This window comes from Heterodontus francisci, chromosome 42 (assembly GCF_036365525.1).
Source record: "Heterodontus francisci isolate sHetFra1 chromosome 42, sHetFra1.hap1, whole genome shotgun sequence".
Classification (NCBI taxonomy): domain Eukaryota; kingdom Metazoa; phylum Chordata; class Chondrichthyes; order Heterodontiformes; family Heterodontidae; genus Heterodontus; species Heterodontus francisci.
This window is the reverse complement of record NC_090412.1, coordinates 164,395-308,573: the sequence shown is the minus strand read 5'-3', so window position 1 is coordinate 308,573 and position 144,179 is coordinate 164,395. Positions and strand designations below refer to the sequence as shown.

The 144,179-nt window shown below is 46.0% G+C and overlaps 1 protein-coding gene across 1 annotated transcript in view; it reads right to left on the bottom strand.

The window, feature by feature from the left end:
* The window catches only part of LOC137355309 (pro-neuregulin-3, membrane-bound isoform-like), a 629,235-nt gene extending 628,179 nt beyond the window's left edge, over window positions 1-1,056 (bottom strand). The window contains exon 1 of the mRNA XM_068020295.1: window positions 366-1,056. Within this exon, the coding sequence (XP_067876396.1) occupies window positions 366-1,056 (691 nt within the window). The remainder of the gene's footprint in view (window positions 1-365) is intronic.
* Between the last annotated feature and the right edge of the window lie 143,123 nt (window positions 1,057-144,179).

Genomic DNA, 144,179 nt, shown 5'->3' with positions numbered 1-144,179 from the left:
CCACTCAGAATCACACCCACTCGGAATCACATTCATACACACTCATATCCACACATCTGCACCCACATCCACTCGCACTCTCACACTCACACACCCACTGACACTCACTCAGACACAAACACACACACATTGACACAAACAAACACATACACACACACACTTAAATTCACACACGCTCACATACAGGTATATTCACTCACCAATACACACACACACACATTCATAAACACACTCACACTCATATACAAACTCACACACACTCACCCACTCACACATTCACACTAACACACACTCACTCAACACCCACAAAGCTTGCAGCTCTTGCAACCCTACATTTGCAGAGTATTGAAATCCCATTTACTTACGAAATTTGGGCCCAATGACAGAATGAATCTCGGTTGTAGATTCCCCCGATTTTGATAGTGTCCAGGATGGCGTGGAGTCGTGCAGAAAGAATTTGCTTGAAGAGGTAGAAAAGGGCATCGTCTGCCAAGTTGGCACATGTGAGACAGTTGGTGTGAGGCGGAAAGGTAACGTACCCAGTGCTGTGGGGGTGAGGGAACCAGCTGGAGTCGTTGTGAGGGGTGGGGGGCTGTGACGGGCAGTAGTTGAGTGGATTGTACCCTGGGTACTAACCCTGGGGGTGATTGACATTGTACCCCGGGTGCTGATAGCAATAGTACTGAAGAAGGGATTTGTACCAGTGTACATAGTAGTGGCCTCTGCATGCTTGGGGAAGGAGCTTGGCTTCGAAAGGAAGATGGGATCCTGCCCAATGCGGTTGGACTCCAAGTTATCTGAGGGCACGTAGTCCTTGACCGAACCAACAACAATCCACCTGAGCAGCATCAGACTGAGCCCCAGCCCTATGAACCCAATCAGAAGAGGAACAACACAGAGCCAAGTCTGTTGGCGAGGCCACACGATACAACCACTGCAGTGTAATTCCCTGGATGGTGGAGAGCTCTCCTGCTCTTCTGTCGGATTAGCACCTTCTGAGTCTCCAGAAACAACAGGAAAAACAGGTGGAGCTGAAGAGATGCCTCCCTCACTCATCCTGTAGAGAATGCCGAGCCCTCAACTGCACAGACAGACATCAGGAACACATATCCAAGGGGTCAAAGAATCCAAAAATTAGACAGAGCAATTGCATTTAGAAGAAAATATTCTTTTCTGTCAGCAGCAGGGTTAGTTGGTCAGAGAATATTCATCGACCCAAATGAAACCTTGGTGATACTGGAAGAGATGCTGAGTCAGCTACGGCATAACGCACATCTCTTCTCTCTGCCTGTACAGGGACTCGCCTCTCTCCTTGATTTCTTTCCTCACAGACTCTCCGAGGCCACAGTACACGTTATAGGATTGACACAAAGCATCTTCAAAGCTTGATGGAGCTCGGGCATTCCAATGCGCAAACACACTCACACACACTCACACACACACACACTCACACTCACACACGCTTCTGTACACACACAATCCCCTCTCCTTCTTTCACACTCGAAGCAAGAAGCTTCCGATTCCTGCCCGTCAGGAGCAGCAGAGCAGCATAATGCACCTGTTAATCTCGAGTCGGTATCCAACCCTTGCCCAGCACTTAAGGACACAAGCCAATCCGCTTGCTGGGAGGAAGTACTGGTTGCAGCAGACACAGCAACAGCAGCAGCAGTGCTGCCTGACAATGCATGCTGAAAGCTAGCAATATCCTACAACAAAAAAAAATCACATAGGCAACAAAGGATCGCTCAGAACTGCAAGGTCTTTGAGACTGAAAAGAAAAACACAAAATAGAATAATGTCTATTGAGAGGAGGGCAGAGCGAATTAAAAAAAAAACACGGGTACCTCCCACTAAGCTGATGCAGAAATGGAGGCAGACTGCTCACAGTATAAATAAATGATCCTTTTCCAATTCCCCCAGGAGTTCTGGGCCCACTGCTTCCAGGTTGTTTTTCTTGCAATGCTGGTATGAGTTGGAAATGTTAATTGTGCTGCTGCTTGGTGTGAACATTCAAAAGCATTTTGATAAACCACAGTAGAAAATAAAAGCTGAGGGTTAGTTTGCATGAAGGGGGTGATGTGAATATAGAGAGGGTGAGGAACTCTGCATTTACTGTCTTGTCATGATTAAGAGGCAGAACTCAGTGACAGAGGTATCGTCCTGAAGCCATGCTGTGTATCTGCATCGCATCTCAGTCAAGGACATGAAGAAAAGAAAGCTCAGAGCAGCACAGTGCCTGCATTTAACTAGATCAATGCCAAACTACTGCCTCCTTCAACCTGCTGACTACAACATTAGCTTCCTTTCCCAAGTAATCAATTTAAAATAACTCTTCATTCATTTAATTTTAAACCTGAAATAAATTATCTTCACACTGAAACATATCATCGAGCACAAAGATCACAAGTTTACACCAACCAACCGAGCTGGCTCCTCCCTGCACAGTGAAATAAAACTCCAATGACTTCTAATCCACAGAGAATAACAGATACCTGGGAGAGAGTTATAGGCTGGAATCTAATCGAAGGGTTTGGGGTTTATTTGTGGAGTGCCGTGCCAAGGTGCTGGTGTGCATTCGGGCAGATCCTCTGCTCTTTTTTTCCACACCCAGGAGAGCTGAGCCTGACTGGGAAAGAGACTATGTAAAGTGACTTCACATGGCCTTCCTCATACTGAAATGGGAATTGAACCTGCACTGTTGACATTGTTCTGGACCACATACTAGCCAACTGAGCTACCTGGTCCCCATACATAGATTAATAGATAAGAATTTGAGAAATAGGAGTAGGAGTAAGCCAGTCGGCCCCTTGAGCCTGTTCCATCATTCTATAAGGTCATGGCTGATCTGACTGTGGCCTCAACTCCACTTTCCTGCTCCCCACACTCCCGCCCCCCCCATAATCCTTGACTCCCTTGTAGATCAAAAATCTGTCTAACTCAGCCTTGAATATATTCAAGGACCCAGCCTCCACAGCTCTCTGGGGAAGAGAATTCCAGAGATTAATGACCATCAGAGAAGACATTGCTCCTCATTTCAGTCTTAAATGGGAAACCCCTTATTCTGAAACTGTGCCCCCTAGTTCGAGATTCCCCACAAGGGGAAGCATCCTCTCAGCATCTACCTTGTCTACCTCAAAACCCACGACAAGGGAGGACATAATATTTGCCCCGTTAATTCTGTTTCACTCTCCACAGTTGCTGTCTGAAGTGCTGAGTATTTCCAGCATTTTCTGTTTTTATTTAAACTTCCAGCATCTGCAGTATTTTGCTTTAATTTTAGTGTTTAATTCACTGCCACTTCTCTTCCATGAATAACCTTGAAGAAGTGCTGCTCTTCTCTCCGACGGGATTTCCGTTTATCTCTTTTACTTTTTTACCTTCATTGCTTTCTATTTCCCTTCACGTGATTGATCAGGTATCTAACAAACTCAATTTCACAGCCACATCTCCTTCCTTCGCAACTGTCTCCAGATCCAACTTATTCCATATGGATTCCAACTGAAATTCGAGCCTTCACGTTTTGGATCCACCCACAATTCCAGATATCTCCCACAGATTCAGCGTTCCTCCATACCACTGCTTTCCTGACATCTTTGCTCAATGTTCTGCATTGTCACTGTCACTGCTCCCTTCAGGCCCACTAACTCACTCTATCTCAAAGCTGTTCTGGTTTGCAGTTCCATTTTATAAAAAAATTAATTTCTTCCTTTCGGGTGTCAAGGGTTAAAAGTTTCAACAACTTTAGAATATTGATACCCCTCCTGAGCTTTAGGGAGTGTCAGCCGGCAGTACAGGGAGTGTCTGTCTAAGCGTACAGAGAACATCAGCCTGGGTGTACAGGGAGTGTCAGTCTGGGGATACAGGGACGGTCAGTCCCGGGGTACAGGGAATACCCGTCAGAAGGTACAGCGAGTGTCAGTCTAGGGGGACAGGGAGTTTCAGTCTTTGCGTACAGTGAATGTCAGTCTCAGGGTACAGAGAGTGTTAGCCTTGGGGTAGAGGGCGTGTCAGCCTGGGGGTACAGGATGTGTCAGTCTGAGGGAACAGGGAGTGTTAGTCTGGGGGTACAACGGGAGTCATTCCCAGAGTAAAGGAAGTGCCAGTCTGACTGTAGAGGGAGTGTCAGCCTGGCGGTACAGGGACTGTCAGTCGGGGGATACAGGGAGTGTCAGTCTTTGCGTACAGGGACTGTCAGTCTCAGGGTACAGAGAGTGTTAGTTTGGGGGTACAACGGGAGTCATTCCCAGGGTACAGGGACTGTCAGTCGGGGCATAGAGGGACTGTCAGTCTTTGCGTACAGGGAGTCTCAGTCTCAGAATACAAGGCATGTCATTCTGGCGGTACAGGGAATGTCAGTCTGAGGTTACAGAGATTGTCAGTCTGGGGGTAAGGGGCGTGTCAGTCTCAGGATACGGCGAGTGTCAGTCTTGGGGTACAGGGAGTGTCAGTCTGAGGGTACAGGGAGTGTCAGCTTGGGGGTTTAGGTAGTGTCAGTCTGGGAGTACAATGGGTGTCAGTCTGGGTGTGCAGGAAGTGTCAGTCTGAGGGTACAGTGAGTGTGAGCCTGCGGGTACAGGGGGTGTCAGTCTGGGGGTACAGGAATGACAGCCTGAGCATACAGGCAGTGTCAGCCTGGGGGTACAGCGAATGTCAGTCTGCAGCAACAGCGAGTGTCAGTCTGACGGTACAGGGTGTGTCTGCTTGGGGATACAGCAGTGTCAGTGTGATGTACAGGGACTGTCAGTCTCAGATTACAGGGAGTGTCTGTCTGGAGGTATAGGACGTGTCAGACTAGTGATACAGGGAGTGTCAGTCTGTGTATACAGTGGGTGTCATTCCCAGGATACAGGGAATGTCAGCCTGGGGGAACAAGGAGTGTCAGTCTGATGGTACAGGGCGTGTCTGCCTGGGAATACAGGTGCTGTTATTCTCGGGGTATAGGCGGTGTCAGTTTGAGGGCACAGGGAGTGTCTGTTTGAGGGTACCGGGGTTTTTCTGGGGGTACTGGGAATGACAGCCTGAGCATACAGGGAGTGTCAGCCTGGGGTTCATGGATTGTCACTCTGGGAGAATAAGGAGTGTCAGTCTGGGAGTACAGAGACTGTCAGTCTGAGGGTAGAGGGAGTATCAGTCTGGGGATGCAGGAGTGCCAGTCTGAAGCTACAGCGAGTGTCAGTCTGGAGGTACAGGGAGTGTAAGTCTCAGATTAGCGGGAGTGTCAGTCTGAGAGTACAGCAAGTGTCAGTCTTGGGGTACAGGGAGTGTTTGTCTGCAGGTATAGGAACTATCAGTCTGGCGATACAGGGAATGTCAGTCTGTGCGTACAGAGACTGTCAGTCTGGGGATACAGGGAGTGTCAGTCTGTGCGTACAGAGACTGTCAGTCTGGGGATACGGAGAGGGTCAGCCTGGAAATACAGGGAGAGTCAGTCTAGGGTATAGCAGGTGTCTGTTTGAGGGCACAGGGAGTGTCTGTTTGAACGTATAGGGAGCATCAGTCTGAGGGTTCAGGAGTTTTTCTGGGGGTACAGGGAGTGTCAGCCTGGGGGTTCATGGATTGTCACTCTGGGAGAATAAGGAGTGTCAATCTGGGGGTACAGGGAGTGTCAGTGTGCGGATACAAGGAATGTCTGCCTGGGAGTACAGGGATTGTCAGTCTGGGGATACAGGAGTGTCAGTCTGAAGCTACAGCGAGTGTCATATTGGGGGTACAGGGAGTTTCAGACTCGGGGTACAGGGAATGTCAGTCTGGGGATACAGGGAGTGTCAGTCTCAGATTACTGGGAGCGTCAGTCGGGGGGTACAGGGAGTGTCAGTCTCAGGTTACAGGGATTGTCAGTCTTGGGTATGGCGAGTGTCAGTCTTGGGGTACAGGCAGTGTCAGTCTTGGGGTACAGGGAGTGTCAGTCTGGGGATACAGGGAGTGTCAGTCTTGGGTATGGCGAGTGTCAGTCTTGGGGTACAGGTAGTGTCAGTCTTGGGGTACAGGAGATGTCAATTTGAGGGCACAGGGAGCGTATAGGGAGCCTGAGGGTTCAGAGAGTGTCAGCCAGCGGGTACAGGGGTTTTTCCGGGGGTACAGGGAGTGTCAGCCTGGGGGTACAGGGAGTGTCAGTCTGCCAGTACAAGGAATGTCTGCCTGGGAGTACAGGGAGTGTCAGTATGAGAGCAGAGGGAGTGTCAGTCTGTGCGTACAGGGACTGTCAGTCTCGGGTACAGGGAGTGTCAGTCTGGGGGTACAGCGAATATCAGTCTGGGGCAACAGCAAGTGTCAGTCTGACGGTACAGGGAGTGTCTGCCTGTGGATACAGGGAGTGTCAGTCTGAAGGTACAGGGAGCGTCAGTCTGGGGGTAAAGGGAGTGTCAGTCTGGGGGTACAGGGAGTGTCAGTCTCAGATTACAGGGCTTGTCAGTCTGGAGGTGCATGGAGTGTCAGTCTAGTGATACAGGGAGTGTCAGTCTCAGGTTACAGGGCTTGTCAATCTCAGGTTACAGGGAGTGTCAGTCTGAAGGTACAGCGAGTGTCAGTCTGGGAGTACAGGCAGTGTCAGTCTGGGGATACAGGGACTGTCAGTCTCGGGTACAGCGAACGTCAGTCTGGGACAACAGTGAGTGTCAGTCTGACGGTACAGGGAGCGTCTGCCTGTGGATACAGGGAGTGTCAGTCTGAAGGTACAGGGAGCGTCAGTCTGGGGGTACAGGGATTGTCAGTCTCAGATTACAGGGCATGTCAGAGTGGAGGTACAGGGTATGTCAGTCTCGGGGTACAGGGAGTGTCAGCCTGGGGATACAGGGAGTGTCAGTCTTTGCGTACAGTGGGTGTCATTCCCAGGGTACAGGGAATATCAGCCTGGGATTACAGGGAGTGTCCATCTGGGGGAACGTGCAATGTCAGTCCCAGGGTGTGGAGAGTGTCAGTCTTGGGGTTACAGGGAGTGTCAGTCTCCGGGTATGGAGAGTGTCAGTCTTGGGGTATAGGGAGTATCAGTCATGGGGTACAGGGAGTGTCAGCCTGGGGATACAGGAAGTGTCAGTCTGAGGGTACAGGGACAGTTTGTCTGCAGGTATAGGAACTATCAGTCTGGTGATACAGGTAGTGTCTGTCTGTACGTACAGGGACTGTCAGTCTGGGACCACAGGGAGTGTCAGCCTGGGGATTCAGGGAGTGCCAGTCTAGGGGTATAGGGGGTGTCAATTTGAGGGCACAGGGAGTGTCAGTCTGAGGGTACAGCAGGTGTCAGCCTTGTGGTTTAGGGAGTGTCAGTCTGGGGGTATAATGGGTGTCAGTCTGGGGGTACAGGGAGTGTCTTTCTGAGGGTACAGGGAGTGTGAGCCTGCGGGTAAAGGAGGGTTCATTCCCAGAGTACAGGGAGTGTCAGTCTGGGGGTATATGGAGTGTCGGTCTGAGAAAATAGGGAATGTCTGCCTGGGAGTACAGGGAGTGTCAGTCTGTAGGTATAGGGAATGTCAGTCTGGGGATACAGGGAGCGTCAGTTTGGGGATATAGGGAGTGTCAGTCTTTGCGAACAGGGAGTGTCAGTCTCGGGGTATAGTGAGTGTCAGTCTGGGGGTACAGTGAATGTCAGTCTGGGGCAACAGCGAGCGTCAGTCTGACGGTACAGGGGGTGTTTGCCTGGGAATACAGGGATTATCAATCTAGAGGTACAAGGAGTTTCAGACTAGGGGTACAAGGAGTGTCAGTCTCAGGGTACAGGGGGTGTCAGCCTGGGGGTACATGGCATGTCAGTTTCGGATTACAGGGTGTGTCAGTCTGAAGGTACAGGGTGTGTCTGTCTGGGGATACAGGGACACTCCCTGTACCCTGAGATTGATGGTACAGGGAGTGTCTGCCTGGGGATACAGGACTGTCAGTCTGAAGGTACAGGGAGTGTCATTCTGGGAGTACAGGGAGTGTCAGTCTTGGGGACAGGAAGTGTCAGCCTGTGGGTAGAGGGTGTGTCAGGCTGAGGGTATGGTGGGTTTCAATCTGGGGATACAGGGAGTGTCAGTCTTTGCATACAGGAAGTGTCAGTCTCAGGGTACATGGACTGTCAGACTCGGGGGACAGGGAGTGTCAGTCTGAGGGTACAGGCAGTGTCGCAGGGTTCAGGGAGTGTCAGTCTCGGGGTACAGGGAGTGTAGGTTTCAGGTTACAGGGAGTGTCAGCCTGTGTGTACAGGAAGTGTCAGTCTGAGGTTACAGGGAGTGTCAGTCTGGGGGTACAGGGTGTGTCATTCCCAGGGTACAGCGAATGTCAGTCTCGTGATACAGGGAGTGTCAGTCTTGGGGTACAGCAAGTGTCAGTCTGGTGGTACAGCGAGTGTCGGTCTCAGATTACAGGGTGTGTCAGTCGGGAGGTACAGAGTGTGTCTGTCTGGGGATACAGGACTGTCGGTCTGAAGGTACAGGGGGTGTCATTCTGGGAAGAAAATGTAGCTGGTCTGATTAGTAAGTTTGCAGACGACACAAAGGTTTGTGGAGTTGCGGATAATGATGAGGATTGTCAGAGGATACAGCAGGATATAGATTGGTTGGAGACTTGGGCGGAGAAATGGCAGATGGAGTTTAATCCGGAAAAATGTGAGGTAATGCATTTTGGAAGGTCTAATGCAGGTGGGAGGTATACAGTAAATGGCAGAACCCTTAGGAGTATTGACAGGCAGAGAGATCTGGGCGTACAGGTCCACAGGTCACTGAAAGTGGCAACGCAGGTGGATAAGGTAGTTAAGAAGGCATACGGCATGCTTGCCTTCATCAGTCGGGGCATAGAGTATAAACATTGGCAAGTCATGCTGCAGCTGTACAGAACCTTAGTTAGGCCACACTTAGAATATTGCGTGCAATTCTGGTCTCCACACTACCAGAAGGACGTGGAGGCTTTGGAGAGGGTACAGAGGAGGTTTGCCAGGATCTGGTCTGGAGGGCATTAGCTATGAGGAGAGATTGGAAAAACTCGGAAACAAAAACAAGAAATGCTGGATTCACTCAGCAGGTCTGGCAGCATCTGTGGAAAGAGAAGCAGAGTTAACGTTTCGGGTCAGTGACCCTTCTTCGGAACTCAGTTGATAAAGTTTTCTAGTTCGGGGCGGGAGCAGGAGACGGCACCGATACAGTCATCAATGTACCGGACAAAGAGTTGGGGGAGGGGGCCTGAGTAGGACTGGAACAAAGAATGCTCGACATATCCCACAAAAAGACAGGCATAACTAGGACCCATGCGGGTACCCATAGCGACACCTTTTACTTGAAGGAAATGCATGGAGTTGAAGGAGAAGTTGTTCAATGTGAGAACAAGTTCAGCCAGGCGGAGGAGTGTGTTGGTGGATGGGGACTGGTTGGGCCTCTGTTCCAGGAAGAAGCAGAGCGCCCTCAAACCATCCTGGTGGGGGATGGAGGTGTAGAGCGATTGGACGTCCATAGTGAAGAGGAGGCGGTTGGGACCAGGAAACTGGAAATTGTCAAAATGACGTAGGGCGTCAGAAGAGTCACGGATGTAGGTGGGAAGAGACTGGACCAGCGGAGAAAAGATAGAGTCTAGATAGGAAGAAATAAGTTCAGTGGGGCAGGAGCAGGCTGACACAATGGGTCTGCCGGGACAGTCCCGTTTGTGGATTTTGGGAAGGAGGTAGAAGCGTGCTGTCCGGGGTTGCGGGACTATGAGGTTGGAAGCTGTCGAGGGAAGATCTCCAGAGGAGATGAGGTCAGTGACAGTCCTTTGGACGGTGGCTTGATGTTCGGTGGTGGGGTCATGGTCCAGAGGGAGGTAGGAAGAGGTGTCTGTGAGTTGGCGTTGAGCTTCTGCAAGGTAGAGGTCGGTACGCCATACAACAACAGCACCACCCTTGTTTGCAGCTTTGATGACCGTGTCGGGGTTAGACCTGAGAGAACGGAGTGCCTCAAGTTCAGAGGGGGACAGGTTAGAGTGAGTGAGGGGGGCAGAGAAATTGAGACGATCAATGTTGGAAAAACTCGGATTGTTTTCACTGGAACGACGGAGATGGAGGGGCGACATGATAGAGGTTTACAAAGTTATGAGCGGCATGGACAGAGTGGATAGTCAGAAGCTTTTTCCCAGGGTGGAAGAGTCAGTTACTAGGGGACATAGGTTTAAGGTGCAAGGGGCAAAGTTTAGAGGGGATGTGCGAGGCAAGTTTTTTACACAGAGGGTGGTGAGTGCCTGGAACTTGCTGTTGGGGGAGATGGTGGAAGCAGATACGATAGCGACGTTTAAGAGACATCTTGACAAATATATGAATAGGATGGGAATAGAGGGATATGGGCCCCGGAGGTGCAGAAGGTGTTAGTTTAGGCAGGCATCAAGATCGGCGCAGGCTTGGAGGGCCGAATGGCCTGTTCCTGTGCTGTACTGTTCTTTGTTCTTTGTTCTTTGTCCTTTGAGTGTCAGTCTTTGCGTACAGTGGATGTCATTCCCGGGGTTCAGAGAGCATCAGTCTGAGGTTACAGGGTGTGTCAGTCTGAAGGTACAGCGAGTGTCAGTCTGGTGGTACAGGGAGTGTCAGCCTGAGGGTACAGGGTGTGCCAGGCTAAGCGTATAGTGGGTATCAGTCTGGAGATACAAGGAGTGATAGTCTTTGCATACAGGAAGTGTCTGTCTCGGGGTACAGGGGTGTCAGTCTCGGGGGACAGTGGGTGTCAGTCTGGGGGTACATGGAATGTCAGTCTGACAGTGCAGGAAGTGTCAGCTTGAGGGTACAGGAAGTGTCAGTCTGAGGTTACAGGGAATCTCAGTCTGAGTGTACAGGCAGTGTCTCAGGGTTCAAGGAGTGTCAGTCCCAGGGTACGGAGAGTGTCAGTCTTGGGGTTTCGGGAGTGTCAGTCTCAGGGTACAGGTAGTGTCGGTCTGCAGGTATAGGAAGTGTCAGTCTGGTGATACAGGGAGTGTCAGTCTTTGCGTACAGTGGGTGTCATTCCCGGGGTGCAGGGAGTGTCAGCCTGGGGTTACAGAGAGTGTCAGTCTGGGGGTACAGGGAGTGTCAGTCTGGGGCTGCAGAGGGTGTCATTCCCAGGGTACAGCGAATGTCAGTCTGGTGATACAGGGTGTGTCAGTCTGTGCGTACAGGGAGTGTCAGTCTCAGGGTACAGGGAATGTTAGTCTGACAGTTCAGGGAGTGTCTGTCTGGGGATACAGAGAGTGTCAGTCTGAAGGTACAGAGAGTGTCAGTCTGGGGGTACAGGGAGTTTTAGACTAGGGGTGCAGGGAGTGTCAGTCTGGTAACACAGGGAGTGTCAGTCTGTGTGCACAGGGAGTGTCAGTCTTTGCGTACAGTGGGTGTCATTCCCGGGGTACAGAAAACATCAGTCTGAGGTTACTGGGAGTGTCAGGCTGAAGGTACGGAGAGTGTCAGTCTTGTGGGACAGGGAGTCTCAGTCTAGGGGTACAGGGAGTGTCAGTCTCAGGGTATGGAGAGTGTCAGTCTTGGGGTATAGGGAGTGTCAGCCTGGAGGTACAGGGTGTGTCAGGCTAAGGGTATAGTGGGTTTCAGTCTGGGGATACAGGGAGTGTCAGTCTTTGCGTACAGGAAGTGTCCGTCTCAGGGTACAGGGGGTGTCAGTCTCAGGGGACAGGGAGTGTCAGTCTGGGGGTACAGGGAGTGTCAGTCTGAGGGTACAGGGAGTGTCATCCTAGGGGTACAGGTAATGTCAGTCTGAGGGTACAGGGCATTTCAGCCTGGGGGTATAGTGGGTTTCAGTCTGGGGATACAGGGAGTCTCAGTCTGAGTGTACAGGGAGTGTCAGTCTCGGGGTAAATGGAGTGTCAGTCTGGGCGTACAGGGATTTTCACATCTCCTTCAGTAACCACACTATGATGGGCTCCTTCTCTTGCCCTCCCCGATACCACTTTCCCTGAAAATCTAGGTTTTGAATTCATATCCATAATCCTTCCCTGAAAGAAACATTTCCCATTGATTATGACGGATAAGCCTTCTTGACATGTAATCATCCATGCAAATATGCTTAAACCACCTGAAAGCGTGTGTACATAGGTAAATCAGCTAGCTGCAGGCAGCTAACTAAATAAATGTTGTTAAAAATGCAACCAATCCAGTTAAGAAACTGAGACAATCGATCACCTGCTGAAACTGATGAGGTCAGAAGTGGGATCAGTTCTGGTCAGTCCCTGCTGGAAGGTGAGTGGAAGCTGGGTGATGCTTGGATCAGGATTAAGCCTGGTAATGCTGCCTACAGTAGTGCAATAGCCAGCCAATAATTTTGCGAGCCTCTGCTGATGACCTCACACCTGTGACCCCTGTGACCCCATTATTCTGCAGTCCTCATCAAGAGTCAATGCTTCTTGGAGGTGGGGAGTAAGCTGGGGTGAGGGAACTATACTCCCCTCTGAAACCTTTGGAAGAGAGTGACAGTTACTATCACTCAGAGGAGACAGTACTGCCTATTGCCAACTGTGGATAGTGTTCACAGCACAGAAACTGCCCATTCGGTCCAACTGGTCCATGCTGGTGTTTATGCTTCACATGAGCCTCCTCTCACCTGACTTCATTTCATGCCATCAACATATCCTCTATGACTTACTCCCTCACATACTTATCCAGCTTCTTTTTAAATGCATCTATACTATTCACCGCAACTCCTCCTTGTGGTCGGGAGGTCCACATTCTCACCACTGTTTACATAGAACCACATGGAATTCATCGCACAGAAACAGGCTATTCGGCCCAACCAGTCCATGCTGGTGTTTATGCTCCACTCGAGCCTCCTCCCACATTTCCTTATCTAAGTCTATCAGCATAACCCTTTATTCCCTTCTCCCTCATATGCTTATCTAGCCTCCCCTGAAATGTTTCTATACTATGGACGGCACAGTGGCGCAGTGGTTGGCACCGCAGCCTCACAGCTCCAGCGACCCGGGTTCAATTCTGGGTACTGCCTGTGTGGAGTTTGCAAGTTCTCCCTGTGCCTGCGTGGGTTTCCTCCGGGTGCTCCGGTTTCCTCCCACCGCCAGAAGACTTGCAGGTTGATAGGTAAATTGGCCATTGTAAATTTCCCCTAGTGTAGGTAGGTGGTAGGAGAATGGTGGGGATGTGGTAGGAATATGGGATTAGTGTAGGATTAGTATAAATGGGTGGTTGATGGTTGGCACAGACTCGGTGGGTCAAAGGGCCTGTTTCAGTGCTGTATCTCTAAATAAAAATAAATATTCACTTCAACCACTCTCTGTGGTTCTACATTCTCATCACTCTCTGGGTAAAGATGTGTCTTCTAAATTCCCTAATGCATTTTGTGATCCCTATCTTATATTGATGACCTCTAATTGTGCTCTTCCGCACGAATGTCTCTCCCTGTGTCTACTCTCTCCAACCCTTCCATAATTTTAAAGGCCTCTATGAGGTCACCCTTCAGTTTTCTTATTCCAAGAGAAAACAGGCCCAGCCTCTTCATCCTTTCCTGCAAGTTATAACCCTTCAGTGCTGGTATGCTAGTAAATAATTTTTGCACTTTCACCAGTGCCTCCATATCTTTTATATCTTATGGCAACCAGAACTATAAACAATATTCTAAAAGTGGTCTAACCAAGGGTCGCTACAAGTTTAGTATAACTTTTTTTACTTTTTAATTCTTTTCCTCTAGAAATAAAGTCTAATGCTTGGTTTGCTTTTTTTATGGCCTTGTTAACCTAAAGCGCAACCTTTAGTGATTTGTGTATTTATGCTCCCAGATTCCACTTCTCCTCGACCCCATTTAGATTCTTATTTTCCAAGGAATAAGCAACCTCTTTATCTTTCTCACTATTTATCTATGTTGAAATTAATTTGCCAATTTTATGCCCATTCTGAAAATGTTGTTATAGGAACATATAGGAGCAGGAATAGGCCATTCAGCCCATCGAGCCTGCCCCACCATTCAATATGATCATGACTGATCATCCACTTCAATACCTTTTCCCCACACTATCCCTATATCTTCTTAATATCTTCTTGTAATTTGTTGCAGTTCTCCTCAGTATTGACTAATCCCCACCCCTACCCTTAGTTTGGTGTTATTGCAAATTTAGAAATTGCATTTTTGATTCCAGTCTAAATTATTAATATAAATTGTGAATAATGGATAGGGTAGCAGAGTAGATATATTACTGGACTGGTAATCTTGGACTAATGATCCAGACCCACCAAATACCCATCACATCAGCTGAGAAATATAAATTAAATTAATTAAATAAATCTGGAATAAAAGCTAGAATCAGTAATGGTGACCATGAAACTATTGGATTACATAAAAACCCATGTGGTTCACTAATGTCCTTTAAGGAAGGAAATCTGCTGTCCTTAACTGGTCTGGCCTACAGGTCACCCCCAGACCCACAGCAATGTGGTTAGCTCTTAACTGCCCTCTGAAATGGCTTTAACAAGGCACTCAGTTGCATCAAATTGTTATGGAAAAGTCAAATAAGTATAAAACCAGATGGACCACCCAGCAGTGACATTGTCAAACTCACATATCTTTCAGCCAACATCCCAGATTCCTCTATCACCATCCTTCGATATCAGAAGGACCTATCAGAGGTGGCGACACAGTAATATACAGTCGAGAGTTGCCCTGGGTGTCCTCAACATTGCCTCCAGACCCATGAAGTATCTTGGCATCAGGACAAACATGGGCTCCAGCTGATTACCACCAACCGCCCTCCCTCAGCTGATGACTCAGTACTCCTCTATGTTGAACACCACTTGGAAGAAGCACTGAGGGTAGCAAGGGCACAGAATCTACTCTGTGTGGGGGACTTCAATGTCCATCACCAAGAGTGGCTCGGTAGCACCACGACTGACCAAGCTGGTTGAGTCCGAAAGGACATAGCTGCTAGACTGGGTCTACGGCAGGTGGTGACAGAACCACTACAGGGAAAAAGCTACTTGACCTTGTCCTCATCAACTGACCTGTTGCAAATGCATCTGTCCATGACAGTATCAGGAGGATTGACAACCGCACAATCCTTGCGAAGATGAGGGGCTGGATCTTTTTGTTGCCCTGACGATGGGTTCCGTGGCAGAAGGGGGCTGAAGAATCGGAGCAGCAGCGGCCGCCATGAAACCCAACACTGGGATTGTCGGGCTCGATTTTCCCGGGGGCGGGATAGGCTGACAACAGCCTTCCCACCCAGAGGCCAATTGAGGCCCTTAAGTGGCCTATTTACGGCCACTTAAGGGCCTCTTCCTGCCGCCGCTGGAACCTTACCAGCGGTGGGTAGGAGGGGGAGGGGGTCCTCCGCCGCGCGGATAGGACGCCTTGGAAAACAAATCGCCTTCCCTGTGGGCTTGGGGGAGTGGGCCCTCCTCCGTGGGCAATTTATGGCCCACAGAGGACTCCCACCGGGACCCCCCCCCCCCCCCCAGACTGAATGCCCACTCCCCCAGATCCCCTTGCCAGGGCCTTCTGGACTGGCCTTGGTGATCCCGCCTCACCTAACTCAGTTCCGAGGTTCCAGTGCTGGGCCTGGGTCCAAGCCTCTGCAGAACCAGCAATGGCCACCACTCTCGGTGACACTGCCAATACTACTGAGATGCAGGCCTTGTGATTGGCCGGCAGCTGTTGGGGGCGAGATCCCCATCCCTATTAAGTCTTTAAAGGTCGGGAATCCCACCTCCTTAAGCTTTCACGCCCAAAATACCAGAAGATCGTTCCAGGGGGCTGAAAAATGCAGAGAGGGGGCTTCCCCCACCTTTTCGGCCTGGCAGTGGGAGACCCGCCTCCTGCACAAATCCAGCCCGAGCTCTTCACACTGAGGACATCTTCTAATATGATGTGTGACATTACCACCTTGTTAAATGGGATAGATTCAGAAGAGATATAGCAGCTCAAAACTGGACATCCATGAGGTGCTGTGTGCTATCAACAGCAGCAGAATTGTTTTTAAAGGCCGGGTCAATCAGTAACCTCATGGCCATTACCATTAAGTGGGGGCATCAACCCTGGTTCAACGAGCAGGAGAGCATGCAGGGGAAACACCAGGCATACATTAAAAATTAGTTGTCAACCTGATGAAGCTACAACACAGGACTACAAGCATGCAAATGGTATGTTGTGTTTTATGTAAATACTAAGTTGGTCTTTATTAAAAGAGGAATTTGAGTATAGGAGTAAAGATGTCTTAATGCAATTATATCGAGCCTTGGTGAGACTGCACCTGGAGTATTGTGTGTAGTTTTGGTCTTCTTACCCAAGGAAAGATATACTTGCCATAGAAGGAATGCAACGAAGCTTCACCAAACAAATTCCTGGGATGGAAGGATTGTCCTATGAGGAAAAATTAAACAGAAAGGGCCTTTATTCTCTGGAATTTAGAAGAATGAGAGATGATCTCATTCAAGAAGACAAAATTCTTACAGGGCTCAACAGGGTAGATGCAGTAAGGATGTTTCCCCTGGCCTGGGAGTCTAGAACCAGGGGACATAGTCTCAGAATAAGGGGTAATACATTTAAGACTGAGATGAGGAGGAATTTCTTCACTCAGAGAGTGGTGAATCTTTGGAATTCTCTACTCCAGAGGGCAGGGGTGGCCACAGGAACGTCCTTGTGGGAAGACAATGAAAACTTTCTATAAATAAAGAAAATACTTCACAATCATCGATGATTTGCTAGTTTATAATGACAGACTAGTCATTCCCAGTTCACTTAGATCGGATATCTTGGAATGTCTACATCAAGGCCACATGGGAATAATGAAGTGCAGTGCAAGGGCACAATCATCACTGTGGTAGCCAGGAATATCCAAAGACATTGAAAATGTAATCCAGAACTGCTAGATTAATGCAATAGAAAGACCAGAACAGCATGAACCTCTGTTAACTATTCAATTTCCCACCACACATTGGTAACGTTTAGGTACGGATTTATTCATGTTCAATAGAAAGTCCTACATAATCATCATTGATTATTTCTCAAGATGGATAGATGTGATAAGATTGTATTCAACAACAACAGAAGCAGTTATGAATTCTACAAGACATCTTTGTGTCACATTGTATCCCTGATGAAGTATTGTCAGACAATGGACCACAGTTTGCAAATGAATATTTCACACAGTTTGCCACATTTCACAAGTTCACCACTTTACCCACAGTCGAGGGGTGAAGCAGAAAGAGGTGTAAGAACCATAACATCCCGATTGAAGAAGAATGAAGACCTTCCCACCTCACTTCTAATTTATCAATCGACACCGTTGATGCTTGGACCATTAGCTGCAGAGTTACTGAGGAGCAGGAAGATAAGAACGCAACTTCCTGTGTTGCCTAAAGATTGCTTCCAGGATTGGACGTCTGGAGCTATGAGAGAGTAAGAGACCGGGAAAACTCTTATAGAAGGCAACATACTCGAAATTACAACAAACAATTTTGTGCCAGAGACTTACCGAAACTGAATGAAGGCCAAAGAGTATGGATACATGACTTAGAACGGGAAGGTTCTGTAATCCACAGATATAAAAACTACCTGAAATCGGATGTGGTACACACAACAAAAGGAAACATACATAGAAATAGGAAAAACATTATCCCTATTCCCCAGAAGAAATCGTCAATCATTCATTTGGAAGACCCAGATGACGATGAAGAAACCCAAAACAAACAGAATACTACAATCCTTAGTAAAAATCAACCAGGTCAGCGATCTGGACTTACAAGGAAGACTACTGATCATCCCATTCAGACTAGAACGAGATTGGGGAGAGTCGTGAAACCTCCTAACAGACTAAATCTGTGAAGTCAGAGACTGGGATGAGGGAGAAAGGGTAATAGGTTAAGTCAAGAATGTATATATGTTGAAGAAAATGTCTGATAAAGACTTGGAGGGAGATGTAGTATAAGGACCTGAAAGGATTAATGCTGGAGACACAGAGCAACCCCTCCCACTGTAGTGATTATGATGTAACCGTCACATGGTAATGGACTTTGGGAAGAAGAGAATCAGTAGCTTAAAGGATGTTAGCTACAGAGACTTGAGAAGAGTGTAAATAGAGATGTGTAAATAATAAGTTATTAGTTGACTTTATCCAGACTATGCTACAACTACAACACACAACACATATCAGCCACTAACAGTAAAATCTGGCAGGAGCATCAAGACATTGGACTTGCAGTCTAGTTTCTTCTGTTCCTATTTTACGCACCCCTGCCTCCGCTCCCATCTCAAACGGTGCCTTAGAATTCTGGCCACTATGTCCCCAATTCATGGTCCTGAATTCAAAACTAAAAAGTGAACCACCCCATCATAATTGCACAGTTGTGGTATTTTCCCTACACTATCCATCCTCTCTTGAATGACATTGTAACCCCACTAATGTAACCCCACCATTTAAAAAGGGAGGTAGAGAGAAAGCAGGGAATTATAGACCAGTCAGCCTGACATCGGTAGTGGGGAAAATTCTAGGGTCCATTATCAAAGATTTTATAGCAGAGCACTTGGAGAACAGTGGTAGAATCGGGCAGAGTCAGCATGGATTTACGAAAGGGAAATCATGCTTGACAAATCTATTAGAATTCTTCGAGGATGTAACTAGTAGAGTTGATGAGGGGGAGCCGGTGGATGTGGTTTATTTGGACTTTCAGAAGGCTTTCAACAAAGTCCCACGTAAGAGATTAGGGTGTAAAATTAAAGCGCATGGGATTGGGGGTAGTGTATTGCGATGGATAGAAAATTGGTTGGCAGACAGGAAACAAAGAGTCTTTGTTATAAATGGGTCTTTTTCTGAATGGCAGGCAGTGACTAGTGGGGCACCGCAGGGATCGGTGCTAGGACCCCAGCTATTCACAATATATATTAATGATTTAGATGATGGAACTAAATGTAATATCTCCAAATTTGCAGATGACACAAAACTAGGTGGGAGGGTGAGTTGTGAGGAGGATGCAGAGAGGCTTCAGGGTGATTTGGACAAGTTGAGTGAGTGGGCAAATGCATGGCAGATGCAGTATAATGTGGATAAATGTGAGGTTATCCACTTTGGTAGCAAAAACGGGAAGGCAGATTATTATCTGAACGGCTATAAACTGAGAGAGGGGAATATGCAGCAAGACCTGGGTGTTCTCATACACCAGTTGCTGAAGGTAAGTATGCAGGTGCAACAGGCGGTAAAAAAGGCAAATGGTATGTTGGTCTTCATAGCGAGAGGATTCGAGTACAGGAGCAGGGATGAAATTATACAAGGCCTTGATGAGGCCACACTGGAATATTGTGTGCAGTTTTGGTCTCCTTATCTGAGGAAGGATGTTCTTGCTATCGAGGGAGTGCAGCGAAGGTTTACCAGCCTGATTCCTGGGCTGGCGGGACTGACGTATGACGAGAGATTGAGTCGGTTAGGATTATATTTGCTGGAGTACAGAAGAGTGAGGGGGGATCTCATAGAAACCTAGAAATTTTTAACAGGACTTGACAGGGTAGATGCAGGAAGGATGTTCCCGATGGTGGGGGAGTCCAGAACCAGGGGTCATAGTCTAAGGATACGGGGTAAACCTTTCAGGACTGAGATGAGGAGAAATTTCTTCACCCAGAGAGTGGTGAGCCTGTGGAATTCACCACCACAGAAAGCAGTTGAGGCCAAAACATTGTATGTTTCCAAGAAGGAGTTAGATATAGCTCTTGGGTCTGAAGGGATCAAAGGATATGGGGCGAAAGCAGGAACAGATTACTGAGTTGGATGATCAGCCATGATCATAATGAATGGCGGAGCAGGCTCAAAGGGCCGAATGGCCTACTTCTGCTCCTATTTTCTATGTTTCTATTGCTAAACACCAAATCATGGCAAGTTTAGAATTGTACTGAGGCATTAAACTGAGTTCCCATCTTCTCTCTTAGGTGAACATAAAGAATCCCATGGCACTATTTGAGCTCGGGGCTTTAAGAATTTTCTTATTTTCCTAATTACTCAGTTATCAAATAGCCAATGTAGTACAAATCCAAGCTGACCCTGAGCTCAATGGCTGCTGAGGTAATAGGTAAGGTCATTATCATAGAATCATTGAATGGTTACAGCGCAGAAGGCAGCCATTCAACCCTTCGTGTCTGTGCTGGCTCTCTGCAAGAGCAACTAAGCTAATCCCACTCCCCTGGCTTTTCCTTATAGACCTGCAAATTTTTTCTGTTCAGGAAATTATCCAGTTCTCTTTTGGAAGCCAGGATTGAATCTTCCTCCACCACACTCTCAGACAGTGCATTCCAGATCCTAAACACTCGCTGAACCTGCCTCCACCACACTCTCAGACAGTGCATTCCAGATCCTAAACACTCGCTGAACCTGCCTCCACCACACTCTCAGACAGTGCATTCCACATCCTAAACACTCACTGAACCTGCCTCCACCACACTCTCAGACAGTGCATTCCAGATCCTAAACACTCACTGAACCTGCCTCCACCACACTCTCAGACAGTGCATTCCAGATCCTAAACACTCACTGAACCTGCCTCCACCACACTCTCAGACAGTGCATTCCAGATCCTAAACACACACTGAACCTGCCTCCACCACACTCTCAGACAGTGCATTCCAGATCCTAAACACACACTGAACCTGCCTCCACCACACTCTCAGACAGTGCATTCCAGATCCTAAACACTCGCTGAACCTGCCTCCACCACACTCTCAGACAGTGCATTCCACATCCTAAACACTCACTGAACCTGCCTCCACCACACTCTCAGACAGTGCATTCCAGATCCTAAACACTCGCTGAACCTGCCTCCACCACACTCTCAGACATTGCATTCCAGATCCTAAACACTCATTGAACCTGCCTCCACCACACTCTCAGACAGTGCATTCCACATCCTAAACACTCACTGAACCTGCCTCCACCGCACTCTCAGGCAATGCATTCCAGATCCTAAACACACAGTGAACCTGCCTCCACCGCATTCTCAGACAGTGCACTCCAGATCCTAAACACTCACTGAACCTGCCTCCACCGCACTCTCAGACAGTGCATTCCAGATCCTAATCACTCACTGAACCTGCCTCCACCGCACTCTCAGACAGTGCACTCCAGATCCTAAACACTCACTGAACCTGCCTCCACCGCACTCTCAGACAGTGCATTCCAGATCCTAATCACTCACTGAACCTGCCTCCACCGCACTCTCAGACAGTGCATTCCACATCCTAAACACTCACTGAACCTGCCTCCACCACACTCTCAGACAGTGCATTCCAGATCCTAAACACTCACTGAACCTGCCTCCACCACACTCTCAGACAGTGCATTCCAGATCCTAAACACTCACTGAACCTGCCTCCACCACACTCTCAGACAGTGCATTCCATATCCTAAACACTCGCTGCATAAAAAGGTTTTTCCTCATTTCCACCTTTGGTTCTTTTGATCATCACCTTAAATCAGTGTCCCCTGGTTCTCGACCCTTCCATTAATGGGAACAGTTTCTCCCTATCTACCCTGTCCAGACCCCTCATGATTTTGAACACCTCTATCAAATCTTCACTCAACCATCTCTTCGCTAAGGAGAACAACCCCAGCTTCACCAATCTATCCACATAACTGAAGCCCTTATGGAAAGATGTAGGAGCAACAGGGTGGTGGTGATAGGAGATTTTAATTTTCCCAACATTGACTGGGATTCACTTCGTGTTAGAGGCCTAGATGGAGCAGAATTTGTAAGGAGCATCCAGGAGGGTTTTCTAGAGCAGTATGTAAATAGTCCAACTTGGGAAAGGGCCATACTGGACCTGGTGTTGGGGAATGAGCCCGGCCAGGTGGTTGACGTTTCAGTAGGGGACTACTTTGGGAATAGTGATCACAATTCCGTAAGTTTTAGAATACTCATGGACAAAGATGAGAGTGGTCCGAAAGGAAGAGTGCTAAATTGGGGGAAGGCCAACTCAACCAAAATTTGGCAGGAGCTGGGGAATGTAGATTGGGAGCAGCTGTTTGAAGGTAAATCCACATTTGATATGTGGGAGGCTTTTAAAGAGAGGTTGATTAGCGTGCAGGAGAGACATGTTCCTGTGAAAATGAGGGATAGAAATGGCAAGATTAGGGAACCATGGATAACAGGTGAAATTGTGAGACTAGCTAAGAGGAAAAAGAAAGCATACATAAGGTCTAGGAGGCTGAAGAAAGATGAAGCTTTGAAAGAATATCGGGAATGTAGGACCAATCTGAAACGAGGAATTAAGGGGGCTAAAAGGGGTCATGAAATATCTTTAGCAAACAGGGTTAAGGAAAATCCCAAAGCCTTTTATTCATATATAAGGAGCAAGAGGGTAACGAGAGAAAGGATTGGCCCACTCAAGGACAAAGGAGGAAAGTTATGCGTGGAGTCAGAGAAAATGGGTGAGATTCTAAACGAGTACTTTGCATCGGTATTCACCGAGGAGAGGGACATGACAGATGTTGAGGTTAGGGACAGATGTTTGATTACTCTAGGTCAAGTCGGCATAAGGAGGGAGGAAGTGTTGGGTATTCTAAAAGGCATTAAGGTGGACAAGTCCCCAGGTCCAGATGGGATCTATCCCAGGTTTCTGAGGGAAGCGAGAGAGGAAATAGCTGGGGCCTTAACAGATATCTTTGCAGCATCCTTAAACACGGGTGAGGTCCCGGAGGGCTGGAGAATTGCTAATGTTGTCCCCTTGTTTAAGAAGGGTAGCAGGGAAAATCCAGGTAATTATAGACCGGTGAGCCTGACGTCAGTGGTAGGGAAGCTGCTGGAGAAGATACTGAGGGATAGGATCTATTCCCATTTGGAAGAAAATGGGCTTATCAGTGATAGGCAACATGGTTTTGTGCAGGGAAGGTCATGTCTTACCAACTTAATAGAATTCTTTGAGGAAGTGACAAAGTTGATTGATGAGGGAAGGGCTGTAGATGTCATATACATGGACTTCAGTAAGGCGTTTGATAAGGTTCCCCATGGTAGGCTGATGGAGAAAGTGAAGTCGCATGGGGTCCAGGGTGCACTAGCTAGATGGATAAAGAACTGGCTGGGCAACAGGAGACAGAGAGTAGCAGTGGAAGGGAGTTTCTCAAAATGGAGACGTGCGACCAGTGGTGTTCCACAGGGATCCGTGCTGGGACCACTGTTGTTTGTGATATGTTTAGTTTAGAGATACAGCACTGAAACAGGCCCTTCGGCCCACCGAGTCTGTGCCGACTATCAACCACCCATTTATACTAATCCTACACTAATCCCATATTCCTACTACATCCCCAACTGTCCCTATATTTCCCTACCACCTACCTATACTAGGGGCAATTTATAATGGCCAATCTACCTACCAAATTGCAAGTCTTTTGGCTGTGGGAGGAAACCGGAGCACACGCAGAAAACCCACGCAGACACAGGGAGAACTTACAAACTCCACACAGGCAGTACCCAGGCAGTACATAAATGATTTGGAGGAAAGTATAGGTGGTCTGATTAGCAAGTTTGCAGACGACACTAAGATTGGTGGAGTAGCAGATAGTGAAAGGGACTGTCAGAGAATACAGCAGAATATAAATAGATTGGAGAGTTGGGCAGAGAAATGGCAGATGGAGTTCAATCAGGGCAAATGCGAGGTGATGCATTTTGGAAGATCCAATTCAAGAGTGAACTATACAGTAAATGGAAAAGTCCTGGGGAAAATTGATGTGCAGAGAGATTTGGGTGTTCAGGTCCATTGTTCCCTGAAGGTGGCAACGCAGGTCAATCGAGTGGTCAAGAAGGCATACGGCATGCTTTCCTTCATCGGACGGGGTATTGAGTACAAGGGTTGGCAGGTCATGTTACAGTTGTATAAGACTTTGGTTCGGCCACATTTGGAATACTGCGTGCAGTTCTGGTTGCCACATTACCAAAAGGATGTAGATGCTTTGGAGAGGGTGCAGAGGAGGTTCACCAGGATGTTGCCTGGTATGGAGGGTGCTAGCTATGAAGAGAGGTTGAGTAGATTAGGATTATTTTCATTAGAAAGACGGAGGTTGAGGGGGGACCTGATTGAGGTGTACAAAATCATGAGAGGTATAGACAGGGTGGATAGCAAGAAGCTTTTTCCCAGAGTGGGGGATTCAATTACTAGGGGTCACGAGTTCAAAGTGAGAGGGGAAAAGTTTAGGGGGGATATGCGTGGAAAGTTCTTTACGCAGAGGGTGGTGGGTGCCTGGAACGCGTTGCCAGCGGAGGTGGTAGACGCGGGCACGATAGCGTCTTTTAAGATGTATCTAGACAGATACATGAATGGGCAGGAAGCAAAGAGATACAGACCCTTAGAAAATAGGCGACCTGTTTAGATAGAGGATCTGGATCGGTGCAGGCTTGGAGGGCCGAAGGGCCTGTTCCTGTGCTGTAATTTTCTTTGTTCTCTTTGTTCTTTGTTCCTTCATCCCTGGAACCATTCTCGTCAATTTTTTCTGCACCTTCTCTGGTAGCTTCACATTCTTCCTAAACTGTGGTGCCCAGAACTGGACACAATACTCCAGTTGAGGCAAATCAGTGTTTTATACAGGTTTATCATAACTTGCTTGTTTATATACTCTATGGTCCTGTTTATAAAGCCCAGAATCCCATCTGCCTTATTAACTGCTTTCTTAACCTGCCGAGACTCTTTCAACGATCTGTGCACATATACCCGCAGGTCCTTTGGAGAGGGTACACAAGAGGTTTACCAGGATGTTGCCTGGTCTGGAGGGTATTAGCTATGAGGGGAGATTTGATAAACTCGGATTGTTTTCACTGGAACGACGGAGGTGGAGGGGTGACATGATAGAGGTTTACAAAGTTATAAGTGTCATGGACAGAGTGGATAGTCAGAAGCTTTTTCCCAGGGTGGAAGAGTCATTTACCAGGGAACATAAGTTTCAGGGCAAAGTTTAGAGGGGATGTGCGAGGCAAGTTCTTTACACAGAGGGTGGTGAGTGCCTGGAACTTGCTGCTGGGGGAGGTGGTGGAAGCAGGTACAATAGCGATGTTTAAGAGGTATCTTGACAAATACATGAATAGGAAGGGAATAGAGGGATACGGTCCTCGGAAATGCAGAAGGTTTTAGTTTAGACAGGCATCAAGATCGGCGCAGGCTTGGCGGGCCGAATGGCCTGTTCCTGTGCTGTACTGTTCTTTGTTCTTTGTTCTTTGTCCCTCTGCTCCTGTACCCCCTTTAGAATTGTATCCTTTAGTTTATATTGCCTCTCCTCATACTTCCAAAATGTATCACGTCACACTTTACTGCATTAAATTTCATCTGCTATGTATCTGCCCATTCCAATAGCCTGTCTCTGTCCTCTTGAAGTCTATTAGGATCCTTCACACAATTCACAATACTTCCAAGTTATGGGTTATCTGCAAATTTTGAAATTGTGCCCTGAACACCCAAGTCTCGGTCAATGTATCAGGAAAAGCAGTGATTTTAGTACCGTCCCCAGGGAACCTAACTGTATACCTTCCACCTCTATTCAAGAATAGAGAATGACAAAAAAAAGGAAACTATAGGCCATTTAGCCTCACATCTGTAATAGGGAAATGCTAGAATCCATTATTAAGGAGGTTTGAGCAGGACATTTAGAAAATCATAATACAATCAGGCAGAGTCAACATGGTTTTGTGAAAGGGAAATCATATTTGACTAATTTATTCGAGTGCTTTGAAGAAGTAACAAGCAATGTGGATAAAGGGAACCTGTAGATGTGGTGTACTTGGATTTCCAAAAGGTGTTTGATAAGGTGCCACATCAAAGCTTACTCCACAAAATAAGAGTTCATGGTGTAGGGGGTAATGTATCAGCATGGATAGAGGATTGGTTAGCAAACAGGAAGCAGAAAGTAGGGATAAATGTGTAATTTTCAGGTTGGCAAGCTGTTACTAGTGGAGTGCCAGAGGGATCAATACAGGGACCTTCACTATTTACAATATATATTGTACATGGATGATGGGACCGAATGTATGGTCGCTAAATTTGCTAATGACACAAAGATAGGTAGGAAAGTAAGCTGTCAAGAGGGTAAAGAGTCGACAAAGAGATTTAGATAGGTTAAGTGAGTGGGCAAAAATTTGGCAGATGGAGTATAATGTGGGAAAATGTGAACTTGTCCACTTTAGCAGGAAGAATAGAAAAGCAGTATATTATTTTGAACGGAGAAGACTGCAGAATGCTGTGATACAGAGGGAACTGGGGGTCCTGGTACATGAATCACAAAAAGTTAGTATACAGTTCAGCAAGTGATTAGGAAGGCAAATGAAATGTTGGTGTTTATTGCAAGGAGAATCGAGTATAAAAGTAGGGAAGATTTACTGCAGCTGTACAGGACCTTGGTGAGACCACATCTGGAGTACTGTGTACAGTTTTGGCCTCCTTACTTAAGAAAGGATATAATTGCATTAAAGGCAGTTCAGAGCAGGTTCATTTGACTGATTCCTGGGATGAAGGGTTATCTTATGATGAAAGGTTGAACAGGTTCAGCCTAAAACCATTGGAGTTTAGAAGAATGAGAGGCGATCTTATTGAAATGTATTGAAGGCGTATGGCATGCTTGCCTTCATCGGCCAAGGCATTGAGTACGAGAGTTGGGACGTCATGTTACAGTTGTACAGAACATTCGTTAGGCCACATTTGGAGTACTGTGTGCAGTTCTGGTCGCCGCACCACAGGAAAGATGTGATTAAGCTAGAGAGGGTGCAGAAAAGATTCACAAGGATGTTGCCTGGTTTAGAGGGCTTGAGTCATAAATAGAGATTGGATAGGCTGGGTCTGCTTTCCCTGGACCGAAGGAGGCTGAGAGGAGACATGATAGAGGTATATAAAATTATGAGAGGCGTAGATAGGGTAGATAGCCAGAGTCTGTTTCCCATGGTAGGGGTGACTAAAACTAGAGGGCATAGATTTAAGGTGAGAGGGAGGAGGTTTAAAGGGGATCAAAGGGGTAAATTTTTCACACAAAGAATACTGGGTATCTGGAATGAGCTGCCTGAGGAGGTGGTGGAGGCAGGAACTGTAGCGACATTTAAGAGGCATCTGGACAGGTACTTGAATGAGCAAGGCATAGAGGGATATGGAATTAATGCAGGCAGGTGGGATTAGTATAGATAGGCATTATGGTCAGCCTGGACGCGGTGGGCCGAAGGGCCTGTTTCTATGCTGTACAACTCTATGACTCTATGAAACATAAGATCCTGAGGGGACTTGATAGAGTGGATGTTGAGAGGATATTTCCCCTTATGGGGGAGTCTGGAACTGGGGATATAGTTTAAAAATTAGGGGTCTCCAATTTAAGATGGAGATGAGGAGAATTTCTTTTCTCTGAGGGTCGTTAGTCTGTGGAATTCTCTTTTCCAGAGAGCAGTGGAGGCTGGGTCATTGAATATATTCAAGGCTGAGTTAGACAGATTTTTGATAGACAAGGGAATTGAGGGTCCTGGAGGGCAGGCAGAAAAATGGAGTTTAGACCACAATCAGATCAGCCATGATCTTATCGTATGGCAGAGCAGGCTCGAGGAGCCGAATGGCCTACTCCTGCCCCTAATTCTTGTGTTTTTGTGTTCTTCTAGTCCAAAAAACAACTGTTCACCATTACCCTCTGTTTTCTGTCGCTCAGCCAATTTCCTATTCATGCTGCTACTGTCCCTTTTATTCCATGAGTGAAGCACAAATCAACCACTGTTCCTGGTCACAGTCTCGTGGCTCCTGCAGAAAATTGCATGCACGGATGCTGTTTATGGCTGGATCAGCCTGCATCTACCTGGATTGGGTTGGATCGGCATCATGCATGGACCTGATGGCTTCATCTATTTGATTAGCCTGTGAGCATTCACTGTAAAGGCCTGCTACCTGACCCGTACCCGATGGGACTCGAAGACACGTGTCGGGTTCTGGTCGGGTGGGTTTGTACTTCCGGGTCTGGCATTCGGGCTCGGGTCGGGCCGAGTCGGACATGCTCTATCGCAGGTAAGTGGCTCCACTGTTAATTTAATTTTTGGACCAGAAAGGTGGTTTCTTTACAGTTATTTTAAGCTTGTGCAGATCAGCAATAAAGTGAAAAACGGATGGTAAGTTAACCGATGGTGTGGTTGGGTCGGGCACAGGAAAAAAATGAAAGGACTCGGGCTGGATTGGGCTCGGGTCAGATATGGTTCTGTCGGGCTCGGGTCGGGTTTTTTTTGCAGGCCCAAGCAGGCCTTTAATTCACTGTGTGAGCCAATGGACTGTGAGGTATTGATACATTCAGGGGAGGAGGAAAAGAAATGGAGTAGTATTTGTTGAGTCTTCTTGTAAGATGATGGATGTCAGGAGATGGAGGGACAGTTGGGAGACAGTAGGACGCGGCTGGAGATGGTGGAATTTGTCGGGAGAGGGTGGGACGTGTCGGGAGAGGGTGGGACGTGTCGGGAGAGGGTGGGACGTGTCAAGAGAGGGTGGGACGTGTCGGGAGAGGGTGGGACGTGTCGGGAGAGGGTGGGACGTGTCAAGAGAGGGTGGGACGTGTCGGGAAAGGGTGGGACGTGTCGGGAGAGGGTGGGACGTGTCAAGAGAGGGTGGGACGTGTCGGGAGAGGGTGGGACGTGTCGGGAGAGGGTGGGACAGTCATCTGCTGTTTGACTGCAACATTTTAATTTTTAGACTTTGCTCCCAGCTGTCTCAACCTGATGACTTGCACCATCTTCTGGAGAAATATGGCAGTGCAGCAACTCCCATTTCATTCATTGGTGTCATCTTCTTCCCAGAAGATTGACTGTCATGGATCTCTACCTCTGTCTGTCCTGTGCTGAACTTACACATTCTGTATAGGTCAACTGCATCCATCCATTATATCTGCCATCTATTTCCTCTCCTACGTTTTCTGTCGATCTTTCCTTCCAATAATTGTCTCTGTCGACCTTCTGCACTAACAATGTGACCGAAGTATTCAATCTTTCTCTCTTTGATGTTATGCACTAATTTCCTCTTTTCGCCAGCCATTTCCAGCACTTCCTCATTAGTCTTTCTATTTGTGTAGGATATGAGGAACATTCTCCGATATGTCCACATCTCGAATGCATTCAGTTTATCAATAGTCTCTTTGTTTGTTGTCCATGTCTCTGAGGCATATAACATAGATGACGAAATGTAGCACCTCAGCGTTCTTTTCCTAAGATTCAGGGTCAGTTTCTTTGATATTAACAAGTCCTTCATTCTGACAAAACTGGTCTTGGCTATCTTAATTCTCCTTCGGATCTCACAGTCAGATCTCTCCTCATCTGTGACATGCTGCCCAAGGTATTTGAACCTTTTCACTTGTTCCAGGACTTGTCCATTTACTTCAATTTTCACCACTGCTTATCACCATTGTCTTGGTTTTCTTCACATTCATTCTTAATCCATATTCCACACTCCTGGCATTCACTTTGTTCACAACTTCCTGTAGGATCTCTTCTGACTCTGCAATCAATGCAGTGTCATCTGCCTATCTCAAGATGTTAATCTTCAACCCACCAATATTACAACCTGGTAGATGTTCTATGTCTCTGAAGATAGTTTCAGTGTATAGGTTGAACAATTTTGGGGACATAACACATCCCTGACACACTCCTCTTTTGATTGGGAAACTGTCTGACAAGCCGCTCTCTAGTCTCAACACCGCTGATTGGTTCCAGTATAGATTCTGAATTATCCTTTTATCATTTCTGCCAGTTTCTAGTTTGTTTAAGCATTCCATTATTTTCTGATTGTCGACTCTACCAAATGCCTTCTCATGGTCTATAAAGCATATATACACAGGGTTACTGTACTTCCAGATAACATTGGATGACGACTCTCAAGTTAAAGATGCCCTCTCTTGTTCCTTTCTTTGGTCTGAATCCTGATTGACATCATCTATCTCTAGTTCTATAGACTGGCATTTCTTTCCAAAATAATTATTAAAATCATTTTGATCACATGGCTCATGAGGCTTATTGTCCTGCGCTCTGAACACTCTTGGGCTTGGCAGCTTAACGAATCCTGTTCTGTAAATTTTATTGCAGAGGTTTGTCAGTTTCCCAATGCTAACATCATTCAGAGCTTTCAGGTATTCTGCTGGTATCACATCAATTCCAGATGCTTTCTTTGCTTTCAGGCAGGTAGTGCAGGAGTCCCCTGTGGCCATCCCCCTCTCAAACAGATATACCGCTTTGGATACTGTTGGGTGGGTGACCTCCCAGGGGAAAGCAGCAACAGCCAAGTTCGTGGCACTACGGAGGGCTCTGCTGCACAGCAGGGGAGGAAAATGGGTGGAAGAGCTATAGTGATAGGGGATTCTATCGTAAGGGGTGCAGATAGGCATTTCTGTGGCCACAAACAAGACTCCAGGATGGTATGTTGCCTCCCTGGTGCTAGGGTCAAGGATGTCTCAGAGCGGCTGCAGGACATTCTGAAAGGGGAGGGTGAGCAGCCAAAGGTCGTAGTCCATATTGGTACTAACGACATAGGCAGGAAGATAGATGAGGTCCTGCAAAGTGAAAATAGGGAGTTAGGCAGAAGGTTAAAAAGCAGGACTTCTAGGGTTGTAATCTCAGGATTATTCCCTGTGCCACATACCAGTGAAGGAAGGAATAGGAGGATTAGGCAAATGAATGCATGGCTGAAGAGCTGGTGTAGGTGGGAGGGCTTCAGCTACTTGGATCATTGGGATCTCTTCTGGTGCAGAGGTGACCTGCACAAGAAGGACGGGTTGCATCTAAACTAGAGGGGGACCAATATCTTTGTGGGGAGGTTTGCTAGTACTACTCGGGAGGATTTAAACTAGTCTTGCAGGGGGGTGGGACCCAAAGTAGTGGTCTCTCAGATGAGATAGTTGAGGCAAATGTAGAGGTTAAAGCAAGCAAGTCCAGTAGGCAGGCCGGGCAGGGGCAGGACAGGGAGCGTGGAAGGTCTGGTAGGCTAAACTGCATTTACTTTCATGCAAGAAGCCTTACAGGTAAGGCAGATGAACTCAGAGCATGGATCGGTACATGGGATTGTGATATTATAGCTATTACGGAAACGTGGTTGAGGGATGGGCAGGACTGGCAGCTCAATGTTCAAAGGTACCGATGCTTCCGGCATGACAGAGGTGGAGATAAGAGAGGAGGGGGAGTTGCACTATTGATTAGGGAGGACATCACGGCAGTACTTAGAGAGGATATCCCGGGGGGAATGTCCAGCGAGGCCATATGGGTAGAACTTAGAAATAAGAAAGGGGTGACCACTTTGATGGGATTATACTATAGGCCCCCCAATAGTCAGAGGGAAGTGGAGGAGCATATATATAGGGAAATCACAGATAGGTGTAGGAATTATAGGGTTGTAATAGTAGTTGATTTTAACTTCCCTAATATTGACAGGGACTGCCTTCCCTGTAAGGGATCAGATGGGGAAGAATTTGTTGAGTGTGTCCAGGATAGTTTTCTGAAGCAGTATGTGGATGGCCCGACTAGAGAAGAGGCTACACTCGACCTCCTCTTAGGAAATGAGGATGGGCAGGTGGTTGATGTGTCAGTGGGGGAGCACTTTGGGACCAGTGACCATAACTCTGTTAGCTTCAAGATAGTTATGGAAAAAGATAGGACTGGTCCTCAGGTTGAAGTCCTAAATTGGGGGAAGGCTAATTTCGATGGCATCAGACAGGAACTCTCAAAAGTTGAATGGGAGAGGCTGGCAAGTGGGAGGCATTTAAAAGTGAGAAAGGAAGAGTTCAGGGCCGGCATGTTCCTGTTAGATGGAAAGGCAAACCTGGCAAGTTTAGGGAACCTTGGTTAACGAGGGATATTGAGGGTCTGGTCAGGACAAAGAAGTCAGGTATAGGCAGCTGGCATCGAGCGAGTCCCTCGAGGAGTATAGGGGAGTGTAGGACTACACTTAAGAAGGAAATTAGGAGGGTGAAAAGGGGCCATGAGATTTCCCTGGCAGATAAGCTAAAGGAGAATTCTAAAAGATTCTATAAGTATATTAAGAGTAAAAGGGTAGCTAGGGAAAGAGTAGGTCCCGTTAAGGATCAGAGTGGCAATCTATGTGTGGAGCCATGGGAAATGGGCGAGGTCTTAATTGAATATTTCTTGTCCGTATTTTTTAGTTTAGTTTAGAGATACAGCACTGAAACAGGCCCTTCGGCCCACCGAGTCTGTGCCGACCATCAACCACCCATTTATACTAATCCTACACTAATCCCATATTCCTATCACATCCCCACCTGTCCCTATATATTTCCCTACCACCTACCTATACTAGGGGCAATTTATAATGGCCAATTAACCTATCAACCTGCAAGTCTTTGGCATGTGGGAGGAAACCGGAGCACCCGGAGGAAACCGTGGAGAAGGTCATGGAAGCTAGTGAGTTCAAGGGAGGGAACAGCGATATCCTGAAGCATATCAACATTATAAAGGAGGAGGTGTTGGAGGTTTTGAAGCACATTAAGGTGGATAAATCCCCAGGGCCTGACCAGGTGTATCCTAGGATGCTATGGGAAGCAAGGGAGGAGATTGCTGGGGCCCTAGCAGAGATTTTTGTATCATCGTTAGCCACGGGTGAGGTACCGGAAGACTGGAGGATAGTTAATGTTGTGCCTTTATTTAAGAAGGGCAGCAGGGATAAGCCAGGGAACTACAGGCCGGTGAGCCTTACATCAGTGGTGGAAAAGTTATTGGAAGGGATTCTGAGAGACAGGATTTATATGCATCTGGAAAGGCTTGGTCTGATTAAGGATAGTCAGCATGGCTTTGTGCGTGGGAAATCATGTCTCACGAATTTGATTGAGTTTTTCGAGGAGGTGACCAAGAGGATTGATGAGGGCAGGGCGATGGTCGTTGTCTACATGGACTTTAGCAAGGCCTTTGACAAGGTCCCGCATGATTGGCTGGTCCAGAAGGTTCGAACACATGGGATCAAGGGTGAGCTAGCAAATTGGATACAAAATTGGCTTGGTGATAGGAGGCAGAGGGTGGTAGTGGAGGGTTGCATTTCAGATTGGAGGCCGGTGACCAGTGGTGTGCCGCAGGGATTGGTGCTGGGCCCTCAGTTGTTTGTCACACTTATTACTGACTTGGATGTGAATGTAGGGGGCATGATTAGTAAGTTTGCAGATGACACCAAAATTGGTGGTATAGTGGACAGTGAAGAAGGTTGTCTAAGGTTACAACAGGATATAGATAAACTGGGAAAATGGGCAAGGGATTGGCAAATGGAATTTGACGCAGCCAAGTGTGAAGCGATGCATTTTGGGAAGTCAAACCAGGGCAGGACATATACAGTGAATGGCAGGGCCCTGGGGAATATTGTTGAGCAGAGAGACCTTGGGGTGCAAGTACATAGTTCCCTGAAAGTGGCAACACATGTAGACAGGGTGGTGAAGAAGGCGTATGGCATGCTTGCCTTCATTGGCCGAGGCATTGAGTACAAGAGTTGGGACGTCATGTTACGGTTGTACATAATGTTGGTTAGGCCGCATTTGGAGTACTGTGTGCAGTTCTGGTCGCCGCACTACAGGAAAGATGTGATTAAGCTAGAGAGGGTGCAGAAAAGATTCACAAGGATGTTGCCTGGTTTGGAGGGCCTGAGTTATAAAGAGAGATTGGATAGGCTGGGTCTGTTTTCCCTGGAGCGAAGGAGGCTGAGAGGGGACATGATAGAGGTATATAAAATTATGAGAGGCATAGACAGGGTAGATAGCCAGAGTCTGTTTCCCATGGTAGGGGTGACTAAAACTAGAGGGCATAGATTTAAGGTGAGAGGGAGGAGGTTTAAAGGGGATCAAAGGGGTAAATTTTTCACACAAAGAATACTGGGTATCTGGAATGAGCTGCCTGAGGAGGTGGTGGAGGCAGGAACAATAGCGACATTTAAGAGGCATCTGGACAGAATGAGCAAGGCATAGAGGGATATGGAATTAATGCAAGCAGGTGGGATTAGTATAGATAGACATTATGGTCGGCCTGGACGCGGTGGGCCGAAGGGCCTGTTTCTATGCTGTACGATTCTATGACTCATCTTTTTGATTGCTGCACTGACTTCTGCCTCTATTATCTCTGGTCCTTCTTTTCCCTTTGGTGGTAGCAATTCACCTCCGCTTTCATCATCATACAGCTCACTGAATTACTCCACCCATTATTTCTCTACCCTTTCTTTTTCAAAGAGAGGTTCAGCTTCATTGCTCCTTATACAGCCACTATTTGTGGCTATTTTCTTCATGTCAGTCAGTGCTTTAACTTTTTCATGCAATACTCTCATATTATGCCTTTTCTCCAGTTCTTCTATTTCCTTGCAAGGGTCTTCATACCAGGCTTCCTTGGTCACCCTACATGCTTTTCTTATCTGCCTTGCTGTTTTGTCATATTATTCTTTATTGTTCTTATTGTCTCCTTTCCTCCATCAACAGAAAGGCATTGGTCCCTAAAAAAGAGAGGAAAGATCAAGAGTGGAATCCTGATGAAATATTAGATATGATGGAGAAAAGGAGACAGAATAATAATAAAGTAACTCCCATAAATCAGTCCAAAGTGAAGAAAACTGTTGGTTGCAGGTCAGCATCTTTAAACTCTCGCACAGCAGCTCCATGGAATGCTCAGGAGACACCAGTCTGTACTGTTGGATAATCCACTGCTACGAGCTGGCCCCACAGCCAGTGCAATATCTGAGGTTAAAATAATTAAGAATGTCTCTCCTTTGCATTGGTGATTGCCAAGAGGACTTTTCCCATGCTTTTTAAATCAAAATGTCATCAGATACTGACTGAGATAAAAACAGATAAAGAGGAGGGGAAAGGCTGGCAGTAATTAAAGTGGATAAAGCCACACAGTCCAACTGGAATGTATCCAAGGCTGCTGAGGGAAATATCGAATCATTGACGAAAAGCAAAATACTGCGGATGCTGGAACAAACTAGTTCCGAAGAAGGGTCACTGACCTGAAACATTAACTCTGTTTCTCTCTCCACGGATGCTGCATGACCTGCTGAGTATTTCCAGCATTTTATGTTTTCTGCTTTTGATTCTCTTCCAGTGAGCATTTTCACTGATGATTTTGATCATTATTAACCCCAAGATGTTCTCCCACTGAAGGATACTCCACTTGCCCGACTTCATTCCCCAGAATTAGATCCAGAACTGCTTCCTTCCTCATTGGGCTAGAAACACACTGATTCCTGCACACATTTTAGGAATTCTTCATCCTCCTTGTCTTTTACTCTGTTTTTTCTCAATCTGTATTGGAGTAATTGAAGTCCCCTACTATTAGTGCTGTATTATTTTTACAGTTCTCTGAAATTTGCTCCGCTATCTTCCTCTCACTATTTGAGGTTTATATTCTTCTTCTTTGGCCTCCTTGTCTCGAGAAACAATGGGTAAGCGCCTGGAGGTGGTCAGTGGTTTGTGAAACAATGCCTGGAGTGGCTATAAAGGCCAATTCTAGAGTGACAGACTCTTCCACAGGCGCTGCAGATAAAATTGGTTGTCGGGGCTATTACACAGTTGGCTCTCTCCTTGCGCTGCCGTCTTTTTTCCTGCCAACTGCTAAGTCTCTTCGACTCGCCACTCTTTAGCCCCGCCTTTATGGCTGTCAGCCAGCTCTGGCGATCACTGGCAACTGACTCCCACGACTTGTGATCAATGTCACAGGACTTCATGTCGTGTTTGCAGACGTCTTTGAAGCGGACACATGGACGGCCGGTGGGTCTGATACCAGTGACGAGCTTGCTGTACAATGTGTCCTTGGGGATCCTGCCATCTTCCATACGACTCACATTGCCAAGCCATCTCAAGCGCCGCTGGCACAGTCGGGTGTATAAGCTGGGGATGTTGGCCGCCTCGAGGACTTCTGTGTTGGAGATACGGTCCTGCCACCTGATGCCAAGGATTCTCCGGAGGCAGCAAAGATGGAATGAATTGAAACGTCGCTCTTGGCTGACATACGTTGTCCAGGCTTCGCTGCCATAGAGAAAGGTACTGAGGACACAGACTTGATACACTCGGACTTTTGTGTTCCGTGTCAGTGTGTCATTTTTGCACACTCTCTTGGCCAGTCTGGACATAGCAGTGGACGCCTTTCCCATGTGCTTGTTGGTTTCTGCATCGAGAGACAGGTTACTGGTATAGTTGAGCCTAGGTAGGTAAACTCTTGAACCACTTCCAGAGCATGGTCACCGATATTGATGAATGGAGCATTTCTGATGTCCTGTCCCATGATGTTCGTTTTATTGAGGCTGATGGTTAGGCCAAATTTGTTGCAGGCAGCCGCAATCCTGTCGATGAGTCTCTGCAGACACTGTTCTGTGTGGGATGTTAATGCAGCATCGTCAGCAAAGAGGAGTTCCCTGATGAGGACCTTCTGTACTTTGCCGTACTTTGGTTTGGGGTTTATAGTAAACACCCAGCAATGTAGCAGCTCATTTTCTCTTCCTGAACTCTAACCAAATAGATTCAGATTTTGAACCCTCCAGTATATCATCCCTCTGGAGAAATGTTCCCCCCCCCCCCCCGTCTTGTGTCCTTCCCTATCTGTCCTGAATGCATTATAGCAAGGAATGTTTAATTCCCATTCTAGCCCATGTTTAAGCCAGATCTCTGTCACAGCTACTATATTACAATCCCATGTGGTAACTTGCGCCTGTAACTCATCAACCTTATTTGTAACACACCTCACATGCATTCCAACACCAGGCTCGCCAGTTTTGCTTTATTCCTCCATTTAATTTCTGCTTTTTTTACACTATTCGTTGTACTGTTGATGTTTGTCCCTCTTAGTTTTCTTTGCACCTTGTCTATCCTGTCTTCTGCTATATCCTGGTGCCCCTCCTAAATTAGTTCTAACCCTCCCCCACAGCACTAAATAACCTCTGTCATGTGTACAAGAAGTGCAACAATGAAAAAATACCGACTAAAACTGACGAATTATCAAAATTGACTTTACCTGTTTAAAAAATGGACAATGCTGCTAAAAATGGCCGAAGGTAAACACCCTGGCCTTTATATTTTCAAACTGTCTGACAGGGACAAACGAATACCTTTTGAGCTGGGAGGGGGTCAATTACATCCATCCTGAAATATTCCTGAATTGAATGGGCTCTTCTGAAACAAAGAAGGTGTGAAGTAGTCACATTCTAGGCCATTGTTGGTCACCCCAGGGAGGCAGATCCACATCTTCCAACAGAGACAAAGGTGTGTAACCAGCTGTAGAATTCTACATCTTTACTTATGCAGCAGTGAATGAGAAGTGATCTACTGTCTTCAACTGAACTTTCAACCAAGAGTGAAACCTACAAACACCTCAGGCCTGCAACTAAGAGAACTTGTCTTCCAAGAGAATTCAACAGGTTTACCATGACCCCAGAAACCTACCTCACTCAAAACCACTTACCCCTTTCCCTCTCTATCATCCTGTTTCTGTGCTCACTAGCACACGTGCATTGGGAGCAACCCAGAAACCACCTCTGAGGTCCTGTTCTTTAATCTTATTCCTAGCTCCTGAACTCTATCTGTAGGACCTCAACACATTTCTTACCAATGTCATTGGGTCCATTCAGTGACATCCTACACCTTGGCACCATGAAGCAAACACACCATTGACAGTTGCTGAATTGCCTGTCTGTCCCCCTGATAATAGAATTCCCAACAACACCACATTTCTACACTTTCCTGTGTCCACCTGTGCAACTGGGTCCCCCACTGTGCTGCGGATTTGCTTCTGCCTACATTCCCCCGAGATGTAATTTCCCTCACTGGTCATCAACACTGAATGCTGGTTTGTGTGTGCCACATTTCCTGGGGATTCCTGCACTGCCTCCTAGTCTGCCTCATAGTCATTCACTGCCGCCCCCCCCCCCCTCCTGAACTCTGTACCTGCAGGGTGACCACCTCCTGAAACATACTATCTACGAAACATTCAGCCTCGTGTATACATTGTCATAATGTCAGCTGCCCTTCAATCTTAGAAAACTCTAAATAATTCATGGCATTTCCTGTATATATGGTTTTCCAGGACATGCAAGATTCTGTAGTATCCACATGGCACAGGATGAGCATGTGATGGATCACAGCTGTCCTGCCATTTAGATAACAGACACTAATCACCAAAAACACTAACCAATAAACTAAATAATTATCTGTAACCTACCCTTGCCTCTCTGCACCCCTATACTAACTACATTTGAGTTTTTCCCTCTGTTTGCCTGAAAACTGATGCTCTGCTTCACCTGATAGGTTTTCCAAGAGCTATGAACATGTACACATGGCCATGATGTGCTGCAGGATAACCACTTAGATGTAACGTAAGTTCCACTGTTCCTGTGCTCACAGGAGAAGGTGGCAAATGAAGGGGAGCAGACACATATGGGAAGAGAACTCCATAGTATAAAAGCCTTGAGTGCATTGACAGAGATGACACTGGAAATTGTGGCCATAGAATGCACAGCAAGACAATGGAGAAGGTTAAAGTTGTTGGCCAGGGCTGGTAAGATCCTCAGATATTCTCTCTTCTTTTCATGCTCATGCAATCACTGCGGTCCCCCAGGCACACACTAAAGCACAACACCATACCACCTGAGGAGGCGTCATGCAACTAAATTCCAGCAAATTTTATTTTTTCTGTTTCTGTAGACAATTAAAAATGATAGTGGAGGATCAGCATTGTATGGACTGGAGGTCTAGCTTGTCACTTTTCTCAGCTAGAGCCCAAAGCCATCCAACCAACTGTGGAGGAAAGGTTCTCAGGATTGCCATCCACCACAGAATGCGCAGTGGGAGCTGCTGGGGACAGACCACTGTGGAAGGTGCACATGAGGAGTGTTGCATGGAAATACTCAGATTGCTGCTGTAGGATCTTGGATATTAACCACTTGATTGTTTAGTTCCAAGGTGCTGGGATTGGATTGGCAGAGCTATTCTCTACAGCACTACTGCCTTCACTGCTGCTCCAATAGGTTCTTGATTGCTGGCACGGACACAATGGGCCGAAGGGCCTGTTTCTGTGCTGTATAACTCTATGACTCTATAAGATCTGTTCAATGGAATGTTGGGATGTATAGTAGGGGTATAACATTTAAATTGAGCGGTCACTTTAATATTGTATTGTGTCCTTGTGAGATACATCTGGAGTACTGAGGCAGGTGGTGAGAGAACCAACTTGAGGGAAAAACATACTTAACCTCATCCTCATCAATCTACCTGTTGCAGACGCACCTGTTCTTGACAGTGTTGGTAGTTTCAGCCTCTATTTCAAAAATTATGTTTATCTTTTGGAGAGGGTACAGGGAAGGGTATTCAGTTATTGGGGTTCAAGAAGGGTAATAAGTTATTGCAGGAGGTACATAAATTGTGCTGGAATACAATTCTGTTGCTGCTGTTGGCTCACAGCGTCTCATGGATACTCCGTTTTGAGCTGCTAGATCTGTTCTGAGTCTATTCCACGTAGCACGGTTGTAGTATCACACAACATGATAGAGCTTGTCCTCAGTGTGAAGATGGGACTTTGTCTCCACAAGGACATTGAGGTAGTCACTCCTATTAATACTGTCAAGGACAAGTGCATCTGCAATAGGTAGATTGATAAGGATGGTGCCAAGTAGGTTTTTCCCTCATGTTGGTTCTTTCACTACCTGGCCAGGCCCAGTCTGGCAGCTGTGTCCTTCAGAACTCGGTCAGCTCTGTCAGTCAGGGTGCTACATTGAAGTCTCCCACCCAGAGTATATTCTGTGCCCTTGCTACCCTCAGTGCTTCTTCCAAGTGATGTTCAACATGGAGGAGTACTGATTCATCAGCTGAGGGAGGGCAATCAACATAAATCCCATGGCACACACTCCATCACATTCCATTCCACCACACTGTGACCTGGGGACTGGAATGGAGTGTAAGACCTATTACTCGGGTGCCTTGATCTTCAGCCGTTGGGCTGAAGATCAAGGCCTTGCATGCTTTTTGTCACGGATCTATCTTCACTGCTTTTCTCCCTCAGCCTCTGCATTAAGCAACTTTTCATCTGTGGTGCTTTCAACACCCATCTCAAATCAATATGCTTCCCCTCCTCTAATTACACTGATCTCTTAAATTCCCTTAATTTCTCCCTACATGTCAACTCTCTAAACCATATTCACAAGCAACTGGGCAGGACTGCACTCACCTGCTTCCATTCTAATCTATCTAAACCAAGTCAGAGTATTTCTTCCCCCTCCTGCAACGTGACCTCTGCTGTTCCTCAAGGATCTATCATTGGATTTCCTATTTCTCATCTACATACTGCCCCTCAGCAACATCACCTGAAAACACAACATTAATGTTCACACCTCTCTCGACTCCTCCACTGTTTCTAAATTATCAGACTGCTGATAAGAATGTGCAGGCAGAGAGTCCCTCTGAACCTGCAGCACTCCGTCCTCTCGTGGCCAACCCTCACTGTCACTAAACCTGCTAACAAGGGCAGCACTGTTGTTGCTTCACAAGCAGGCCTCTAACTTGAGGACCTAGAATGCCAACTGTCTGACACCTCCTCCTCCATCACCCTGGACCATGACACCACCAACAAACACCAGCCGTCATTTCCCAGGCATTATTGACCTAATTTCTTTCTATCTTGACTTTCTTCCCCCTTGTCCTGTCTCTTCTGACCTAGATCTGTGCCCCTTCTCCCAGATTCTGTGTTGCATTTGTTTATGTCACCTCTCACACCAGTGTTACTGATATGTCCCTCCGTGGATCGCCTCCTTGACATGGTGGAGAGGCTTGTGCGCTCCGATGATCCCTTGAATGATGCTGTCAGGAGCTCCTTGCTCCTGGTGGGGCCACCCATGGCGGCAAGGCCGGGAGGAGGTGTCAGACAAAGTGCGGTCCATAAAGTCCTCAACAGCTGAACAGGCAAAGGAAGGCGGTGCATCTCACCAGCTGTGAAGGGGGAAGAAGGTTGCAGCGGCAAGGTGGTCCCGGACATCATAGTTCGACATGTTAACAAAATCCATCAAGATTGTATGGTCAATGATGGCGCCCCAAGGTCCCCACATTAAACAAAGTCACATGCAAGCTTCTACCAGGGTGGTTTGCCAAGTCCGGTGGCGATGGAGAATTGGCAATGAGGACAGGGCTGTGAACCTGGAACCCTAGTCAAGAATCTGCACACAGGCGACAGATGTATAAAGGTCGTTGAACACCTGTGTTGGGACAGAGGTGTCTTACGGCAGCAGCATCTGTAACTGAGCAGTCCTCTTCAGGATACCCTCTGCTCTGCCCAAATAAGGAGGGGGCTAGAAAAGGTGCCCTAAAAATAGGCTGTCCCACCTCCTTCTGGCTGGGGAACCACATCCTGCAGGAATACCATCTTAGTGCTCAAAGGAAGAAAACTTTAAATTTTGAAACCTGGAGTGTCAGAGCACTCATGGACAATCTCAAGAATGACCGTCCGGAAAGAAGAACTGCAATCGTATCAGGTTAGCTATCAAGACTCTAAATTGACATCGTCATCCTCAGGGAGAGCTGCCTTCCTGGGGAGGGGCAGCTGAAGGAACAAGCCTGGGATACACCTTCTACCGAAGAGGAAAGACTGACAGTGACCCTCGTGTTCATGGAGTTGATTTTGCCATCAAGAATGGGATCTTGGATGCACTGCCACCTGATACTCTTCAGGCTATTCCCCAGTCCCCTGTGGTAGAATGCATGGCCGAACCACCATCGATGGGAAAGCTGCCACAAGCAAATGGATGAAAAATAACAAAGCCTGCGGCCCCGATGGGATTCCAGCTGAGATCGCAAAGCTGGTGGGTTTTTGTTCACCATGCACTCATCCTACAGATTTGGGAAGAAAAAGAACTCCTCCCACCCAGCCCCCCCCCCAACCTCTCCCTGTGGAGAGAGAAGCTGATGTTCTGATGAAAAGTCACGGGCCTGAAATGTTAACTCTGCTTCTCTCTCCACAGATGCTGCCTGACCACTAAGTTTTTCCAGCACTTTCTGTTTTTATTTCAGATTTCCAGCATCCACAGTATTTTGCTTTTATTTTAGTGGATGAGATATCTTGTTCCAAAACTGGCATACAGTCTAACTTCTGAGTATACGTAGACAGATCACTGAGATCTTTTAGAAAAGCTCTTTTCAAGCGGCATTGAAAAGTAATTTAACAGGCTTTCTTCAAAGACAGGAAATGAGATGAATTGACCCAGTGGACTTCTCAAGGTCCTTCAGAGATGTTGGAAAGCGAGCTGGGTTGTGGTCTTCTCTCCTTTTTACACTTTTTCAGCAGACTTGACTTTATCAGCCACTCACTCCAGAAGGTAAAACACACAGTGAGCCACAACCGAAAAGCTTGTGAGTTTTCTGCCCATCCCAGGTGCTCTCTGCTGTTGTTGGGCTTGTCCAATCAAGGGGCACTTGTCACTTCTCTGCCCCTGTTACCAGGGTTTCTGTTCTATCTCTAACTTGAGTCATGTGATAATCAGTAACATTGTTGTTAATCCAGTTCCTTCAGTGCCCCCTTGATAGCTCCCTTTATTAAAAAAAAAACTGGTCCAACATTTCTTCAATTGAACTATAAATTCCTTTAAAAATATTTTTAACAAAAACAGAATCGCTTTCATAATACCTATGAGTGAATAATTCCATGTTACGGAGAATTGCAAGCTGGAGGCTCAACGCACACAGTCCAAGCGACACTCACTCGAGCAGTAACCTTGAATGATAATTTTCTTTTTAAAAACAAATATCAACCCATTCTAAACGGGATCTTGCGAATCCCCATTGTCACCAAACTGAGATCAGACACGAGGTATCAAACTGGGACCTTCCTGTTTTGCTGCCACAGTGCATGGACCTGCTCAACTGCTGGAGTTGCAAGTGACTTTAGGTCACACTAATGGTTCTGACACTCCTAAATAGAATAATACTGAGCCAATCACAACCCAACCTTTGTTACGTGTTCATTCTTGGAATGTGGGCATCACTGAGAATGACAGCATTTATTATTCATCACGAGTAACCCTGAGAAGGTGATAAAGGGCCTTCTTCTTGAGGCAGTTTGATACAACTAAGTGGCTTGCTAGACTTCAGAGGGCAGTTAGGAGTCAACCAGATTCGTGTTGGGGTTGGAGTCACATATATGCCAGATCGGCAGATTTCCTTCCCTGAAAGGTGTTAAAGACACCAGTTGGGTTTTTACAAAAATCAGACATGTTTGAGATCACTGTTCTTGTTTCCAGCTTTTTATTTCTAGATTTTTATCAAAATTGAACACATATTTTCAAACTGCAGTGGTGAGATTTGAACTTCCATTCTCTGGATTACTCAAGGCCTCTGGATTACTAGTCCAGTAATATAACTCTGACACAACGATACCCCTAATATTTCCCTTCATTATAGCTGTAAGTGTATAACTTACTTTGCACCTTAGGTACAATAATGTTTACAATAATCTCTATGAATGATAATTAACATTGCAGATACAGGAGACTGGCTGCGTCTTTTGGATTGAACAGCTTGAAACGTGATAATCATATAGGATGGTGAGTCTGGAAGTTTCTTCAGTGTTTACAGCAGCCGACAGATGGAGTCTATTAAAAGACAAAGTGACACCCAATTATCTCTCACCTGCTGAAAGTTTTTCCCCATTATTGGCAATCCTGATACAACATTGCAAAGAATGTTGAAAAGTGGGAATGGCACCAGAGGTTAGTACAGCAGGGGTATCCAAACTAATGGCCCAAACCCTGAGAACGCCTATGTATTGCTGGTTGGTCCTGTTTGACTTTTGGAATAAGCCATTTATAGCACTGTAGCCCCACTGGTGGATAAATCCTAAATCAGAATCCCTAGATGGAATCAACAACTCATGATCGATGAAATTGAAAGAATGTTGGATTTAAACCTTTCTCAATGCTGGCTCTAAATCTCCATAGCAAGTACCTAATGGAGGTCAGGACTAACCAAACTCTTAGACACCAGTTAATGGAAAATAATCCCTGTCCAAAACTAACATTTAAAACTTCCCACAGTGCATGCACCATCTGGTGGCAAATCACACACACATTATATTTTACATAATGTGCGTGTGTGTATATAATATATAAAACCCAACAGCTTGGCTATTGCTACTGCCAAAGTAGCATGCTCACCTCTTACCAGCTGCAATGCCAATGAAGGCACCCTCCAATGGACCGCGCCATCTTTAATGCAGGCCTGGGAGGCCTCTATGATGGACCGCGCCATCTTTAATGCAGGCCTGGGAGGCCTCTATGATGGACCGCGCCATCTTTAATGCAGGCCTGGGAGGCCTATCCGTTGGACTGTGCCATCTTTAATGCAGGCCTGGGAGATCTCTCCAATGGACTGTGCCATCTTTAATGCAGGCCTGGGAGATCTCTCCGATGGACTGTGCCATCTTTAATGCAGGCCTGGGAGATCTCTCCGATGGACTGTGCCATCTTTAATGCAGGCCTGGGAGGCCTCCGTTGGACTGTGCCATCTTTAATGCAGGCCTTGGAGGCCTCTGTGATGGACCACGCCATCTTCAATACAACTGCCAGGATGTCACTGGCTTTTTCATTGCAGCAGCTTTTTCGGGAGCAGAGAGTGCGAGCGAGTGAGCAGCTGGGAAGGTCAGTTTAAAGTAAATTTAATTTTCTTTTGTTTTCGGCGGAGACCAGGGGGCTGCTGGGTAAGTAAAACCCTATATATTTGGGCCGTTTAAAATAACTTGCCTTTCATTGCAGCAGCTTTTTTGGGAGCAGAGAGTGCGAGCGAGTGAGCAGCTGGGAAGGTCAGTTTAAAGTAAATTTAATTTCCTTTTGTTTTCGGCGGAGACCAGGGGGCTGCTGGGTAAGTAAAACCCTATATATTTGGGCCATTTAAAATAACTTGCCTTTCATTGCAGCAGCTTTTTTGGGAGCAGAGAGTGCGAGCGAGTGAGCAGCTGGGAAGGTCAGTTTAAAGTAAACTTAATTTCCTTTTGTTTTCGGCGGAGACCAGGGGGCTGCTGGGTAAGTAAAACCTTATATATTTGGGCCGTTTCTGAACCCGAGACACTACACCTGTAGTGTCTCCCACCCGCCCTCCTCCTCTAACCAAAAAAAAGGACTCGGTGGTGTGTAGATAAGGTAAGGCTTTTTCTATTTCTCTTTTTTTTTATCGGGTGATTGGTAAAAAACTTTTCGTTCCTTTTTCATTTAAATAAGTTTAAGCTTAAGATTAAAAATGGCAGGAGATCTCAGACCCGTGACATGGTCCTCTTGCTCAATGTGGGAGCTCAGGGACATGGCTGATGTCCCTGACTCCTTCACGTGCAGGAAGTGTGTCCAGCTGCAGCTCTTGTTAGACCGCATGATGGCTCTGGAGCTGTGGATGGACTCACTTTGGAGCATGCGCGATGCTGAGGAGGTCGTGGATAGCACGTTTAGCGAATTGGTCACACCGCAGATTAGGATTGCAGAGGGAGAAAGGAAATGGGTGACCAAAAGGCAGAGAAAGAGCAGGAAGGCAGCGCAGGTGTCCCCTGCAGTCATCTCCCTCCACAACAGGTATACCGTTTTGGATACTGTTGAGGGAGATGGCTCACCAGGGGAAGGCAGCAGTAGCCAGGTTCATGGCACCGTGGCTGGCTCTGCTGTTCAGAAGGGCGGGAAAAAGAGTGGAAGGGCTATAGTCATAGGGGATTCGATTGTAAGGGGAGCAGATAGGCGGTTCTGTGGTCGAAAACGAAACTCCCGAATGGTATGTTGCCTCCCAGGTGCACGGGTCAGGGATGTCTCAGATCGGCTGCAGAACATTCTGAAGGGGGAGGGTGAACAGCCAGTTGTCGTTGTGCACATAGGCACCAATGATATAGGTTAAAAAACGGGATGAGGTCCTACAAGCAGAATTTAGGGAGTTAGGAGCCAAGTTAAAAAGCAGGACCTCAGAGGTAGTAATCTCAGGATTGCCACCAGTGCCACGTGATAGTCAGAGTAGAAATGAAAGAATAGTCAGGATGAATGCGTGGCTTGAGAGATGGTGCAGGAGGGAGGGGTTCAGAATTTTGGGACATTGGGACCGGTTCTGGGGGAGGTGGGACTATTACAAATTGGACGGTCTACACCTGGGCCGGACTGGAACCAAAGTCCTTGGGGGTGCTTTTGCTAACGCTGTTGGGGAGGGTTTAAACTAATGTGGCAGGGGGATGGGAACCAAATGAGGTCAGTGGAGAGTAAGGATGTAGTAACTAAAGCCTGTAAGGAACTAGATAATGAAGTCAGCGTGACTAAGGGAACGAGTAGGCAGGGAGCAGATGATGAAAGCAAAGGGACTGGTGGTCTGAGGTGTATTTGTTTTAATGCAAGAAGTGTAGCAGGTAAGGCAGATGAACTTAGGGCTTGGATTAGTAGCTGGGAGTATGATGTTATTGCTATTACTGAGACTTGGTTAAGGGAAGGGCATGATTGGCAACTAAATATCCCAGGATACCGATGCTTCAGGCGGGATAGAGAGGGAGGTAAAAGGGGTGGAGGAGTTGCATTACTGGTCAAAGAGGATATCACAGCTGTGCTAAAGGAAGGCACTATGGAGGACTCGGGCAGTGAGGCAATATGGGCAGAACTCAGAAATAGGAAGGGTGCGGTAACAATGTTGGGGCTGTACTACAGGCCTCCCAACAGTGAGCGTGAGATAGAGGTACAAATATGTAAACAGATTATGGAAAGATGTAGGAGCAACAGGGTGGTGGTGATAGGAGATTTTAATTTTCCCAACATTGACTGGGATTCACTTAGTGTTAGAGGTCTAGATGGAGCAGAATTTGTAAGGAGCATCCAGGAGGGTTTTCTAGAGCAGTATGTAAATAGTCCAACTCGGGAAGGGGCCATACTGGACCTGGTGTTGGGAAATGAGCCGGGCCAGGTGGTTGAAGTTTCAGTGGGGGACTACTTTGGGAATAATGATCACAATTCCGTAAGTTTTAGAATACTCATGGACAAAGACGAGAGTGGTCCGAAAGGAAGAGTGCTAAATTGGGGGAAGGCCAACTATACCAAAGTTCGGCAGGAGCTGGGGTATGTAGATTGGCAGCAGCTGTTTGAAGGTAAATCCACTTTTGATATGTGGGAGGCTTTTAAAGAGAGGTTGATTAGCGTGCAGGAGAGACATGTTCCTGTGAAAATGAGGGGTAGAAATGGTAAGATTAGGGAACCATGGATGACAGGTGAAATTGTGAGACTAGCTAAGAGGAAAAAGGAAGCACACATAAGGTCTAGGCGGCTGAAGAAAGACGAAACTTTGAAAGACTATCGGGATTGTAGGCGCAATCTGAAACGAGGAATTAAGAGGGCTAAAAGGGGTCATGAAATATCTTTAGCAAACAGGGTTAAGGAAAATCCCAAAGCCTTTTATTCATATATAAGGAGCAAGAGGGTAACTGGAGAAAGGATTGGCCCACTCAAGGACAAAGGAGGAAAGTTATGCGTGGAGTCAGAGAAAATGGGTGAGATTCTAAACGAGTACTTTGCATCGGTATTCACCAAGGAGAGGGACATGACGGATGTTGAGGTTAGGGACAGATGTTTGATTACTCTAGGTCAAGTCGGCATAAGTAGGGAGAAAGTGTTGGGTATTCTAAAAGGCATTAAGGTGGACAAGTCCCCAGGTCCGGATGGGATCTATCCCAGGTTACTGAGGGAAGCGAGAGAGGAAATAGCTGGGGCCTTAACGGATATCTTTGCAACATCCTTAAACACGGGTGAGGTCCCGGAGGACTGGAGAATTGCTAATGTTGTCCCCTTGCTTAAGAAGGGTAGCAGGGAAAATCCAGGTAATTATAGACCGGTGAGCCTGACGTCAGTGGTAGGGAAGCTGCTGGAGAAGATTCTGAGGGATAGGATCTATTCCCATCTGGAAGAAAATGGGCTTATCAGTGATAGGCAACATGGTTTTGTGCAGGGAAGGTCATGTCTTACCAACTTAATAGAATTCTTTGAGGAAGTGACAAAGTTGATTGATGAGGGAAGGGCTGTAGATGTCATATACATGGACTTCAGTAAGGCGTTTGATAAGGTTCCCCATGGTAGGCTGATGGAGAAAGTGAAGGCGCATGGGGTCCAAGGTGTACTAGCTAGATGGATAAAGAACTGGCTGGGCAACAGGAGACAGAGAGTAGCAGTGGAAGGGAGTTTCTCAAAATGGAGACGTGTGACCAGTGGTGTTCCACAGGGATCCGTGCTGGGACCACTGTTGTTTGTGATATACATAAATTATTTGGAGGAAAGTATAGGTGGTCTGATTAGCAAGTTTGCAGACGACACTAAGATTGGTGGAGTAGCAGATAGTGAAGGGGACTGTCAGAGAATACAGCAGAATATAGATAGACTGGAGGGTTGTGCAGAGAAATGGCAGATGGAGTTCAATCAGGGCAAATGCGAGGTGATGCATTTTGGAAGATCCAATTCAAGAGTGAACTATACAGTAAATGGAAAAGTCCTGGGGAAAATTGATGTACAGAGAGATTTGGGTGTTCAGGTCCATTGTTCCCTGAAGGTGGCAACGCAGGTCAATAGAGTGGTCAAGAAGGCATACGGCATGCTTTCCTTCATTGGACGGGGTCTTGAGTACAAGAGTTGGCAGGTCATGTTACAGTTGTATAGGACTTTGGTTCGGCCACATTTGGAATACTGCGTGCAGTTCTGGTCGCCACATTACCAAAAGGATGTAGATGCTTTGGAGAGGGTGCAGAGGAGGTTCACCAGGATGTTGCCTGGTATGGAGGGCGCTAGCTATGAAGAGAGGTTGAGTAGATTAGGATTATTTTCATTAGAAAGACGGAGGTTGAGGGGGGACCTGATTGAGGTGTACAAAATCATGAGAGGTATAGACAGGGTGGATAGCAAGAAGCTTTTTCCCAGAGTGGGGGATTCAATTACAAGGGGACACGAGTTCAAAGTGAAAGGGGAAAAGTTTAGGGGGGATATGCGTGGAAAGTTCTTTACGCAGAGGGTGGTGGGTGCATGGAACGCGTTGCCAGCGGAGGTGGTAGACGCGGGCATGATAGCATCTTTTAAGATGTATCTAGACAGATACATGAATGGGCAGGAAGTAAAGAGATACAGACCCTTAGAAAATAGGCGACAGGTTTAGATAGAGGATTTGGATCGGCGTAGGCTTGGAGGGCCGAAGGGCCTGTTCCTGTGCTGTAATTTTCTTTGTTCTTTGTTCTTTGATGTCACATGCACTGCAACTGTACCTATGTGGGAAGTACAGCCTCTGCAGTTGCAGCATCACCAAATGTATTGACGCAAACTGCATATACTGAATTAAATAAACTTTGTGCCATTTATTATATGTTTGAAGATATTTAACCAGAGGTAGGCCAGAAATGCTCTAACCCTTTGTATATTTTAACTCTGTGTAATTGGATGGGTTTTGAATGTGTTATGGACAGGTGGTAAGGGGTGTGGGTGGTTCCCACTGTTCACCTCACAACTAACCTCAATTGGATTTTGTTTAAAATGATGAGTTAGCCCATGAGTTTTTTTACTTGCCAAATAAACAGACAAATGACAGATTTTCTTATGGTTTAAAACAGATGATTAACTATTTATTAAACAATGCTCGTTCCCTGAAATGTTCGCAACATCACTCACACAGGCATTCACTCTCACATGCACTCTCAGAGAAAATAGATAGAAGGTAAAGGGTAAGAGTTCAAGGTGCAGTAGGTGCTCATGTTTATGGTAAACCTGTTGAATCTTCTAAGTAGGACAGACTCTTTTAAAGGTGCAGGCCTGGGTGTTTGTAGTCTTGAACTTGTTGAAATGTTGTAGATTTCTGGTGGTTAAGATTTCAGACTGGAGGTGGTGGTCACTTTCAGTTCTCTGCTGCACCAAGTTGAAGTATAGAATCAGCAGCAGGTCTTCTTCTTCTTTCCATAGCCCTTGGCTGGATTCCTTCTGTGAGGTTGTTGTGATCTCTCTCTCTCTCTCTCTCTCTCTCTCTCTCTCCAGAGGGCTGTTTTTTCAGGTTAAAATCCATCAGATTAGAGTCTTTGTTAGCTACTTTATGGCCCTCTTCCCTGGTGTGACCACACAATGGTCCAGGATGTGGACTCCATGGCCATCCATTGATGTCTGCATTGGTATAATCCTATTATCATGTGGCTACTTCACATCTTCTTTGTTTCAGAAGAAACCATTCAATTCAGAAATGTCTCTTGATGGTTTCAAGATGGATGTAATTGGCACCTCTTAGTCTGGAATGTATCCTTTTGTCCTTTCGAGATAGTGAGACAGTTTGAATACACAGGTCAAGTCAGCTGACCTTCAGCTGCCACTTGCAGCACATTGTTCACTTTTTAAAGGAAAATTCAATTTCAAAGATTCCACATTGAATAAAGTATGTATCTTAAAAGTAGGAATATAGAAACATAGAAAAATAGGAGCAGGAGTAGGCCATTCGGCCCTTCGAGTCTGCACCGCCATTCAATACAATCATGGCTGATCATCAAAGCTCAGTAACCTGTTCCCACTTTCTCCCCGTATCCCTTGATCCCTTTAACCCTAAGAACTATATCTAACTCTTTCTTGAATACATTTAATGATTTGGCCTCAACTGCTTTCCGTGGTAAAGAATTCCACAGTTTCACCACACTCTGGGTGAAGAAATCCCTCCTCATCTCAGTCCTAAATGGCTTACCCCTTATCCTTAGACTGTGACCCCTAGTCCTGGACTCCCCCACCATCGGGAACATCCTTCCTGCATCTAGTCTGTTCAGTCCTGTTAGAATATATGTCTTTACTGGGCATGACAAATGAGTTGAAATCTCACCCCAGGAAACTAGCACTGACCAAGTTTAACTGGAGTTAAGTTGAATTAGTAATGTGCAGTATAAGGGGATGAGGTATAGTTGAGGGGTTCATTGTAGTTGGGGTACTGGGGTATAGTTAGGGTTGGGGCATAGTTGGGGGTGGGATATATGCAGGGTGATGGGGTATAGGTGGTGGGGGGGAGTGCGATATAGTTGGGGGTGGGGTGTAGTCAGGAGAGTGGAGTTAAGCCAGGGGCGGGGTATAGACAGGGGTGCAGCATAGTGGGGGATGGGATATTGTTGGCGGAGTGGGATATATTCAGGGGGGTGAGGTGCAGCCAGGTGTGGGGTATAGTCATTGGGGGGGGCTGCATTTGGGGTGGGTTTTAAAGAAGTATTGGGGTATAGTTGAGGGGTGGGATACAAGTTGGGGGACTAGGGTAGATTCGGGTATGGGTTATAGTTGGGGAGGTGGAATAGAGTTGTGGAGTGGAGTATAGTTGGTGGGTGGGATATAGTCGAGGGGTGGGAGAAAGTTGGGGAGGTGGGATATTGTCAGGGTGGGGTATAGTCAGGGGTTGAGTATAATGAGGGGTGGGATATAGTTGTGGGCTGGGTATAATGGGGATGTTGGGGTAGAATTCGGAAGGTTTAGCCAGGGAGTGTGGTATGGCTGAGGACAGGGGATGTTGGGTTATTGCAAAGTGGAGGTGGTTATATCTGTATCAGTTCAAATCAGCTTTGCTTCACATGGACAAGTTTTGCAATTTAATTCATGCCAAATTCACCCAAAGGGTTTAATTATTGCCCATACAATATCCTTTACTAAATATATAACTGTTAGCAAAGCCATAGCAGGAGTAGAGAAGTTGGGATTGTTCACTTTAAAATAACATAGAGAAGAATAGGGGAGAGTCATTAAATGTGTTCAAAATTACATGCAGTTTTGATAGAGTAAATAAGGAGAAACTAACCAGTGGCAGCAGGGTCAGTAATCAGAGAACACAGATTTAAGGTAATTGGCAAAAGAATCAGGGGGGAGATAAGGAAACTTCTTTTTATGCAGCGAGTTGTGATCTGGGTTGCACTGCCTGAAAAAGGCAGTGGAAGCGGATTGAATGGTAAACGTTCAATAGGGAATTGGATATAAACTTGAAAAAGAGAAAATTGCTGGACTATAGGGATAGAGCTGAGGGAGTGGAACTTTGAAAGAGCTAGCACAGACACGATGGGCAGAATGGATTCCTTCTGTGCTATAAAATTCCTGGAATATTGACTCTGCACTGACATTAAAATGCAACAAACATGTAGATGACAGTGACAGAGAAACGTAGGAACAGGAGAAGGCCATTCAGCCCCTCAGGTCTGTTCCACCATTCAGTTGGGTGATCTATATCTTAACTCTATCTATCTGTTTTGCTTCGATAACTCTGAATACCCTTACCTAAAAAAAATTGGACTCTGTTTTCACTGGTCAGAGTGTATTTTGGAATTAAAATTGCAGACTGCACATTCGATGCAAAAGACAGAGTCTAAGGAGCTACCCAGGGCAAGATGTTAAAATTAATTTAAGAGAATATATATCTTTTTGTTAATACATAGTGGCATTGCTTTAGCAAAACTTAAAGTGAAATTTGTGTCAAAACCACTCAAAAGTGTCTCACTATTCCTGCGATGATCTTCATCATGAATCTATTTACCATTAAGATCTATTGGCAAGAGAATAAGGTCACTGAAGGCATTCCTATATGCTCCAATTCAGCAGTCACTTTTAACACCTATGCACTAATTTCTTAACTTCACATGAAAATAATGTAATTATTTGTGCATATACTTTTATTATACTACTGAGCACAATATTTTTACCAAACAACTATTCATGGAACACAGTTCATTGCAAGAACACAACGAATGAGGAGTGAACCTTCAGCATTGCTGTTGAATTATGTTACTGAGTTAATGAGGTGGGCTCACAATTAAAATCAGACAGTATTCAGTGCAATCCAGCCTTAGCATCACACAGGTTGTGTGCAACTGAACAGAATGTACCATAGGAATTTCTCAATTTAATTTTATAATTTAAAATAACCAGGGCTTAGACTAGAAGCAGCTCTTGTCAGTGAGAACAAACTGGTGACAAAGGATAGCCCCAGTGAATCACAGGGTTCCTTTACATAAATTACCCTTTAAGGCAAGCAGCACATTTTAAATCTCCTCCTTTAATACAGTCCTTGAAACCTACCTCTTTGAAAAAGCTTTTGATCACCTATCCGAATATCACCTCATGTAGCTCAGTGTCAAATTTTGTTTGATAATTGCTCTTGTTGAAGCACCTTGTAATGTTTTATTACATTAAAAGCACTATATAAATGGGAGAAGATGTTGTTGTTGACAGAGACCAACAAAGAACCTGACAAGCACCTTAACCCAGAGACTGACCCACATCCAGACACAGAGGCTAACAGGCAGTGATAAATCCACAGAGACTAACACTTTGGTACTGATTTTATCCTGTGAGCATCTCAGATCTGAATCTACTTAATACTGAATTAATGAATAAACTACAGCATGAAGAAGAATTGAATTCTTAGGACATTATCAAAAACAAACAGCAACATTAATGGTTCAATCTATTATCATGGCCAGGGGTCTCACTGCCCATATTTAAAGACAGCATTAGAATGGGTTGATATCTCCAGGCTGCATCATTAGAGCCAGCAATAGTCACATGGGCAGCACTACAGGATCCGAAACTCCGATTAAAAACTGAACTGTTTTCACAGGGAGCAATTGAATGGGACAGACATGGACCAATAAGCATGTGATTGATCACAAGCAAGTTTCAGGCAACCTTTATATGAAGCCGAGAGTTTGTGAGTAAGTGTTACATTATGTATATTTATATAGTCAATAAAATGCGCAGAGGGTAATCTCTAATTAGATCAGATGAAATATTACTGGAGCTCTCCATTACAGTATTTTATTAGTGCAACTTTGTTCTTTGAGCTCTCTTTACAGAACAATTAATAAGAATTGATTTTATTTCATGACTTTTCCTTTGTGTATGCAATGTTTTGAGTTTTGGCAGCTGCTTTAGTGAGGATTTGCTGCTGATTTCTCATGTAGCCCATCATTTTCTGAAGTTTGGCAAGGGGTCCATCCAAGAATAGTTGGCATAAGTGGCGCAGTGGTTAGCACCGCAGCCTCACAGCTCCAGGGACCCGAGTTGGATTCTGGGTTTGATTCTGGGTACTGCCTGTGCGGAGTTTGCAAGTTCTCCCTGTGTCTGTGTGGGTTTTCGTCGGGTGCTCCAGTTTCCTCCCACATCCAAAGACTTGCAGGTGATAGGTAAATTGGCCGTTATAAATTGCCCCTAGTGTAGGTAGGTGGTAGGGTATATGGGATTACTGTAGGATTAGTATAAATGGGTGGTTGTTGGTCGGCACAGACTCGGTGGGCTGAAGGGCCTGTTTCAGTGCTGTATCTCTGAATAAAAATAAAAATTCCAATGTACATTGCATGCTAAATTAATGATACTCAACATAATTGCTAATGTCTTTGTATTTCAGAAAATCCTCTTCCGATCTTCGGAAAAAGCCATTTCCATGTTTTAAAATGTCACAAAGACTTGGAATAACCTGACCTATTAAGCTCCCACTATAATGGGCAGAAAGTGCAAATTTTGGCTGGAAGTACCCTGCACACCAATTTGGTTAAGGGAAATGCACTAGCGGCAAGAATGCATGTCTAGTATTTATACCCCAGAAAAATTTATTCACATTACGGTCGTGGCAAGACCCATTTTAGATTTTTGAAGATCCCACAGACAGACCTCACTCAGTATAATGTGGCACGAACTGGCAGTGTGAGTCAAAGTGATTGCAGCACTTCCAGGTTAGCTGCTGGTTTAGTATTTCAGGCTACAAAAGCAAAATACTGCAGATGCCGAACATCTGAAATAAAACAGAAAATGCTGGAAATACTCAGCAGGTCTGACAGCCTCTGTGGAGAGCGAAACAGAGTTAATAGGGGGAATTTAAACCAAAACTGAGATCCCCATGTCGCTTATTTTTCAGAAGGCCCGCAGAATGTAGTGCTTATCAGGCACTTAAGTGGACAACAACAGGCCTTCTATAGGATTTAGGACCCCGTTGACTGAAGTCCTGCCGGTCAATCAGAGGCTGGCAGATGCAGCGCCATCGCGGAGGTGGTGCCTGCTGGTGGAGATGACCATCCTGGAGGCTGAGGATTGTCGCTGGACCCAGGTCTCAAGTAGGGGTTGCTCGGGGTCAGGGTCACGGGATCGACAGCGCCTTCCCAATTCCGGGTCCCTCATTCAGGGATTTTTGAAGGAAGGGGCTCCCCCAACCACCCCCGGAGCCGGGAATTAGCCTGCATGGTTTTTTGTGCTGCGCTTCCCATGCGGTGACAGGGCTGCCCACCGCACGGGTAATTGTGGCTGCGATAGGAAGAGGCCCTTAATTATGAGTTAATTACCCAGTTAAGGGTAATTGACGGTGGGGTAGGAAGGCTGTTCACAGGCCTTCCCACCTCGGACTAAATTTCGGCAGTTGCGGGATGGTGGCAGGAACCACCCCTCCCCCCCACCCGAATTTACATGTTTCCCGCCTCCAATTCCGCTGTGGGGAGAGCATAAAATTCCACCCAATTTTTCAGGTTGATGACCTTTCATAAAACCTGAAGTGCTAACTCCTTTTCTGTCTCTACAGATACTGCAGAGTATTTCCAGCATTTTCTGGTTTTTTTAGTATTTCAGGCTGCTTGACCTCTCACATTATTTCATCTGTTTCATCACTTTGGTAAGTTCACTGAGCCTGAACAGAGAAAGGTTTTTCTGCCATTCACTGTTGTTGGCCTCGTAAATAGTCTGGCTGTCTTCATCATGCTCTGATATGGTCGTTGTCTTCTGGGTTGGATGACAAGGGGGAGCAGCAAGGAAGACAACAGAGAAGAGCAAGCAGATGCTGTTAGAGGGAGAAGGAGGAAGAGAGGGCACTGCAGAGGAGGCCATATCCAGGGAACACTTCTCCTACCCTGACTTCACTGAGGATCAGGGTTTGAGGATCCTTGGCTTCACCAAGCTGCTTGTCACCGAGCTGCAACTCCAGTGGGCCACGGAGAATGTTGCTTATAGCTCTCAAGGTATTGTGATCCTTAACGTTAGCAACAGTGACATCACCCAGTCTGCAGACCACTGCAGTATCAGGGAGGTCAGCAAGGTTTCTCTACAAGGTTAGCAGGCAGTGGAAATTCTGAGTAGAATTGAGGAATAGATAAAATGCAAGACTTTGCTAGGAGTTGTCCACAGACCTTCCGATAGCAGTGACAAAGTAGCGGGATACATATACTGCAGAGATCAGAGAAGCTTGTTGCAAAAAAGTGGTTATAATGGGAGACTTTAATTTGCACATAGACAAACAGAACAGCTCAGGTCCCAAAGGCAGCAAATTTGTTGCATGTATTCGGGACAGTTTTCTGGAACAATATATTCTTGAATCAACAAGAGAACAGGCCATATAAGATTTAATAATGTGTAATGAGCCTGAATTAGCTAACAATCTAATGGTAAGGAATACCTAGCAATATTAACTGGGATATAACTAGTGTCAAAGGAATTGAGGGAGCAGAATTCTTGAGGTGCATTCAGGAGAACTTTTTTGCCCAGTATGTAACAAGTCCAACAAGAGAGGGTGCAGTTTTAGACTTAGTTTTAGGAAATGAAGATGGGCCGGTGGAAGGAGAAGCAGTAGGAGAGCATTTTGGTGATAGTGATCATAATTCAGACAGTTTTAACATAATTATGGAAAAGGACAGAGATAGAACAGGAATTAGAGAGTTCTCAATTGGGGCAAGGCCAATTTTACTAAACTGAGTAGTGATTTAGTGAAAGTGGACTGGAAACAGCTACTTGAAGGTAAATCAGTGTCAGAGCAGTGGGAGGCATTCAAAGGGGAGATTCAAGGGGTTCGGAGCAAACATGTTTCCACAAAGAAAAAGGGTGAGACAGCCAAATCTAGAGTCCCATGGATGTCAAAGAGCCTACAGGGTAAGATAAGGCAGAAAAGGAAAGCTGATGTCCGACACAGAGAACTCAATACTACAGAAAGCAGAGAGGAGTATAGAAAGTGGAGGGGTGAAATCAAAAAGGGAGTCAGGAAAGCAAAGAGAGGGCATGAAAGAATATTGGTAAGTAAAATCAAGGTGAACCCAAAGATGTTTTATCAATACATTAAGAGTAAGAGGATAACTAAGGAGAGAGTTGGGCCCATAAAAGACCAAAAAGGTAACCTATGTGTAGGAGCAGAAGAGGTTGGTACGGTTCTGAAGGAATACTTTGCGTTAATCTTCACAAAAGAGGGGCTGATGCAGATATTGTAGTTAAGGAGGAAGAATGTGAAGTATTGTATGTGATAAACATAGGGAGAGAGGAAGTATTATGGGACTAGCATCCTTGAAAGTTAATAAATCACCAGGGCCAGATGAAATGTACCCCAGGCTGTTAAAAGAAGCAAGAGAGGAAAAAGCAGAAGGTTTGACCATCATTTTCCAGTCCTCACTGGATACAGGTGTGGTGCCGGAGGATTGGAGAATTGCTAACGTTGTACCTCTGTTTAAGAAGGGAGCAAAGGATAGACCGAATAATTACAGGCCAGTCAGTCTAATCTCAGTAGTGGGCAAATCATTGGAATTAATTCTGAGATACAGGATAAACTGTCACTTAGAAAGGCACAGGTTAATCAAGGATAGTCAGCATGGATTTGTTAAGGGAAGATCTGGTCTGACCAACTTGATCGAATATTTTGAAGAAATAGCAAGGAAGATAGATGAGGGATGTGGTCTACATGGATTTTTTCAAGGTTTTTGACAGGATCCCACATGGAAGACTTGTTAAACAAATAAAATCCCATGGCATCCAGGGAAATGCAGCAAGATGGATAAAAATTGGCTCAGTGGCAGGAAACAAAGGGTAATTGTTAACATAAAAGCAAAATACTGCGGATGCTGGAAATCTGAAACAAAAACAAGAAATGCTGGATTCACTCAGCAGGTCTGGCAGCATCTGTGGAAAGAGAAGCAGAGTTAACGTTTCGGGTCAGTGACCCTTCTTCGGAACTCTGAGTTCCGAAGAAGGGTCACTGACCCGAAACGTTAACTCTGCTTCTCTTTCCACAGATGCTGCCAGACCTGCTGTGGTAATTGTTAACAAGTGTTTTTGCGGTTGGAGGGCTGTTTCCAGTGGTGTTCCACAGGGGCTCAGTACTGGATCCCCTACTTTTTGTGGTATACGTTAACGATTTGGACGCAAATGTAGGGGGCATGATCAAGATGTGTGCAGACGACACAAAGATTGGCCGTGTGGTAGATAGCGAGGAGGATAGCTGTAGGCTGCAGGAACATATTGACAGTCTGGTCAGATGGGCAGAAAAGTGGCAAATGGAATTCAACCTGGAGAAGTGTGAGGTGATGCATGTGGGGAGGTCAAACAAGGCAAAGGAATACATGATTAATGGGAAAATACTGAAAAGTGTAGAGGAAGTGAGGGACCTTGGAGTGAATGTCCACAGATCCCTGAAGGTAGCAGGACAGGTCGATAAGGTGGTTAAGAAGGCATATGGAATCCTTTCCTTTACTGGCCGAGGTATAGAATATAAGAGCAAGGAGGTTATGCTGGAACTGTATAACTCATTGGTTAGGCCACAACTTGAGTACTGCGTGCTGTTCTGATTACCTCATTACAGAAAGGATGTAATTGCACTAGAGAGGGTAGAGGAGATTTACGAGGATGTTGCCAGGACTGGAAAAATGAAGCTATGAGGAAAGATTGGATAGGCTGGGGTTGGTCTCCTTGGAACAGAGAAGGCTGAGGGGAGATCTGATTGAAATGTACAAATTTTTGAGGGGCCTGGATAGAGTGGATGTGAAGGGTCGATTCACCTTAGTGACGAGGAGGCATAGAGTTAAAGTGATTGGTAAAAAAAGTAGAGGAGAGATGAGGAAAAACCTTTTCACCCAGAGGGTGGTGGGGGTCTGGAACTCACTGCCTGGAGGGTAGTTGAGCCATAAACACCCAACTCATTCAAAAGGAGTCTGGATATACACCTTAAGTGCCATAATCTGCAGGGCTACGGACCAAATGCTGGAAGGTGGGATTAGAATAGATGGATCGTTTTTCAGCCGGCAGAGACACGATGGGCCAAGTGGCCTCTTTCTGTGTCATTAACTTTCTATGATTCGATTCCATGATTCTAACTGTGAGCATAATATGTTAGAATTCAATACTAGGTTTCAGAGTGAGAAGGTGAATCACAAATCAAAGTTTTAAATTTAGGTAGGGGGGACTTTGAAAGGATGAAGCAAGAATTGGTCACAGTTCTGGGCAGAACTCTTAACAGGTGAAGAGTAGTAAATGCTGAAAGAAGCATTTGGTAGAATACAAGATCTGTACATATCTCTCAAGGGCAAGAGTTTTACTTGGGTAACAAAACAAACTCGGTCAACTAGAGAAGTGAGAGATAGCATAAAACTAAAAGAAAGGGACTGTACAAAAGCAATGAACAGTAGAGGATGCTGCAGACTAGGGGCTGAATTTTACTCTCCCGCTGCCGGGAGTGGCGGTCAGCAAAAGAATGGCAGCCCGCACATGTGGGCTATGCACCACCATGTCACTGTGATGTAGCTCGCAGTGGCTCATTTGAACACGCTGGGCGGGCCATTCTCCCAATCTCGTGGAGGAATGGACTCCACCAGCCCCTCAAGTAGCATCCTGAGAACCCCTGTGGCAATGGCGGATGTCCCCGAGGAAGGGTGGCTCCATAGTTTAGTGATGCCACCCTGCTCACATTCCTCCAGGCTGCAAGGGAATGGCGGGCGGTCCTTTTTCCAGCGATGGCAGGAAGAGGTCCTCCCGCCTGACCAAGCGATCCCGGACAGAGATTGCAGAGGAGGTAAGCTGCCGTGGGGTCATCCGACGAGACTGGGTCCAGTGTAGGAAGAGGGTCAGCAATCTCACGCGCTCAGCAAAGGCAAGTGCCACACTGCAGAACTGCTCAGTTTGACCTGGGTGTCCCTACATGGTATGCCACATGGGTGTCAGTACCATGTCAAAGACAGGGGTTCAGGAATGATTGATGCCACATGACTGGCTGCATATACGCATCCAGTCACCCTCATTTGTACCTCAGAGCATGTCACGTCCATGACAGGGCGGGTCCGTATACCAGACAAAGCATCCCCAGCCTTTGTTGAAGTGCCCATGTTATTGCAAGTGTGATGGTGATGTTTGGCAATGTTCAATATCTGCATATTTGCTCTTCCAGGCGAAGAGGGCCCACAATAGTAGGGAGGCGTCCAGGACCGGTGGCGGGGTGCCAGACCTGAGGCTGCTCACGCAAGCCATAGAAAGAGGTGCTGGAGCTAGCCAGGAGCGAGGGAGCATGTGCCGTTTTGGATGTGGAGCGTGGAGTCCCAGGTGAACAGTGTTTATTGTCAAACACAATGATTCCTAATTACCTTTCATATGCAGATACTATGCTGTCATCATGGTTACATTTGTACCAAAAAACCTAAATGTCTTCTTCACATTGTATCATGCAGGGCGACACTCCGAGGTAGTCTTGGAGGTCCTGCAGACATCAAGCACCTCTGAGGAAGAGACAACCTCAGAGGATGCACTCCTGCACCTTCCACCAGCGCAAATACACTCACTCGGTGGGTAATTGACCAGTATTAGATTCTGGATCACACGCTGGTGAGAGCTAGCTGAGGCTGAGACAGCTGAGACCTCTGACAGTCAGAGGAATGTGGGTGTCCAAGCCCAAGCTGAGCCCCAGGCTGATGACGAGCCTTTGGTGTCAGCAGCACAGGGCATCCTGGAGCTGCAGGGAGAGGTCAGGCAACATCTGGCGGAGATGCCAGAGGCCATGCGCAGCCTTGAGCAGACGGTGAGGGAGTCCAACCAGGCCATGACAGATGCCACGTACCAGGCACGTGAGCACATGGCTTAATCCATGGAGATGTTGGTGACACTCATGGAGAGCCAGATTCCACTGATACGCACAGACCTGCGAACCTTTGCCATCGCCATGAACTCAACGCAGCAGTGGCAAGGCGAGAGGGGGAGTGGAGAGTGTTTCTGCTCCTGGTCCTTCTCCGAAGAGCAGCAAGGTTCCGACGAGCCTTGAGAGGGAGGAAGGTGCCTGCACTCCACATCTGAGGTCCCCCCCCCCTCAGGGTGATTCCAATGTGGACACCGCCTCCTCAGCCCCTCCGCTGGTGTCCAGCTCCAGCAGCCACGATGCGTGAGGACAGGCCTGCACTGGTGCAGGAGGCACTCAGGCAGCCGAGGCCCTCCAGGCCTCAGGTGCACAGAGGATGATCGCTGAAGTCATCCCAGGCCAAGGGACATCCTGTCCTGCACAGCAGCCTGCCTCCAGCTGCTAGCGCAGAAGTCACACCGCGTAGGAGCGCCCGAAAAGGTTTTAAAAGGACACATAGTTTAGTTACTAGTGGTGTACCGCAAGGATCTGTTTTGGGGCCACTGCTGTTTGTCATTTTTATAAATGACCTGGAAGAGGGTGTAGAAGGGTGGGTTAGTAAATTTGCAGATGACACTAAGGTCGGTGGAGTTGTGGATAGTGCCGAAGGATGTTGTAGGTTACAGAGGGACATAGATAGGCTGCAGAGCTGGGCTGAGAGATGGCAAATGGAGTTTAATGCGGAAAAGTGTGAGGTGATTCACTTTGGAAGGAGTAACAGGAATGCAGAGTACTGGGCTAATGGGAAGATTCTTGGTAGTGTAGATGAACAGAGAGATCTTGGTGTCCAGGTGCATAAATCCCTGAAGGTTGCTACCCAGGTTAATAGGGCTGTTAAGAAGGCATATGGTGTGTTAGCTTTTATTAATAGGGGGATCGAGTTTCGGAGCCACGAGGTCATGTTGCAGCTGTACAAAACTCTGGTGTGGCCGCACCTGGAGTATTGCGTGCAGTTCTGGTCACCGCATTATAGGAAGGACGTGGAAGCTATGGAAAGGGTGCAGAGGAGATTTACTAGGATGTTGCCTGGTATGGAGGGAAGGTCTTACGAGGAAAGGCTGAGGGACTTGAGGTTGTTTTCGTTGGAGAGAAGGAGGAGGAGAGGTGACTTAATAGAGACATATAAGATAATCAGAGGGTTAGATAGGGTGGATAGTGAGAGTCTTTTTCCTCGGATGGTGATGGCAAACACGGGGGGACATAGCTTTAAGTTGAGGGGTGATAGATATAGGACAGATGTCAGAGGTAGTTTCTTTACTCAGAGAGTAGTAGGGGCGTGGAACGCCCTGCCTGAAGCAGTAGTAGATTCGCCAACTTTAAGGGCATTTAAGTGGTCATTGGATAGACATATGGATGAAAATGGAATAGTGTAGGTCAGATGGTTTCACAGGTCGGCGCAACATCGAGGGCCGAAGGGCCTGTACTGCGCTGTAATGTTCTAATTCTAATTCTAATATGGGTATTATCAGGTGAGACAGCTATATAATCTGCAATATCAGTAAATGTGTTTTTCTGACAAGTGTAGCCTTTCCTGTGTGAATAATGCATACCTCCATGTACCAATTATGTGTCCTCCCATTACATCAGTAGCCTGACATTACTGCCAACGTAAGGAATAACATCGTTGCCATGCCAATATGCATGATGTGGCACTGCACGGATGCAGTCACATGGGCAATGGTTCAGTCAGCTGCTGCCAGACATGCTGGAGAGACAGATGTTACAGAAGCAGAAGACTTAAGATGAGATGCACAACAGTGGTGTGTGGTGAGGACATTTGGTTGCATTTCAGGGACTGTGGAAGCACTCACTGATAGAACATAGAACATAGAACAGTACAGCACAGTACAGGCCCTTCGGCCCACGATGTTGTGCCGAACCTTTAACCTACTCTAGGATCAAACTACCGACATACCCTTCATACTACTATCATCCATGTACCTATCCAATAGTCGCTTAAATGCCCCGAATGTATCTGCTTCTACTACCACCGCTGGCAGTGCATTCCACGCACCCACCACTCTGTGTAAAGAACCTACCTCTGACATCTCCCCGAAACCTTCCTCCAATCACCTTAAAATTATGCCCCCTGGTGATAGCCCTTCCCGCTCTGGGAAAAAGTCTCTGGCTATCCACTCTATCTATGCCTCTCATCATCTTGTACCCCTCTATCAAGTCACCTCTCATCCTTCTACGCTCCAATGAGAAAAGCCCTAGCTCCCTCAACCTTTCTTCGTAGGACATGCCCTCCAGTCCAGGCAGCATCCTGGTAAATATCCTCTGAACCCTCTCTAAAGCTTCCACATCCTTCCTATAATGAGGCGACCAGAACTGAACACAATATTCCAAGTGTGGTCAGCATAACCTCGTGGCTCTTAAACTCAATCCCCCTGTTAATGAAAGCCAACACACCATACGCTTTCTTCACAACCCTATCAACTTGGGTGGCAACTTTGAGCGATCTATGGACATGGACCCCAAGATCCCTCTGTTCCTCCACACTACCAAGAATCCTGTCTTTAAGCCTGTATTCTGCATTCAAATTCGACCTTCCAAAATGAATCACTTCACACTTTTCCAGGTTGAACTCCATCTGTCACTTCTCAGCCCAGCTCTGCATCCTGTCAATGTCCCGTTGCAACCTACAACAGCCTTCCACACTATCCACAACTCCAGCAACCTTCGTGTCATCGGCAAACTTGCTAACCCAGCCTTCCACTTCCTCATCCAAGTCATTTATAAAAATCACAAAGAGCAGAGGTCCCAGAACAGATCCCTGCGGAACACCACTGGTCACCGAGCTCCATGCTGAATACTTTCCATCTACTACCACCCTCTGTCTTCTATGGGCCAGCCAATTCTGTATCCAGACAGCCAACTTTCCCTGTATCCCCTGCCTCCTTACTTTATGAATGAGCCTACCATGGGGAACCTTATCAAACGCCTTGCTAAAATCCATATACACCACATCCACTGCTCTTCCTTCATCAATGTGTTTTGTCACATCTTCAAAGAATTCAATAAGGCTTGTGAGGCATGACCTGCCCCTCACAAAGCCATGCTGACTGTCTCTGATCAAACCATGCTTTTCCAAATAATCATAAATCCTGTCTCTCAGAATCCTCTCCAATAATTTGCCCACTACCGACGTAGGACTGACTGGTCTATAATTCCCAGGGTTATCCCTATTCCCTTTCTTGAACAAGGGAATAACATTTGCAACCCTCCAATCATCTGGTACTACTCCAGTGGACAGTGAGGACACAACGATCATCGCCAAAGGCGCGGCAATCTCTTCCCTCGCTTCCCGTAATATCCTTGGGTATATCCCGTCTGGCCCCGGGGACTTATCTGTCCTCATGTCTTTCAAAATTTCCAGCACATCCTCCCTCTTAACATCAACCTGTTCGAGCATATCAGCCTGTTTCACGCTGTCCTCACAAACGACCAGGTCCCTCTCACTGGTGAATACTGAAGCAAAGTATTCATTTAGGACCTCCCCTACCTCCTCCGACTCCAGGCACAAGTTCCCTCCACTATCCCTGATCAGCCCTACCCTCACTCTGGCCATCCTCTTGTTCCTCACATAAGTGTAGAACGCCTTGGGATTTTCCTTAATCCTACCCGCCAAGACTTTTTCATGTCCCCTTCTTGCTCTCCAAAGTCCATTCTTCAGTTCCTTCCTGGCTACCTTGTAACCCTCTAGAGCCCTGTCTGATCCTTGCTTCCTCAACCTTAAGTAAGCTTCCTTCTTCCTCTTGACTACCTGTTCCACATCTCTTGTCATCCAAGATTCCTTCACCCTACCATCCCTTCCTTGCCTCATCGGGACAAACCTATCCGGCAGTCGCAGCAAGTGCTCCCTAAACAACCTCCACATTTCTGTCATGCATTTCCCTGAGAACATCTGTTCCCAATTTATGCTCCCCAGTTCCTGCCTAATAGCATTGTAATTCCCCCTCCCCCAATTAAATATTTTCCCATCCCGTCTGCTCCTGTCCCTCTCCATGACTATAGTAAAGGTCAGGGAGTTGTGATCACCATCACTGAAATGCTCTCCCACCGAGAGATCTGCCACCTGGCCTGGTTCGTTGCCAAGCACCAAATCCAACATAGCCTCCCCTCTAGTCGGCCTATCTACATATTGAATCAGGAAACCTTCCTGGACACACCTGACAAAAACTGCTCCATCCAAACTATTTGCACTAAGGAGGTTCCAATCAATATTAGGGAAGTCGAAGTCACCCATGACAACAACCCTGTTACTTCTGCACCTTTCCAAAATCTGCCTCCCAATCTGTTCCTCCGTGTCTCTGTTGCCATTGGGGGGTCTATAGAAAACTCCCAATGAAGTGACTGCTCCTTTCCTGTTTCTGACTTCCACCCATAATGACTCAGTAGACAAACCCTCCTCGACGACCTCCCTTTCTGCAGCTGTGATACTATCCCTGATTAGCAATGCCACTCCCCCACCTCTTTTACCTCCCTCCCTATTCCTTTTGAAACATCTAAACCCCGGAACATCCAACATCCATTCCTGCCCCTGTGATATCCAAGTCTCCGTAATGGCCACAACATCGTAGCTCCAAGTACTGATCCATGCTCTAAATTCATCACCCTTATTCCTGACACTTCTTGCATTAAAATTGACACACTTCAACCCATCATACTGGCTGCAACTTTTCCATGTCAACTGTCTAACCTTCCTCACAGACTCTCTGCACTCTGTATCTGCCTGTTCAACAGATACCCCATCCACTGATCTGTAGCTCCGGTTCCCATCCCCCTGCCAAACTAGTTTAAACCCTCCCGAAGAGCGCTAGCAAACCTCCCGCCCAGGATATTGGTGCTCCTCCAGTTCAGATGCAACCCATCCTTCTTGTACAGGTCCCACCTTCCCCAGAAGGTATCCCAATGATCCACATATCTGAAGCCCTCCCTCCTACACCAGCTCTGTAGCCACGTGTTCAGCTGCACTCGCTGTCTGTTTCTAGCCTCACTCGCACGTGGCACCGGTATCAATCCTGAGATTACTATCCTGCTCGTCCTGCCTTTTAGCTTCCAACCTAACTCCCTATATTCGCTTTTCAGGTCCTCATCCCTTTTCCTAGCTATGTCATTGGTACCGATGTGTACCACAACTTCTGGCTTCTCCCCCTCCCGCTTAAGAATCCTGTAGACTCGATCCGAGACATCCCTGACCCTGGCACCCGGGAGGCAACATACCATCTGGGAGTCTCGTTCACAACCACAGAATCTCCTCTCTGTTCCTCTAACCATTGACTCTCCTATCACTATCGCTCTCCTATTCTCCCCCCTTCCCTTCTGAGCCACAGAGCCAGGCTCAGTGCCAGAGACCTGGCTATTGTGGCTTTCCCCTGGTAGGTCGTCCCCCCCCAACCGTATCCAAAACGGTATACTTACTATTGAGGGGAATGGCCACAGGGGATCCCTGCACTGTGCGCCTATTCCCTTTCCCTCCCCTGACGGTCACCCAGCTACCTTTATCCTGTAACTTAGGTGTCACTACTTCCCTATAACTGCTCGCTATCACCCCCTCAGCATCCTGAATGATCCGAAGTTCATCCAGCTCCAACTCCAGTTCCCTAACGTGGTCTGTGAGGAGCTGGAGTTGGGTGCACTTCTCACAGGTGAAGTCAGCAGGGACACCAGTGGTGACCCTCACCTCCCACATCCTGCAAGAGGAGCATGCAACTGCCCTAGCTTCCATCCCCTCTGCTCTAAATTAACACAGAGATTAAATAAAAATAAAGGAAAACCTTACCTTACCAAACCCTCCACACTAGAGTCCTTTTTTTTTGGTTGGAGGAGGAGGATGGGTGGGAGACACTACACGTGTAGTGTTTCGGGTTTAGCCACTGCCCGAATATATAAGTTCACTTACCCAGCAGCCCCCGTATCTGCCGAATCACTCGGTAAGTACTTTATACTTAAAATTACTTTCCCAGCTGCCCCCTGGCTCGCACTCTCACTGCTACCGTTGTTCAAAAAGAAGATCAGGTGTTTTCTGGCATCCCTTGCTCACCGCTCGCCATGTCTGCCCTCCATCATTGCTCTCCATGCTCCTATGCACGGTTGCTGCTGGGTGCCCTCGGTCATCATCATCCGTGGATGGCTCCTGCTCCTGTGCCTCAACATCCTGCAAGGAGTCCCTGCTCTGTGCTGCAATGTTGTGTAGAACGCAGCAGACAACAATGAGACATCCATCCCTGTCTGGTGCATACTGTGGTGCTCCACCCAATCTATCGATGCAGCAGAAGCGTATCTTCATAATGCTGACTGCCTGCTTAACGGTAGCTCGGGTGGAGCCGTGCCAGGCATTGTAGTGCTCTTCTGCATCACTGTTGGGGTTCCTCACTGGCGTTTAAAGCCTAGTCAGCAAGGAGTAGCCCTTGTCCCCAAGAATCTACCCCTGAATTTGAGCCAGTGAACAGCAGCTGCACCTGGGACTGGTGCAGGATGAAGGAGTCATAGCAGCTGCCTGGAAAGCAGGCATACACTTGCAGGAAGCACTTCCTGTGGTCGTATACCAGCTGCATGTTGAGCGAGTAAAAGCCCTTTCTGTTGAGGTATGCGGCTGTTTGTTTCGTTGAAGCCTTCATGGCCACATGCGGGCAGTCAATGACCCCTTGCACCTGTGGGAATCCCGCAATGGCCCCAAATCTAATGACCCTCTCGACCTGCATGTCAGGGTCCGTTTTGAAACGCACATCGTCACCAGCCCTCCTGTACAAGGCATCAATGACTTCCCTGATACAGCGGTGTACTGCTGATTGCAAAACGCCACACAAGTCGCCGGTGGATCCCTGGAATGATGCGGAGATGTAGACGTTTAGAGTCACTGTCATTTTGAGGTCCGCAGTCAGAGGGTGACCACCAAAGTCCATCAGCTGCAGGTCATTATTCAGCAGTGCGCAGAGATGTGTCACCACCTCTCTGGACATCAGCAGTTGTCTCTGACACTGGTGCTCCGACATCTGGAGGTACGTCATCTGGGTTCCATAGACCCGCTGGCGTCTCTGGGCTACAATAAGCCTTGGTGGCTGCTGCTGCTTGCGTCTGGGAGCTTCCACATGGGCTGCGCCTGCCTCTTGTTTCCACTTCCAGCGGATATGCCTCTTCACGGCACGAGGATCCAGAAAGACTGGGTGGACCCGGGTCGCTGGAGCTGTGAGGCTGCGATGCTAACCATTGTGTCACTGTGCCGCCCCTAAATTGTACCTTCTATTAATCCCCGAATGAGGCTAACCAAGCCAGGTTTCTTTAAATCAACAAATTAACTGTTTAATTAAAAAAACTAAATTCTTAAACTCTATGAAGATATAAAAAACATTTAAAATAGAAAAAAATAGAGTCCTTGCAAATTCACAGTCCAATGTTGCTTGAAGTCCGATGGGGAAAAAAGGTTCTTCGACAGTAGAACAGTCCGTAGTCTAATTCCAGCAGTAAGTGATGCTTCCTTCAGTTTAAATTATCAGAGATCTCGTTTTTGGCTTGACTTTTTAGAATTTTGAGAGATAATAAGAATTAAACAGACTAAATTCTCTTCTTTCAGTTTAAATGGCCGAGAGCTCTTCTTTCAGGTGCTAACCTATAGCTGTCTGTCTGTGTTCTGTTAGAACAGATTGTCTTCAACTAAAAAGCCAGTTCAAAATTGAATTGTAACAAATGTATCGCTTGATGCTCAGTCCAAGTGGCTGTATCCAAGGTAACGAGAATGCACCCTTTGAATCGCAGTCTCCGAATGGCTGTTGCCGGGTAACCAGTATTCTCTGAAGCTGGTTGGTTCCCTCTCCATATGGTTGTATCCAATGGCGACCAAAATGCATTTTCTCCAACTCCTGAAGCTTGCTGGTTCTTAAAGCAGTACAGCTCCTTTTCCAGCCTTAAAGACACACCACATATTCCCTGGAGAAAAAGAACTACAGGATCATGATAACAAGGAAAGGTTGAGGATAAAGTATCGGAGATATGAGGAAAGGTAAAAAATCAAGGCGAGAAATGCAAGAGATTTAATATTAGTAAAAGATTTTGACACTGTCGAAATGAACGAGTCTAATGATAGATAAGTCTCCAGGACCTAATGTTTCCAACCTAGGGAATTAAAAAAAAGTAGATGAAGAAATTATTGATGCATTAGGCATGATCTTCCAAAACTTTTCCGTTCAAGAATTATTCACTTAGATTGGAAAATTACCAATGTCACTCCATTATTTCAAAGGGTAACTCCTTTTAAACCTATTAGTCTAAAATCTGTTGTGGAGAAGTTATTATTTGGGACAGAATGCCTGAACACTTGGACAAATATGAACTGATTAGAGAGTAGCAACATGGATTTATAAAGGCTAAAGGGTATAAAGGATTTATATAGGCCTAATGAACCAAGTTGAATGTTTGGGGAAATAACCAACATGGTTGACAAGAAAATGTCCATGGATGTTATTTATATGGACTTCCAGAAAGCATTTGATATGGTTTCACATAAGAGATGATTAACAAAAATGAGAGCACATGGAATTGGAGACAACCTATTGACATGGATAGGGATATAAAAGCAAAATACTGCGTATGCTGGAAATCTGAAATATGCATTGCATTGCATTGTATATACTAATGACTTGCAAATAGTTAAAAGGACATAATTTCAAAGCTTGTGGATGACATAAACATTGGAAATGTAGTGGACAGTGAGAAGGATAATAACAGACTGAAGGATGTAGATTGATGAAGTGAGTAGACACACATGGCTGATGAACTTTAATGCTTCAGTTGCATGGAGAGACTGGAGCAAATAATGTTAAAGGGAGATTTATTCATCATGTTCAAGATTATGAGGAGTCTTGATGGGGTATGTGGAGAGAAACTGTTTCCACTGGCAGGAGGGTCATTAACCTGAGCAGACAGATTGGCAAAAGAACAGAATTATTTTTTTTCCAGTGAGTTGTTATAATGCAGAATACACTCCCTTAAAAGGGTAGTGGAAGCAGATCCAATAGTAATATTCAAAAGGAAATGAGATAAATACTTATAAAAGAGAAATTTGCGTAGCTCTGGGGAACATGTGGCAGAGTGGGATTAATTGGTAGCTCTTTAAGAACAGACACATGAGCTGAAGGACCTCCTTCTTTGTTGAATGATTCTATGTACTCAAATTGGCAGGACATGATTAGTGGTGTCTCCCAGGGATTTGTACTGGGACCTCAGCATTTAGAAATCACTTGGATGAAGGAATAGAGAGCTGTATATCCAAGTTTGTAGACATTAGTTAATTAGGAGACAATTAGTTAATTGTGCAGATGGAAGCAGGAAGTTGCAAATGAATATTGATAGACTGAGTGGACAAAACTGTGGCAAATGGAGTTCAATGGGGGGGAAGTGTGAGGTCATCCACTTTGGACCCAAGAAAAGTAGATCTGAATATTTTCTAAATGGCAAGAAGCTAGGACCTGTGAAGGAGCAGAAAGATTTAGGAGTTCACGTACTAAAAACCATTGAACAAGTACAAATAATAATTAAAAAGGCTAATAGAATGCTGGCCTCTATCTGAATAAAAAGGAGTGGAAGGTATGTTACACCTGTATAGAGACTTGCTTAGACCCCATATGGAGTAACTGTGTTCAGTTCTGGACACCGCACCTCAGAAAGGATATAATGGCTTTGGAGGAGGTGCAGTGCAGATTCCCCAGAATGATACTGGGGTTTAAAGTGTTAAATTAGGAGGACAAGTTGCATAGACTCCCTCGACTACAGAAGATTAAAGTTTGATATAACTGAGGCATTTAGGACGATTAAAGGATTTTATAGGGTAGATAGAGAGAAACTATTTCCTCTGGTAAGGGAGCCCAGAACAAGGTGACATAACCATAAATTTAGAGTCAGGCCATTCAGAACTTCTTCACACAAAGGGTAGTGGAAATCTGGAAATCTCTCCCTCCAAAAGGTGTTGAGACTGGGCCAGAGGTGAGGGAGGGAGAAATCAATTGAAAATTTTAAAACTAACATTGATAGATTTTAGTTCGGCAAAGGTATTAAGCGTTATAGAACCAAGGTGAGTAAATGGAGTTAAGATACAGATCAGCCATGGTCCAACCGAATGGTTGAAGGGGTTCGAGGGATTGAATTACTTCCTCCTGTTCCTATGTTCCTACACCAGGAGAAAGATTTGTATTTCATACCCTGTTAACAGAGTGAAGGAGGATGAAAGAATAGTAGACCGGTCCCACATAGCAGGTTGCCCTGGGTGCAAGGTGCCATTGACTGCACCCAAATTTCTTTGCTTTCCTCCCCATCATCAGCCCAGCATATTTATCAATTAAAAGGATTCCACTGGCTCAGCATACAACTATCTTGTGAATACAGGCAGTGCATTGTTGAAGGTCGAAAACCAAGCAGCAGTCTTGACTCATCATGTTCCCGTTCTCTGTGCTGCATTTATTTCAACCAGCTTGCCAAGTTGCAAACTGGTTCCTGGGCAACAAGGGTTATTTCTTCTGACATTTGTTACAGACAGGTGAGATATGATAGGGATGGTTTCCCCTTTTTCACCTCTTGACTGACTGAAGACAGCGTGTTTTTTAAAAAAAGTTTATATTTTAACCAGAGTGATTTAACTGTCAAGGACAGACAAATAACAGGTTTTCTCCTAAGTTTAAAAAAATAAATGTTTATTATACAACACCTGAAATATATGCAACACCCACTCTCACACACATACAGATATACACACACTCAAGAAAAGATAGAGATTATAAAGATAATATGTGTTAGGTATGATGATTTAAAAGAGTCCTCTGTTAAACATGCTTTTCTCTGGGGTGAAGACTTGAAATGGTACAGGCCTGTAATCTTTTCCCTTGTTCACTGAAGAAAGATTTGGGAGGTTCAGGAAGATGGATGCGCTGTTGCAGACTGCTCCTGTTATATTCCAACCAAAGATCACTGGCAAAGTCCTGGTACAATTTCTCAGGTAGGGTGTTCAAGGCCAAACTCCAATCGCTGCCTACATGTAGCTCAAAGCTGGTAATCTTGGGCAAGGTACTTTTGCTTCAATGGCATAGATGGATCTCCTTTGTCTTCCCAGAATATACCTTTATTGAAGCTCCTCATCAGAAACCTAGTTTCATGTCATGTGACTGTAGTTTCACTTTCCTTTGTCCTCATAAATGGTATCTGACAGTGAGCCCATTGTTAGACAATAGAGTTTGGATGTCATTCATCCTCTTCTCACCTTAATAAAGTTGGGCTTTTCACACCCATTCTTTGGAATTTGAGTTTGGAGTCAAAAAGTCTGCAACAGTATTGTTAACCCAATCAGTTGAAGAGAAGCAGCCATTACCATAAAAGTGGTCATTTGCATTTGTGGCCAGAAAGGTAGTTTGTATTTTAATGACTTCTTCAAGATTTGTCCAGACCTGAAAATTAGCCCAGGGTTCTTTTAGTTCTATGTGTATTGACAGGAAAGGAAAGGTTATTTCACCCCTTACTCCATTTTATTTACAAGAATAGTGTCTATTTCAGATTTACTTCATAAGTTCATTTTATAGTTCATAAGTTCAGATGCGTGGGTGACACATGCCTCATGATTCCTGTAAGGAACCACACACAGCTGCAAAGCCAGCTGCAACAAGAGCCATGCTGCTACCAGGAACACTAATAACAGGAGCAGGAATAGGCCGTTATGAACTCTGTAGTCTGGTCCCCCATTCAATAATGGCTGAACTTTTACATCAACTTTAATTTTCCATCCCATCCCCATATCCGTTGACTCCCTTAGTGCTCAAAATCTATCAGTCTCAACAAGAACAACAATTTGTATTTATAGAGCACCTTTAAGGCAACATAAAATCTCAAGGACCGTCACAGGAGCGTTATCAAGCAGAATTTGACACCAAGCCACATAAGGAGGTATTTGGCTAGATGACCAAAAGCCTAGTCAGAGAGGCAGGTTTTAAGGACTGTCTTAAAGGACAAAAGAGATGTGGAGACATTTAGGGAAGGAATTCCAGAGCAAAGGGCCCAGGCTATCATTGGCAGATTGATTTAAATTTGGGACGTGCAAGGGGTCAGAATCAGAGAAGCACAGATATCTGGGAGGGTTATGGGTGAAGGAGATTACAAAGGTAGGGAGGGGTGAGGCCATGGAGGGATTTGAAAAAAGGATGAAAATTTAAAATTTTCAGAAACTCAGAAATGGAGTGAACAGGATAGCAACAAACTTCAGGAAGACAACGACAGGCTGGTGGAATGGGCAGACACATTGGAGATGAAATTTAATGCAGTAAAGTAATTCATTTTGGAAGACGTATCAGTCTTTCAACACACCATTAACATACCATTTGCCTTTGCTCCATGACCTTCTGGTCAGTTATTCTCTGTGACTCTGTCCGATCAACACCTTCACTTTTATTATCTCCCCGCTTTATTTGCTGAAAACCTATCACTTTTCTAACCTTTGCCAGTTCTGAGGAAAGGTCACTGACCTGAAACGTTAACTCTGTTTCTCTCTCCACAGATGCTGCCAGACCTGCTGTGTATTTCCAGAATTTCTTGTTTTTATTGCAGATTTCCAGCATCTGCAGTATTTTGATTTTATTATACCAAGGAGAACTCCCCTGTTCTTCAAAATAGTGTTGTGGGATTTACCTGAGAGTGCAGACAGGGCCTTGGTTTAACAGTTCATCTGAAAGACAGAACCTCTGGGTGTAACAGTCCCTCAGTGTCACCCCTCTGACAGGGCAGTACTCCTTTAGTCCTGCGCTGGGAGAGTCAGTCTAGGAATGGGACTTGAACTCACAACCAGAGTCAAATGTGGGACCAACTGAGCCACAGCTGACATTAGAGTCATAGAGAGTCATAGAGTTGTACAGCATAGAAACAGGCCCTTCGGCCCACTGCGTCCATGCCGACCATAATGTCTATCTATACTAATCCCACCTGCCTGCATTAATTCCATATCCCTCTATGCCTTGCTCATTCAAGTACCTGTCCAGATGCCTCTTAAATGTTGCTACTGTTCCTGCCTCCACCACCTCCTCAGGCAGCTCATTCCAGATACCCACTATTCTTCGTGTGAAAAATTTACCCCTTTGATCCCTTTTAAACCTCCTCCCTCTCACCTTAAATCTATGCCCTCTAGTTTTAGTCACCCCTACCATGGGAAACAGACTCTGGCTATCTACCCTATCCATGCCTCTCATAATTTTATATACCTCTATCACGTCCCCTCTCAGCCTCCTTCGCTGCAGGGAAAACAGACCCAGCCTATCCAATCTCTCTTTATAACGCAAGCCCTCCAAACCAAGCAACATCCTTGTGAATCTTTTCTGCACCCTCTCTAGCTTAATCACATTTTTCCTGTAGTGCGGTGACCAGAACTGCACACAGTAATCCAAATGCAGCCTAACCAACGTTATGTACAACTGTAACATGAAGTCCCAACTCTTCTACTCAATGCCTCGGCCAATGAAGGCAAGCATGCCATACGCCATCTTCACCACCCTGTCTACCTATGTTGCCACTTTCAGGGAACTATGTATTTGCACCCCAAAGTCTCTCTGCTCAACAACACTCCCCAGGGCCCTGCCATTCACTGTATATGTCCTGCCCTGGTTTAACTTCTCAAAATGCATCGCTTCACACTTGTCTGCGTTAAATTCCATTTGCCAATCCCTTGCCCACTTTCCCAGTTTATCTATATCCTGTTGTAACCTTAGACAACCTTCTTCACTGTCCACGATACCCCAATTTTGGTGTCATCTGCAAACTTACTAATCATGCCCCCTACATTCACATCCAAGTCATTAATATATATGACAAACAACAGAGGGCCCAGCACCAATCCCTGCGGCACACCACTGGTCACTGGCCTCCAATCTGAAAAACAACCCTCCACTACCACCCTCTGCCTCCGATCACCAAGACAATGTTGTTTCCAATTGGCTAGTTCACCCTGGATCCCATGTGTTTGAACCTTCTGGTCCAGCCAATCATGCGGGACCTTGTCAAAGGCCTTGCTAAAGTCCATGTAGACAAGGTCCATTGCCCTGCCCTTATCAATCCTCTTGGTCACCTCCTCGAAAAACTCAATCAAATTCGTGAAACATGATTTCCAACGCACAAAGCCATGCTGACTATCCCTAATCAGACCATGCCTTTCCAGATGCATATAAATCCTGTCTCTCAGAATCCCTTCCAATAATTTTCCCACCACTGATGTAAGGCTCACCGGCCTTTAGTTCCCTGGCTTATCCCTGCTGCCCTTCTTAAATAAAGGCACAACATTAGCTATCCTCCAGTCTTCCAATACCCCACCCGTGGCTAACGATGATACAAAAATCTCTGTCAGGGCCCCAGCAATCTCCTCCCTTGCTTCCCATAGCATCCCAGGATACACCTGGTCAGGCCCTGGGGATTTATCCACCTTAATGTGCTTCAAAACCTCCAACACCTCCTCCTTTATAGGTGGGTTTAAACTAATGTGGCAGGGGGATGGGAACCAAATGAGGAGGTCAGTGGACAGTAAGGAGGTAGTAACTAAAGCCTGTAAGGAACTAGATAATGAAGTCAGCGTGACTAAGGGGAAGAGTAGGCAGGGAGCAGATGATGAACGCAAAGTGACGGGTGGTCTGAGGTGCATTTGTTTTAATGCAAGAAGTGTAGTAGGTAAGGCAGATGAACTTAGGGCTTGGATTAGTACCTGGGAGGATGATGTTATTGCTATTACTGAGACTTGGTTCAGGGAAGGGCATGATTGGCAACTAAATATCCCAGGATATCGATGCTTCAGGCGGGATAGAGAGGGAGGTAAAAGGGGTGGAGGAGTTGCATTACTGGTCAAAGAGGATATCACAGCTGTGCTGAAGGAGGGCACTATGGAGGACTCGAGCAGTGAGGCAATATGGGCAGAACTCAGAAATAGGAAGGGTGCGGTAACAATGTTGGGGCTGTACTACAGGCCTCCCAACAGCGAGCGTGAGATAGAGGTACAAATATGTAAACAGATTATGGAAAGATGTAGGAGCAACAGGGTGGTGGTGATAGGAGATTTTAATTTTCCCAACATTGACTGGGATTCACTTAGTGTTAGAGGTCTAGATGGAGCAGAATTTGTAAGGAGCATCCAGGAGGGTTTTCTAAAGCAGTATGTAAATAGTCCAACTCGGGAAGGGGCCATACTGGACCTGGTGTTGGGGAATGAGCCCAGCCATGTGGTTGAAGTTGCAGTAGGGGACTACTTTGGGAATAGTGATCACAATTCCGTAAGTTTTAGAGTACTCATGGACAAAGACGAGAGTGGTCCGAAAGGAAGAGTGCTAAATTGGGGGAAGGCCAACTCTACCAAAATTCGGCAGGAGCTGGGGTATGTAGATTGGGAGCAGCTGTTTGAAGGTAAATCCACATTTGATATGTGGGAGGCTTTGAAAGAGCGGTTGATTAGCGTGCAGGAGAGACATGATCCTGTGAAAATGAGGGATAGAAATAGCAAGATTAGGGAACCATGGATAACAGGTAAAATTGTGAGACGAGCTAAGAGGAAAAAGGAAGCATACATAAGGTCTACGAGGCTGAAGAAAGACGAAGCTTTGAAAGAATATCGGGAATGTAGGACCAATCTGAAACGAGGAATTAAGAGGGCTAAAAGGGGTCATGAAATATCTTTAGCAAACAGGGTTAAGGAAAATCCCAAAGCCTTTTATTCATATATAAGGAGCAAGAGGGTAACTAGAGAAAGGATTGGCTCACTCAAGGACAAAGGAGGAAAGTTATGCGTGGAGTCAGAGAAAATGGGTGAGATTCTAAACGAGTACTTTGCATCGGTATTCACCGAGGAGAGGGACATGACGGATGTTGAGGTTAGGGACAGATGTTTGATTACTCTAGGTCAAGTCGGCATAAGGAGGGAGGAAGTGTTGGGTATTCTAAAAGGCATTAAGGTGGACAAGTCCCCAGGTCCGGATGGGATCTATCCCAGGTTACTGAGGGAAGCGAGAGAGGAAATAGCTGGGGCCTTAACGGATATCTTTGCAACATCCTTAAACACGGGTGAGGTCCCGGAGGACTGGTGAATTGCTAATGTTGTCCCCTTGTTTAAGAAGGGTAGCAGGGAAAATCCAGGTAATTATAGACCGGTGAGCCTGACGTCAGTGGTAGGGAAGCTGCTGGAGAAGATACTGAGGGATAGGATCTATTCCCATTTGGAAGAAAATGGGCTTATCAGTGATAGGCAACATGGTTTTGTGCAGGGAAGGTCATGTCTTACCAACTTAATAGAATTCTTTGAGGAAGTGACAAAGTTGATTGATGAGGGAAGGGCTGTAGATGTCATATACATGGACTTCAGTAAGGCGTTTGATAAGGTTCCCCATGGTAGGAGAAAGTGAAGTCACATGTGGTCCAGGGTGTTCTAGCTAGATGGATAAAGAACTGGCTGGGCAACAGGAGACAGAGAGTAGCAGTGGAAGGGAGTTTCTCAAAATGGAGACGTGTGATCAGTGGTGTTCCACAGGGATCCGTGCTGGGACCACTGTTGTTTGTGATATACATAAATGATTTGGAGGAAAGTATAGGTGGTCTGATTAGCAAGTTTGCAGACGATACTAAGATTGGTGGAGTAGCAGATAGTGAAGGGGACTGTCAGAGAATACAGCAGAATATAGATAGATTGGAGAGTTGGGCAGAGAAATGGCAGATGGAGTTCAATCAGGGCAAATGCGAGGTGATGCATTTTGGAAGATCCAATTCAAGAGTGAACTAGACAGTAAATGGAAAAGTCCTGGGGAAAATTGATGTACAGAGAGATTTGGGTGTTCAGGTCCATTGTTCCCTGAAGGTGGCAACGCAGGTCAATAGAGTGGTCAAGAAGGCATACGGCATGCTTTCCTTCATCGGACGGGGTATTGAGTACAAGGGTTGGCAGGTCATGTTACAGTTGTATAAGACTTTGGTTCGGCCACATTTGGAATACTGCGTGCAGTTCTGGTCGCCACATTACTAAAAGGATGTAGATGCTTTGGAGAGGGTGCAGAGGAGGTTCACCAGGATGTTGCCTGGTATGGAGGGCGCTAGCTATGAAGAGAGGTTGAGTAGATTAGGATTATTTTCATTAGAAAGACGGAGGTTGAGGGGGGACCTGATTGAGGTGTGCAAAATCATGAGAGGTATAGACAGGGTGGATAGCAAGAAGCTTTTTCCCAGAGTGGGGGATTCAATTACTCGAGGTCACGAGTTCAAAGTGAGAGGGGAAAAGTTTAGGGGGGATATGAATGGAAAGTTCTTTACGCAGAGGGTGGTGGGTGCCTGGAACGTGTTGCCAGTGGAGGTGGTAGACGCGGGCACGATAGCGTCTTTTAAGATGTATCTAGACAGATACATGAATGGGCAGGAAGCAAAGAGATACAGACCCTTAGAAAATAGGCGACATGTTTAGATAGAGGATCTGGATTGGCGCAGGCTTGGAGGGCCGAAGGGCCTGTTCCTGTGCTGTAATTTTCTTTGTTCTTTGTTCTTTCTTTATAATGTTGATATGCTCCAGGATATCGGTGTTCCCTTCCTTGAACTCACTAGCTTCCATGACCTTCTCCACGGTAACTACGGAGGAGAAATATTCATTTAAGACCTCGCCCATTTCCTGTGGCTCCACACATAGATTGCCACACTGATCCTTAAGGGGACCTACTCTCTCCCTCGCTACCCTTTTACTCTTAATATACTTATAGAATCTTTTAGGATTCTCCTTTATCTTATCTGCCAGGGAAATCTCATGACCCCTTTTTGCCCTCCTAATTTGCTTCTTCAGTGTAGTCCTACATCCCCTATACTCCTCGAGGGACTCGCTCAATCCCAGCTGCCTATACCTGACATATGCCCCCTTCTTTGTCCTGACCAGACCCTCACTATCCCTCGTCAACCTAGGTTCCCTTAACTTGCCAGACTTGCCCTTCCATCTCGCAGGAACATTTTAAATGGTACTTGAAAGTTAAGACTTCAATTAATTGGAGAGATTAGAGAAACTGGGATTATTTTCCTCAGAGCTGAGAACAGTAACATGAGTTTTGTTAGAGGTGTTCAACATCTTGAAAGGTTTTGATAGAGTAAGCAAGGAGAAATTTTGTTCAGAAAGGTTGGTAACCAGAGGACATAGATTTAAGGTTTTTGGGATCCTTAAGGGGGAGGGGGAGCAGCCCCAAGTCGTGGTCCACATAGGCACCAACGACATAGGTAGGAAGAGAGATGGGGATTTAAGGCAGAAATTCAGGGAGCTAGGGTGGAAGCTTAGAGCGAGAACAAACAGAGTTGTTATCTCTGGGTTGTTGCCCGTGCCACGTGCTAGCAAAGTGAGGAATAGGGAGAGAGAGGAGTTGAACACGTGGCTGCAGGGATGGTGTAGGAGGGAGGGTTTTGGTTTCCTGGATAATTGGGGCTCTTTCTGGGGTAGGTGGGACCTCTACAAACAGGATGGTCTTCACCTGAACCAGAGGGGTACCAATATCCTGGGGGGGAGATTTGCTGGTGCTCTTCGGGGGGGTTTAAACTAATTCAGCAGGGGGATGGGAACCTAAATTGTCGTTCCAGTGTACAGGATGTTGAGAGTAGTGAGGTCAGGGATAAGGTTACAAGGACGCAGGAGGGCACTGGCAAGCAAGAACTTGGTTTAAAGTGTGTCGACTTCAACGCCAGGAGCATCCGGAATAAGGTGGGTGAGCTTGCAGCATGGGTTGGTACCTGGGATCTCGATGTTGTGGCCATTTCGGAGACATGGGTAGAGCAGGGACAGGAATGGATGTTGCAGGTTCCGGGATTTAGATGTTTCAGTAAGAACAGAGAAGATGGTAAAAGAGGGGGGGGTGTGGCATTGTTAATCAAGGAGAGTATTACGGCGGCAGAAAGGACGTTTGAGGACTCGTCTACTGAGGTAGTATGGGCCGAGGTTAGAAACAGGAGAGGAGAGGTCACCCTGTTGGGAGTTTTCTATAGACCTCCGAATAGTTCCAGAGATGTAGAGGAAAGGATAGCGAAGATGATTCTCGACAGGAGCAAGAGTAACAGGGTAGTTGTTATGGGGGACTTTAACTTTCCAAATATTGACTGGAAATACTATAGTTCGAGTACTTTAGATGGGTCAGTTTTTGTCCAGTGTGTGCAGGAGGGTTTTCTGACACAGTATGTAGACAGGCCAACCAGGGGCGATGCCACATTGGATTTGGTACTGGGTAATGAACCCGGCCAGGTGTTAGATTTAGATGTAGGTGAGCACTTTGGTGATAGTGATCACAATTCGGTTAGGTTTAGCTTAGTGATGGGCAGGGACAGGTATATACCGCAGGGCAAGAATTATAGCTGGGGGAAAGGAAATTATGATGCGATTAGGCAAGATTTAGGATGCGTAGGATGGGGAAGGAAACTGCAGGGGATGGGCACAATAGAAATGTGGAGCTTATTCAGGGAGCAGCTACTGTGTGTCCTTGATAAGTATGCACCTGTCAGGCAGGGAGGAATTCAGACGACTAGGCTAGATGGGATCGAGGTTCACAAGGAGGAGGTGTTAGCAATTTTGGAAAGTGTGAAAATAGATAAGTCCCCTGGGCCAGATGGGATTTATCCTAGGATTCTCTGGGAAGCCAGGGAGGAGATTGCAGAGCCTTTGACCTTGATCTTTATGTCGTCATTGTCGACAGGAATAGTGCCGGAAGACTGGAGAATAGCAAATGTTGTCCCCTTGTTCAAGAAGGGGAGTAGAGACAGCCCTGGTAATTATAGACCTGTGAGCCTTACTTCGGTTGTGGGTAAAATGTTGGAAAAGGTTATAAGAGATAGGATTTATAATCATCTTGAAAAGAATAAGTTCATTAGAGATAGTCAGCACGGTTTTGTGAAGGGTAGGTCGTGCCTCACAAACCTTATTGAGTTTTTTGACAAGGTGACCAAACAGGTGGATGAGGGTAAAGCCGTGGATGTGGTGTATATGGATTTCAGTAAGGCGTTTGATAAGGTTCCCCACGGTAGGCTATTGCAGAAAATACGGAAGTATGGGATTGAAGGTGATTTAGTGCTTTGGATCAGAAATTGGCTAGCTGAAAGAAGACAGAGGGTGGTGGTTGATGGCAAATGTTCATCCTGGAGTTTAGTTACTCGTGGTGTACCGCAAGGATCTGTTTTGGGGCCACTGCTATTTGTCATTTTTATAAATGACCTGGATGAGGGTGTAGAAGGGTGGGTTAGTAAATTTGCGGATGACACGAAGGTCGGTGGAGTTGTGGATAGTGCCGAAGGATGTTGTAGGTTACAGAGGGACATAGATAGGCTGCAGAGCTGGGCTGAGAGATGGCAAATGGAGTTTAATGCGGAAAAGTGTGAGGTGATTCACTTTGGAAGGAGTAACAGGAATGCAGAGTACTGGGCTAATGGGAAGATTCTTGGTAGTGTAGATGAGCAGAGAGATCTTGGTGTCCAGGTACATAAATCCCTGAAAGTTGCCACCCAGGTTAATGGGGCTGTTAAGAAGGCATATGGTGTGTTAGCTTTTATTAGTAGGGGGATCGAGTTTCGGAACCACGAGGTCATGCTGCAGCTGTACAAAACTCTGGTGTGGCCGCACCTGGAGTATTGCGTGCAGTTCTGGTCACCGCATTATAGGAAGGATGTGGAAGCTATGGAAAGGGTGCAGAGGAGATTTACTAGGATGTTGCCTGGTATGGAGGGAAGGTCTTACGAGGAAAGGCTGAGGGACTTGAGGTTGTTTTCGTTGGAGAGAAGGAGGAGGAGAGGTGACTTAATAGAGACATATAAGATAATCAGAGGGTTAGATAGGGTGGATAGTGAGAGTCTTTTTCCTCGGATGGTGATGGCAAACACGAGGGGACATAGCTTTAAGTTGAGGGGTGATAGAGATAGGACAGATGTCAGAGGTAGTTTCTTTACTCAGAGAGTAGTAGGGGCGTGGAACGCCCTGCCTGCAACAGTAGCAGACTCGCCAACTTTAAGGGCATTGCAGTGGTCATTGGATAGACATATGGATGAAAATGGAATAGTGTAGGTCAGATGGTTTCACAGGTCGGCGCAACATCGAGGGCCGAAGGGCCTGTACTGCGCTGTAATGTTCTATATTTAGAAACAGTAGCGAAATGAGGAAAAAAAGCAGATTGAATAAGAATGTTCAAAAGAGAATTGAACAAATCCCTGATGGGGTTAAACTTGCAAAGCTATGGGGAAAGGGCAGGAGAGAGGCACTAATTTTAAAAAAATTTCAAAGATCTAACATAGGCACAATGGGTTGAATGATCTCCCTTCGTGCTAAATACTTCCCTCTATATTTCTGCCTATTTGGGAGTGCAGTTTCTCAAATTCCATGAAAAAACACAAAGTTAACTAGAGTATTGCTGAAAATAGACACATTTTGTTGAAGCTTTTTGTCTTGCACTCATCGGGACAAATCGGAAGAATACCAATGTAAAGTAACACAACAAATTTATACAGTATGAGAAGGGAGTGCTGATTGGTTGGTAAGTGGACTCTGATTGGTGGAGGCCTTGCCATGGAGAATGCACCAGTTTATAGTGACTGACAGTTAACTGCCAAGCTTTGTTTGAAATTTAAACCAGGCAGCTTGACTCTGATTAGTCAAGGCATTGCCCTGAGGAAAGAACCAGCAAATGATTGTCACTTATTTTGTTTCGCTGAAACAGGTGTAATGTGCGTGCATATTCTTTCTGTACACAAAGAACAGAGCCCTGTGCATGCAAATGAGCCACACTGCAAGCCTGATATTGGGTATCGGGTATTAATAACAGGGCCCTGCTCTTTGTATGGCAGGGCAGCTCGGCCAAGTGGAATGTGCCTCCTGTGGTATGTGGGAACACATGGACATACCACGTATCCTTGACAAACACTACTGCAGGAAGTGTCACCAACTGCAGAAGCTTGAGCTCCGCGTTTCAGAACTCGAGTGGCGGCTGGAGTCACTGTTGTGCATCCATAAGATGGAGAACTACATGGATAGAACATTTAGGGAGGTGGTCACACTACAGATTAAGAACGTGCAGGCAGATAGGGAACAGGTGAGCACCAGACAATCTAAGAGAACCAGGCAGGTAGTGCAGGAATCCCCCGAGACAACCTCGCTCACTAACTAGTTTTCTATTTTGGATACTGGTGAGGGTTATGGTTCCTCAGAGGAGTGCAGCAAGAGCCAAGTCCATGGCACCACGGGTGGCTCAGCTGCTCATGAAGGGAGAAAGAAGAGTAGAAGGGCAATAGTGATTGGGGATTTGTTAGTTAGGAGAATAGACAGGCATTTCTGTGGCCGTAGATGTGATTCCAGGCTAGTGTGTTGCCTCCCTGGTGCCAGAGTCAATAATGTCACAGAGCGGCTGCAGGACATTCTTCTGAGGAAGGGTGAAAAGCTAGAAGATGTGGTCCATATTGCTGCCAATGACATAGGTAGAAAGAGGGATGAGGTCCTGAAAGCAGAGTTTAGGGAGCTAGGAACGAAATTAAAAGCAGGATCTCAAAAGCAGTAATCTCAGGATTACTCCCAGTGCCATGTGCTGGTGAGCATAGGAATAGGAGGAGTGAGCAAATGAACACATGGCTGTAGAATTGGTGCAGGATGGAGGGCATCAGATTTCTGAGGCATTGGGACCTGTTCTGGTATAGATGGGACCTTTACATGATGGATGAGTTGCACCTTAGCAGGACTGGCACTAACATCCTCACAGCGAGATTTGCTAGTGCTGTTGGGGAGGGTTTATACTAGATTGGCAGGGGATTGGGAACCTGAGAGGGAGCTCAGATTGAAGGGAAGCAAAACTGGTAACAGGAAGTAAAAAAGTAGTAAGCGAAATTAGAAGGCAGACGAAATGAAGGCAAATATCAAATAGGATTAAAATGAGGAATAACATTAAGACAAAGTTAAGGGCACTCTATCTGAATGTATGCAGCATTCTTAACAAAGTAGATGATTTGAAGACACAAATAGAGGTAAATGGGTATGATTTAATTGCTATTATGGAGATCTGGTTGCCGGGTGACCAAGACTGGGAACTGAATATTCAGGGATATTCATCATTTAGGAGGGATAGGCGGAGGGGAAAAGGAGGTGCGATAGCACTGTTAATAAGGGACAAGATCAGTACATTAGTGAGAGAGGGTCTTAGATCGAAGAAGCAAGATGTAGACACAGTTTGGGTGGAGCTAAGAAACAGCAAAGTGTTAGAGAAATCTCCAAGCCTGTTTGTGAAGAAGACACTGAGACTAGGATGCTTTGGTGGAGATTGTTTATTGCTTGTCACAGAGCTTACTTCTGCTCTCCAAACAATACCACCAGCCAGTGCTGGATGGCTCTTCTTTATATATACACGCTTGAATACAATTAACTAATTAACACCCAACACCTGTTCACCCTGTTATCTTGAACTACCAGGTATTTATCATCCATTAACAGAACTTCAGACTCTAACACAAGGGGCAGCAGACATTGGTGGGAGTTGTTTAGAGGACACCAAAGAGTCGTGGTAATGTTGGGCACAGTATAAATCAGGAAATTAGAGGCGTATGCGACATGGGCAATACAGTAATACTGGGTGACTTCAATTTACATATAGACTAGGTAAAGCTAATTAGCACTAATACTGTGGAGGATGAATTTCTGGAGTGTGTACAGGATGGGTTTCTGCAGCAGTATGTTGAGGAACCAACTCGGGATTGGGCTATTTTTGCTTTAGTATTATGTAATGAGAAAGGGCTAATTAATAACTTTACTGTACAGGAGCCATTAGGAAATAGTTGCCACAATATGATGGAATTTTACATTAAGTTTGAAAGAAATATAGTTCTTTCTGAAACTCGGATCTTAAATCTGGACAAAGCAAACTATGAAGGCATGAGGGGCAAGTTGGCTATGGTGGATTGGGAAAATATGTTAAAAGATTTGACAGTAGACAGGCATTGGCTAGTATTTAAAGACATATTACATGGTTTACAACAAGTGTACATTCCTCTAAGACACAAAAACCTAACAGGAAAGGTGAATCAACTGTGGATAACAATAGAAGTTAAAGATTGCATTAGATCAAAAGAAGTGGCTTATAAGGTCACAGAAATAGTGGTAAGCCCAAGGATTGGGAGCAATTTAGAATCCAGCAAAGGTGGACCAAGAAACTAATAAAGAAAGGGAAAAGAGCTTATGAATCTAAGCTAGCTAGAAACGTAAAGGTGGACTGTAAAATCTCCTTTAGGTATGTGAAAATGAAAAGATTAGCAAGGACAAATGTGGGTCCATTGCAGGCGGAGACAGGAGAATTTGTGGTGGAGAATGAGGAAATAGCGGAGAAACTAAACAATTACTTTGTGTCTGTCTTCACGGAGGAAGATACAGAAAATGTCCCAGAAATATTAAGGAACTAAGGGACCTGTAAAAATGAAGAACTGTGAGAAATTAGTATCAATACAGAGGTGGCCAGTTGTGGCCAAGCTTGGAAGGCCACTTGGCTGTGTTCGGGGAGCCCGTCCACGGCGACGATCAGGAGGAAGAGCGGCCACATGGTCCCGGCAGCGGCTCCCGCGACTCTGCGCTGCTTCCACACAAACTTTCCCTCAACTCCGGCTCGGCTCCTGGATCCCGATCCCAGTAGTAGGACACCATTGTAAAAGGGACAATGGTGGGAGCTGACACAACGTTTTATTACCTGCACCCCCTCCAAACACCCCCCGCTCCCAGCTCACCCACCTCGCACCCCCTTCCCCCCACCCCCCTCGCAACCCCTTCCCAGCTCCCCCTTGCACCATCTTCCCCTCGCACCCCTCTCCCCTACCCCCTGCAGCCTCCCTCCCAGCTCCCCACGCACCCCCTTCCCTCCGCACTCCTCCTCCTCGCACCCCCCCCCCGCTCTGCACCCCCTTCCCCCCTTCCCTCCACCTCCTCCCACTGGCATCCACCTACCCCTCTGTAGGGGCCCCAACAACCCCACTGCCTTGTGAGCATCTCGGGAGAGACCAAGGCTAAGGGAGTAAACCCTAACAGAAAATCCGGAGCGGAACCCTGAAGGCGGTCATGTGTCACCTTTGGCATGTTTCTGGCAGTTCCTGCAGCCATACCGGTGCCAAACGTCGTGCTCTGCACTTCTTTAGACCACACCAGGAAGGCCGAGAGGGGGGTTTTGACGCTTGGGCAACACACAACCTCCATACATCCGCCCAGGCATGCGCCATGTAGAGGTCACTCCATAGTCGCCTCACAGCGACCAAATCAACAGGGAAGGCAGCAGTTACGGATTATAAGTCCAACTCAATTGGCATAGAGATTGGGCACCACAGGTTGCCTTTGTCGGTGGGAGAGGTCATCGCATCTCACTGGACAGCTACCGCCCGCCTCAAACCGGGCAGCCCCCGGTCAGTAAGGTTCTGTCCCGCCACAGTCCACCTGCTTCAATGGGTGCTTGGAGCTCAGGGTCATTGCCCGACAAGTGGACTGTAACACCACACCAAACAGCATGACAAAAAAAGAAAAGAAGGTACCAGCCCTTCGTTTTGCAAGCTGGAACGTCAGAACTATGTGTCCTGGCCTGTCGGAAGACTTTACACAAATCAACGACTCTCGGAAGACCGCCATCATTAACAATGAGCTCAGTAGACTCAATGTGGACATTGCAGCACTTCAGGAGACACGGCTCCCTGCGAGTGGATCTCTAAGAGAGCAAGACTACACCTTCTTCTGGCAGGGTGGGGATCCTGAAGAACCAAGACAGCACGGAGTGGGCTTTGCCATCAGAAACTCTTTGCTCAGCATGATAGAGCCACCCTCAAATGGCTCGGAACGCATACTGTCCATCCGACTGCTCACCGCCTCTGGTCCAGTACACCTACTCAGCATCTATACTCCAACACTCTGCTCCACACCTGAAGTTAAAGACCAGTTCTATGAGGAACTCCATAATATCATTAGTAGCATCCCCAACACCGAACACCTAGTCCTGCTGGGAGACTTTAATGCCAGGGTTGGGGCCGACCATGACTCATGGCCATCCTGCCTTGGGCGCTATGGCATTGGAAAGATGAATGAGAATGGACAGAGACTGCTTGAGTTGTGTACCTATCATAACCTCTGCATCACCAACTCATTCTTTCACACTAAACCCTGTCACCAGGTTTCTTGGAGGCACCCAAGATCACGTCGTTGGCACCAGCTGGACCTCATCGTCACAAGGGGAGCCTCTTTAAACAGTGTTCAAATCACACGCAGCTTCCACAGTGCGTACTGCGACATCGACCACTCCCTGGTGTGCAGCAAGGTTAGCCTCAAACCAAAGAAGCTGCATCACTCCAAGCAGAAGGGCCACCCGCGCATTAACACCAGCAGAATTTCTAATCCACAGCTGTTACGCAAGTTTCTAAATTCATTTGAAAAAGCCCTCCAAAACACTCCCACAGGGGACGCAGGGACCAAGTGGGCCCACATCAGAGACGCCATCTATGACTCAGCTATGACCACCTTTGGCAATTGTGTGAAGCGGAATGCAGACTGGTTTCAATCTCACCTTGAAGAGCTGGAACCTGTCATAGCCGCTAAGCGCATTGCACTGTTGAACTACAAGAAAGCCCCCAGCGAGTTAACATCCGTAGCACTTAAAGCTGCCAGAAGCGCTGCACAAAGAACAGCCAGGCGCTGCGCAAATGACTACTGGCAACACCTATGCAGTCATATTCAGCTGGCCTCTGACACAGGAAATATCAGAGGGAGGTATGATGGCATTAAGAGAGCTTTTGGGCCAACCATCAAGAAGATCGCCCCCCTCAAATCTAAATCAGGGGACATAATCACTGACCAACGCAAGAAAATGGACCGCTGGGTTGAGCACTACCTAGAACTGTACTCCAGGGAGAATGTTGTCACTGAGACTGCCCTCAATGCAGCCCAGCCTCTACCAGTCATGGATGAGCTGGATGCACAGCCAACCAAACCGGAACTCAGTGATACCATCGATTCTCTAGCCAGCGGAAAAGCCCCTGGGAAGGACGGCATTACCCCTGAAATAATCAAGAGTGCCAAGCCTGCTATACTCTCAGCAGTCCATGAACTGCTTTGCCTGTGCTGGGACGAGGGAGCAGTACCTCAGGACATGCGTGATGCCAATATCATCACCCTCTATAAGAACAAGGGTGACCGCAGTGACTGCAACAACTACCGTGGAATCTCCCTGCTCAGCATAGTGGGGAAAGTCTTTGCTCGTGTCGCTTTAAACAAGCTCCAGAAGCTGGCTGAGCGTGTCTACCCTGAGGCACAGTGTGGCTTTCGAGCAGAGAGATCCACCATTGACATGCTGTTCTCCCTTCGCCAGCTACAGGAGAAATGCTGCGAACAACAGATGCCCCTCTACATTGCTTTCATTGATCTCACCAAAAGCCTTTGACCTTGTCAGCAGACGTGGTCTCTTCAAACTACTAGCAAAGATCGGATGTCCACCAAAGATACTAAGTATCATCACCTCATTCCATGACAATATGAAAGGCACAATTCAGCATAGCGGCACCTCATCAGACCCCTTTCTAATCCTGAATGGCGTGAAACAGGGCTGTGTTCTCACACCTACACTGTTTGGGATCTTCTCCCTGCTGCTCTCTCATGCGTTTAAGTTCTCAGAAGAAGGAGCTTTCCTCCACACAAGATCAGGTGGCAGGTTGTTCAACCTTGCCCGTCTAAGAGCGAAGACCAAAGTACGGAAAGTACTCATCAGGGAACTGCTCTTTGCTGACGATGCTGCATTAACATCCCACACAGAAGAGTGTCTGCAGAGTCTCATCGACAGGATTGAGGCTGCCTGCAATGAATTTGGCCTAACCATCAGCCTCAAGAAAACGAACATCATGGGACAGGACGTCAGAAGTGCCCCATCTATCAATATCGGCAACCACACTCTGGAAGTGGTTCAAGAGTTCACCTACCTAGGCTCAACTATCACCAGTAACCTGTCTCTCGAAGCAGAATTAAACAAGTGCATGGGAAAGGCTTCCTCTGCTATGTCCAGACTGGCCAAGAGAGTGTGGGAAAATGGCGCACTGACACAGAACACAAAAGTCCGAGTGTATCAAGCCTGTGGCCTCAGTACCTTGCTCTACGTCAGCAAGGCCTGGACAACGTACGTCAGCCAAGAACGACGTCTCAATTCATTCCATCTTCGCTGCCTCCGGAAAATCCTTGGCGTCAGGTGGCAGGACCGTATCTCCAACACAGAGGTCCTCGATGCGGCCAACATCCCCAGCTTATACACCCTACTGAGCCAGCGGCGCCTGAGATGGCTTGGCCATGTGAGCCGCATGGAAGATGGCAGGATCCCCAAGGACACATTGTACAGCGAGCTCGTCACTGGTATCAGACCTACCGGCCGTCCATGTCTCCGCTTTAAAGACGTCTACAAACGCGACATGAAGTCCTGTGACATTGATCACAAGTCGTGGGACTCAGTTGCCAGTGTTCGCCAGAGCTGGCAGGCAGCCATAAAGGCGGGGCTAAATGTGGCGAGTCGAAGAGACTTAGCAGTTGGCAGGAAAAAAGACAGAAGCGCAATGGGAGAGCCAACTGTGTAACAGCCCCGACAACCAATTTTATCTGCAGCACCTGTGGAAGAGTCTGTCACTCTAGAATTGGCCTTTATAGCCACTCCAGGCGCTGCTCCACAAACCACTGACCACCTCCAGGTGCTTACCCATTGTCTCTCGAGACAAGGAGGCCAAAGAAGAAGAAAAAAAAGAAGAGTCGAAAAATTAACTGGATTGAAAGTTGATAAATTCCCGGAACCAAATGAGCTACATCCCAGAGTATTGAAGGAGCTGGCTATACAGATAGTGGATGCATTGGTTATCTTTCAAAATTCTATAGATTCTGGAAGGGTTCCTGCAGACTGGAAAGTAGCAAATGTAACCCCACTATTTAAGAAGAGAGCAAAAGAGAATATGGAGAACTACAGACCTTTAGTTTGACGTCAGTAATAGGTAAAATGTTAAAATCTATTATAAAGGATGTGATAACTGAACACTTGGAAAATAATATGATTGGGCAGTGTCAACATGGATTTATGAAAGGGAAATCATGTTTGACAAATCTGTTGGAGTCTTTTGCGGATTTAACTTGTAGCATTGATAAAGGAGAACTAGTAGATGTGGTGTATTTGGATTTTCAGAAGGCTTTTGATAAGGTCCCACACAGGAGGTTAGTGAACAAAATTAGAGTACATGGGATTGGGAGTAATATACTGCAATGGATTGAGAATTGGTTAACAGACAGAAAGCGGAGAGTAGGAATAAACGGGCCATTCTCAGGATGGCACACTGTTACTAGTGGGGTACCGCAAGGATCAGTGCTTGGGCCACAGTTGTTCACAATCTATATAACTGATTTGGATGTGGGAACCAAATGTATTATTTCCAAATTTGCTGATGACAGAAAACTAGGTCATAGAGTCACAGAGTTATACAGCACAGAAACAGGCCCTTCGGCCCATCGTGTCTGTGCCAGCCATCAAGTACCTACCTATTCTAATCCCATTTTCCAGCACTTGGCCCGTACCCTTGTATGCTATGGCATTTCAAATGCTCATTTAAATAATTCTTAAATGTTGTGATAGTTCCTGCCTCTACCACCTCTTCAGGCAGTGCGTTCCAGATTCCAACCACCCTCTGGGGGAATTTTCTTTTCCTCAAATCCCCTCTAAACCTCCTGCCCCTTACCTTAAATCTATGCCTCCTGGTTACTGACCCCTCTGCTAAGGGAAAAAGTTTCTTCCTATCTAATCTATCAATGCCCCTCATAATTTTGTATACCTCAATCATGTCCCTCCTCAGCCTTCTCTCCTCTAAGGAAAACAACCCTAGCCTATCCAGTCTCTCTTCATTGCTGAAATGCTCCAGCCCAGGTAACATCCTGGTGAATCTCCTCTACACCCTCTCCAGTGCAATCACATCCTTCCTATAGTGTGGTGACTAGAACTGTACACAGTACTCCAGCTGTGACCTAACTAACGTTTTATACAGCTCCATCATAACCTCCCTGCTCTTATATTCTATGCCTCGGCTAAGAAAGGCAAGTATCCCATATGCCTTCCTAATCACCTTATCTACCTGTGCTGCTGCCTTCATTGATCTATGGACAAGTACACCAAGGTCCCTCTGACTTTCTGTACTTCCTAGGGTCCTACCATCCATTGTATATTCCCTTGCCTTGTTAGTCCTCCCAAAATGCATCACCTCACACTTCTCAGGATTAAATTCCATTTGCCACTGCTCCGCCCATCTTACCAGACCATCTATATCCTCCTGTAATCGAAGGATTTCCTCCTGATTATTTACAACACCACCAATTTTCCTGTCATCTGCGAACTTACTGATCATACCTCCTATATTCACGTCTAAATCATTAATATACACTACAAACAGCAAGGGTCCCAGCACCGATCCCTGTGGTACACCACTGGTCACAGGCTTCCACTTGCAGAAACAACCCTCGACCATTACCCTCTGCCTCCTGCCACTGAGCCAATTTTGGATCCAATTTGCCAAATTGCCCTGGATCCCATGGGCTCTTACCTTCTTAACCAACCTCCCATGCGGGACTTTATCAAAAGCCTTACTGAAGTCTATGTAGACTACATCAACTACTTTACCCTCATCGACACATCTAGTCACTGCCTCGAAAAATTCAATCAAGTTAATTAGACACGATATTAATCATGGGGGCTCCTTAGAATCACGGTGCCGAGCCGCCCTCCCCATATTACGTAGGGCAAGGCGTGACATTCAGCGCAGTGAGAGAGTTTTTGACAGTTGTACAGCAGGTACTGGGGCCCTATTTTAACCTCCCCAGCACCTGCTTCCTGACAGCTGGCAAAGAAATACTTACCTGACTGCTGAAGAGTGGGGCTGCTGTCAGTCTGGCAGCAAAACAGAAATTCCTGCAGAAATCCAGCAGGTCAGGCAGCATCTGTGGAGAGAGAAGCAGAGTTAACTTGTCCAAGTGCACCTGCCTGTTGATATTGCCTGTGGTGCAAACGGATCCTCACGTGAAGAGGATCACACAATATAGGATGAGCCAGACCTATTTCCATGTGATAAATAAAGTTGAACCCTGCATGTATTCGAAGGTTCCTAACAGGGCAGGGATTGGTGTTGATGGGTACATCAGCTGCTTTCCTGGATCAACTATGTGGTGTGCCGTGGCATTGTCCATCTTGGCCAACACTCAGAGTGGCACTGCATGACCACATCAAGATCTTACCAGCTGAATCGATTGCCCCCACCACCCCTAGCACCTTAATGCTCCCGCCCTTTCTGGCACCCTCCCCACACACCGGGTGCCTAGTGTGCCATTGCCCCGCCCCCAACACAGAGCCTAACTGTACATGGCACCTCCCTTCATGCCAGCATAGCTTTCCCTCCAGTAATACTAGACGCCCTCCCTTCCAGAATGCAGAGTTAGACCCCTGTGTATTCCCCCATCCCTCCTCCCTCCCATAATGCAGAGTGAGGACCCGCCGGCTTTTCAGATTGTGAACGGGACGGCACGTGACGGCCGCCTGTTCAATGAAAAATCTGGCAGTGTCAGTGGAGAGACAGAGGGCTGTATAATCAGTATGGGTAAGTGAGCATTACCATATGCTAATTGTTGGGCCACTGCCGTGCGGTGGGGGGACCGCACCGAGGTCCTGCCGGCACAGGTAAAATGCTGCAGGTCCGTCTCAACGTCACGGGACGAGACGGGCCTCTCTCCACATCATTTTACCGGCCCCCGCGCTGCTACTTGCGGCGTCGAGGGGCTGGTAAAATTCAGCCCCCTTTGTGGGTTAATTTAATCTGGGAAGATGTAGTGCTGTGCTGACTCTAAACCATTTCAATGTAAATGCTGATATAGCCCTCTGTAAAACAAATAGACTTGGATAATGCAGTTCACAGATCAGTGACTGCCTCCCCTCCTGAGTAATTACAAGCTCCTTCCATTGCCTGGCACAAAGTTATTTACAATCATTCAACCTAACATGCAGGGATCAAATTTCAATTAATTACTTCTGATTTAATGCTTGAAAAATTAAATTAGGAAAAGCACATTCAATTCTTATTTCCAATCCCTTTTTTTGCAAGGAGGGCCCTGACAATAGGCTTCTTGATTAGTTGTAACATTCTTTGAAAATGTTGGGAATGCTCCTTAGCCGAAAGGGTGACAGCAGTTGCTGCATGTAATTCTCGGTTGATTCAGAGATAACTAATTTCAGCAGCATGGGCAATTGAAATCCCTCCTGTTATGATCCTGTAGTTTTTTTTCCAGGAAGAATGCAGTGTGCCTTTAAGGCTGGAAAAAGAACAGTACTGCTTTAAGGCAGCATGCTCTAAAGACTGAGTCAAAGAATGCATTCTCGTTGCCTTGGATACAGCCATTCGGAGACTGTGATTCAAAGGGTACATTCTCATTGCCTTGGATACAGCCACTCGGACTGAGCATTGAGAGATGCATTTGTTACAATTCAATTTTGAACTGGTTTAGAGTGCAAACAGCCTGTTCTAACAGAGCACACAGGCAGACAGCTGTGTGTTAGCACCTGAAAGAGAGCTCTCAGACCATTTAAACTGAAGGAAGAGAATTTAGTCTGTTTATTTATTATTCTCTCTCCAAATTCTAAAAGGTCAAGCCAAAACAGAAATCTCTGATAATTTAAACTGAAGGAAGGGAAGTTAGATTGTGACAATCTTTTATCCCTCAAAAATTCTAAAGCCAAATTGATTCATTTAAAAAGTGTTTTCAAGTCGTCAATTGTTGAAATTCATCGCTGGAGCAGGAAAGTATCACTTACTGCTGGAATTATACTACAGACTGTTCTACTACTGAAGAACCTTTTTAGAACAAAGAACAAAGAACGGTACAGCACAGGAACAGGCCATTCAGCCCTCCAAGCCTGCGCCGATCTTGATGCCTGCCTGAACTAAAACCTTCTGCACTTCCGGGGCCCATATCCCTCTATTCCCATCCTATTCATGTATTTGTCAGGATGCCTCTTAAACGTTGCGATCGTACCTGCTTCCACCACCTCCCCTGGCAGCAAGTTCCAGGCACTCACCACCCTCTGTGTAAAGAACTTGCCTCACACATCCCCTCCAAACCTTGCCCCTCTCACCTTCAACCTATGTCCCCTAGTAACCGACTCTTCCACCCTGGGAAAAAGCTTCTGACTATCCACTCTGTCCATGCCGCTCATAACTTTGTAAACCTCTATCATGTCGCCCCTCCACCTCCGTCGTTCCAGTGAAAACAATCCGAGTTTTTCCAACCTCTCCTCATAGCTAATGCCCTCCAGACCAGGCAACATCCTGGTAAACCTCTTCTGTACCCTCTCCAAAGCCTCCACGTCCTTCTGGTAGTGTGGCAACTAGAATTGCACGCAATATTCTAAGTGTGGCCTGACTAAAGTTCTGTACAGCTGCAGCATGACTTGCCAATTTTTATACTCTATGCCCCGACCGATGAAGGCAAGCATGCCGTATGCCTTCTTGACTACCTTATCCACCTGTGTTGCCACTTTCAGTGACCTGTGGACCTGTACGCCCAGATCTCTCTGCCTCTCTGTCAATACTCCTAAGGGTTCTGCCATTTACTGTATACTTCCCACCTGCATTAGACCTTCCAAAAGGCATTACCTCACATTTGTCCAGATTAAACTCCATCTGCCATATCTCTGCCCAAGTCTCCAACCGATCTATATCCTGCTGTATTCTCTGACAATCCTCATCGCTGTCCGCAACTCCACCAACCTTTGTGTCGTCTGCAAACTTACGAATCAGACCAGCTACATTTTCCTCCAAATCATTTATATATACTACAAACTGCAAAGGTCCCAGCACTGATCCCTGCGGAACACCACTAGTCGCGTCCTTCCATTCAGAAAGGCACCCTTCCACTGCTACCCTCTGCCTTCTATGACAGAGCCAGTTCTGTATCCATCTTGCCAGCTCACCTCTGATCTCATGTGACTTCAACTTTTGTACCAGTCTGCCATGAGGGACCTTGTTAAAGGCTTTACTGAAGTCCATATAGATAACATCCACTGCCCTTCCTTCATCAATCATCTTCGTCACTTCCTCAAAAGACTCAATCAAATTAGTGAGACACGACCTCCCCTTCACAAAACCATGCTGCCTCTCGCTAATAAGTCCATTTGTTTCCAAATGGGAGTAAATCCTGTCCCAAAGAATCCTCTCTAATAATTTCCCTACCCCTGACGTAAGGCTCACTGGCCTATAATTTCCTGGATTATCCTTACCACCCTTCTTAAACAAAGGAACAACATTGCCTATTCTCCAGTCCTCTGGGACCTCACCTGTAGCCAATGAGGATGCAAAGATTTCAATCAAGGCCCCAGCAATTTCTTCCCTTGCCTCCCTCAGTATTCTGGGATAGATCCCATCTGGCCCTGGGGGCTTATCTACCTTAATGCTTTGCAAGACACCCAACACCTCCTCCTTTTTGATAATGAGATGACTGAGACTATCTACACTCCCTTCCCTAGGCTCATCATCCACCAAGTCCTTCTCTTTGGTGAATACTGATGCAAAGTACTCATTTCGTACCTCACCCATTCCCTCTGGATCCACACATAGATTCCCTTCTCTGTCCTTGAGTGGGCCAACCCTTTCCCTGGTTACCCTCTTGCTCTTTATATACGTATAAAAAGCCTTGGGATTCTCCTTAATCCTGTTTGCCAATGACTTTTCATGACTCCTTTTAGCCCTCCTGACTCCTTGCTTAAGTTCCTTCCTACTGTCTTTATATTCCTCAAGGGATTCGTCTGTTCCTAGCCTTCCAGCCCTTGCGAATGCTTCCTTTTTCTTTTTGACTAGGCTCACAATATCCCACGTTATCCAAGGTTCCCGAAACTTGCCAAACTTATCCTTCTTCCTCACAGGAACATGCTGGTCCTGGATTCTAATCAGCTGACGTTTGAAAGACTCCCACATGTCAGATGTTGATTTACCCTCAAACAGCCGCCCCCAATCTAAATTCTTCAGTTCCTGCCTAATATTGTTATAATTAGCCTTCCCCCAATTTAGCACCTTCACTCAAGGACTACTCTTATCCTTATCCACAACTACCTTAAAACTTATGGAATTCTGGTCACTGTTCCCGAAATGCTCCCCTACTGAAACTTCAACCACCTGGCCGGGCTCATTCCCCAATACCAGGTCCAGTACGGCCCCATCCCTAGTTGGACTGTCTACATATTTTTTCAAGAAGCCCTCCTGGATGCTCCTTACAAATTCTGCCCCATCCAAGCCCCTAGCACTAAGTGAGTCCCAGTCAATATAGGGGAAGTTAAAATCACCCACCACTACATCCCTGTTACCTTTACATCTTTCCAAAATCTGTCTACATATCTGCTCCACTACCTCCCACTGGCTGTTGGGAGGCCTGTAGTAAACCCCCAACATCGTGACTGCACCCTTCCTATTCCAGAGCTCCACCCATATTGCCTTGCTGCACGACCCCTCCGAGGTGTCCTCCAGCAGTACAGCTGTGATATTCTCCTTAACAAGTAATGCAACTCCCCAACCCCTTTTACATCCCCCTCTATCCCGCCTGAAGCTTCTAAATCCTGGAACATTTAGCTGCCAATTCTGTCCTTCCCTCAACCAAGTCTCTGTAACAGCAACAACATCATAGTTCCAAGTACTAATCCAAGCTCTAAGTTCATCTGCCTTACCTGTTATACTTCTCGCATTGAAACAAATGCACTTCAGACCACCATCCCGCTGTGCTCCGCAACATCTCCCTGCCTGCTCTTCCTCTTAGTCTCACTGGCCTTATTTACTAGTTCCCCCTCATTTATTTCACTTGCTGTCCTACTGCTCTGGTTCCCACCCCCCTGCCACACTGGTTTAAACCCTCCCGAGTGATGCTAGCAAACCTCGCAGCCAGGATATTTGTGCCCCTCCAGTTTAGATGCAACCTGTCCTTCTTGTACAGGTCCCATCTGTCCCTGAAGAGATCCCAATGGTCTAGATATCTGAAACCCTCCCTTCTACACCAGCTGTTCAGCCACGTGTTTAGCTGCACTATCTTCCTATTTCTAGCCTCACTGGCACATGGCACAGGGAGTAATCCCGAGATTACAACCCTAGAGGACCTGTCTTTTAACTTTCTACCAAACTCCCTAAACTCCCCCTGCAGGAACTCATCATTCTTCCTGCCTATGTCATTGGTACCGATGTGTACCACAACCTCTGGCTGTTCACCCTCCCCCTTCAAAATGCCCCCTGTCCATGCAGAGACATCCTTGACCCTGGCACCAGGGAGGCAACATACCATCCTGGAGTCTCTTTCACATCCACAGAAGTGCCGATCTGTGCCCCTGACACTATTGCTCTTCTACGCTTTGTCCCTCCCTGAACAACAGTGCCAGCCGTGGTCCCACTGCTCTGGCTGCTGCTGTTTTCCCCTGATAGGCCATCCCCCCCAACAGTATCCAAAACGGTATACTTGTTAGAGAGGGGGATAGTCACAGGGGATTCCTGCACTGACTGCCTGCCCCTTCTAGCGGTCACCCATCTATCTGCCTGCACCTTGGGTGTAACCACTTCTCTAAAACTCCTGTCTCTGACGCTTTCTGCCACCTGCATGCTCCTAAGTGCATCCAGTTGCTGCTCCAACCGTTCCATGCGGTCTGTGAGGAGCTGCAACTGGGTACACTTCCTGCAGATGTTGTCGTCCGGAACGCTGGAAGTGTCACGGACCTCCCACATCTCACAGGTGAAGCACTTCACCCCTCTAACTGACATTTCTAGCACTAATTAATAAATTAATTTAAAATAAACAAATACTTATTAAATCCTAACTAAATTGTTATAATTAACTATATGGTCCCTCGTGCTAGATTCCTACTATAAATATTAAATGCTAACTAAATACAGTAATCTCCTCCCTCTGGTTTAGTTAGTCTACTTACTTTTCTTCCCCATCGGACAGCTGTGAGGACCTCAAACAACCTTGGACTTTTTGACCTCCGGCAGGAGCGTAAATTCGCAAGGGCTCTAATTTTTTTCTGTTTTAAATGTTGTTTATATCTTAGTCGTGCTTAAGAATTTAGTTTTTCTAATTAAATAGTTAATTTGTTGATTTAAAGAAACCTAGTCTGGTTAGCCTCATTAAGGTGTTAATAGACGGTACAATTTGGCTGGGTCTTTCTTTAATTTGGAAGGTTTAAAATGATATGTTAGGCAATCTGTGGAGGGACGGGATTGAATTAACAGTGTGTTTCTCCCACCACAATCAGAATCGTATATTTTGGTTGGGGGCTTTGACTGGAGCAGTCGGTCACAACACTACCCATTTGCGTTAATTATACTGTTGATGGCAAAACATACAAGACATCTGTGTATGCTTGCAATCTATTCAAATATACAAACACCATGCCCTGCATCTATTCCAATATACACATATATAAGACTGGCCTTGCATTTATTCAAATTAACACACACTGTTCCCTGCATCTATTCCAAAATAAACACCATGCCCTGCATTTATCCCAGTATACACATTATGTAGATGAGCATAATTTCCTGCTCTCTCAACTCTATTTCCACCAAACTACAGAGCAAACAACTTCCCTTCCTGGCTGCCTTGTTAAAGAAGAAATATACACACTCATGTTAGCTGATATTGTTAATGGTTCCTTCTCCTCTGCTACTATCCCCATTCCCTTCAATCTACTGTCACCTCTCCTAAAAAAAAACATTCTTTACCTCTCTGTCCTTGCAAACTACCACCTGATCCCCAATCTCCCTTTGTTCTCAAGTCCTTGAATGTGTTTTCACCTCTCAAATCCATGCACACCTTTCCTGTAACACCATGTTTGAACCTCTTCAATCTGACTTCCACCCTGCCACAGCACTGAAATTACCCTTATCAAAGTTACAAGTGACATCCTATGTGACTGTGAATGTGGTAAATTATCCTTGTCATCCTTCCTAACCTGTCTGGAGCTTTTGACCATAACACCCTTCAATGCTTCTCCTCTGTTGTCCAGTTTTTTGGGACTGTTGTTGCCTGGTTCCATTCCTATCTATCCAGTCATAACCAGAGAATCACCAATGGCTTCTCTCCCACTCCTGCACTGTTACATCTGGAGTCCCCTAAGGATTTATCCTTGCCCAGCTCCGATTTCACATCTAAAAACACATCAAATTCCACATGTACCCTGATGACACCCAGCAGTATCTCATCACCATATGTCTCAACTGCTCCACTACCTTCAATTTATCATGTTTATTCCTCCAATTAAATATTGGGAAAACTGAAGCAAATGTCTTCAGTCCCTGCCACAAAGTCCATTGCCTAGCCATTGATTCCATTCCTCTCCCTGGCCACTGCGTAAGGCTAAACTTGACTGTTTGCAACTTGGTGTCATATTTGACCAGGTGTGGAGCTTCCAATCCATGTCATAGAGTCATTATGGCACAGAATGAGGCCATTCAGCCCACTGAGTCCATGCTGGTTCTCCATTGAACAATTGAATCAGTCCCATATCCCCGTTCTACCCTGTAAGTTTATTTCTTCAAGTGCCCATCCAATTTCCCTTTGAAATCATTCATCATCACTGTAGGCAGTGAGTTCCAAGTCATTACCATTCACTAGATAAAAAAAGTTCTTCGTCACATCCCCCGTGCATCTCTTGTACAAAACCTTCAATCTGTGTCCCCTAGTCTTTGAACCATCAGCTAATGGGAACAGCTTTTCTTCGTCTACCAAATCTAAACCTGTCATAATTTTGTGCACCTTTATCAAATCTCCCCTCAGTCTCCTTTGCTCCAAGGAGAACAAACCCAGCTGCTCCAAACTAACCTTGTAGCTAAAATCCCTAATCCCTGGAACCATTTTGATAAATCTCCTCAGCACCCTCTCAACAACCCTCACATCCTTCCTAAAGCATGGTGACCAGAACTGGTTCAGCATAACTACCCTGCTTTTGTACTCATTACCTCTACACTAAACAGCTGATGAACTAAACTGTATCAGATTAACAATAACTGCTCCATCAACAATTCTGACATTAGGGGCTGTATTTTGTTCTCTCCCAGACGTTGTGATCCGTGGTGGGGTTCGGAGGAGGATGCCTGAAGAAATCTCCGGGAGAGGGCCACCACGCACCCTAACACCTGGAGGGCCTGGCTCGATATTACTGGCAGCGGCGAGGCCTCAAGGTGGTTCCCCCCGCCGTTCGACGACGGGACCCCAATTTGAATATTACAATAAATTAAAATGAATTAATTAATGAAGCTCATATCACCACCTGATGTCCCGCTGCGACCTTTGGCCTGGTGGTTGGCATTCTCATGCTTTCAGATCTCCGTCTGGGGAAACAAAGTGTTACACTGGTGGGGAGGGAGGAGGAGGTAGGTTTATCAGTGTGCGGGGGAGGAGTGGAATGGGGTCAAATTAACATCATGGGTGTACGGGATGGTGGGAAGGGTTGTAGTTGAAAGTTTGTGCACTTTGGAGGTGGCAGGGGGAGGTCAGATGGTAAAGGTAAGTGTTTTGGGGGGGAGGGGAAACATTCATTTAATTGTTATTAGGGGTGTGGGAGAGGAGCAAAGGAAATGTGTTTATTTATTTTAAATCACTTTATCTTTAAATATTTAAATTAGCCCTTTAAAAATGGTGTAAGTGCCTGCACTCAGGCAGCTAACGCCATTGCCAGGGACGGACAGCTCGTCCCCTCCACATGATCAGGGGGCAGCCCGAAGGAAGAGCACCTCATTATACAATTAGGCAGTCTACAGCCTTCCAGACTGAATATTGAGTTCAATAATTTCAGAGCAGGACTGGCCCCGTTTTATTATTATTTTATTTTATTTTGTTTTATCATTTTTTACCATGTGTCTGCCTTAAATTGTTTTTTCATGTTTGTGCTTTTGGACAGAGCTGTTCACGGCAGACTGGTCAGTAAAATGAAAGCCCATGGGAGACAGGGGAATGTGGCAGTTGGATCCAGAATTAGCTTCGTGACAGGAAACAAAGGGTAGTAATTGACAGATGTTTTGCAAATGGAAAGCGGTTTCTAGTGGCATTCTGAAGAGCTCAGTGTTGGGTCCCTTGCTGTTTGTGGCATAGATTAATGATTTGGACTTAAATGTGGGAGGCATGATTGGGAAACTTGCTGATGACACAAAATTGGCCATGGAGTTAATAGTGAGGAGGAAAGCCGTGTGGACTCCAGAATGATATCAATGGTTTGGGTGAGTGGGTGGAAAAATGGCAAATGAAATTCAATCCAGAGAAGTGTGAGGTAATGCTTTTGGGGAAGGCAAATAAAGTGAGGGAATACACAATAAATGGGAGGATATTGAGAGGGGTAGAAGAAGTGAGAGACCTTGGAGTGTATGTCCACAGGTCCCTGAAGGTGGCAGGACAGGTAGATAGAGAGGTGAAGAAGCGTATGGATTACTTTCCTTTATTGGCCGAGGTATAGAATACAAAAGCAGGGATGCAATGCTGGAAATGTATAAAACGCTGGTTCGGCCACAGCTGGAGTCTTGTGTTCAGTTCTGGTCACCACATTACAGGAAGGTCATAATTGCTCTGGAGAGATTACAGAGGAGATTTACAAGAAGGTTGCCAGGGCCTGAAGGTTGCAGTTATGAAGAAAGATTGGATCAGCTAGGGTTGTTTTCCCTGGAACAGAAGAGGCTGAGGGGTGACTTGATAGAGGTGTACAAAATTATGAAGGGCCAAGATAGACAGGAAGGACCTGTTTCCCCTGGCGGGGAGGTCAGTTACCAGGGAACACAGATTTAAGGTGATTGGGAGAAGGATTAGAGGAGACATGAGAGGGAACTTTTTCACCCAGAGGGTGGTGGGTGTCTGGAATTCACTGCCAGGAACGGTGGTGGGGGCAGAAACCCTCAATTCTTTTAAAAGGTACCTGGACATGTACCTGAAGTGCTGTAACCTGCAGGGTTATGGACCAGGTGCTGGAAGGTGGGATTAGTTTGGGTGGCTAGTTTATTCAGCCAGTGCAGACACGATGGGCTGAATGGTCTCCTTGTGTGCTGTACTTTTTCTATGGTTCTATTATTCTGTCATTAACACTCTCTCTGCATTAATGCTTTGTCTTTCACCATGATCATTAACACTCCCTTTGCCTTTGCTCTTTGTTAATCTTTCCTGCCCTCTGCCCAATCACACACCTTCCCTTTTGTTCTCTTGCCCCACCCCCGCTTCACTTGCTTAAAACCTGTTACATTTCTAAACTTTGCCAGTTCTGATGAAAGGTCACAGACCTGAAATGGTAACTCTGCTTCTCTCTCCACAGATGCTGCAAACTTGCTGAGTATTTCCAGCACTTACTGTTTTTATTTCAGATTTCCTGGAAACACAGTATTTTGCTTTTATTTACATGAGCCACCGCGTTTAGAATCCTGGCGGTTCTGCGACATGTAACCCGCACAGGCAGGCTGCTATTTTTTCACTGCTGCCAAAATCGGCATTGGGCACGTAAAATTCAGCTCAGGATTCTTTTTCACACCCTTGTATCTAAGTTTTGGGAGGTGAATACTTAATTGACAACAAAGAAAGAGTTAGTGCCATAAAATAAATAATAGAATAAAAAAGAAGCATATTATCTAAATGGAGAGAGATTGCAAAGCTCTGAGATGCAGAGGGATCTGGGTGTCCTAGTGCATGAGTTGCTAAAGGTTAGTATGCAGGTACAGCAAGTAATTAGGAAAGCTAACAGAATGTTATCATTTATTGCAAGAGGAATTGAATACAAAAGTAGGGAGGTTATGCTTCAGTTATACAGGGCATTGGTGAGACCACATCTGGAGTACTGTGTACAGTACTGGTCTCCTTATTTAAGGAAGGATGTAAATGCATTGGAATCAGTTCAGAGACGATTTACTAGACTAATACCTGGAATGGGCGGGCTTTCTTATGAGGAAAGATTGGACAGGCTAGGCTTGTATCTGCTGGAATTTATCAGAGTAAGAGGCGACTTGATTGAGACATATAAGATCCTGAGGGGTCTTGACAGGGTGGATGTGGAAAGGATGTTTCCCCTTGTGGGAGAATCGAAAACTAGGGGTCACTGTTTAAAAATAAGGGGTCACCTATTTAAGGCAGAGATGAGGAGACATTTTTTATCTCTGAGGGTTGTGAGTCTTTGGAATTCTCTTCTTCAAAAGGCGGTGGAAGCAGAGTCTTTGAATATTTTTAAGGCAGAGGTAGATAGATTCTTGATAAGCAAAGGGGTGGAAGGTTATTGGGGGTAGGCGGGAACGTGGAGTCAAGGTTATAATCAGATCAGCCATGAACTTACTGAATAGCGGAACCAGTTCGAACAGCCGAGTGGCCTACTCCTGCTCCTAATTCATATGGTCTTTTATTAAATGCTGACTTCTTGATGGTTTTACCATTCTGTGTTTAAATTCCTCTGGGGATTTTGGGATGGATCTGGAGTTCCAAATTCCATAGTCGTGAGTAATAGTAACAGGACTGAGGGGTTGAATGGCCTACTCCTGTTCTTATGACTGTGTTTGAATTGTTGGGGAGAAAACTGACCAAATAGTTAACTTAGCTCAATTGTTATTTGTATATCCAATGTGCATTCTCAATGGAACCTTATCCTAATTTTACATAAATCTCATTTTTGGGAGGAGACAGTGGTGTAGTGGTAATGTCACTGAACTAGTAATCGAGAGGCCCAGGCTAATGCCCTGGGAACACGGGTTCCAATCCCACCATAGCAGCGAAAGGAATTTAAATTCAATTAATTAATGAAGATCTGCAATTGAAAGCTAGTCTCAGTAATGGTGCCATGAAACCATTGTCGATTGTTGTAAAAACCCATCTGGTTCACTAATGTCCTTGAGGGAAGAAAATCTGTTGTCCTTACCTGGTCTGGCCTAAATGTTACTCCAGACCCACAGCAATATGGTTGACTCTTACATGCCCTCTGAAATGGCCTAGCAAGCCACTCAGTTGTACCTAATCGCTACGAAGTCAATAAAAAGGAACGAAACCGGACGGACCACCCGGCATCGACCTAGGCACCGGAAACGACAACGGCAAACCCAGCCCTGTTGACCTTGCAAAGTCCTCCTTACTAACATCTGGGGGTTTGTGCCAAAGTTGGGAGAGCTGTCCCACAGACCAGTCAAGCAACAGCCTGACATAGTCATACTCAAGGAGTCATACCTGACAGACAATGTCCCAGACACTGCAATCACTATCCCTGGTATGTCCTGTCCCACCGGCAGGACAGATCCACCAGAGGTGGCGGGACAGTGGTCTACAGTAGGGAGGGAGTTGCTGTGGGAGTCCTCAACATCGACTCTGGACCCCATGAAGTCTCATGGCATCAGGTCAAACATGGGCAAGGTAACCACCTACTGATTACCACCTACCACCCTCCCTCAGCTGATGACTCAGTACTCCTCCATGTTGAACACCATTTGGAGGAAACACTAAGGGTGGCAAGGGCACAAAATGTACTCTGGGTGGGGGACTTCAATGTCCATCACCAAGAGTGGCTCGGTAGCACCACTACTGACTGAGCTGGCCGAGTACTAAAGGACATAGCTGCTAGACTGGGTCAGCAGCAGGTGGTGGGGGAACCAACACGAGGGAAAAACATACTTGACCTCGTCCTTACCAATCTGCCTGCCGCAGATGCTTCTGTCCACGACAGTATTGGTAGGAGTGACCACCGCACAGTCCTTGTGGAGACGAAGTCCCGCCTTCACATTGAGGATACCGTCCATCGTGTTGTGTGGCACTATCACCGTGCTAAATGAGATAGATTTCGAACAGATCGAGCAATGCAAAACTGGGCATCCATGAGACGCTGTGGGCCATCAGCAGCAGCAGAATTGTACTCAACCACAATCTGTAACCTCATGGCCCGGCATATCCGCCACTCTACCATTACCATCAAGCCAGGAGACCAACCCTGGTTCAATGAAGAGTGCAGGAGGGCATGCCAGGAGCAGCACCAGGCATACCTCAAAATGAGGTGTCAACCTGGTGAAGCTACTACCCAGGACTACTTGCATGCCAAACTGCGGAAGCAGCATGCAATAGACAGAGCTAAGCGATCCCATAACCAACGGATCAGATCTAAGCTCTGCAGTCCTGCCACATCCAGTCATGAATGGTGGTGGACAATTAAACAACTAACTGGAGGAGGTGGCTCCACAAATATCCCCATCCTCAATGATGGGGGAGCCCAGCACATCAGTGCGAAAGATAAGGCAGAAGCATTTGCAACAATCTTCAGCCAGAAGTGCCGAGTTGATGATCCATCTCGGTCCCCAGCATCACAGATGCCAGACTTCAGCCAATTCGATTCACTCCGCGTGATATCAAGAAACGACTGAAGGCACTGGATACTGCAAAGGCTATGGGTCCTGATAATATTCCGGCAATAGTGCTGAAGACCTGTGCTCCAGAACTTGCTGCACCCCTAGCCAAGCTGTTCCAGTATATCTACGACACTGACATCTACCCAGCAATGTGGAAAATTGCCCAGGTTTGTCCTGTACACAAAAAGCAGGACAAGTCCAACCCGGCCAATTACCGCCCCATCAGTCTGCTCTCAATCATCAGTAAAGTGATGGAAGGTGTCATCAACAGTGCCATCAAGCGGCATTTGCTTCGCAATAACCTGCTCAGTGATGCTCAGTTTGGGTTCTGCCAGGGCCACTCAGCTCCTGACCTCATTACAGCCTTGGTTCAAACATGGACAAAAGAGCTGAACTCAAGAGGTGAGGTGAGAGTGACTGCCCTTGACATCAAGGCAGCATTTGACCGAGTATGGCATCAAGGAGCCCTAGCAAAACTTGAGTCAATGGGAATCAGGCAGAAAACTCTCCGCTGGTTGGAGTCATACCTAGCGCAAAGGAAGATGGCTGTGGTTGTTGGAGGTCAAACATCTGAGCTCCAGGACATCACTGCAGGAGTTCCTCAGGGTAGTGTCCTCGGCCTAACCATCTTCAGCTGCTTCATCAATGACCTTCCTTCAATCATAAGGTCAGAAGTGGGGATGTTCGTGATGATTGCACAATGTTCAGCACCATTCGCAACTCTTCAAATACTGAAGCAATCCGTATAGGAATGCAGCAAGACCTGGACAATATCCAGGCTTGGGCTGATAAGTGGCAAGTAACATTTGCGCCACACAAGTGCCAGGCAATGACCATCTCCAACAAGAGAGAATCTAACCATCTCCCCTTGACATTCAATGGCATTACCATCGCTGAATCCCCCGCTATCAACATCCTGGGGGGTTACCATTGACCAGAAACTGAACTGGAGTAGTCATATAAATACCATGGCTACAAGAGCAGGTCAGAGGCTAGAATCCTGTGGCGAGTAACTCACCGCCTGACTCCCCAAAGCCTGTCCACCATCTACAAGGCACAAGTCAGGAGTGTGATGGAATACTCTCCACTTGCCTGAATGGATGCAGCTCCAACAACACTCAAGAAGCTCGACACCATCCAGGACAAAGCAGCCCGCTTGATTGGCACCCCATCTACAAACATTCACTCCCTCCACCACCGACGCACAGTGGCAGCAGTGTGTACCATCTACAAGATGCACTGCAGCAACGCACCAAGGCTCCTTAGACTGCACCTTCCAAACCCACGACCTCTACCACCTCGAAGGACAAGAGCAGCAGATGCATGGGAACATCACCACCTGCAAGTTCCCATCCAAGTCACACACCATCCTGACTTGGAACTATATCGCCGTTCCTTCACTGTCGCTGGGTCAAAATCCTGGAACTCCCTTCCTAACAGCACTGTGGATCTACCTACCTCACATGGACTGCAGCGGTTCAAGAAGGCAGCTCATCACCACCTTCTCAAGGGCAATTAGGGATCGGCAATAAATGCTGGCCTGGCCAGTGACGCCCACATCTCATGAATGAATTTTTTAAAAATTCAGGTTTTCCCACCTAACCCGAAATCATCCAAATTAAACAGTTTATTAACCCCCAGAATAAAATACGCCAAACCAGGTATTTTAAATCTTAACACTATTCAGATAAATTTATGTCTGAAGACCTTATAACTTCATATTTATCCTAAGCACCAACCCCCCCAAACCCATGTACACACACATACATCCAAAAACTAAAATAAAAGCAAAATACTGCGGATGCTGGAAATCTGAAATAAAAACAAGAAATGCTGGAATCACTCAGCAGGTCTGGCAGGTTCCGATGAAGGGTCACTGACCTGAAACGTTAACTCTGCTTCTCTTTCCACAGATGCTGCCAGACCTGCTGAGTGATTCCAGCATTTCTTGTTTTTATTTCATCCAAAAACTAATGATGGTTAACCGGTTTTTTAAAAAAGGTGTTTCTTAGGAATAAAATAAGTAGGTGGATTGTAAGTCCTGGTAAGTTCCCAGTTGATGAGGTATCCCAGAGTAGAGTAATCAGATGTCACTCGAAGTCTCCAAGTGAATTTGACGAAACAGTCTTTAATAGTTAAACATTCAAAGTATTTCAGCTGCAGCAGGTGTCACACAATCCTTTCAACGAGAAGCACAGCAATAGGTCTACTTGGATTTTAAAATCAGCAGTCTTTTGGTAAAAACTTTACCGTGTGTGGAGCCGGAGGACAGAGGTGAGGTTTTAAATGATTACTTTTCATCTGTGCTCACTATGGAGAAGGATGATGTCGATGTAGAGATCAGGGAGGGGGATTGTGATATACTTGAACATATTAGCATTGAAAGGGAGGAAGTATTAGATGTGTTAGCAGGCATAAAAGTGGATAAATCCCCAGACCCAGATGAGATGTATCCCAGGCTGTTAGGTGAAGCAAGGGAGGAAATTGCAGGGGCAATGACACAAATTTTCAAATCCTCTCTGGCCACAGGAGAGGTACCAGAGGATTGGAGGACAGTGAATGTGGTACCATTATTCAAGAAGGGTAGCAGGGATAAACCAAGTAATTACAGGATGGTAAATCTAATATCAGTGGTTGGGAAACTATTGGAAAAAATTCTGAGGGATAGGATTAATCTCTACTTGGAGAGGTAGGGATTAATCAGGGATAGTCAGCATGGCTTTGTCAGGGGGAGATCGTGTCGAACTAACTTGATTGAATTTTTCAAGGCGGTGACTAGATGTGTCGATGAGGGTAAAGCAGTTGATGTCGTCTACATGGACTTCAGTAAGGCTTTTGATGAGGTCCCACATGGGAGATTGGTGAAGAAGGTAAGAGCCCATGGGATCCAAAGCAATTTGGCAAATTGGATCCAAAATTGGCTCAGTGGCAGGAGGCAGAGGGTGATGGTCAAGGGTTGTTTCTGCGAGTGGAAGCCTGTGACCAGTGGTGTACCACAGGGATCAGTGCTGGGACCCTTGCTGTTTGTCATGTACATTAATGATTTAGACGTGAATATAGGAGGTATGATCAGTAAATTCGCAGATGACAGGAAAATTGGTGGTGTCGTAAATAGTGAGGAGGAAATCCTTCGATTACAGGACGATATAGATGGTCTGGTAAGATGGGCGGAGCTGTGGCAAATGGAATTTAATCCTGAGAAGTGTGAGGTGATGCATTTTTGGAGGACTAATAAGGCAAGGGAATATACAATGGATGGTTGGACCCTCGGAAGTACAGAGGGTCAGAGGCACCTTGGTGTACTTGTCCATAGATCACTGAAGGCAGCAGCACAGGTAGATAAGTTGGTTAGGAAGGCATATGGGATACTTGCCTTTATTAGCCGAGGCACAGAATATAAGAGCAGGGAGATTATGATGGAGCTACATAAAACGTTAGTTAGGCCACAGCTGGAGTACTGTGTACAGTTCTGGGCACCACACTATGGGAAGGATGTGATTGCAATGAGCTGTGAGGAGGATGCAAAGAGGCTCCAATGTGATTTGGACAAGTTGGGTGAGTGGGCAAATACATGGCAGATGCAGTATAATGTGGATAAATGTGAGGTTATCCACTTTGGTTGTAAAAACAGAAAGGCAGATTATTATCTGAATGGTGATAGATTGGGAAAGGGGGAGGTGCAACAAGACCTTGTACACCAGTCACTGAAAGCAAACATTCACTGAAAGTGGCAACGCAGGTGGATAAGGTAGTCAAGAAGGCATACGGCATGCTTGCCTTCATCGGTCGGGGCATAGAGTATAAAAATAGGCAAGTCATGCTGCAGCTGTACTGAACTTTAGTTAGGCCACACTTAGAATATTGTGTGCAATTCTGGTCTCCACACTACCAGAAGGACATGGAGGCTTTGGAGAGGGTACAGAAGAGGTTTACCAGGATGTTGCCTGGTCTGGAGGGCATTAGCTATAAGGAGAGGTTGGATAAACTCGGATTGTTTTCACTGGAATGACGGAGGTGGAGGGGCGACATGATAGAGGTTTACAAAGTTATAAGCGGCATGGACAGAGTGGATAGTCAGAAGCTTTTTCCGAGGGTGGAAGAGTCAGTTATTAGGGGACATAGGTTTAAGGTGCGAGGGGCAAAGTTTAGAGGGGATGTGCGAGGCAAGTTCTTTACACACAGGGTGGTGAGTGCCTGGAACTTGTTGCCGGGGGAGGTGGTGGAAGCAGGTACCATAGAGACGTTTAAGAGGCATCTTGACAAATACATGAATAGGATGGGAATAGAGGGATACGGACCCCGGAAGTGCAGAAGGTTTTAGTTCAGGCAGGCATCAAGATCGGCGCAGGCTTGGAGAGCCGAATGGCCTGTTCCTGTGCTGTACTGTTCTTTGTTCTTTGTTCAGGTGCAGCAAGCAATTAGGAAGGCAAATGGTATGTTGGCCTTCATTGCAAGAGGATTTTAATACAGGAGCAGGGATGTCTTACTCCTGTTACACAGGGCCTTCGTGAGACCACATCTGGAGTATTTTATGCAGTTTTGGTCTCCTTATTTTAGGAAAGATGTTCTTGCCTTGGAGGGAGTGCAAAGAAGATTTACTAGGCTGATTCCTGGGATGGCAGGATTGACGTATGAGGAGAGACTAGGTTGACTAGGCCTATATTCACTGGAGTTTAGAAGAATGAGAGGGGATCTCATAGAAACCTATAAAATTCTAACAGGACTAGATAGGCTAGATGCAGGGAGGATGTTCCTGATGGCTGGGGAGTCCAGAACCAGGGGTCACATTCTCAGGATACAGAGTATGCCATTTAGAATCGAGATGAGGAGAAATCTCTTCACTCAGAGGGTGGTGAACCTGTGAAAGTATGTACTGCAGAAAGCAGTGGAGGCCAAGTCATTAAATATATTCAATAAGGAGATAGATATATTTCTTAATGCCAAAGGGATCAAGGGATATGGAGAGAACACGGGAACAGGGTACTGAATTAGACGATCAGCAATGATTTTATTTGAATGGCGGAGCAGGCCCGAAGGGCCGAGTGGCCTACTCCTGCTCCTATTTTTTATGTTTCTATGTTGAATATATTTAAGGCTGGACTAGACAGATTTTGGCTCTTAGGGAATCAAGGGATATGTCGAGTGGGCAGGAAAGTGGATTTAAATCCTAAGATCAGCCATGATGGTTTTGAATGGTGGAGCAGACTCAATGGGCCATATGGTCTACTCCTGCTCCTATTTATTGTGTTCTTGTGTTCAGTTATAACACTTTTATGTTCTCTTTCCATTTACAGTCTCTTGAGGTTAGTGGATTGTTTCTGAACTGGCGTTCAGTGATACTGTAGCAGCATCTAATGTTTTCTCTTTAAAGCAATATGAAATTCTATTTGAAGTGATTTTTGTCAAATAAGCACTCAATTTTTAATATTTTGGCAGAAATCATTCAAAACCCCAAAATACCAATTATTTCAAATGATTTCTCTTTCAAATAATGATCATTCGATCATTGCACAGCAAGCGACTGACAGCTCTGTATTGCAAAGTAGCACTGGACTGGAACTGACACCACTTCCAAACCAGAGTGGGGCTAGCATCACTTGTGAACCAGAATTGTATTCCCTTAGTCATGCACTCATAGTGATAATCAGTACTCATTCCTATTTAAATAATATTTTTACTGAATGTTGTACTGATGCAGGGAGTGATTTCAATCCAGGATAATAGATCATTTTCTGTTACAGGCAGCCCATCCATACCTGCAGTCATATCGAGATCAGCAGTTGGTATTACTGATAGTGACTGTCAGATCATTGCTATGCAACTGATATTTTTTTTGTATTTTACCCACACAGAAATAGCAGCAAATACAATAATATTACATTTAAGATTTTATGACCAGAGATTTAATATTTAATCCTGTATTATTTATTCATAGTTCCTGAAATTCAGTGCTATTGCTGCTGTCATAATACATTGAATGTTTCAAAGGCATTGCAGCAAATGCAGTTAATAAAAAGTGAGTACCCTGACCAGCATATTCTGAGATAAAGGAAGCGAGAGTCAGAGGGACAGGCATAGCTTCTGCGAAGGAGCTTTCTGAAGGAACTCAGACATATCTAGGTACTGAGTATGGAACTCTTGTATTTTTAATATCCAATTCACTAGAGCAATGTCTTTTATATAGAGTGTGTTTTAGTTTTAGTGCACACAAATGAGATATAACAAAAGCCATTAAATTCACAAAAACAGAGCCCTCAGATCACACTACCTGACCCTTATAGACCAAAAGATGTCAGATTCCATTGCTGGCCTGGGCAGAGTCAGTTGATAGCCGGAGAAGAGAGGCAGATGGCAGTGCCCCGAGCTAGGAAACAGCTGAAAGTTCAGTTGCCTAAATTCCTGTTCTTGATCTCTGTTCAGGGACTCTTTCTAGGCTCGGGGATTGAGTGTTCTCCACATTCGGCCTATACTTCTGAAGGGGTTAAGAAGAAATAACATGTGAGTTAGAAAGGCAACTCAGTAGTAACGTACTCAAGTCAGCATGAGAAAAGACAAACAAGCTGCTAGGGCAAAGGGCAAGGTAGGGAGTGAATGCTGAAGCCGGAATTGGTCTAGGCTGCAGAATGTGGAATGTCTGACTAATGTGGAACAAAGACATAGAGGACCAAGGCTGGAGACATCTGTTGTGAGAACTGATAAGAGTAGAACTGTGTATTCAGGAGAGTGCATGATCAATCATCCATTATTTGACCACATTGACAGTTTATAAGTTTGTATTTTTGATTGTAAAATCAGAGTTCTACCTTGGACTGCCTGAGACATTCTCTCCCTGCGTACACTTGAATAAATGATCAAAACCTGTACCGGAGTCTCTTCATGTGGTGATTGAGTTGTCCCACAACACTTCCATATTTGTGGGATGTTACCCCAGGCAGCATGACACACCAGCTTAGCACAAGTACATTGAGGTGCATACTGCCACAAGGTCAATTGCTGGGTGCACCACATGTATGAAGCAGCTGTTTCAGTGTCTTAACAGGACAGGGGCATCGTTTAGTATAATTCAGTCAAAGTTTCCTGGTCACCCATGATCTGTTCCAGTCTCCATGATGCCACAATTGAAAGAGGCATCTGCAGCAAAGCAGCTAGGAAACGAGAAGAGGTGGAAGAGCCATTTATTAAACCTTAACACAGTTCATATTATTTGATGGGAATCTTCTAGAGAGTCTAGAAATAAAACAATTAGTTTTTAACCCACTAATTTAAATGGTTATTTGGACATAACATTCCATTTGTTTGCTTGGTATCCAACCAGCAGCAACAGTAAGTTTGGAAAGAAACTTTTCTATTAAAAATTACTTAAGGTATTTTGTCAATCAGATACATCTTTGCACTTTAGCCAGCATTTCAATCGAATAGGAATTGATTTCTTATCTCAGGAAACAACTCGCATGGTATGACAAAGTCATTTGCAGTGTAAAGAGACTGACAAATTGAGGAAATCTTAAGTTTTCATTGTTTCCTCATGAATAGTGAGAAAAGCATTTGTAAAGCATCCAAAAGTATTTGCTTTTGGTATGTTCTATTTGTCTTTTGATAACCAAACATAATGTAGTTAATTATATTGTTAAATGCTAAAGTTGTGGTTAAGTGATTCTGTGGTTGGAAGTTTCAAAGCAGTGAATAATTTAGGAGAGAGGCAGAAAGAGGGGTAGAGGATTTAGAGAGACATACTGAGTGGTGAATAATTTATGAGAGCTGGACTTGAGTGGTAGAGCTTCCAGAAAGGGGCAGTGGGAATTTTGGAGAGTTAGCTGAAGGCAAAAAGGTAGGTTATTAGCAAGTTTTTAAAGATTATTCTTTCAAACTAAACTTGATAAAATCAAGGAACATAAAATATAAAGTCATCATTAATACTTCTGATCATGTACAGCTTGTGCCTCACCTATCAATAAAGGAAACCAACAGTTACTGTCTCTGAGTATGGCTTGTACCTCACATAGATCAATTATATCTTTTCCGTTTTGCTGGTACTATACCTAGCAAGAAAACCAAGAAACATTTGGATGATCTGAGTCTCATGTTTGTGTCCGACCACAGTCAATGTTGCTCATTCGTTGGGGACAAATACTGTTTCACTAAACTAATTAATAGTTTGTTTCTGTTGTTCCCTATTCCCTGACATGTACTGCTCCATTTCTCCGTAGTCTTTCCTCCAACACCCCACTTCAGAACTAATGCTCCCAACTAGAACAAGTGCACTAGCTCCTTATGCACATGACAGGACTGGAATAACCTTGAACCATCCCCATGAATTCTATCAATGATCTACCACAAGGAATGGATGGAGAGGCAGGGTTTTGCTAAGATGAGTGTGGCCACTTTGGTGATATCTCATTGTCATCCTCATCATCTGTCCTCTCTGCTGAGCTTACAGATGGTCATGAGCTCAGTGCAATGTGAGGATATCGAACAATCATCTGTTGAGGTATGAAGCACTATTTTCATGTGTTGCCTTCAGACAGTCACTAAACAACAATTTTTTCAACAACAAGAATGTTCCAGAATAGCACCCTGAATGGCTCAGCTGGTTGTTACACTGCTGGGTGTGCAAAGTGGGCCCATTCAGATCAAAAAACTGCAAGGTTCAATCCTCAGTCTATGCAGTTACCTGATTTCAGCCAGGTTCTACAATTGGCCTTAGTCCCTGGTCTTGGGGGACAAAATATTAAAAGTTCCTGGTCCTAGTTGCTATCCAGTGACTTCTACTAAAAATGCAAGAACAGAATCATATGCCATGATGTCAAGGGCAGTCACTCTCACCTCACCTCCAGAATTTAGTTCTTTTGTCCATGTTTGGACCAAGGCTGTAATGAGGTCAGGAGCTGAGTGGACCTGGTGGAACAGAAACTGGGCATCAGTGAGCAGGTTATTGCTGTGCAAATGTCAATGACCCCTTCCATCATTTTGTTGATGGGCGAGAGGAGAGTGATAGGGCAGTAATGAGCCGGATTGGATTTGTCCTGTTTTTTGTGTACAGGACATACTTGGGCAATTTTGCACATTGCCAGGTAGATGCCAGTGTTGTAGCTGTACTGGAACAGCTTGGCCAGGGGTGCAGCTAGTTCTGGAGCACAAGTCTTCAGTACTATTGCCGAAATGTTATCAGGGCCCATAGCCTTTGCAGTATCCAGTGCCTTCAGCCGTTTCTTGATATCACGTGGAGTGAATCGCATTGGCTGAAGACTGGCATCTGTGATGCTGGGGACTTCAGGGGGAGGCCGAGATGGATCATCAACTCAGCACTGCTGGCTGAAGATGGATGCAAATGCTTCAGCCTTGTCATTTGCACTGATATGCTGGGCTCCCCCATCATTGAGGAAGGGGATATTTGTGGAAGCTCCCCCTAGTTAGTTGTTTAATTGAACCACCATTCACAACTGGATGTGGCAGGACTGCAGAGCTTAGATCTGATCTGTTGGTTATGGGATTTCTTAGCTCTGTCTATTGCATGCTGCTTCTGCTGTTTGGCACGCATGTAGTCCTGTGTTGTAGCTTCACCAGGCTGACACCTCATTTTTAGGTATGCCTGGTGCTGCTCCTGTCATGCCCTCCTGCACTCTTCATTGAACCAGGGTTGATCCCCCAGCTTGATGGTAATGGTAGAGTGAGTGATATGTCAGGCCATGAGGTTACATATTGTGATTGAATACAATTCTGCTGCTGTTGATGGCCCACAGCACCTCATGGATGCCCAGTTTTGAGTTGCTAGATCTGTTCAAAATCTATCCCATTTAGCATGGTGGTAATACAAAGAACAAAGAACAAAGAAAATTACAGCACAGGAACAGGCCCTTCGGCCCTCCAAGCCTGCGCCGATCCAGATCCTCTATCTAAACATGTCGCCTATTTTCTAAGGGTCTGTATCTCTTTGCTTCCTGCCCATTCATGTATCTGTCTAGATACATCTTAAAAGACGCTATCGCATCTATCACCTCCGCTGGCAACGCGTTCCAGGCACCCACCACCCTCTGCGTAAAGAACTTTCCACGCATATCCCCCCTAAACTTTTCCCCTCTCACTTTAAACTCGTGACCCCTAGTAATTGAATCCCCCACTCTGGGAAAAAGCTTCTTGCTATCCACCCTATCTATACCTCTCATGATTTTGTACACCTCAATCAGGTCCCCCCTCAACCTCCGTCTTTCTAATGAAAATAATCCTAATCTGCTCAACCTCTCTTCATAGCTAGCGCCCTCCATACCAGGCAACATCCTGGTGAACCTCCTCTGCACCCTCTCCAAAGCATCTACATCCTTTTGGTAATGTGGCGACCAGAACTGCACGCAGTATTCCAAATGTGGCCGAACCAAAGTCTTATACAACTGTAACATGACTTGCCAACCCTTGTACTCAATACCCCGTCCGATGAAGGAAAGCATGCAGTATGCCTTCTTGACCACTCTATTGACCTGCGTTGCCACCTTCAGGGAACAATGGACCTGAACACCCAAATCTCTCTGTACATCAAATGGAGAGAATCTATCTCCACTTGGAGAGGCAAAATTTGATTAGGAATAGTCAGCATGGCTTTGTCAGAGGGAGGTCATGCCTAACAAATTTGATTGAATGTTTTGAGCATGTGACCAGGTGTGTAGATGAGGGTAGTGCAGTTGATGTAGTTTACATGGATTTCAGCAAAGCCTTTGACAAAGTCCCACATGGGAGACTTATCAAGAAAGCAAATGCACATGGGATACAGGGTAACTTGATAAGGTGGATTCAAAATTGGCTTAGCTGTAGGAGACAGAGTGTTGACAGACGGTTTTAGTGACTGGAAGCCAGTGTCCAATGGCGTACCACAGGGATCTGTGCTGGGTCCCCTATTGTTTGTCATTTATATAAACGACATAGATGACTATGTGGGGGGTAGGATCAGTAAGTTCGCGGATGACACAAAGATTGGCCGAGTGGTTAACAGTGAGGTTGAGTGTCTTGGGTTACAGGAAGATATAGACGGGATGGTCAAATGAGCAGAAAAGTGGCAGATGGAATTTCACCCTGAAAAGTGTGAGGTGATACACTTTGGAAGGAGTAATGTGACATGGAAGTATTCAATGAATGGCCTGGGAAGTTCCGAGGAACAAAGGGACCTTGGTGTGTTTGTCCATAGATCTCTGAAGGCAGAAGGGCAGGTTAATAGGGTGGTGAAAAAGGCATATGGGATACTTACCTTTATCAATCGAGGCATAGATTACAAAAGCAGGGAGGTCATGTTGGAGTTGTACAGAACTTTGATAAGGCCACAGATGGAGTACTGTGTGCAATTCTGGTCGCCACACTATAGGAAGGATGTGATTGCATTGGTGGGGGTGCAGAGACGATTCACCAGGATGTTGCCTGGGATGGAACATTTAAGCTATGAAGAGAGGTTGGATAGGCTTGGGTTGTTTTCGCTGGAGCAGAGAAGACTGAAGGGTGACCTGATCAAGGTGTACAAGATTATGAGGGGCATGGACAGGGTAGATAGGGAGCAGCTGTTCCCCTTAGTTGAAGGGTCAGTTACAAGGGGTCACAAGTTTAAGGTGAGGGGCGGGAGGTTTAAGGTGGATTTGAGGAAGAACTTTTTTACCCAAAGGGTGGTGACAGTCTGGAATGCCCTGCCTGGGAGGGTGGTAGAGGCGGGTTGCCTCATATCCTTTAAAAAGTACCTGGATGAGCACTTGGCACGTCATAACATTCAAGGCTATGGGCCAAGTGTTGGCAAATGGGATTAGATAGACAGGTCAGGTGTCTTTAATGCATCGGTGCAGACTCGATGGGCCGAAGGGCCTCTTCTGCACTGTATTATTCTGTGATTCTGGTAGTGCCATACAACACAATGGTGGGTAGCCTCAATGTGAAGTTGGGACTTTGTCTCCACAAGGACTGTGCAGTGGTCACTCCTACCAACACTGTCATAGACAGATGCATCTGTGACAGGTAGATTGGTGAGGATGTGGTCAAGTAGGATTTTCTCTCTTGTTGGTTCTCTCACCACCTGCCGCAGACCCAGTTTCACAGCTATGTCCTTCAGGATTCAGCCAGCTCGGTCAGTAACGGTGCTACCAAGCCACTGTTGGTGATGGACATTGAAGTCCCCCACCCAGAGTACATTCTGTGCCTTTGCTACCCTTAATGCTTCTTTCAAGTGGTGGTTAACAAGGAGAAGCACTGATTCATCAGCTGAAGGGTAGGTGGTAATCAGCAGGAGGTTTCCTTATTTGACCTGATGCCATGAAACTTCATGGGGGCCAGAGTCAATGTTGAAGACTCCCAGGGCAACTCCCTCCCGACTGTATATCACTGTGCTGCCACCTCTGCTGCGTCTGTCCTGCTGGTGGGACGGAACATGCCCAGGGATGGTAATGGTAGTGTCAGGGAGATGGTCTGCAAGGTATCATCCTGTGAGTATGTCAGGCTCTTGCTTTACTACTCTGTGGGTTAGCTCTCCCAATTTTGGCACAAGCCCCCAGATGTTAGTAAGGAGGACTTTACAGGATTATCTTGGATTTGTCATTGTTGTTTCCAGTGCCTCGGTCATTGCTGGGTGGTCTGTCTGGTTTCATTCCTTTTCTTACACTTTGTAGCAGTTTGATACAACTGAGTGGCTTGATAGGCCATTTCAGAGGGCATTTAAGAGTCAACCACATTGCTGTGGGTCTGGAGTGACATATAGGCCAGACCAGGTAAAGACGGCAGACTTCCTTTCCTAAAGGACACTAGCGAACCAGATGGGTTTATACAACAATCAACAATGGTTTGGTTTCAAGGCCATCATTAGACTAGCTTTTCGTTCCAGATTTTAATTAATTGAATTCAGATTTCACCATCTGCCATGATGGGATTTGAACCCATGTCCCCAGAGCATTATCTTAGGCATCTGGATTACTAGTCCAGTGACATTACCACTGCACCACCTCCTTGACTGTCTTGCCATTATTTAAGGCACTCCAGACAACAATAATCTGGGACATCTAGCCAGCTGTGCAGGACACTCATCTTCTTAGGATGAGGAAGCAATGCCATATGACAAGAGGTGTAGAATGTAAAAGCTGAGATGTAATGTTGAATCTGTTTTCACTGGAACGACAGAGGTGGAGGGGCGACATGATAGAGGTTCACAAAGTTATGAGCAGCATGGACAGAGTGGATAGTCAGAAGCTTTTTCCCAGGGTGGAAGTGTCAGTTACTAGGGGACATAGGTTTAAGGTGTGAGGGGCAAAGTTTAGAGGGGATGTGCGAGGCAAGTTCTTTACACAGAGGGTGGTGAGTGCCTGGAACTTGCTGCCGGGGGAGGTGGTGGAAGCACATACGATAGCGACGTTTAAGAGGCATCTTGACAAATACATGAATAGGATGGGAATAGAGGGATATGGTCCCTGGAAGTGCAGAAGGTTTTAGTTTAGACAGGCATCAAGATCGGCGCAGGCTTGGAGGGCCGAATGGCCTGTTCCTGTGCTGTACTGTTCTTTGTTCTATGTTCTTTGAAAATCACAATTGGAATATTGCACCCAGTTTTGTGTTCCACACCAGAGGAAGATGTTGAGGCAATAAAGAGGACAGAGCACAGATGCCCCAAGATATCTGGTATGAGATAATACAAACATGAAACAAGTCTTAAACTTGGAGCTATTTTTGTTAGAATAGGGGAGATTAATGGATGATTTGGTAAAGTTTTGTAAATTATTCAGTCTATCCCTTTCTAAACAATGGTTCAACATTAGCTGTCTTCCAGTCCTCTGGCACGATTTTAACTACACCGCCCCCCTCCCCACAACCCCCAATTCATAGGAATGGAGCAGAAGGACAGTTAAAATGGAATGGCTCTATTTCTGCCGAATCACACTTTTAACGCCACTGTTTTTTTGCTTGATAACAAAACCAAAAAGCATTTGCTAATTTATAGTTACTACTTCACAAAAAGTACCAGAAAATGTTCTTTAAAAGACTCAGCACATTCACTGTTCCCAGAACGATAGTTGCCATCTTCTCAGTGCAGTATTTCATTTTTCAGCTTCTGGTAACAAATAGCCACAAATCAATTAACGGTGACAGTGACTGTGAACCAGACACAAGAGTCTGTAGCAGCATAAAGTAGGGTGCTGTGGATATTGCACATGGGAATATACCATCGGGAAAATACTGTCTGAAATAAGCAATCAGAATCTGCCTCAATATTAGTTAAACAATAACGACCGATAGATCCACTGCTGCCATAACCATCAGGTTGCGAGTGACACATTTGGACAACTGCCAGCAAGCTAACTGTCAGGAAGGGAAATGAACAGAGAAATTAAAAATCAAGCTGAAAGCAAAAGCAGAAGTTAAGGTGAACTGCTCGGTCAAACTGATAGAAGCAAAGAATCTTACAGCACACAAGGAAACCACTCAACCCATCCTGCCCTTTGAAAGTGATATTCACTCAGTCCCAGTCTCCTTACTCTTACACACAGCCTTGACAAATTTGCCTTTACAAAGTTACTATTGAATCTTCTTTCAGGTAGAATCCCCCCTTCAGGAAATGCATTCCATACCATAATGACTCACTGCATAAAAGAAATAGCCACAGTTCCCCTCTGGATATTTTGCTAATCATCACAAATCTGTGTCCTCCAGTTACTGATCTATCTGCAGTAGTAATCATTTTACCTTATTTACTATATCAAAATCTCACAACATTTTGAACACCTCTAATAAATTTCCCCATTAACTTCTCGGCTTTAAGGTGCAGAAATCTCAGCTTTTAGTTTTTGTACATGACTACAGCTTTTTATCTCTGGTATAATTCTGGAAAATCTCCTCTCCATCTCCAAAGGCTTGATAACCCACCTAAAGTGTGGTGCCGTGAATTGGAATCAATATTAAAAAAGCTTATCCAGCAATTTAGAAAGGTGTAGTATAACTTTGTTATATTTGCACTCTATCCTTCTATTTACAAGGTAAAGGAAGGGCAACCAAAGCAAGAACTCGATGGATTATGCAAGAGGATAAACTCAGCAACTACAGGCCAGTCAGTTTAACCTTGGTGGTGGCAAAGCTTTTAGAAACTGATAATCTGGGACAAAATTAACAGTCCATTGGACAAATGTGGATCAATTAAGGAAAGCCAATATGGATTTGTTAAGGGCAAATCGTGTTGATCTAACTTGATTGAGGTTTTTGCTAAGGTAACAGAGATGGTTGAAGACGGTAATGCAGTTGATCTGGTGTACATGGACTTCCAAAAATCTTTTGATACTGTGCAAGCATAATGGACTTGCCAGCAAAGTTAAAGCCCATGGAATAAAAGGGACAGTGGCAGCATGGACACAAAGTTGACTGTGTGACAGGAAACAGAGTGTAATGGTGAACGGTTGTTTTCAGACTGGTGGAAGGTATAGAGTGAGGTTCCCCAGGGGTCAGTAACAGAACCACTGCTTTTCTTAATATATATTAATGACCTAGACTTGGGTGTGCAGGACACAATTACAAAATTTGCGGATGACACAAAGTATCTTGGAAGTATTGTGGACTGTAAGCAGGATAGTGATAGACTTCAAGAGGACACAGGCTGGTGGAATGAGTGGACATGTGGCAGATGAAATTTAATGCAGAAAAGTGTGAAATTATACATTTTGGTAGGAAGAACAAGGAGAGCAATATAAACTAAAGGATACAATTCTAAAGGGGTGCAGGAACAGAGAGACCTGAGGGTTTATGTGCATAAATTGTTGAAGGGGGCAGTGCAGGTTTAGAAAGTGATTAGGGATCCTGGGCTTTATAGATAGAGGCATAGAGTACAAAAGCAAGGAAGTCATGATGAAACTTTGCGTGGGTTTTCTCCGGGTGCTCCGGTTTCCTCTCACAAGCCAAAAGACTTGCAGGTTGGTAGGTAAATTGGCCATTATAAATTGTCACTAGTATAGGTAGGTGGTAGGGAAATTTAGGGACTGATGGGGATGTTTGGTAGGAATATGGGATTAGTGTAGGATTAGTATGGATGGGTGGTTGATGGTCGGCACAGACTCGGTGGGCCGAAGGGCCTGTTTCAGTGCTGTATCTCTAGTCTAGTCTAGTCTAGTCTAGTCTTTATAAAACTCTAGTTCAGCCTCAACTGGAGTATTGTATCCAATTCTTGGCACCACACTTTAGGAAGGATATGAAGGCATTAGAGAGGGTGCAGAGAAGATCGACGAGAATGGTTCCAAGGATGAGGAACTTCAGTTATGAGGACAGACTGGAGAGGCGAAAGTTGTTCTCCTTAGAGAAGGTTGAGAGGGGATTTGATAAAGGTGTTCAAAATCATGAGGGGTCTAGACAGAGTAGTTAGGGAGAAATTGTTCCCAATGGCAGAAGTGGCAAGAACCAGCGGACACAGATTTAAGGTGATTGGAAAAAGAAAACCAACAGTGACATGTGGAAAAACTTTGAAACGCAGTGAGTGGTTAGAATCAGGAATGCACTGCCTGAGAATGTGGTGGAGGCAGATTCAAATGGGGCTTTGAAAGGGGGATTGGATAAGCACCTGAAGAGAAAACAATTGCAGGGCTATGGGGAAAGGGAGTGGCAGTGGGACTTCCTCCATGTTAAACAGCACTTGGAGGAAGCACTGAGGGTGGCAAGGGCACAAAATGTACTCTGGGTGGGGGACTTCAATGTCCATCACCATGAGTGGCTCGGTAGCACCACTACTGACCAAGCTGGCCGAGTCCTAAAGGACATATCTGCTGGACTGGGTCTGCGGCAGGTGGTGGGGGAACCAACACGAGGGAAGAACATACTTGACCTCGTCCTCACCAATCTGCCTGCCGCAGATGCATCTGTCCATGACAGTATTGGTAGGAGTGACCACCGCACAGTCCTTGTGGAGATGAAGTCCCGCCTTCACATTGAGGATACCGTCCATCGTGTTGTGTGGCACTATCACCATGCTGAATGGGATAGATTGCGAACGGATCTAGCAATGCAAAACTGGGCATCCATGAGGTGCTGTGGGCCATCAGCAGCAGCAGAATTGTACTCAACCACAATCTGTAACCTCATGGCCCGGCATATCCCCCACTCTACCATTACCATCAAGCCAGGAGACCAACCCTGGTTCAATGAAGAGTGCAGGAGGGCATGCCAGGAGCAGCACCAGGCATACCTCAAAATGAGGTGTCAACCTGGTGAAGCGACAACCCAGGACTACTTGCATGCCAAACTGCGTAAGCAGCATGCGATAGACAGAGCTAAGCGATCCCATAACCAACGGATCAGATCTAAGCTCTGCAGTCCTGCCACATCCAGCCATGAATGGTGGTGGAAAATTAAACAACTAACTGGAGGAGGTGGCTCCACAAATATCCCCATCCTCAATGATGGGGGAGCCCAGCACAACAGTGCGAAAGATAAGGCTGAAGCATTTGCAACAATCTTCAGCCAGAAGTGCCGTGTTGATGATCCATCTCGGCCTCCTCCTGAAGTCCCCAGCATCACAGATGCCAAACTTCAGCCAATTCGATTCACTCCACATGATATCAAGAAACGACTGAAGGCACTGGATACTGCAGAAGCTATGGGGCCTGACAACATTCCGGCAATAGTACTGAAGACCTGTGCTCCAGAACTTGCCGTGCCTCTCGCCAAGCTGTCCCAGTAGAGCTACAGCACTGGCATCTACCCTGCAATGTGGAAAATTGCCCAGATATGTCCTGTACACAAAAAGCAGGAAAAGTCCAACCTGGCCAACTACCGCCCCATTAGCCTACTCTCAATCGTCAGTAAAGTGATGGAAGGTGTCATCAACAGTGCCATCAAGCGGCACTTGCTTAGCAACAACCTGCTCAGTGATGCTCAGTTTGGATTCGGTCAGGGCCACTCAGCTCCTGACCTCATTACAGCCTTGGTTCAAACATGGACAAAAGAACTGAACTCAAGAGGTGAGGTGAGAGTGACTGCCCTTGACATCAAGGCAGGATTTGACCGAGTATGGCATCAAGGAGCCCTAGCAAAACTGAGGTCAATGGGAATCAGGGGGAAAACCCTCCGCTGGCTGGAGTCATACCTAGCGCAAAGGAAGATGGTTGTGGTTGTTGGAGGTCAATCATCGGAGCTCCAGGACATCGCTGCAGGAGTACCTCAGGGTAGTGTCCTAGGCCCAACCGTCTTCAGCTGCTTCATCAATGACCTTCCTTCAATCATAAGGTCAGAAGTGGGGATGTTCGCTGATGATTGCACAATGTTCAGCACCATTCGCGACTCCTCAGATACTGAAGCAGTCAGTGTAGAAATGCAGCAAGACCTGGACAATATCCAGGCTTGGACTGATAAGTGGCAAGTAACATTCGCGTCACACAAGTGCCAGGCAACGACCATCTCCAACAAGAGAGAATCAAACCATCTCCCCTTGACATTCAATGGAATTACCATCGCTGAATCCCCCACTATCAACATCCTAGGGGCTACCATTGACCGAAAACTGAACTGGAGTAGCCATACAAATACTGTGGCTATAAGAGCAGGTCAGAGGCTAGGAATCCTGAGGCGAGTAACTCACCTCCTGACTCCCCAAAGCCTGTCCACCATCTACAAGGCACAAGTCAGGAGTGTGATGGAATACTCTCCACTTGCCTGGATGGGTGCAGCTCCAACAACACTCAAGAAGCTCGACACCATCCAGGACAAAGCAGCCTGCTTGATTGGCACCCCATCTGCAAACATTCACTCCCTCCACCACCGACGCACAGTGGCAGCAGTGTGTACCATCTACAAGATGCACTGCAGCAATGCACCAAGGCTCCTTTGACAGCACCTTCCAAACACGCGACCTCTACCAACTAGAAGGACAAGGGCAGCAAATACATGGGAACATCACCATCTGCAAATTCCCCTCCAAGTCACACACCATCCTGACTTGGAACTATATCGCCGTTCCTTCACTGTCGCTGGGTCAAAATCCTGGAACTCCCTTCCTAGCAGCACTGCGGGTGTACAAACCCTACATGGACTGCAGCGGTTCAAGAAGGCAGCTCACCACCACCTTCTCAAGGGCAATTAGGGATGGGCAATAAATGCTGGCCTGGCCAGCGACGCCCACATCCCGTGAATGAATTTTAAAAAAACTGTGTTGCACATGCAGAAAGCCAGCACAGATTCGATGGGCTGAATGGCCTCCTTCTGTGATTCATTCTATGATTCTATGTCCTGACTCAGATTAAATTCAGAAAAGAGCCTAAGAACGCTGCTAAATACCCACACCATCTAATTATTAAATTAGTTGAATTGTAGAAATAGTTAAATGGTTTCAAGGGCTGGAACAAAATCCCATTTCATACTCCATTCCTTACACCAAGCGCTCCCCCCCCCCACTCTTCCACATGCACAATAGGGCAGAAAGTGCATCTTATATTCGCAGCACAGAGCCCTGAAATGACCCAAGTCTTACCCTGATATGATATTTTCTTGATAATCTGACCTATTGAGGCAGGACTTGCTCTGCAAACAGCACATGATTTTTATCTCGAAAAGGTGGTATTAAAGAGCTCAGCTGGGTTTCAATTAAACCCACACTGGATCCACAGAAAATTGGGCAAAGCTGCCAATCAGAATGGGAGCACTCAACATCAATGAGGACAAAGAGGCAGAGACAGAGGTAGATGGATAGACAGACAGATAGACCAATGACATACTGCAAGCTCCCAGATTCTGATTGGGCCCCATATCTCAACGTCTGCCCCTTTATCCCTTTTTATGTCCCCCATTCTCTCCATCCCTGCTTGTCTCTCTCTCTCCGCGCACCCCCCACCCCCTCAACCCCTGCAAGTATATACCTCTCTCTGTTCAATTATCTGCACATCTCTCCATATTTCTCTTCAACACTGTCCCGATGTCTCTCTCTCTCTATCTCTGTCCATCTGCCTCTCTCTCTATCCAAGTTAGTCTGTCTGTCTCTCTCTATTCCTATGCCTATCTCTGTGACTCTCGGAGAGAAGAAAGAAAGAGGGTCAGTTGTAGTATACGACAGAGAGAGGAAAATAGAAATGGGGAGGGAGAGTCACAGAGATAGGCATTACTCTTCCCTCCTTGTCTCTGTTGCTGTTTCTCTCTCTCTCCCTTTGCGTGACAGTCTGTTTCTTCCTCTCTTCATATCTGCCCATGGTTTTCTCTCTCTTGCACAATGACTGTTTTTCTCTCTCCCTCGGTCTTGTATAACAGAGTATAACCTCTGTAACAAAGAGATGGAGGGTGATGTAGATGTAGTTACATACAGTAGAAAGGATGGGAGTTATAGAGAATGATTGGCAGAACACTTGGGTGCCTCACAGTCTGTCTGCCCTATCGTAAATAAGCAAATTTCAGTCTCATTTGAGTAGAGTTTAAGAGAGTCATAGAGTCGTACAGCATAGAAACAGGCCCTTCGGCCCACCGCGTCAATGCCGACCATAATGCCCATCTATACTAACCCCACCTGCCTGCATTAATTCCCTATCCCTCTATGCCTTGCTCATTCAAGTACCTTCCAGATGCCTCTTAAATGTTGCTACTGTTCTTGCCTCCACCACCTCCTCAGGCAGCTCATTCCAGATACCCACTATTCTTTGTGTGAAAAATTTACCCCTTTGATCCCATTTAAACCTTCTCCCTCTCACCTTAAATCTATGCCCTCTAGTTTTAGTCACCCCTACCATGGGAAACAGACTCTGCCTTTCATAATTTTATATACCTCTATCATGTCCCCTCCCAAAGAAGGTGGGTGACGGTGAGGCGGGAGGGAGGGGTGGTGTGGTGGGACAGTGGTGGTCAATGTCGTAGGTAGTTTGTAAAGTGGGGGGAAGGGGGTGGGGGGAGCAGGGGGGAGGAAGGGGTGAGGGGGTGGGGGGGAAGAGGGAGAGGAGGGGGTGGGGGAGGAGGGGATGGTGGGGTGGGGGAGTGTGAGGAGGAGGGGGAGGGAGAGGAGGAGAGGGAGGGAGCAGGGGGAGAATGGGGGCGGGGGAGAAGTGGGAGGGGGACGGGGGAGAAGCGGGAGGAGGGGGTGGGGGGAAGGGGGCAGGGGGGGTGGAGGAGGGGGTGGGGGAGGAGGAGGAGGAGGGGGTGGGGGAGGAGGGGGGAGGAGGAGGGGGAGGAGGAGGGGGGGAGGAGGAGGGGGGAGGGGGGGAGGAGGAGGGGGGAGGAGGAGGAGGAGGTGTTGAGGGGGGGTGGAGGAGGGGAAGGGGGAGGGGTGGGGAGGAGGGGAAGGGGGAGGGGTGGGGGAAGGGGGAGGGGTGGGGGAAAGGAGGGGAAGGGGGAGGGGGAAGGGGGAGGAGGTGTTGAGGGGGGATGGGGGAGGGGTGGGGGGGAGGAGGGGAAGGGGGAGGGGTGGGGGAAAGGAGGGGAAGGGGGGAGGGGTGGGGGGAGAGGGGTAGGTGGGGGAAGGGGGTGTGATGGTGAGGGGATGAAGGGGGAGGTGGGAGAAGGGGCGCGAGGGGATTAGGGGGTAGGGGTGGCGAGGGAAAGGAGGAAGGGGGGCAGGTGGGAGGGGGGGAGTGAGCTCTGTAGCTGGTATATTTATTCATCAGCCGTTATTAATAATTTATTTTTTCCGTCCTGCCCTCGAAACATTCGAGATCGGAAAGTTAATACTAAAACCGGGCCGGTGAGACACTGTTTGCGTCGAATTGCAGCTTTTCAAATTGACTTCAATGACTTTATTAGGGAAATTGTGCAGTTTTATTAGTAGGAGTCTCACTGTTACCTTGTTTCGTGGCTTTAGGTTATCTTGTTCCAGCAGAAAATTTGACTTGATGTGCCGGACGAATCCTTTTCATGTTGGCTCTATTTAATGGAAAAGGTACCATTTGCCTAATTGAAATTCTTGTTTGTGCATCATGCGAAGCATTACGGATGACTTTACAATGTCAAGCCCTTGGAAAGTCTGTTTTGGATGGTGACTTTGTGTAGAAGCTTCATTTGCCTTCGAAAAATACTTTCTAGCTTGTGACTGTTTTCTTGCACCAATTTAAACTTAACGCTTCACTTGTCTTGTAACTTGAAGTTGAATGGAGGGATGTTAAATTCTCACTTCTGTATTCTATCCCAATTTCCCATGTTATGCAAGTATCTGTAGTAATAGACACTACTCAAACACTTTTCCCCCTAGTCTGACATGAATGTTTGTGTAGGCCTGGGTAAGTTTCTTTTAACCAATGGATGTGCCTTTAATTTGGAGAACGAATTGAATTGCTTTTTTGGTCCCAGAAGTAGGAATTGGATTATAGGATATCTCGTTTGAGCTGTGCAACTTGAAGGATATTGTGAATGGCCAGCGTACTTTTCATATTGAAAACCTCTACACACTGTATAAAGTATGGTGTTTGTGATCACTGACCTGAAACGTTAACTTTGCTTCTCTCTCCACCTGCTGAGTATTTCCAGCATTTCTTGTTTTTATTTCTGGTATTTGTGGATATCGGCAGTGAATCCATCACATCTTTGTAAAGTGATAAGTGCCTTTGTGTGAGTTTAGGAATCCGTTCTGATGAAAGGCCACAGATCTGAAATGTTAACTCTGCTTCTCTCTCTACAGATGCTGTCAGACTTGCTCAGTATTTCCAGCATTTTTTGTTTTGATTTGAGGAATCAGTCGATGTATTGTGCAGACAGGCCAACGCTTGCGAATTTATTGAACCGTAATTTCGAAGTAAAATGGAGCCTCCCTCCCAAGTGGGAGTTTTAGATCTCTGATACCGATTACTTACAAGTGGAGTCACACGAGTTTACTGAAAATGCAATGTGGTAAGTGACTTTTAATGCTTTTGGTGGGGGTTTAGAAATGAGTAAATGGATTCGCCACCCCATTCTGACGCAATGCCTCTTCCTGATGGTATTTCTTTGACTTTGTTGATGTGGCTGGATGCTTGAGGATTTGAATATCTAGACTTCCTAGACTGCTGCTTGTTTTCCCCTTTAGGTATTCAACCGGTTTTTGATGGTTGGAACCCGAGGATAAGTCCCAACACCATCAGACGCCAGTGTGCAGCCAACTGGAATCACTCGATGTGATATCAGAAAGGCCTGAGCACACAGGACACAGCAAAGGCTTTAGGTCCTGATAACCTCCCAGATGCAGTGCTAAACACATGTGCTCAGTGAACAACTGGGAAATAACAATGGTAAATTGTCCAGGTGTCTGAGTACAAAGCTGGACAAATTCAATCTGCCCAATTACTGCCACATTCAGTTTAACAATCAGTGATCAAAGCTGTTGCCAACATGCAGCACTAAGCAATAACATACTCAGTTGGGTTCTGCCAGGACCCCTCAGCTCCAGACCTCATTGCAGCCTTGATACAAACATGGGCAAAAGAGCTAAACTCCAGAAGTGTCCCTGCCCTTGATATCAAAGCAGCATTTGAATGAGGTGTGGCATCAAGGAGCTGTAGTAAAACAGAAGTTGATGGGAATCAGGAGGTAACTCTCTTGCTGGTTGGAGTCATAATTAACAAAGGAAGATGGTTGTGATAATGAATGCCTCCAACAGTTCCAAGCCATTGCTGCAGGAACCAACTACCTTCAGATGTTTCATCAATGACCTTCCCTTCATCAGAGTCAGAAGTGGGGATGTTAGCTAATTGGACAGTTTAGTCCCATGTGTAACACTTCAGACAACGAAGCAGTTAGTGTCTGTATCTAGCAAGACCTGGAGATCATAAAAGCTTGTGTTACGTGGCAGGTGACTCATGCATCTCAAATGCCAGGGAACATCCATCCTGAACAACAATAAACAACCTTCTCATTACACGGCATCACAATCATTGAATCTGGCATCACCATGTGTTGTGGTATATATGCCACTTGCCTGGATGACTGCAGATCCAACAATACTTAAGTTCAACACAATTCAGGACACTCAATCCTGCTTGATTGGTGCACCATTCATCAATATGGCAGCAACTCCTCAGCTATTTCGAAAGCACCTACGAAACATGAACTCTACTACCTAGGAAAAACGAGGGCAGCAAGTGCATGAGAACACCAGATACCCATCCATGCTGCACATGGTGATTTGCAAAGAGTTCACAGTTGCTGGCTCAATTCTACAACTCCAAAAAAAAAACACATGGGGAAAACCTACAGCACAACAATAATTAAAGGTAGATTATCTACCTTTACAAACAGTGTGAAGGGAACGGAGGGTGCTAGATCCTTGAACTGCATTCAAGAGAACTTTTTTATCCAGCATGTAACAAGCTCAACGAGAGGGGCACAATTCTAGATTTAGTCTTTCGTAATGAAGCTGGGCAAGTGGATGAAGTTTGCAGTGGGTGACTGTTTTGGAGATTGTGAGCATAATAATTAGATTTAGCATAATCATGGGAAAGGACAAATCTAGAACAGGAGTAAAAGTTCTAAATTTGGGGAAGGCAAATTTTACAAAGCTGAGTTGATCTGGTGAAAGTGGACTGGATACAGCTACTTGAAGGAAAATCTGTGGCAAACCAGTGGGATGCATTCAAAAGCAAGATCCTACAGGCACCATGTAGGCATGTCCTCCCAAAGGTTAAGGGTGGTATGGCCAAATCCAGAGCCCCCTGTATAGGGTAAGTTAAAGCAGAAAAAGAAAGCTTCTGACTGACAAAAAAACTCAATACTTTAGAAAGCCTGGAGGAGTAGAGAAAGTGCAGGGATGAAATAAAAGGAAAGCAAATAGAGGACATGAAAAATTGGCAGGTAAAATCAAGGAAAACCCAATGATCTTTTATCAGTACATTTTAAGAGCAAGAAGATAATTAAGGGTAGGGTCTGTCAGCTGTACAAGGTAACTTGTACATGGATGCAGAAGATGTGGGTAGGGTTCTTAATGAAGACTTTGTCTCTTCACATAGGAGAGGGATGGTGCAGACATTGTAGTAAAAGAGGAGTCTGAAATGCTAGATACAATCAGCATAATGAGGGAGGAAGTACTAGAGGGTCTGACATCCGTGAAAGTGGCTAAATCACCAGGGCCGATGCATTGCATCCCAGGTTGTTAAAGGAAGCCAGGGAGGAAATGGCGGCTGCGCTAAGGATCATCTTAAAATTCTCTCTGGATACGGGCGAGGTGCCAGAGGATTGGAGATCTGTGAACGTTATAGCATTTTTTTAAAAAGGTGTGAGGGATGGACCAAATTATAGGCCAGTCAGTCTGACCTCGGTGGTGGGTAAATTATTGGAATCAATCCTGAGACAGGATAAATTGACACTTAGAAAGGCACGAATTAATCAGGGATAGTCAGCATTGCTTTAAGGGAAGGTCATGTCTGACTAACTTAATTGATTTTTTTGAGGAAGTAACAAGGAGGATTGATGAGGGTAGTGCAGTGGATGTGGTTGACATGGATTTTAGTAAGGCACTTGACATGGTCCTAATGGCAGACTGGTCAGTAAAATGAAAGCCCATGGGATACAGGAGAATCTGGCAGGTTGGATCCAAACTTGGTTGTCAGGAAACAAAGGGTCGTAGTTGACAGATGTTTTTCTGAATGGAAAGTGATTTCCAGTGGTGGTCCACAGGGCTCAGTGTTGGGTCCCTTGCTGTCTGTAGTATACATTAATGATTTGAACTTAAGTATGGGAGGCATGATTGGGAAATTTGCTGATGGCACAAAAATTGGCCGTATAGTTGAAGAGGATAGCTGTAGACTCAAGAATTATATCAATGGTTTGGTTGAGTGGGTGGAAAAGTGGCAAATGGAATTCAATCCAGAGAAATAAGGTAATGCATTTGGGGAGGGCAAACCAAGCAAGGTGTTGTGAGCAAGGTGTCTGGGGGTTTTACTATCTTCACCTGGTCTTATTGTAACATGGTTTATTTTTAAACAGTGTTTTGAGCTCCCCGTTTGTGAATCATTGTTCATAGCTTTCCAATTATAAGGCAAAGAAATGATTGTAAACAGGCTTTCTTGGGTTTAAAGAAGGAAAGTTAAACCTTACTTAAATGCTTATATGGTTAATGTCTAGGGATATACAACGTGCCCATGCTAGCATGCACACGTGATACACACATGCAAATAGGGACAGAAAAGAGGAGAGGAAAATATAGTTGCTAGGGGTTTGAGGCAATATCAGAAGAGTTTGTTTACTGTGCTTCAAACTCATTAATTGTAGGTAGTCTTGCTGTTCATTGGTTAGTGTTGTTCTTGAACCTTGTTCACGTAGGAGACATTTCTCTCTTTGAGGCTCATGTGTTTTCACAAGATTCAGTTCTGTGGGAAAGGGATGGAGGCAGGTAGAGCTGGAGAGGAGGTTCTGTTCCAACTGGGAACACACTGTTTTCTGAGTTCAGATCCCCTGCTGGAAGTTAAAATCTCAACAGCCAGCTAGTCATGTGATGAAAACTGGTCTGACCACTTCTGTATTTGTGGATTGTGCTATCTTTGCAGTCAACCTGGAATGCTAGCTCCCCCTACCTTCAAAGACTGGTAATCAAAAGTCCACTAGTTGAACGAGTCAGGGCATAGTCCTTTTGCCCCTTGTTCTAACTCTGCTAGTTACTATGCAAATATCTTTCCAGTCAGGGGCTTGCAATTTTAAGTTGTACTGTTCATGTGAAATCATGTGTGCCTCAGTCTTGGTAGGTGGGAGATTTTGCCTTACAAAAGGAATACCCAATAAGCAGGAGGATATTGAGGGGGAGAGGAAGTGAGACACCTTGGAGTGCATGCCCACAGGTCCCTGAGGTGGCAAGACAGGTAGATAGGAAGAAGGCATATGGACTACTTTCCTTTATTGGCCAAGGTATAGAATACAAAAGCAGGGATGTAATGCTGGAACTGTATAAAATGCTGGTTAGGCCACAGCTGGAGTATTGCATACAGTTCTGGTCACCACATTACAGGGAGGACATAATTGCTGTGGAGCAATGACAGAGGAGATTTACACTAATAAAGAACAAAGAAAATTACAGCACAGGAACAGGCCCTTCGGCCCTCCAAACCTACGCCGATCCAAATCCTCTATCTAAACCTGTCGCCTATTTTCTAAGGGTCTGTATCTCTTTACTTCCTGCCCATTCATGTATCTGTCTAGATACATCTTAAAAGACGCTATCGTGCCCGCGTCTACCACCTCCGCTGGCAACGCGTTCCAGGCACCCAGCACCCTCTGCGTAAAGAACTTTCCACGCATAACCCCCCCCTAAACTTTTCCCCTCTCACTTTGAACTCGTGTCCCCTTGTAAGTGAATCCCCCACTCTGGGAAAAAGCTTCTTGCTATCCACCCTGTCTATACCTCTCATGATTTTGTACACCTGTGCCGCCCAACTAATGTTGCCAGGGCTTGAAAGTTACAGCTATGAGGAAAGATTGGATCAGCTGGGGTTGTTTTCCTTAGAACAGAGGAGGCTGAGGGGTTGGGATTGGAGTTAGGGTTGGGGGAATCTGGCAGTAGGGGTGGGAAAGCCTCCCCTTTTGTGTTTATATATTCGTTTCTTGAGTTTCATTTCACTAGCAGCTGCCACTTTTATTCAGCCCACGCCTTAAGTTAGTGTCCATCCATGTCCGCTTGCCTTTCCAGCTCGGATTATCAGTGGGATTGCAATGAATAGCATGTGCTAGTAATTTTGCAATGAGTATATCTAATTGAAGGATCTGTCGTGTCTGAGGGCTGGACAAAGTTTGGATTTTAGGGTGGGGGCCATCAAGAAGAATCAGAGGTTAGGTCAGGGGTGGGGGTGTTTTGGGTAGGTTAGGAATGGGGGGGTGGTGTTTGGTCAGTTAGGACTAGACTAAGGCTTGGGTTTAGGGTTGGGGGGCTGAGGGTTAAGATTGGGTTCCGGTTTGGGGGGGGTTAGGTTTAGGATTGGGGGGACTTTAGGGTTAGGCGGTTGGGGGGGGGAGGTGGTTAGGGGTTTAGGGTTGGGGGTGGGTTAGGGCTAGGGTTACGTGTTGGAGTTGTGGTTGGGGCGTTAGGCTTTGGGGTTAAGCCTTAGGGTTGGGTCTGGGTCCAGGGGCAAGAGTTACATATTACGGCGGGTTGGGCTGGGGTCGGGCTGTTTGTTTTTGGAGTTAGATTTTAGCGTCCTGGATGGGTCTGGGTCGGGAGTTACATGAATGTTGTGGGGATTTGGGTTAGGGTTGGGGTCGGGGCCTAGGGGTGGGGTTTAGGTATTTGGATTCAGGGTTAGGGGACGTTCAGGTGAGGGCTGGGTCTGGGGGGGGGCGAGGCCCACACTGGGTCAGTCATGGTCGCAGGTGCGGGTCGGGCGTCCGGGACAGCCTCAGGGTTTGGTTACATTAAGTTCTAGGTTAGCATTAGGGTATTTAGGCAACTGGGGTTTGTCTAGGGCTCTGCCATAGTATGTGTAACCGATTGTGACCTTTGTCATATTCGGCCTAGTCCATTTAGGCTTTTGTGTTTTAGATTATTAAAATTGTTTAATTGGGTTCCCCAGTGCACCAATTTTCTTTGGGTAGATGGGCTACTTCTAAGGCTGGCGTTATTGTCCGAGATGGTTGTGGATGGTGTGCTGTGTTCTCATGGATTCGGGGTATGTGGAGTTCAGGATTGTTTTGGATGTGTTGCGTTTTAAGTATGGGTGAAGAAATATTTGCTGTCCTACATTTGGTTCAGACCCTTTGGTAACTCGGTTTGTAATGTTTAGATCCACCATCTCTCTTTCCTTTTCCTTTTGTATTGGTGTCCAATTCAAGTTAGTTTCAAGCCCCATGATTTCCAGGGACTGAATTCCATGTTGCATAAAATGTCTGGTTATCGCCTTGTCTTCCTTCCCTGTCCGGATGGAACTAAGGTGTCCCGTAAATCTAGTTCTTAAAGTGTTCCCTGTTTCCCCGATATATAAAATGTGGCACTGTTTACATCGAATTGCATAGACTACATTTTGTTGCTCGCACGTAATTCTTTGCTTTATTAAAGCGGTTTTTCCTGTGTTCTCGTTTTGTAAGATTTTTAAGACCTTTAGGTGTTTACATGTTCCACATTGTCTGTCACCGCAATTTGGTACGGCTTCTGCCTTTACGCTGCTCGTGACCAATAGGTCTTTTAGGTTTTTGCCTCTTTTTTTTCAAAAGCTGATGTTATGCTATATTGGCTCAGTGAGTTAACATCCCCTTTTAACTTTTCAAAATGGTTTCTCACTACCCTATTTATCTGTTGAGTTGTTGCGCCGTATGTTGTAACAAGTGGTAGTCTTGTAGTTGGCCTATACCGTGGCTGTGGGTTCTCCATTTCCCTCAGAAAATTGGACTTGATATGTCTGAGGAATCTCTTTGTGTACCCCCTCCGTCTCAGTGCGGTGAAAAGGGTGGTGGACCGCTTTGTTGAAATCTTCTAGTTTTGTGGATATGCGGTGGAACCGCATGAGTTGTGACTTTACCAGTCCTCTAAAAGTGTGCCTGGGATGATGGCTTTTAGTGTGCAGGAGTGTATGTGTGTCAGTTACTTTGAAGAATACCTTTGTTGCTCATTTGTGACTGTTGTTCTCTAGTGGCAACTTAAAAACTGTAGTGTCGAGAAAGTCAATGCTTTCCTTGTGTGTTGTGGCTTTAATTTTAATGGAGGGGTGATGATTATTGAGAGTGTTGATGAAATCTTCTAATTCTGATTCTGTGTGGGTCCAAACCCCCCATATATCATCCAAGTACCTATAATAGCACATTGGGCGCTTGGGACACTTTTTGAAGACACTCTCCTCCCAGTCTGCCATGTAAATGTTTGCATCGGCCGGGGCAAACTTTTTACCCATAGCTGTGCCCTTAATTTGGAGGTAAGATGCCCCATCGAATTCAAAGTCATTTTTTGTTAAACCCAGATGTAGTAGCTGAATTATAGCTTCATCTGGTCTTTTAGGGTGGGGAAATTTAGTGAGTGCATTTTTAACCACCTGGATACCTCTGTTTGTTTCTATATTTGTATATAGGCTTTCGATGTCCATGGTAAAAAGAAGGGCATTAGGGGGTACGGTCAATGAGTTAACTATTTCTGTGAAGTGATATGTGTCCTTGATATAACCGGGATGTTTCTGGGCCAAGGGGTTGAGGAATGAATCAATGTATTCAGCTACCCTGTAGGATTCACTCCCACAGTCTGACACAATGGGTCTTCCCGGTGGTATCTCCCCTGGAATTGTCCATGTATCTGGATGTTTATGTATTTTGGGCAGTATGTAAAACTTTCTGGGCCGCGGTTGTTCCCCTCTCAGGTATTCAACCTGTTTCTGTTTAATAAATTTAGACTTATGGAGTCGTTCTAATATATTGTCAATCTCTTTTTGTGTTTCCTGAAAGCTGGGTTTTGTTAATTTAATGTAGTGGTCCGTATTATTTAATTGTCTGTGTGCTTCAAACAGGTACTGTTTGTCCATGAGAACTATACTACTGCCCTTATCTGCTGGTTTTATAACGATGTTCGGGTTAGTTTTTAATTCCCTAATCGCCTGCCTTTCTCTTCTGGTGAGATTCTGTTTATCTTTTAATATGGGGATTTTTTCTATTTCCTTTTGAGTTACTCATAAAATTTACTATCTCTGGGTGTATTTCAGTGTCTTCTGGGGTCCAGTCCGATGACGGCATGAAGGGTTGTTTGTCTGTAATTGAGTCCCTAAAATAATCTGTGAGTTTAATTCTTCTGTAAAAGCTTTCCAAGTCATTCTGAATCTGCTTTTTACATGGCTTTGTGACCGGGACAAATGTAAGACCCTTGTTTAGGACCCCTTTCTGTGTTTCTGTAGGGGTAAAGAGTTTGGAAATATTGACAATAGTTTCTCCTAAGTTAAGGCACCGCTTTTCTAGGGTTGCAGTACTATTTAGTTTAAATGTTTCATCCATTTATTGATCATGATCAGTGCCGTGTTCTCCGTCCAGTGAATGTGATCCCTGCTTACCCTGAAGGACCTGGCAGCTATGGCTGGTATGTAAGATTGGGTTTTAATGAATTGATTTAACTGACGGATTGTATCCTTTTCCCCTTCTGGGAGTGATTGGCTGAAATTTATTTCGGGCACCCAAATCTGAGCATTAGGGAATTTAGTTTTAGCCACTTTTAGGAGAATTTGTAGTTGCTTAATTGCAGTCAGTGGTCTTTGCGTGCGGTGGTTAATGCCAATTGCCAGCACCACTTTCTTAATTTCTGGGGAAGGTTGTAACTTGTTTAGGACAGCCGTGGCATGAATGAATTTAGCTCCTGGAAAACTGTCAATTTGTGTGATTGGGTTTGGGCAGCTTTTTATTTGGGAGAGATTAGAGTCCCCCATGATCAAGATTGGTTTAACAGGTTTGAGTTGCCAATTTCTGTTTTTCTGGCAAGTATTAGGATGCCTTGTCACTGGCTGTGGATTGTCCCTATCAGTGTCAGATTCAGAATGGTCGTCACTCTGTCCTTGTAGCGGGGGTGAGCGTGTCGTCACCGTCTCGGGGTCCACCCTGACAGGCGCAGGGCCTGCGGATGCAGTCACAGAATTTGTCGGTGAGGTCGAGGATGTCGCCTGAGTTCGGCTCCTGCTTTGCCTCTGTGGTGGGGGTGTCCCTGTAGCCCTAGGGTGTACACTCGTAGGGGAGGGATTCATCTGTCCAGTGGAGGGGGCCGTTGTGGAAGTCGAGGCTGTCGGCTCATTCCGGCCTTCTCTCTGTCTTTGAGGGAGGGGTTCACGTACCACTGTAATGTTGGGGTACCAATTAAATAAGGGGTTTGTCAGTGGAGTTGGAGAGGTTGGCCTGGTTTGGTCCTGTCTCTGTGGCACGGGCTGTTCTTCTACCATGGTCTGAGGGAAGCAATGTGTGGGGGAGCGACTCGTCGATGGTCTGGGGGGGTGGGGAGGGGGATGGCTCGGTCTGGTGGAGGTTGGGACTCGGTGTGTGCGATTAGTCATAGTCCGGTTCGGTATAGCCAGCTGTCGGTCGTTCCCCTCGCTCTGCCGAGGCCTTTGAGGCTCGGACTCTTGGGAAGCAGGCATGATGTCGAGGTTCAAGGTGGTGGCCACATTGGAGGTCCGGGTACCCGGTCTATGGGGCAAGGCAGTCCTGGTCTGTGGGCTGACCTGCTGTCCTGTGTTTTTCCGTGTGGCCAGATGCCGGATGTGTTTTCTTACCACATCCATTGTTTGAGCTTTGAATCTGTTCTTAAAATTCTTTTTATTCCAATTTATTGCTTTGGCAATGGCTTCCTGGAGCCGGTCAGTAATTTCTGTTGTTTGCCAGTCATCATCCAATTTCTTGAGGTTAATTTGGTAATGCTCAATTAGAATTTGTCTTGTTTGTTTTGCCCAGTTTTCCGAATTTAAAGCCAATTTTCTCAGCGTTTCCCATGATGGGTTTGCTGGTTTTATAAAAAATGTTAATTTATCTGATTGTCTTCTAATGCCTTTAGGAGGCTCCCTTTGGCTCTCTAGTAACACTAAATGGTGAATCGTCTGGGCTATTTTATAAATTAATCTAACAGTTGTAGCAAAACTATCTCTAATTAAATTACCTCTACCTACTGGAACCGTGTGTGCGTAATTCCTACGTGGTGGGAAAGGCCCACGTTTTCTTTGTGTATTCCGTTGCATTGTCTGGGTGTAAAATGTGCAAGAAAAGTTACTGTGGGATGTCCCCTCGTAACAATACTCTACCGCACTAAGGTTCTCCGGTGTCCCGAAGTCCCTCTGCCCGGTCGCTCCTTCTCTCTCTCCTTCTCCAGGGAGGTTCTCCGGCGTCCCGAAGTCCCTCTACCTGGTCGCTCCCTTTCTCTCTCTCTCTCTCTCTCCTTCTCCAGGAAGGTTCTCCGGTTTCCCGAAGTCCCTCTACCCGGTCACTCCCTCCCTCTCCTTCTCCAGGAAGGTTCTCCGGTTTCCCGAAGTTCCTCTACCCAGTCGTTCCTTCTCTCTCTCTCTCTCTCTCCAACCTGCAGAAAAAAATTCTCTTTGACTCAATGAGTATTCCGGCTAGGAATAGTATTTCCCGACGTTTCGCTGTTCACTGCAGCTTCATCAGGGGAAAATGGACGATTCATTGCAAATTCTGTTGGATAATTGTGAGTGAGCTGGCTGACCCCTCCCATGTTGAATGTGATTGGTTGGAAAAGTTATGGGGAGGTAGTCACACCTCAGGTAAAAGAAGTAGGTAGATGGGTTGCCGTCAGGGGAAGGAGAGGGAACCAGCAGGCAGTGCAGGGATTCCCTGTGGCCGTTTCCCTCAACAACAGGTATACCGTTTTGGATACTGTTGCGGGGGACGACTTACCAGGGGTAAGCAATGGGGTACAGATATCTGGCACAGAGTCTGTCCCTGTTGCTCAGAAGGGAAGGGGGGAGAGGAGCAGAACATTAGTCATTGGGGACTCCATAGTTAGGGGAACAGATAGGAGGTTCTGTGGGAACGAGAGAGACTCACGGTTGGTATGTTGCCTCCCAGGTGCCAGGGTTCGTGATGTCTCGGCTCGTGTTTTTTGGGATCCTTAAGGGGGAGGGGGAGCAGCCCCAAGTCGTGGTCCACATAGGCACCAACGACATAGGTAGGAAGAGAGATGGGGATTTAAGACAGAAATTCAGGGAGCTAGGGTGGAAGCTTAGAGCGAGAACAAACAGAGTTGTTATCTCTGGGTTGTTGCCCGTGCCACGTGATAGCGAAGCGAGGAATAGGGAGAGAGAGGAGTTGAACACGTGGCTGCAGGGATGGTGCAGGAGGGAGGGTTTTGGTTTCCTGGATAATTGGGGCTCTTTCTGGGGTAGGTGGGACCTTTACAAACAGGATGGCCTTCACCTGAACCAGAGGGGTACCAATATCCTGGGGGGGAGATTTGCTAGTGCTCTTCGGGGGGGTTTAAACTAATTCAGCAGGGGAATGGGAACCTAAATTGTAGTGCCAGTGTACAGGATGTTGAGAGTAGTGAGGTAGGGGATAAGGTTACAGGGACGCAAGAGGGCACTGGCAAGCAAGAACCTGGTTTAAAGTGTGTCTACTTCAACGCCAGGAGCATCCGGAATAAGGTGGGTGAGCTTGCAGCATGGGTTGGTACCTGGGATCTCGATGTAGTGGCCATTTCGGAGACATGGGTAGAGCAGGGGCAGGAATGGATGTTGCAGGTTCCGGGATTTAGATGTTTCAGTAAGAACAGAGAAGATGGAAAAAGAGGGGGGGGTGTGGCATTGTTAATCAAGGAGAGTATTACAGCGACAGAAAGGACGTTTGAGGACTCGTCTACTGAGGTAGTATGGGCCGAGGTTAGAAACAGGAGAGGTGAGGTTACCCTGTTGGGAGTCTTTTAGAGACCTCCGAATAGTTCCAGAGATGTAGAGGAAAGGATAGCGAAGATGATTCTCGACAGGGGCGAGAGTAACAGGGTAGTTGTTATGGGGGACTTTAACTTTCCAAATATCGACTGGAAATACTATAGTTCGAGTACTTTAGATGGGTCAGTCTTTGTCCAGTGTGTGCAGGAGGGTTTTCTGACACAGTATGTAGACAGGCCAACCAGGGGCGATGCCACATTGGATTTGGTACTGGGAAATGAACCCGGCCAGGTGTTAGAATTAGATGTAGGTGAGCACTTTGGTGATAGTGATCACAATTCGGTTAGGTTTACCTTAGCGATGGGCAGGGACAGGTATATACCGCAGGGCAAGAATTATAGCTGGGAGAAAGGAAATTATGATGCGATTAGGCAAGATTTAGGATGCGTAGGATGGGGAAGGAAACTGCAGGGGATGGGAACAATCGAAATGTGGAGCTTATTCAAGGAGCAGCTACTGTGTGTCCTTGATAAGTATGTACCTGTGAGGCAGGGAGGATGTTGTCGAGCGAGGGAGCCGTGGTTTACTAAAGAAGTTGAAGCGCTTGTCAAGAGGAAGAAGAAGGCTTATGTTAGGATGAGACGTGAAGGCTCAGTTAGGGCGCTTGAGAGCTACAAGCTAGCCAGGAAGGATCTAAAGGGAGAGCTAAGAAGAGCAAGGAGAGGACACGAGAAGTCATTGGTGGATCGGATCAGGGAAAACCCTAAGGCTTTCTATAGGTATATCAGGAATAAAAGAATGACTAGAGTTAGATTAGGGCCAATCAAGGATAGTAGTGGGAAGTTGTGTGTGGAATCAGAGGAGATAGGGGAAGTGTTACATGAATATTTTGCGTCAGTATTTACAGCAGAGAAAGAAAATGTTGTTGAGAATACTGAGATTCAGACTACTAGGCTAGATGGGATTGAGGTTCACAAGGAGGAGGTGTTATCAATTTTGGAAAGTGTGAAAATAGATAAGTCCCCTGGGCCAGATGGGATTTATCCTAGGATTCTCTGGGAAGCTAGGGAGGAGATTGCAGAGCCTTTGTCCTTGATCTTTATGTCGTCATTGTCGACAGGAATAGTGCCGGAAGACTGGAGGATAGCAAATGTTGTCCCCTTGTTCAAGAAGGGGAGTAGAGACAGCCCTGGTAATTATTGACCTGTGAGCCTTACTTCGGTTGTGGGTAAAATGTTGGAAAAGGTTATAAGAGACAGGATTTATAATCATCTTGAAAAGAATAAGTTCATTAGAGATAGTCAGCACGGTTTTGTGACGGGTAGGTCGTGCCTCACAAACCTTATTGAGTTTTTCGAGAAGGTGACCAAACAGGTGGATGAGGGTAAAGCAGTGGATGTGGTGTATATGGATTTCAGTAAGGCGTTTGATAAGTTTCCCCACGGTAGGCTATTGCAGAAAATACGGAAGTATGGGGTTGAAGGTGATTTAGAGCTTTGGATCAGAAATTGGCTAGCTGAAAGAAGACAGAGCGTGGTGGTTGATGGCAAATGTTCATCCTGGAGTTTAGTTACTAGTGGTGTACCGCAAGGATCTGTTTTGGGGCCACTGCTGTTTGTCATTTTTATAAATGACCTGGATGAGGGTGTAGAAGGGTGTGTTAATAAATTTGCAGATGACACTAAGGTCGGTGGAGTTGTGGATAGTGCCGAAGGATGTTGTAGGGTACAGAGGGACATAGATAGGCTGCAGAGCTGGGCTGAGAGATGGCAAATGGAGTTTAATGCGGAAAAGTGTGAGGTGATTCACTTTGGAAGGAGTAACAGGAATGCAGAGTACTGGGCTAATGGGAAGATTCTTGGTAGTGTAGATGAACAGAGAGATCTTGGTGTCCAGGTGCATAAATCCCTGAAGGTTGCTACCCAGGTTAATAGGGCTGTTAAGAAGGCATATGGTGTGTTAGCTTTTATTAGTAGGGGGATCGAGTTTCGGAGCCACGAGGTCATGCTGCAGCTGTACAAAACTCTGGTGAGACCGCACCTGGAGTATTGCGTGCAGTTCTGGTCACCGCATTATAGGAAGGATGTGGAAGCTATGGAAAGGGTGCAGAGGAGATTTACTAGGATGTTGCCTGGTATGGAGGGAAGGTCTTACGAGGAAAGGCTGAGGGACTTGAGGTTGTTTTCGTTGGAGAGAAGGAGGAGGAGAGGTGACTTAATAGAGACATATAAGATAATCAGAGGGTTAGATAGGGTGGATAGTGAGCGTCTTTTTCCTCGGATGGTGATGGCAAACACGAGGGGACATAGCTTCAAGTTGAGGGGTGATAGATATAGGACAGATGTGAGAGGTAGTTTCTTTACTCAGAGAGTAGTAGGGGCGTGGAACGACCTGCCTGCAGCAGTAGTAGGTTCGCCAACTTTAAGGGCATTTAAGTGGTCATTGGATAGACATATGGATGAAAATGTAATAGTGTAGGTCAGATGGTTTCACAGGTCGGCGCAACATCGAGGGCCGAAGGGCCTGTACTGCGCTGTAATGTTCTAATTCTAATTCTAAATGTCTCCTTGTCCTGAAACAATTGGGCTGTTTTTAAAAAATTAAATTGACCCAATGGGAAGTGTGGCCTGTGCATTGAGCCCCTGCAAAAAAACATCCTGGTTACCATGGTAGCAGAGTCCCACCACGTTGGGTTTACCTTGTGCTCCACAACCTCTGCAAAAAAAAAACCAGGTCCTGAAACAAAGGGGAATAATTAGGCTGCTTTTAAATTTAATTTTAATTGACCCACTGGGTTTGAAACAATTGCACCTTTTTAAAGTTTTTAAAGTTTAAATTTAAATGGTCCCATGGGAAGCCTGATCTGTGCATTTGTGGCCCTGCAAAATAACCTGTTTGCCGTGGTAACAGAGCCCTACCCCATGCTGGGTCACCCCAAGTCCATCAAAAACAAACAAACAGTAAAATCACCCAGTCCTGGGACATTAATGGGTTGCTTTAGCTCCCCAGCGCAACTGTGTGGTAGGTCTTTGTAACAGCAATACATTTATATTCTAAATTTAAAATGCAGAAGTAAGGAGGGATTTAATGATAATTAATATTAACCTGCCTATCTAAGAGGGGGGATTTAATTATAATTATAATTAAAACTGACCTGCCTATCTAAGAGGTCTGTAACCCTACACCCATTACACTCAGGTGTTAATTTAAAACTTTGGTTTATTTGTTACATAATTATTTGGGAATGGAATGGGATTTGGATGTATTCCTGGGGGTGAAGGGCCCGCAAGTTTGGTATTGGGGTGTGAGCTTAGGCACGACTGTTCCCCAGTAGAGACCCTGGCAGCACAGGCCAGATGGCCTTGAAAGTGCAGAATTTAATTTTCTTATGTCTTGTTTAATGGCACGCGCCATTTCTGTGTATCGACCAGCTGAACTTGGATTCTGTTGCCCGTAAGGCATTTATTTTTGGCACTGCTTGGACAGTCACAACGGACGGGGGGGGGTTTTAGGGTTAAGTTTAGGGTTGGAGGCGGGTTAGAGTTACGGCTAGGGTTACGTGTTGGATTTCGGCTTACGGTTACGTGTCGGAGTTGGGGCTGGGGTCGGGACGTTGGTTTTGGGGTTAGATTTTAGGTCCTGGCTGGGTCTGGGGCGGGGGTTACATGAGTGTTGTGGGGATTGGGGTTAGGGCTCGGGCTGGGGTTGGGGTCAGGGTCTTGGGCCTAAGGGCAGGGCCATCGGTTTAGGTCTTTGGGTTCAGGGGTAGGGGGCATTAGGGCCTTGGGTTGTTGCGCGGTACGTTGTAACAAGTGGTAGTCTTGTAGTTGGCCTATCCCGTGGCTGTGGATTCTCCATTTCCCTCAGGAAATTGGACTTGATATGTCTGAGGAATCTTTTTGTGTAGGGGTTTAACTTCACCACAACCTCCAGCTGTGACAGCGCGATCAACTGAGCCACAGCTGACATTAAAATAAAGTGCAAAAATATTGGATGATTTGATGAAAATTGTGCTCCACATGACACTAACAGCAGGTTAATGTAAATCATGCACAAACCACTCATTGGGGGAAACCAGGACTTGGGGCTATCACTATAAGATAGTAACCAATAAATCCAATAAGGAATTCAAGAGAAACTCCTTTACCTGGGGAATGGTGAAAATGTAGAACTCATTATCATATTAGCAGTGGAAAAGAATAGAAAGCTATGCTGACAGGATTGGATGAAGAAGGGTGGGAGGAGGCTCATGTGGAGCATAAATACTGGCATGGATTGTTTTTTAAAAATATCATTCATTGAGCATCACTGGCAAGGCCAGTATTTATTACCTTTCCCGAAGTGCCCTCGAGAAGCTGGTGGCGAGCCAACTTCCTGAATACAGCTGAGAGGTTTGTGAGGCTAATTCAGAAGACATTGAAGAGTCAATCACATAACTTTGGTTCTGGAGTCACAGAGAGACCAGACTGAGTAAGAACGGTAGATTTTCTTGTCGAAAGGGCATGAGTGAACCAGATGGTTTTTTTTGTGACAATCATAGTCACTATTGCTGATAATTCAAAATCTATTTAATTAACAGAATTTTGAACTCCCCAGTGGTCACGGTGGGATTTGAACTGACAATTTCCAATCATTAGTCCAGGCATTCTGGGTTACTTTCAGCAGTAGGCTACCATACCCATATTCTGACCAAATGGCCTGTTTACGTGCAGCAAATTCTGTGGAAAAATCACAATCAGAATTCAAACTGTGTTAAAATACCGCTACGTAGAATGTTTGGATCGAGATACAATGATGAAGAGTCACTTATACAGTTTCTATATATCGTGTAGGTATGTCGTAAAACTACGGATACATGCCGGAGCCTTACTGAATGCA